Below are 118,766 nucleotides of genomic sequence, written 5' to 3' on the forward strand. Positions count from 1 at the left end.
GAGGCCCATTATCAGCAACCAACACTCCTGTGTTCCAATAGCACGTTTGTGTTAGCTAATCCTATCAGGTTTCAAGGTAAGATCCAGATGCAGACCGTGTCGAAGTAACAGTGTTTATTACAGCAACAGCGGCAAAGGTACAGGACGGCAGGCAGGCTCAGGGTCAGGTCAGGCAGAGGTCGGTAATCCAGAGGTGGGGCAAAGGTACAGGATGGCAGGCAGGCTCAGGATCAGGGGCAGGCAGAGTGGTCAGGCGGGTGGGTACAGGGTCAGGACAGGCAGAGGTCGGTAATCCAGAGGTGGGGAAAGGTATAGGACGGCAGGCAGGGTCAGGTCAGGCAGAGGTCGGTAATCCAGAGGTGGGGCAAAGGTACAGGATGGCAGGCAGGCCCAGGAGCAGGCAGAGTGGTCAGGCGGGTGGGTACAGGGTCAGGACAGGCAAGGGTCAAAAACCAGAAGGACGAGAAAAGAGAGACTGGGAAAAATCAGAAGCTGACACAAAAACGCTGATTGGCTTGACAAACGAGATGAGCTGGCAACAGACAGAACACAGGTATAAATACACAGGGGATAATGGGGAAGATGGGCGACACCTGGAGGGGGGTGGAGACAATCACAAAGACGGTGAAACAGATCAGGGTGTGACGTTATCTCCCCCCCCCCCAGGGGCACCACCTGGCGTCCTACCTGGGCGCATACCTGGTTGACCGGGGTGCCGGCGGTGGAAGTTGGCGATGAGGGCTAGGTCCAGGATGTCTCTATGCCAACCTCTTCCTGCTCAGGGAAGAGCGGGGGCTGAAAGCCCAGGGAACACTCAAAAGGAGATAGAGCAGGGAAGGGTGTTGCGGGCATATTCGACCCACACAAGCTGCTGGCTCCAGGTGGTGGGGTTGGCGGAGACCAGGCAGTGCAGGGTAGTTTTGAGGTCCTGGTTGGCTCGCTCCGACTGGCCGTTGGACTGGGGGTGGAACCTGGAGGACAGGCTGGCCGACGACCCAATGAGGGTGCAGAATGCCTTCCAGAACTGGGACGAGAACTGAGGACCCTGGTTGGAGACCATGTCCACGGGCAGTCCATGGATCCGGAAGACGTGTTGCACCATGAGCTGGGCCGTCTCTTTGGCAGAGGGTAGTTTGGGGAGAGGACAATGGGAGAAGGCGGCGCAGGGATGTAGCTTGAGGTCAAGGGCAGAACGCTGGGATAGGACAGCCTCCACTCCGACATCTGAAGAATCAGCCTCCACCACGAACTGATGAGATGGGTCAGGATGAACCAGAATGGGAGCTGTGGTGAAGCGATGTTTGAGGTCCCGGAACGCCTGGTCAGCAGCTGGAGACCACGTGAACGGAACCTTGGGCGAGGTGAGTGCTGACAGGGGGGAAGCCAGGGTGCTGTAACCACGGATAAAGTGGCGATAGAAGTTGGCAAACCCCAGGTAACTTTGCAGCTGCACCCTGGATGTAGGCTGAGGCCAATCCATCACTGCTCTCACCTTCCCAGGATCCATCTGGATACTCCCAGCAGAGATGATGTAACCCAGAAAAGGGATGGTGGAGTGATGGAACTCGCACTTCTCCGCCTTCACAAACAGCTGATTCTCCAGAAGGCATTGAAGGACCTGCCGGACGTGGCGCATGTGTTCTTAAGGGGAGCGGGAGAAGACGAGGATGTCATCAATGTAGATGAAGATGAACCGGTTCAACATGTCGCGGATGACATTCACCAGAGCCTGAAACACAGCAGAGCGTTGGTGAGGCCAAAGGGCATGACCAGATAATCGTAGAGGCCACTGGCTGTGTTGAAGGCGGTCTTCCACTCGTCCCCCTCTCGTATCCGCACCATGTGGTAGGCATTCCGTAAATCCAGCATGGAAAACACAGTGGCCTCCTGGAGCGGCTCGAAGGCAGGGAAGATGAGTGGGACCTCGGTAGTCAATGCACGAGCACAGGGTCTTGTCCTTTTTCTCCACGAAGAACCCTGCGCCGGCGGGAGAGGAAGAGGGACGGATAAATCCAGCAACTAGGGCGTCCCCAATGCAGGTATCCATAGCCTTGATCTCTGGTCCCGACAGAGATTACAGACATCCCCTGGACGGCGTGGTGCTAGGGAGAAGGTCAATTCCGCAGTCGTAGGGTCGGCAGAAGCAACGTGGTCTGCGGCCCGGGCCACACAGCGTTGTACGAGATCTTCAGTTTCTTGCCAATTTCTCGCATGGAATAGCCTTCATTTATCAGAACAAGAATAGACTGACGAGTTTTAGAAGAAATGTCTTTGTTGATGGCCATTTTGAGCCTGTAATCGAACCCACAAATGCTGATGCTCCAGATACTCAACTAGTCTAAAGAAGGCCATTTTTATTGCTTCTTTAATCAGTACAACAGTTTTCAGCTGTGCTAACATAATTGCAAAAGGTTTTTTTAATGATCAATTAGCCTTTTAAAATTATAAACTTGGATTAGCTAACACAACGTGCCATTGGAACACAGGAGTGATGGTTGCTGATTATGGGCCTCTGTACGCCTACGTAGATATTCCATTAAAAATCATCAGTTTCCAGCTACAATAGTCATTTACAACTTTAACAATGTCTACACTGTATTTCTGATCAATTTGATGTTATTTTAATGGTGTAACGATGTGCGCTGAGAGTTGGGAAGCAAGGGAGTGAGTGTTTTAATAAATAAACGCAACATAAAACAAAATAATAAACACAAACAACGCACAGACTTAACACTGGAAAAGAAACAATAACGCCTGGGGAAGGAACCAAAGAGAGTGACATATATAGGGATGGTAATCAGAGAGGTGATGGAGTCCAGGTGAGTCTGATGACGCGCAGGTGCGCGTAACGATGGTGACAGGTGTGAGCCATAACGAGCAGCCTGGTGACCTAGAGGCCGGAGAGAGAGCACACAAAAATTTCCTTTTCTTTCAAAAACAAGGACATTTCTAAGTGACCCCAAACTTTTGAGCGGTAGTGTATTTCCACCAAGCACAAGTTTGTCACAGCTTTTGAGAATATTTACTTCTTAAAAAAAAAAAGATACATTTTACTTTGTCTTCGTCGTTCTGTTATTTTTTCGAAATAAAGATCTAGTAAGCATACTTGAAGGAAAAGAGAGTTTTATTATTGTTATATTACAAATGGACAACAACGATAGTCCATATCTGGGGCGGCAGGTAGCCTAGTGGTTAGAGCGTTGGACTAGTAACTGCAAGGTTGCATGATTGAATCCCTGAGCTGACAAAGTAAAAATCTGTTGTTCTGCCCCTGAACAAGGCAGTTAACCCACTGTTCCTAGTCCATCATTGAATATAAGAATTTGTTCTTAACTGACTTTCCTATTTAAATAAATATTTGTGCATCATACAGTAGCCTTAATTTACCATGACAGTTCTATCTGCATTGCCCACTGACCTGTTTTCTATCGGACTAGAGCAATGCTTGTCAATTATTTTCTGTTACGCCCCCCCCAGGAAGAAGTAAACATTTCGCACCCCCAACTCTCCTCCGCGACTGTAAATAGTATCATTTGCCTATACAATTGTTATAAGTACACATTAGCATAACATTGTATCCTTATTAACATTAAAGAAAACAAAGAAAGAAATATAGATCAACTTACAACAAAGAATAACTTTATTAACATTGTTTTTTAGTCTGTAACAGAAAAGACTTAAAGTGCATCAATTTGCCTGAAATTAAAAAAATAATTCAACCCTTATTTAAACTGTAAACATTTCTTGACCATTTGATACTGAAAAATAAAAGAAAATATAATCAATAAATAATAATAAATTCAAATTGATCAGCAACATTAACTCAGGAGCACAATATATGAAACACTTTGACCTATAAAACAAAAATGAATAAAACAATTTGTGCAGATTTTTTTAAATCAAAATGAGAAGTCAGGATTAATGGATACAATGAGCACGTTTTGCAGAGCACAGCTTTTCGAAGCGGGGTTTGAAGCATGATACTGCAACTCTCAGCTCCTGCTCAATGTTTAGCTGGGACCTGTACTTGGTCTTCAGTGCAGCACAAAGATAAGATGTTGCAAAAGGAAGAAGAATGCCCATGGCCCTCTGCCCTAAGAGTGGATACTGCCTCTCTACACTCAGCCAGAATTCACTCAGTGTCTGTGATGTTAACCTCAGTCTCAATGTGGAGTCAGACGTCATATCAATGAACTGGTCCTCCTCTGCAGAGCTGAAACCAGTTGGAGCTGGTGCATTGAAAGGATCTCTCACCCAGTCATATTGGGAACTGTTTTCAGGGAAGTACTTTTTAAAGAATCCCATCAGTGATGAAATATGCTCCTTAATATATGGAATCACTGAGTTGGCATCATAGTCAGTAGTGTCAACAAATTTATGCAGGTTCTCGATATGAATCAGTATTTCCTTCATCAAGTCGCCTGCCCCACATTGCAAGCTTTCGAGTGAAAGAGCTGATCTTGTCTGTGACCTGAGGGAGGTGTTTATCTTTCCCTTGAAGCTGTAGATTTAGTTCATTTAGCTTTCCAAATATGTCACTCAGGTAGGCCAGTTTTGCCAGGAAGTTCTCATCACTAAATTTTTCTGCGAGGTCATACTTGTGCTCCTGCTCCGAAAACATTCTTATCTGCTCTCTGAGCTCAAAAACTCGGGACAAGACTTTTCCTCGTGACACAGTGTGTCCACTCAGCATTAGGTGAGGCCTTCTTGATGAGTGCCGAAGTCCTTTTCTCATCCCTGCCATGGTCTGTGCACCATCACTGCAAACACCAATGCAATTCTCCCACTTTAGCCCATTCTCAGTCAGGAAGCAGTCCAACATTTTGAATAGCTCTTCAGCTGTGGCTCTGTCTCTGACATATTTACAAAAAAGTAGATCCTCACACAGGGAGTTTGTCATGTCAAAACGTACATAAGCGATAAACAAACAGTCTTTGTTGCTGTCAGTTGCTTCATCAAACTGTAAGGCAAAACGTTTGTCTTTGAGTTTATCTACCAGCTGTTCTTTAAGATCGTTAGCAATGTCATTTATACATCTGGCGACAGTGTCATTGGACAGAGGGATAGTTTTTATTTTTCCAGCACTTGCGTCATCCAGCATGACAGAGACCATGTCTAATGCTGCAGGCAGTATCAGCTTCTCTGCTATGGAGTGGGGTTTTTTGCACTGAGCAATTTGGTCGTACGCCACCTTATATGATGCTAACAGTGCTCGCTGGTTTACTGAAGTAGCATTCACAAAGCGGGACGATTGTTGGCAATATTCGGCACGTTTTCGCTGAAAAAACTCAAGCGGCTTATCAGCGTGATTGGGGTGTAATGTCTTTAAGTGACGCCTTAATTTATTTGGCTTCATGCTGTCCGCTGCCAACATTTTTAGACACAGTAAACATACCGGTCTTTCCTCGTCTCCCACCGTAGTCACAGTGAAGCCAAGCGCTATATACGCTTCGTCATATTTCCTCGTCTTAGCTTTCGGGAGACTTACGTTTGTCTCATTATCTCCATCTTTCTCCGCCTTTCTTTTCATCCCTGTTAAATATTTTTCCATGGTGTCTCTTAAGGGTTTGTTTTCTGCACTTCATATCACCTGCTCTGTGCTGTGTGCTCTTGTTCGGTGCAAAAAAACCCTACTCCCTGCGGCAAAAAAAAGCATGTTCCCCGGGGTCACACGCATCGCTCGCCCCACTATTTGAGAAGGACTGGACTAGAGAAACACATACTTTTTGTCCCCATACCACATTATAGATATGACAAAGCTGTCATCAAGGCAAAGGGTGGCTACTTTGAAGAATCTCAATATAAATATATTTTGATTTGTTTAACACTTTTTTGGTTACTACATGATTCCATATGTGTTATTTCATAGTTTTGATGTCTTCATTATTATTCTACAATGTAGAAAATAGTACAAATAAAGAAAAACCCTTGAGTGAGTAGGTGTATCCAAACTTTTCAATGGTACCGTATATCTTTAAATCCCCAAAACATGTCACTACAACTATACACATCATTACTGGGACAGCCAATTTGTTTACCCCAAGTACTTTAAACAATGCATAAACAATACATTTTAGCATTGATAAACAGATACCTTAGAAAAAGTTAGGGGTGTTGATCAGAAAACCAGTTAGTATCTGGTGTGACCACCATTTGCCTCATGCAGCGCAACACATCTCATTCGCATAGAGTTGATCAGGCTGTTGATTGTGGCCTGTGGAATGTTGTCCCACTCCTCTTAAATGGCTGTGCAAAGTTGGTGGATATTGGTGGGAATTGCATCCCAAACATGCTCAATGGGTGACATCTGCTGAGTGTGCAGGCCATGGAAGAACTGGGACATTTTCAGATTACAGGAAATGTGTACAGATCCTTGCGACATGGGGCCGTGCATTATCATGATGAAACATGAGGTGATGTCGGCGGATGAATGGCAAGACGATGGTCCTCAGGATCTTGCCATTGATAAAATGCTAATGTGTTTGTTGTCCTTAGCTTATGCCTGACCATACCATAACCCTATTGCCACCATGGGGCACTCTGTTCACAACGTTTACATCAGCAAACTGCTCGCCAAACACAACGCCATACATGCTGCCTGCCATCTACCAGGTATAGTTGAAACCGTGATTCTTCCGTGAAGAGCACACTCCTCCAGCGTGCCAGTGGCCATCGAAGGTGAGCATTTGCCCACTGACGTCGGTTACGACGCCAAACTGCAGTCAGGTCAACACCCTGGTGAGGACGAGGAGCACACAGATGAGCTTCCCTGAGACGATTTCTGACAGTTTTTGTGCAAACCCACAGTTTCATCAGCTGCCCGGGTGGCTGGTCTCTGATGATCCCGCAGGTGAAGAACCCGGATGTGGAGGTCCTGGCCTGGCGTGGTTAAACATGATCTTCGGTTGTGAGTCCGGTTGGACGAACTGCCAAATTCTCTAAAATGACATTGGAGGCGGCTTATGGTAGAGACATTAACATTAAATTATCTGGCAACAGCTCTGGTGGACAGTCCTGCAGTCAGCATACCAATTGCACGCTCCTTCAAAACTTGTGACTTCTGTGGAATTGTGTTGTGTGATAAAACTACATCTGTAAGGTCCCTCAGTCAAGTATTGAATTTTAAGCAGAGATTCAACTACAAAGAATATGGAGCTTTTCGAAAGCCCCATAAAGAAGAGCAGTGATTGGTAGATGGGTAACAATAACAAATCAGATATTGAATATATACTGCTCAAAAAAGTAAAGGGAACACTTAAACAACACATCCTAGATCTGAATGAAAGAAATAATCTTATTAAATACTATTTTCTTTACATAGTTGAATGTGCTGACAACAAAATCACACAAAAATAATCAATGGAAATCCAATTTATCAACCCATGGAGGTCTGGATTTGGAGTCACACTCAAAATTAAAGTGGAAAACCACACTACAGGCTGATCCAACTTTGATGTAATGTCCTTAAAACAAGTCAAAATGAGGCTCAGTAGTGTGTGTGGCCTCCACGTGCCTGTATGACCTCCCTACAACGCCTGGGCATGCTCCTGATGAGGTGGCGGATGGTCTCCTGAGGGATCTCCTCCCAGACCTGGACTAAAGCATCCGCCAACTCCTGGACAGTCTGTGGTGCAACGTGACGTTGGTGGATGGAGCGAGACATGATGTCCCAGATGTGCTCAATTGGATTCAGGTCTGGGGAACGGGTGGGCCAGTCCATAGCATCAATGCCTTCCTCTTGCAGGAACTGCTGACACACTCCAGCCACATGAGGTCTAGCATTGTCTTGCATTACGAGGAACCCAGGGCCAACCACACCAGCATATGGTCTCACGAGGGGTCTAAGGATCTCATCTCGGTACCTAATGGCAGTCAGGCTACCTCTGGCGAGCACATGGAGGGCTGTGCGGCCCCCCAAAGAAATGCCACCCCACACCATGATTGACCCACCGCCAAACCGGTCATGCTGGAGGATATTGCAGGCAGCAGAACGTTCTCCACGGCGTCTCCAGACTCTGTCACGTCTGTCACGTGCTCAGTGTGAACCTGCTTTCATCTGTGAAGAGCACAGGGCGCCAGTGGCGAATTTGCCAATCTTGGTGTTCTCTGGCAAATGTCAAACGTCCTGCACGGTGTTGGGCTGTAAGCACAACCCCCACCTGTGCACGTCGGGCCCTCATACCACCCTCATGGAGTCTGTTTCTGACCGTTTGAGCAGACACATGCACATTTGTGGCCTGCTGGAGGTCATTTTGCAGGGCTTTGGCAGTGCTTCTCCTGCTCCTCCTTGCACAAAGGCGGAGGTAGCGGTCCTGCTGCTGGGTTGTTGCCCTCCTACGGCCTCCTCCACGTCTCCTGATGTACTGGCCTGTCTCCTGGTAGCGCCTCCATGCTCTGGACACTACGCTGACAGACACAGCAAACCTTCTTGCCACAGCTCGCATTGATGTGCCATCCTGGATGAGTTGCACTACCTGAGCCACTTGTGTGGGTTGTAGACTCCGTCTCATGCTACCACTAGAGTGAAAGCACCGCCAGCATTCAAAAGTGACCAAAACATCAGCCAGGAAGCATTGGAACTGAGAAGTGGTCTGTGGTCCCCAACTGCAGAACCACTCCTTTATTGGGGGTGTCTTGCTAATTGCCTATAATTTCCACCTGTTGTCTATTCCATTTGCACAACAGCATGTGAATGTATTGTCAATCAGTGTTGCTTCCTAAGTGGACAGTTTTATTTCACAGAAGTGTGATTGACTTGGAGTTACATTGTGTTGTTTAAGTGTTCCCTTTATTTTTTTGAGCAGTGTATATAAAAAGAAACGTCCCTTTTTCAGGATAATTCATACATTTTTTATTTAACCTTTATTTAACTAGGCAAGTCAGTTAAGAACACATTCTTATTTACAATGACGTTCCAGGAACAGTGGGTTAACTGCCTCGTTCAGGGGCAGAACGACATATTTTTACATTGTCAGCTCAGGAATTCGATCTAGCAACCTTTCGGTTACTGGTCCAATGCTCTAACCACTAGGCTACCTGCCGTAAAAATCCAAATAACTTCACAGATCTTCATTGTAAAGGGTTTAAAAAACACTGTTTCCCATGCTTGTTCAATGAACCATAAACAATTAATGAACATGCACCTGTGGAACAGTCGTTAAGACACTAACAGCTTACAGACGGTAGGCAATTAAGGTCACAATTATGAAAACTTAGGACACTAAAGAGGACTTTCTACTGACTCTGAAAAACACCAAAAGAAAGATGCCCAGGGTCCCTGCTCATCTCTGTGAACGTGCCTTAGGCATGCTGTAAGGAGGCATGAGGACTGCAGATGTGGCCAGGGCAATAAATTACAATGTCCGTACTGTGAGACGCATAAGACAGAGCTACAGGGGGACAGGACGGACAGCTGATCGTCCTCGCAGTGGCAGACCACGTGTAACAACACCTGCACAGGATCATTACATCCGAACATCGCACCTGCGGGACATGTACAGGATGGCAACAACAACTGCCAGAGTTACACCAGGAACGCACAATCCCTCCATCAGTGTTCAGACTGTCCGCAATAGGCTGAGAGCGGCTGGACTGAGGGCTTGTAGGCCTGTTGTAAGGCAGGTCCTCACCAGACATCACTGGCAACAATGTCGCCTATGGGCACAAACCCACCGTCGCTGGACCAGACAGGACTGGCAAAAAGTGCTCTTCACTGACGAGTCGCGATTTTGTCTCACCAGGTGTGATGGTCAGATTCACATTTATCATCGAAGGAATGAGCGTTACAATGAGGCCTGTACTCTGGAGCGGGATCGATTTGGAGGTGGAGGGTCCGTCATGGTCTGGGGCGGTGTGTCACAGCATCATCGGACTGAGCTTGTTGTCATTGCAGGCAATCTCAACGCTGTGCGTTACAGCTAAAACATCCTCCTCCCTCATAGAGTACCCTTCCTGCAGGCTCATCCTGACAAGACCCTTCAGCATGACAATGCCACCAGCCATACTACTTGTTCTGTGTGTGATTTCCTGCAAGACAGGAATGTCAGTGTTCTGCCATGGCCAGCGAAAAGCCCGGATCTCAATCCCATTGAGCACGTCTTGGGACCTGTTGGATCGGAGGGTGAGGGCTAGGGCCATTCGCCCCAGAAATGTCCAGGAACTTGCAGGTGCCTTGGTGGAAGAGTGGGGTAACATCTCACAGCAAGAACTAGCAAATCTTGTGCAGTCCATGAGGAGGAGATGCACTGCAGTACTTAATGCAGCTGGTGGCCACACCAGATACTGACTGCTACTTTTGATTTTGACCCCCCCTTTGTTCAGGGACACATTATTCAATTTCTGTTTGTCACATGTCTGTGGAACTTGTCTCAGTTGTTGAATCTTGTTATGTTCATACAAATATTCACACATGTTAAGTTTGCTGAAAATAAACGCAGTTGACAGTGAGAGGACGTTTCTTTTTTTAGCTGAATTTATATATACTTTTTTAAATAATGTTTAGTTCAATTAATATAATTTAAAATTATGCATGAAGGATTCTGTAATCAAATATACTTGTCAAAAACAAATGTAGACATGTCACGTGTGCTCCCTCTCCTCCTCGCCTCTAGGTCTCCAGACTGCTCGTTATGGCGCACACCTGTCACCATCGTTACGCGCACCTGCGCATCATCAGACTCACCTGGACTCCATCACCTCCCTGATTACCTTCCCTATACATGTCACTCCCTTTGATTCCTTCCCCAGGCGTTATTGTTTCTGTTCCTGTGTTATATCTGTGCGTTGTTCGTGTTTCTTATTTTGTATTATGTTGTGTTTATTTATTAAAACACTCACTCCCTTAACTTGCTTCCCGACTCTCAGCGCCCTCGTTACAAGACAATTAATGTATGTCTCATCAGTGTGAGTAGTTTGTTCACTTGAAAGGAGGCCTAAACTTCCCTATGCACATTGCAATAACACAAATCCAGTTGCTATGACAACTAACAAGTTTTCTATTTGACCAAATCATAATTTAGGCATTGCTAGCAACCTGTGAGAGGCAGCTATAACAGCTATAACCCCTGGCGAGGCAATCCAGTCCATCTTGGAGTCCTGGGACGTAACTTTCTCATTCAACTTCCGCATCCAGTTCAACATGCACTCAAGGGCTCCACCTGGCGAGGCTGTCCAGGTGCGCTATATGGTCCATCTTGCAGGGTCATGGCTAGAAGGGATGTAACCAGATTGGCACAGATTCCGTAGTGATTTGCATTGCCAAAATCCTGAAGTATCCCTTTAAATCGAACAAGCTGCAGTATGGCTGTGATGGTGACCCCTGTCGTGCATGTTCATCTGCCCCTTTTCAGGACTGCATGTGAAGGTTGCGCAGTTGCTATTGGACCTTAGTGGAGGACACTTAGAGCTGGCTGCCCTGCTGATCAAGAGGGGCGCCAAACTGGAGGAGGTCAACGATGAGGGATACATTCCACTCATAGAGGCTGCACGAGAGGGCCACGAGGAGATGGAGGCGCTGCTTTTGGCACAAGGTATGGGCTTCTCTCTCCCTCTCTTTCTATCTGGGAATTAAGCCAGTGCTTCTGTTTAGAGATTTTACCTACTGTACCATGTCCAAGCTCAGTGTTGAGGCAAAATACAAAACCCCTCATTCGGAAACAAAATTCTCCAGTGATATGGTTATAGTCAGATACAGTTTTAAGCTCATGATCTTATTGAGTTGATGCAAAAGAGACAAGCTGGCTTTTCCAAAACAAATTGAAATCATTTTTCTGGAGACAACAGTGGGAATAGATTAGTACTCCTTAAAAGTGTGTTCCCAGCAAAACAATCTTGAATCCTCCCTCTGTTGTCTCTGTTTTCTGCAGCTGCCAACATCAACTGCAGGGGCCGACTTCGAACTGGGCTGCTCAACGCCTTGAGCTGAATACCTGCTGGCTGGAGGTAAGCAGAACCTCTCCTAACTGGACTGCTTCTCTGTTCGGCTCTCTCAAACCAAACTACCAATCTCTATTTGAGATTCTCTCGTCACTAACTTTAAGCGTCAGCTGTCAGAGCAGCTTACAGATCACTGCAGCTGTACACAACCCATCTGTAAATAGCCCATCCAACCACCTACCTACCGCATCCATATATTTGTTTTTCTGCTCTTTTGCACACCAGTATTTCTACTTGCACATCCTCATCTGCACACATCACTCCAGTGTAAACTGCTAAATTGTAATTACTTCGCCACTATTGGCCTATTTATTGCCTTACCTCCTTACTTCATTTGCACACACTGTATACATATTTTCTATTGTGTTATTGACTGTATGTTTGTTTATTCCATGTTTTTGTCACACTGCTTTGCTTTATCTTGGCCAGGTCGCAGTTGTAAATGAGAACTTGTTCTCAACTGGCCTACCTGGTTAAATAAAGGTGATATATATATTTTAATCCTCAATTCAGCCATTATCGAAATTCACTTGGCTATCACCAAAACCAACATTTCCTCCAAAGTTTTGATTTGTTATCCTGATCACACACACAACCTTCTATGTGTAATTATAAACCTGTGCTCTTGTCCTCAAGAGCCAATGTCCATGCCACAACGGCGACAGGATATACGTCTCTGACATACGCCTGTGATAACAGATGTGACTGAGTTGCTGCTGCAGATGGGGGCTGACCTGGTGAGGCCTAGGAAACACAGTTCATGTCAATACAGTGTTCTTGCATGAGCTGTTCACACGTTTGCATAAGTGTGGGTGTGCTTCCCAAATGGCACCATATTCCCTTCATAGTGCACAAATTTTTACCAGGGCACTCAGGGCTCTGGTCAAAAGTAATGCACTTTATAGGGCACGTGTCAAACACAAGGCCTGCGGGCCAAATCCGCCTGTGACACATTTCTATCCGGCCCTTGCAATTATTTGGCTTGTCAATCCATTTTGGCCCTGTTCCATACCGCCCCGCGTTGCGCTGCACTACAAGTCTAAGCAAGCACTGCCAACGTGATGCACGCCAACAGCAGTGCATTGCCACACACCCCTCTTCCCAGACCCACACACACTAGAGCCAGCCAGTGCAGTGTATCACATAATCACTAATGGCACTGACCAAATCTTCTACCGGATCGAAAGTTTAAAGTGTTGAAGGCTTAATGTCCATGCCAGGTTTCGCTCTTAAAGGGTGATAAGAGAATTATCTAATAAAGGTAAATGAATCAATAAACCATGATGAATTATTAGTCATACAGCATGGTTAATGAATAATCAATGTAATGATCAATGTAGTGATCGATTGGTCTGATTAGTCCCAGAAAGTCCAGGAACCACTGGAGAGGGAAAGAAATATGTGAATGTAATTAGTGTAGAGAGCAGGGGACAGATGGTAAAGGGAGTAAAACTTCAAGGGGTTCCTAACCTTGAGGGAAAGGAACAGGCTGAGCTGGATAGTGATAAACAGTGTGGGAAGTCAAAGGGGAATGCAGATCACCAACAGTTTGTGTGTAAATGCATGTGCGTAAGTAAGCAAGAACTATATAATGACTGTTTTGTTATCCTGACCTCAGAACGTTCTCTGAATAAAGCTACAGAAACCTTTTGCAGAAAGCTGAGTCCTTGCCTAATTATTTAACCCATTGTCTTACAAACCTTGGGCATTAGTCAAGGCGTATTGAGTATTGATTATTGATTATTATCATCAAGATAAAAGATTCCTTTATCAAAGGGTCATTGCTGTAGCCTACAGAAAATGTAATCTTGCTCGTCAACAAATTATAAGATAAAGGATTCACACGGGTATAAATTACTACTAAAGGACAATAGGACACATAAGCGAGTATAAATGAGTCTACAGTTGAGTCATCTACTTTATTAAATTACAGCCTGATGCGCTTGCATCTGTGAATAAGTATTCCAGATTTCCATACAGAATAATATGAAATGCTCTGAGACCAGGTTGGTGATCCATCCATGCAATGCAAAAAAATAATAAACATGTTTAAATGTTTCAACAACCTAGCTACATTTTTGTTATTTGGAGTTTTGATTAGGGTCGGAGCATATTATGCACATCTAGCAGCAAAGGCTGGACACATTATTTATCTATTTTGTTTTAATATGTTAAATTACTATATTCAGCATCCTATGTACATAAGTAGACATTACAAAGGGCTAATGGCCAGTTTGGGTCGCATTTGTATGCATGTTGTTTTGTAAAAACAAACATAATAGGCTATGTCTAGCCCGCAAATTTGTTGTGCTTTTTCAATATGGCCCATGCGCTGATTGAGTTTGACACCCCTGTAATAGGGAATAGGGTGCCATTTAGGACGCAGGCTGGGTGTTGTTTAGATGCATGACTGCTTGAATACGCTCATGTGTTTCGATGTGTCCGTTTTTCTTTGTCTTGTCAGAAACATGAATCGGAGGATGACAGAACCCCTCGAATGAAAGTCGAGAAGGACCAAAGTTTAGTGAGGTCATTTGCAGAGTCCAAATTGTAAGCATTGTGCATCCTACTTTTGTGTCAAATAGTTATAAGGAAATTGTGGTCAGTTAACAAATATTATGTCTTGTTTGATTTTTGCCCTGTTCTAGCCAAGGCCAATGTAAATATGCATCTATTTTTGCTAATACAGTCTTGGTAACTGTTTTAGCTGAATGCACATGGATTTAGATGTTTATGTGTGTTGTTTTTTTCAGTCATACTAATGAAAGAAGGTCCATGAAGTTAACATGGACAGCATCGCTAAGCCTGAGTTCCTGTCGAGTAAAGCTAAGGAGGGCTCACCTATGGAGCTCTATACTCACAATTCCATTTAGTTCAGGGACTGAATGGCCATTCTTACGGAGAAATCAAATGTCTTATTCAACTGAATTGAGATTAAATTGATCTGTAACTCTTGACTTGCTCTGGCTACTCCCAGTGTTGAATGGGGAAGTGCCTTTCCTCAAAATCAAGGTGGTCCCTGACAGTTGGAAGACGGACATGAACGAGATCTTAGAATCGTCCAGCAGCGACAAGGAGGACACGGAAGGAGAGGAGGAGGTGGTAAAGGTGGTCACACCATTGTGGTGTCCTACCTCCTCAACTACCTCAACAACATCCTGTCGGTCCCTGCACAAGACCTATCTCAGCTCACACCCCTCTCCTATGACACCTCTCAAATAAAACTGTGAAGGACCTCGGTGTTACCCTGGACCCTGATCTCTCTTTTGACGAACATAAATGATGCAGAAAAATGTATCCATGCTTTTCGTGGGCTATACTCGGCCTTGTCTCAGGATAGTAAGTTGGTGGTTGACGATATCCCTGTAGTGGTGTGGGGGCTGTGCTTTGGCAAAGTGGGTGTGGTTATATCCTGCCTGTTTGGCCCTGTCCGGGGGTATCATCGGACGGGGCCACAGTGTCTCCCGACCCCTCCTGTCTCAGCCTGCAGTATTTATGCTGCAATAGTTTGTGTTGGGGGGCTAGGGTCAGTCTGTTATATCTGGAGTATTTCTCCTGTCTTATCTGGTGTCCTGTGTGAATTTAAGTATGCTCTCTCTAATTCTCTCTCTCTCGGAGGACCTGAGCCCCAGGACCATGCCTCAGGACTACCTGGCCTGATGACTCCTTGCTGTCCCCAGTCCACCTGGTCGTGCTGCTACTCCAGTTTCAACTGTTCTGCCTGCAGCTATGGAACCCTGGCCTGTTCACCAAAAGTGCTACCTTGTCCCAGAACTGCTGTTTTCAACTCTCTAAAGACAGCAGGAGCAGTAGAGATACTCTCAATGATCGGCTATGAAAAGCCAGCTGACATTTACTCCTGAGGTGCTGACCTGTTGCACCCTCTACAATCACTGTGATTATTATTATTTGACCCTGCTGGTCATCTATGAATGTTTGAACATCTTGGCCATGTTCTGTTATAGTCTCCAACCCGGCTCGGCCAGAAGAGGACTGGCCACCCCTCATAGCCTGGTTCCTCTCTAGGTTTCGTCCTAGGTTCCGGCCTTTCTAGGGAGTTTTTCCTAGCCACCGTGCTTCTACACCTGCATTGCTTGCTGTTTGGGGTTTTAGGCTGGGTTTCTGTACAGCACTTTGTGACATCATCTGATGTAAGAAGGGCTTTATAAATACATTTGCTTGATTGACCGCTTGTTTACTAACAGACAAACAACTACTGTACCTCTACAAACATGTCTGGATGGAGTTGTATTGACACCAAGTTGTTACCAAATATTGATACCAAATATACTTTTGTTATATCTCCTTACATCTTATGAGTTCCAAGCTCTGGCCATGGTGGAGCCAGACAGAGGTCCCTCCAACATTACAACACCTCCACCCGTCATCACAAAAGGTCAGTCCAACAGTAAATATAGGTCTAACATTAGTGGACCAAGAAGACAACTAGACACCAGTTGACGACACAAGGCATCAAAGCGTTATAATGATTACTGTAATATTGGTTGGTACAACCTTGTAACTAACTGGTTGTGTTGTCCTGTGTGGGTGTCTCAGGTGGCTCCAAGCAGAGGCTGTGCTCCCTACAGGATAACCCTGTCGTTGCAGACGGTTCAGACAGACATGCTGCCCCCCCTTCCACCCGTACAAGCCCTTGGAGTGCATTGTGAAAGAGACAGAGCTGATCTCAGCCATAGAGAAGACCCAGCTGCAGAATAAGAAGATGATCCTCAAGGAGCAGTAAACTAAAGAGTACATGAAGGCCGAAGGCCTGAAGGATGACCCGGGGCAGCCCCTACCCTGCAGACTATCTTCGCACCTTGGCCACCCAGCAGTTCAGACTTGAGCACGGCAGACTACCCCGACAGCTCCAGCCCTGACCTGCTGATGGTGAGCAAGCAGCAGATGTTGGGGCAGCAGTTGACACGCCTGGGACTGGACCTTCTCACCCAGGCCCCCGACAGACTCATAGTGGTCTTCCCTGTACAGATCGTCACAGATATGCTGGTTGACATCATGGCAGGTACAGTGCCTTCCGAAAGTATTCATACCCTTTGACTTTTTCCACATTTTGTTGTGTTACAAAGTAGGATTCAAATTAATTTAATTGTCATTTTTTTGTCAACGATCTACACAAAATACTGTAATGTCAAAGTGGATGAAAAATTCTAACATGAATAAAAAATGTAAAACTAAATAATACACTTGACTAGATAAGTATTCAACCCCCTGAGTTAATACATGTTAAAATCACCTTTGGCAGCATTTACAGCTGTGAGTCTTTCTGGGTAAGTCTCTAAGAGCTTTGGATTGTACAATATTTGCCCATTATTATTTTTTCAATTCTTGTTGGTTGTTGATCATTGCTAGATAGTCATTTTCAAGCCGATTTAAGTCAAAACTGTAGCTAGGCCACTCGGGAACATGCAATATCGTCTTGGTAAGTAACTCCAGTGTATATTTGGCCTTGTGTTTTAGGCAATTGTCCTGCTGAAAGCAACCTGAACCAAATTTTCCTCTAAGATTTTGCCTATGTTAAGCACTATTCTGTTTACTTTTATCTGATGACAAGCAAACCCATAACATGATGCAGCCACCACCATGCTTGAAAATATGAAGAGTGGTACTTAGTTATGTGTTGGATTTGCCCCAATCATTTTACCTTTATTTAACTAGGCAGGTCAGTTAAGAACAAATTCTTATTTTCAATGATGGCCTAGGAACAGTGGGTTAACTGCCTTGTTCAGGGGCAGAACATCATCCAAAGTGTAATTAATAACTGCACTATGCTCAAAGGGATATTCAATGTCTGCTTCTTTTTTTTACCCATCTACCAATAGGTGCCCTTCTTTGCGAACCTTTGGAAAACTTCCATGGTCTTTCTGGTTGAATCTGTGCTCAAAATTCCTTGCTCAACTGAGGGACTTTACAGATACAGTGGATTCCAAAGGTATTCAGACCCCTTGACTTTTTCCACATTTTGTTACTTTACAGCCTTATTCTAAAAATGATTAAATCATTGTTGTTCCCTTTATCAATCTACACACAATACCACATAATGACAAAGCAAAAACAGGTTTTTAGAAATTTTGCAAATGTATTGAAAGTAGAACAACTGAAATATCACATTTACATAAGTATTCAGACCCTTTACTCAGTACTTTGTTGAAGCACCTTTGGGTATGATGCTACAAGCTTGGCACACCTGTATTTGGGGAGTTTCTCCCATTCTTCTCTGCAGATCCTCTCAAACTCTGTCAGATTGGATGAGGAGTGTTTCTGCTCAGCTATTTTCAGGTCTCTCCAGAGTTGTTTGATCAGGTTCAAGTCCGAGCTCTGGCTGGGCTACTCAAGGGCATTCCGAGACTTGTCCCGAAGCCACTCCTACGTTGTCTTGGCTGTGTGCTTAGGGTCGTTGTCCTGTTTGAAGGTGAACCTTCGCTCCAGTCTGAGGTCCTGAGGGCTCTGCAGCAGGTTTTTGTCAAGAGTGTGCAAAGCTGTCAAAGGTAAAGGGTGGCTACAACATTTGACTGATACTGTATGTTTGTACAATTTCATGCTGGATGTAACTCTTAGCCGGATGCTGGATGTAACTCTCAGCTGGATGTAACTCGATGCTGGATGTAACTCGATGCTGGATGTAACTCGATGCTGGATGTAACTCTGAGCCTGATGCTGGACGTAACTCCGAGCCGAATGCTGGATGTAACTCTGAGCCGAATGCTGGATGTAACTCGAAGCCGGGATGCTGGACGTAACTCTGAGCCAAATGCTGGATGTCACTCTCAGCCAGATGTTGGATGTAACTCTGAGATGGATGTAACTCTGAGCTGGGATGCTGGATGTAACTCTGAGCCAGATGCTGGACGTAACTCTGAGCTGGATGCTGGATGCTGGATGTAACTTAGCCAGATGCTGGATGCTATACTGGATGCAAAATCCAGTATCCAGCTCAGTGTTACAGACCCTACTGCAACCTGTCTGACCTTGGGTCTGTTCAGTAGGGTGCATTGTTTCAGAACGTCAGCAGTTTAGATAGAAACGTATTGCGTGAACAGGTACACTATATATACAAAAGTATGTGGACACCCCTTCAAGTTAGTGGATTTGGCTATTTCAGCCACACCCGTTGCTGACAGGTGTAAAAAAGAAATGCACACAGCCACGCAATCTCCATAGACAAACACTGGCATTAGAATGGCCCGTACTGAAGAGCTCAGTGACTTTCAACGTGGCTCCATCATAGGATGCCACCTTTCCAACAAGTAAGTTCATAAAACGTTTGCCCTGCTAGAGCTGACCCGGTCAACTGTAAGTGCTGTTATTGTGAAGTGGAAACGTCTAGGAGCAACAACGGCTCAGCCGCGAAGTGGTTCCAAACTGCCTATGGAAGCAACGTCAGCACAAGAAGTTCATCGGGAGCTTCATGAAATGGGTTTTCATGGCCAAGCAATCGCACACAGCATACAATGACATTCTAGATGATTCTGTGCGTCCAACTTTGTGGCAACAGTTTGGGGAAGGCCCTTTCCTGTTTCAGCATGACTTGACTGGCCTGCACAGAGCCCTGACCTCAACCCCATCAAACACCTTTGGGATGAATTGAAACGCCAACTGCGAGCCAGGCCTAATCGCCCAACATCAGTTCCCGACCTCACTAATGCTCTTGTGGCTGAATGGAAGCAAGTCCCCGCAGCAATGTTCCAACATCTGGTGGAAAGCCTTCCCAGAAGAGTACAGGCTATTATATCAGCAAAGGGGGGACCAACTCCATATTAATGGCCATGATTTTGGAATGAGATATTCGACGAGCAGGTGTCCACATACTTTGGTCATGTAGTGTATGATTGTCTGTCAGGTAGAATAGGGTCGACAAAGTGTTTTTCTAAACTTGGTGCATGAGGTTGTAGATCGCACCACGTTCTTTAGGCAGCAAGTCTTATGGCAGAATGACAATGCACAAGTGGAGGCTGCTGAGGGGAGGGCAGCTCATAATGTCTGGAACCAAGCAAATGGAATGTCATTAAACACCTGGAAACCATGTGTTTGATCCCATTCCACTCCAGCCACTACCATGTCCTCCCCAATTAAGGTGCCACCAACCTCCTGGAATGCACATCTAGTTTGGAAGCAGTGCTGGAGAAAGTGTTTGCAAGTTGCTTCAAAATGCAGCATGTTGTATGTTTGTTACATGCAACGTTTTCATTGCATAAACCTGAACAAAAAGGAAACGTGGCTTGCCTTACAACTTCCCTGACTGTGGAAATCAGACTTATACCGCCACCTTGTGGCTACAGCAAAGCCTACAGTCTTTAACGAACATGTATTTGTTTGGTGAATCTCCAAGACAACTCGTATAAAGATATTTAAATGCATGTATTCCAAATGTATCTTATTCCCCATAATTGTCTACTTCATGTTGCATGGTTGTTTTCCTTTTAATTCACAGGGTGGGTCTTCAGGGTTAATTCGCTAGAGTCACAAATATGGAAGTAGAATCGAAATGCTGTATGTATTTTTATATTCAGTTCCAATATGAGTAAATAAAGTACTGCTGTGATTAAAAATGTCAGAGAATTTATCATCACATTTACAATGGGTGGTATTTGACTTCACATCCTACTTTCAGAACACAGGTAAAGTTGGTAGTTTATGGGCAAAAACTATTCAAACATCACGGGGAAAAAAATACGTTACGTGGTTTGCAATTTTAAAATCACTTTTATCCAAGACACATTTGGCTCCTTTCAATTACGAAACTATGTGGGTGCCTTTTCGTCCAATCACAACCAAGTTAAGGGCAAAGGTGATCTCTTATAGTTACAAGATAACCGAGTGGCTGCTCTAACAATGGAAATGCATGTCCTTAATGATTGAAGGCAGGCGAGATCCGGTGGGAGCATTCTAGCCAATGAGGGGGCAGATACGCGTGATAACAACATGCACAACTAGGTAGTTTTATATCAGTACATTTGTAACAGCCTAAACATGACGAAACTTCTATTTGATCAAATAACCCGCACGAAATTCGACACTCTGTCATAGACCTTTATACAAAAAAGGGCTGATCTCACACAAACATTGTTTGGGCGGAGTAAATGCTCTCGCTTCGCCCTCTTCCTCTCTGCCTAGGGTTCGGAGCTATGACTCACCAAATAAGGAGCGACAACACCATAAAAGGAAATGTATCTCTGTATATGGCGGAAAGTAGATCTCGAAAGAACGTTTCCCCGGATAGAATTCATGCGCGCTAAATTGGTTACTCTTGTACATCTAAAATGTATTTTCAAATGAATACATTTTCCAGATGTTAATAACATAAATTATCTATATTGGAAGAGAGACTGGGAATGGTCAAAGCGTTTTCGTGGTGAACTATATGGGATCGCGGAGTAATACCAATGGGTGTAAATCGAAATGTCCTTAAGTGGAGAAGAGTAGGGGGTTGGGCTTGATTGATTAGTTGTAGGAGGAAACATAACTTCTAACTACAACTTTACAGTTATCGTAAATTATATACCATGGACAATTTATTTCGTTTACACTAGTCTGTGGTTATTAATTTGATCGTGTTTTGCTAAAGCTCACAGATAACACGCAGCAGCACTATATATCTAGCTAGCTAGGCTTTACTTGTTGATAAAGTCGTTAGCTAAATGCCATTTAACTAGTTATCTCTCGATTAGCTGGATTCCAAGGCAATTTGCACCAACAAGCTGAGGAATAGACCGTTTTTTTATAATTTCGGTTCGATCACAACATCGCTCATTTACGCATAGACCCAGTGGGTCCATCGACCGCAACGGCGCGAGAGGTTTGAAGGCCTGGGGGACAGGTTCGGAATGTTGGGGGGAAACGGGGCAGGAATAGGTACAAGACCAGGGGGCGCACGACCTGGAAATGGGACTGGGTTGACCGCTCTGCAAGTCAATAACCCGGGAACGAACATGAGTGGTGCCGAAGGTGGAAGGTTTGACGACCGAATCAGACAATACTCAGCCGAGGTGGTGTACAGCGGCTCTGAACCAGAGTCCGACTCCGGGGATGATGATGAGACCATGGGCTCAGCCGGGGACAAAAGAGGGGTGAAACGGGAGAGAGCTGAGATGGAAGTCGCTGCATCGGCGACGTCTGTGGGGCTACCCCCGGGAGGTTATGGCGGTGTCACGGGAGGTACAACCGGGGCAAAGCCAGGCAAGAAAACCCGCGGACGAGTCAAGATCAAAATGGAATTTATAGACAACAAACTTCGGCGGTACACAACCTTTAGCAAGAGGAAGACTGGCATTATGAAGAAGGTTAGTTGTCAGTAGTCGGTCTCTTTGTTTTCATTTCAGACATGCTGCCAACCTGTGATCGTGCTCCCACACCTGCGCAGACGTTCCATTTCACAGGCACACGTGTTGGCGCTATGGTAAAAATGTGCTTTTTTTTTGTCTTAATTTAAGGTTAGGTATATGGTTAGCAGTGTGCTTAGGTTTACAATCAATTTTAAAATAGGCGGGGACTGTGGTAACTAGTGATGACCTGTTTCATGTGATGTAACTTATAGCTTAACTATTTGATTTAACCTTTACTTTATCAGAGAGTCATACTGAGACCAAGGTCTCATTACATAAATCACAGTAAAATACACATCAAAATATAAATGCAAACAGAAAGAAGGAAAAACACGGTCATTAAAAAAAACACATTCATCAGTAATAAGGTCCTTAATCAGCTTTCTGAATTGCCCTAGAAGCACCAAAACATCAAATTTAAGGACATTTCGAAGATTGTTAAATAAGGTACACGAAAGGTAAAATCAGCATTTAGTTAACTCGGAGACCAACGGAATTTCCAGAGTTAGCCATCCCTGAGACCAGTGTGGAAACTTGTATGTCTCAAGTTTAGTAATGATGTTAGGTATAGTGGGACTTTATGTGAAAGTCTTTTATAAATGAAAACATAGCAATGTGTCAACTTACATGACATCAGAGGGCCAACCAACTTTCTGGTAGAGAATGCAGTGATGAGTATTTAAATTGTCGCCCATAATAAAGTGCTGTGATAAACTGCATCTAACACGCTCTAGAAAACCACATACTTAGTTTTAGCTGCATTCGGTACTAATTTGAGGTCAAAGTCTTTCTGTAATACAATGAAGGCAGACTGTAGTTCAGATAGGGCCTGGTCAACCGTGGGGGCAATAGCATACATAACAGTGTCATTGGCATACAAGTGCAGGTTACAATGTTTTGCAGACAAGTCTATTGTTAATGTAAACATTAAAAAGTACAGGACCCAGAATCGACCCCTGCGGGACACCTTTCGTAATGTCCAGGAAACTTGATTTAACACGGCATTGAGACATTGAGTTCTATCTGTCAAGTATTTTTTTATGTGATAACTTACAGCTAACTAATTTGAGTTAAATGGTCAGAGGCCCTATTATAGATTTTATTCATAACACAATGTTTTCATGAATGCTTCTTGATTAGGCTGTCCAGGGTAGCTACTTTTCATGAGCTGCTATATAGTTGCAGGACTGATTTTTAGATTTGTATAGCAATTCAGCTTCTACAGAGGATCAAGAGACTGGTGTGAAGAACATTTTAATGCATTCCTGCAATCACCTCCCCAAGTTATAGCCCAGTAAAAACCTGAGCATGCAAATACTTGCTGCCAAAGCCACTTTCTTTTCAAGGCAGCTCAATATTGTTTGATCTGGCCTGTTTGGTTAGGTATGACACTATTTGCATTTAGGTTGGGTCATGTGTAGGTTGATAACCTCATCCTAGATAAGTCTGTCAAATGGGACGACAGCAGCAGCATGCATGTGTTCCACGGGCCTGTGGTCACGTGTCAAGTTTTAATGTCACATGCACAAGTACCCTGAAATGCTTTTCTTGCAAGCTCCACAAAATAACAAGGTAGAACAAAAACATGTGAAAGTAAGAAGCTATATACAGGGTTAGTTCCAATACCATATTTACAATGTGCAGGAATACTGGAGTGATAGAGGTAGGTATGTATAGGGGTAAGGTGACTAGGCATCAGGATATGATAAACAGAGTAGCAGCAGCGTAAGTTATGATTGTGTGTGTTTTTTCATTTTTTTTAATGTATTTTATTTCACCTTTATTTAACGAAGTAGGCCAGTTGAGAACAAGTTCTCATTTACAACTGCGACCTGGCCAAGATGAAGCAAAGTGCTACAGAGTTACACATGGAATAAACAAACACAGTCAATAACACAATAGACAAGTCTATATACAGTGTGTGCAAATGAAGTAAGATTAGGAACAATAAATAGCCCATAGTGGCAAAATAATTGCAATTAAACACTGGAGTGATAGATGTGCAGAAGATGAATGTGCAAGTAGAGATACTGGGGTGCAAAGGAGCAAAATAAATGCATACAGTATGGGGATGAGGTATTTGGATGGGCTATTTACAGATGGGCTATGTACAGGTGCAATGATCTGTAAGCTGCTCTGACAGTTGATGCTTAAAGTTAGTGAGGGAGATATGAGTCTCCAGCTTCAGTGATTTTTGCAATTCGTTCCAGTCATTGGCAGCAGAGAACTGGAAGGAAAGGCGGCCAAAGGAGGAGTTGGCTTTGAGGGTGACCAGTGAAATATACCTGCTGGAGCGCGTGCTACGGGTGGGTGCTGCTATGGTGACCAGTGAGCTGAGATAAGGCGGGGCTTTACCTAGCAAAGACTTATAGATAACCTGGAGCCAGTGGGTTTAACATGGTTGTGTTGGCATGTTAGTGTGCGTGAGTGTAGAGTCAGTGCAAAAATAAAATACAAGGGTCAACTCAGTCTGTGTAGCCATTCTGTCAGCTATTTAGCAGTCTTATGGTATGGGGATAAAAGCTGTTCAGGAGCCTGTTGGTGTCAGACTTGATGCAGAGACAAGTCTATGGCTTGGGTGGCTGGAGTCTTTGACGATTTTCCGGGCCTTCCTTTCACACCACCTGATATTATTGTGAATAGTCGGATTTAATATAATAGTTTGATTTAAACTTTTAGCCTACATGCTGTGCACAAATAATGATTTCCCTAATCTTGTTTACATGACACATCTGCATGAAATCAGGCCACCTGATGGTATTTTGATAAATGCACAACGGTCTAACACAGCGACCATGTTATTTTGATTGAGTTTGGACATATAAAGTTTGTATGTGAACTCTTTGTAAGATGCATACTTTCAGTTTTTTTTCCCTGAACTCACTTCACTCGTGCATAAGCATAGAGTGAGGCTTGTGCTGCTGCCACACGTGCAGATTTTAATTTGGTAACATCATACAGTTTAACATGATAATCTTAAAACTGATTCCGACGTACAGTCTGCAAAGGCCTTTGGGAGTTAAATAACCCTGCTCAGGGCAGGGTACTTTACAGATTTTTGTACCCAGGTGTGCTGTATGCAGCAGGGAGGGGGGGAAGAAAAAAAATATTTGGCAACCTCTGTTTATAAAATACAGGCAAGAAAAGGGGCTACATAGTCAGTTGCACAACTGAATGCATTCATCTGAAATGTGTCTTCCACGTTTAACCCAACCCCTCTGATTCAGAGAGGTGCGGGGAGCTGCCTTAATCAACATCCACAGTGCCCGGGGAGCAGGTGTTTTTGGGGGTTAACTGCCTTCCGGATTTTTCCCCCCATGCCGGGTCGGGGATTCAAACCAGCAACCTTTCGTTAACTGGCCCAATTCTCTTAACCACTAGACTACCTGCAGCCCCAGGAGGCTCTGGTTCGCTTGAAAAATCAGACTGCAATGTGGAAGGTAGAATAAAGAACTGCTTTGATGTTCCACAAAATCTGAGCTTTGAGCTATCACTGCTCCTCCATGGTGCACTGCCAACGCACACCCCCTCTTAGAGCGATACTGTGTGGGTGCCTAGGCAACCACAGGGTTCCTTCCACTCTGCAATGAGGCAATGCCACTTGTGCATATACAGTGTGGGAAATGGGATACTGAGTCAGTTGCGCAACTGAATGCATTCAACCAAAATGTGTCTTCCACATTTAACCCAACCCCTCTGAATCAGATCGGTGCAGGGAGCCACCTTAATCGACGTCATCGGCACCCAGGGAGTAGTTGTTGGGGTGTTGCTCAAGGGTCGAACGGCAGATCTTTCCACCAAGCTGGTTCGGGGATTCGAACCAGCGACCTTTCCGTTATTGGCCCAACGCTCTTAAAACCACTAGGTTACTTACCAGCCCAGGTTTGGTGTGTGGGTGGGTCCGCACAAATGACAACCTACAGAAAGTGTTGCTGCAAAGTGGAGGACACAGGATAGCTAGGCCTAACTCGCTCAATCTCTTCAACTCTATATTCTCCTTCCTATCGTTTGCCCCTTCCTGACTTTATAGCCTTGCTTTCTAATTAACACTGGTTGCTTTCTGATGTTGTCCCAGTTTATGAGCACCATAAAGTGCATCAATACATTGAATAGCATACGCAGCCAATGGCTGCTGAGAAAAAGATCCCATTTCCCTCCTACTACTACTATCCCATAGTGCCTGAGAGCCCTGGGCTTGTTAGAGCCACGCTCTCTGCTGCCTACACAGGCACAATGTTATGCTTGGCTGTGGGGATCCCCTTGGAAACAACAGCTTGTGCTCACCGAGATGCTGTTTAAAAGCTTTTAAGAAATGGCTATGCATGGTGGAAGGAAGCTTGGTCTAGGCTGCATTAAGTAGGGCACTGGGTTGAGGTACTATGAGCCTGTGTAGAACAAACATGACCTTCTGACATGCTGAGTAAGGAATCACGTTAGTTATATTCATGACATTTCTATTTGCAATGTTCCACAACGTTTGCCTTCTGAACGTAGCCTTGCACTGCTCTAAGCAACTAATGCGCTTGTTCAGAAATATTTACCTCTTACTCTCCCAATAACCTTTAGCCTAACCACTCTTGGCCTTTAGCCTGACCACTCCTCTCCACTCTTGGCCTTTGTAGGACTACAGCCCAGAGACCACATTGATTGTTCTCTCCAATATCTATAAATAAATAGTTGGAAGATGTGCTTGCTGCCTCACCACTGCATCAGTGCTAAGGACTTGTGTGTGTTTGCACGAAAACAGTGTTTGCAGAGCACATTTGTAGAAAGTTTTCATTGAATATCCATGTACTGTGTTAGGCAGTACATGGATTGTGTTATTGACTGTACGCTTGTTTGTGTAACTGTTTGTTTTGTCGCACTGCTTTGCTTTATCTTTGCTCATGAGTTTGTATGAATGGTTTTGCATTTAGATACAGTTGCAGTGAATGTTGTTGTATGACAAAATGGATGAATGACTACATTAATTTGCATTTAGGATATAGGCCTAGTGTAAAACTAACCTGTCTCACGACGGTCTAAACCCAGATCACGTTCCCTATTAGTGGGTGAACAATCCAACGCTTGGTGAATTCTGCTTCACAATGATAGGAAGAGTCGACATCGAAGGATCAAATGACTTGTGAAAAAAACACTAGGCCTATATCCTAAATGCAAATAAATGTAGTCATTCATCCATTTTGTCATACAACAATATTCACTGCAACTGTAGGCTATACTGAACCTATTACTGTATCACAAATGTAACAATGTATTTACATTTACATTACATTTAAGTCATTTAGCAGACGCTCTTATCCAGAGCGACTTACAAAATGGTGCATTCACCTTATGATATCCAGTGGAACAACCACTTTACAATAGTGCATCTAAATCTTTTAAGGGGGGGGTTAGAAGGATTACTTTATCCTATCCTAGGTATTCCTTAAAGAGGTGGGGTTTCAGGTGTCTCCGGAAGGTGGTGATTGACTCCGCTGTCCTGGCGTCGTGAGGGAATTTGTTCCACCATTGGGGTGCCAGAGCAGCGAACAGTTTTGACTGGGCTGAGCGGGAACTGTGCTTCCTCAGAGGTAGGGGGGCCAGCAGGCCAGTGGTGGATGAACGCAGTGCCCTTGTTTGGGTGTAGGGCCTGATCAGAGCCTGAAGGTATGGAGGTGCCGTTCCCTTCACAGCTCCGTAGGCAATCACCATGGTCTTGTAGCGGATGCGAGCTTCAACTGGAAGCCAGTGGAGAGAGCGGAGGAGCGGGGTGACGTGAGAGAACTTGGGAAGGTTGAACACCAGACGGGCTGCGGCGTTCTGGATGAGTTGTAGGGGTTTAATGGCACAGGCAGGGAGCCCAGCCAACAGCGAGTTGCAGTAATCCAGACGGGAGATGACAAGTGCCTGGATTAGGACTTGCGCCGCTTCCTGTGTGAGGCAGGGTCGTACTCTGCGAATGTTGTAGAGCATGAACCTACAGGATCGGGTCACCGCCTTGATGTTAGTGGAGAACGACAGGGTGTTGTCCAGGATCACGCCAAGGTTCTTAGCACTCTGGGAGGAGGACACAAGGGAGTTGTCAACCGTGATGGCGAGATCATGGAACGGGCAGTCCTTCCCCGGGAGGAAGAGCAGCTCCGTCTTGCCGAGGTTCAGCTTGAGCTGGTGATCCGTCATCCACACTGATATGTCTGACAGACATGCAGAGATGCGATTCGCCGCCTGGTTATCAGAAGGGGGGAAAGGAGAAGATTAATTGTGTGTCGTCTGCATAGCAATGATAGGAGAGACCATGTGAGGATATGACAGAGCCAAGTGACTTGGTGTATAGCGAGAATAGGAGAGGGCCTAGAACAGAGCCCTGGGGGACACCAGTGGTGAGAGCGCATGGTGCGGAGACAGATTCTCGCCACGCCACCTGGTAGGAGCGACCTGTCAGGTAGGACGCAATCCAAGCGTGGGCCGCGCCGGAGATGCCCAACTCGGAGAGGGTGGAGAGGAGGATTTGATGGTTCACAGTATCAAAGGCAGCAGATAGGTCTAGAAGGATGAGAGCAGAGGAGAGAGAGTTAGCTTTAGCAGTGCGGAGAGCCTCCGTGACACAGAGAAGAGCAGTCTCAGTTGAATGCCCAGTCTTGAAACCTGACTGATTAAGATCAAGAAGGTCATTCTGAGAGAGATAGCAGGAGAGCTGGCCAAGGACGGCACGTTCAAGAGTTTTGGAGAGAAAAGAAAGAAGGGATACTGGTCTGTAGTTGTTGACATCGGAGGGATCGAGTGTAGCTTTTTTCAGAAGGGGTGCAACTCTCGCTCTCTTGAAGACGGAAGGGACGTAGCCAGCGGTCAAGGATGAGTTGATGAGCGAGGTGAGGAAGGGGAGAAGGTCTCCGGAAATGGTCTGGAGAAGAGAGGAGGGGATAGGGTCAAGTGGGCAGGTTGTTGGGCGGCCGGCCGTCACAAGACGCGAGATTTCATCTGGAGAGAGAGAGAGGAGAAAGAGGTCAAAGCACAGGGTAGGGCAGTGTGAGCAGGACCAGCGGTGTCGTTTGACTTAGCAAACGAGGATCGGATATCGTCAACCTTCTTTTCAAAATGGTTGACGAAGTCATCCGCAGAGAGGGAGGAGGAGGGGGGGGGAGGAGGATTCAGGAGGGAGGAGAAGGTAGCAAAGAGCTTCCTAGGGTTAGAGGCAGATGCTTGGAATTTAGAGTGGTAGAAAGTGGCTTTAGCAGCAGAGACAGAAGAGGAGAATGTAGAGAGGAGTGAGTGAAAGGATGCCAGGTCCGCAGGGAGGCGAGTTTTCCTCCATTTCCGCTCGGCTGCCCGGAGCCCTGTTCTGTGAGCTCGTAGTGAGTCGTCGAGCCACGGAGCAGGAGGGGAGGACCGAGCCGGCCTGGAGGATAGGGGACAGAGAAAATCAAAGGATGCAGAAAGGGAGGAGATGAGGGTTGAGGAGGCAGAATCAGGAGATAGGTTGGAGAAGGTTTGAGCAGAGGGAAGAGATGATAGGATGGAAGAGGAGAGAGAGCGAAGGTTGGAACGGCGCAATACCATCCGAGTAGGGGCAGAGTGAGAAGTGTTGGATGAGAGCAAGAGGGAAAAGGATACAAGGTAGTGGTCGGAGATTTGGAGGGGAGTTGCAATGAGATTAGTGGAAGAACAGCATCTAGTAAAGATGAGGTCAAGCGTATTGCCTGCCTTGTGAGTAGGGGGGGAAGGTGAGAGGGTGAGGTCAAAAGAGGAGAGGAGTGGAAAGAAGGAGGCAGAGAGGAATGAGTCAAAGGTAGACGTGGGGAGGTTAAAGTCACCCAGAACTGAGAGGTGAGCCATCCTCAGGAAAGGAACTTATCAAGGCGTCAAGCTCATTGATGAACTCTCCAAGGGAACCTGGAGGGCGATAAATGATAAGGATGTTAAGCTTGAAAGGGCTGGTAACTGTGACAGCATGGAATTCAAATGAGGAGATAGACAGATGGGTCAGGGGAGAAAGAGAGAATGTCCACTTGGGAGAGATGAGGATTCCAGTGCCACCACCCCGCTGGCTCGATGCTCTAGGGGTATGCGAGAACACATGGGCAGACGAAGAGAGAGCAGTAGGAGTAGCAGTGTTATCTGTGGTAATCCATGTTTCCGTCAGCGCCAGGAAGTCTAGGGACTGGAGGGTAGCATAGGCTGAGATGAACTCAGCCTTGTTGGCTGCAGACCGGCAGTTCCAGAGGCTGCCGGAGACCTGGAACTCCACGTGGGTCGCGCGCTGGGACCACCAGGTTAGAGTGGCAGCGGCCACGCGGTGTGAAGCGTTTGTATGGCCTGTGCAGAGAGGAGAGAACAGGGATAGACAGACACATAGTTGACAAGCTACAGAAGTGTTGTTTCTTGTATTATTGTCTCCTGTGTCTTTAGAGAACTGTTTCACTTTGATATCCTTTTTCTTCTGTCCTGATTTTCTTTCTTTTCTTCTGTTAACTAGATATTCTTTGTTGTTCTTCGTTAGCTAGCTAGCTTCTTCCAAAAGAGTCCCTAGCAACTGCTTAGCAACTGGTAAACAATTCAGCTTGCTAAGATAACTACAATTTTATGAAAAATAGTTATTTTTCAAAAGCCTATCTTCTTTGTTTGTTGCTTGTTTTTTCTCCTATTCAGTCTTGCAGTTTTCTTTTGCTTTTTTCCGATGTACTTCACTCTAAAAACCATGTAAATTTCAATATTTGTAGGAGCTCATTTTTCAGCTGCTGCTGCTCAAATTGGAGTTCCGGAACATTATTATAACAGTATTGATAAAGATGCATGCAAGGGCCTATTTATCTATTGATGCTAGGGCTGGGCGATATGGCTAATAAATTATCACAAGATAATGAATGCCTGAACAAACCAAAGGCTTTAATGTTTCTTATTTGTCAGAAGTAGAACTCACAAATAACATTAACTCCACTTTTTTTAAAAGCTGTAAACCCTTAAGTCATGAGCAAGAAATACAATTTTTAAATAGTGCAAGTCAATATGCATTATAACTGTTAGGCTAAAAGCACATCACAGTTTATGTTGGGGTAGTTGTCTTAGAAGTTACAAGCAAGAAAGACAAGTCTGTCTACAGTTTCTGGCTTTAAAGCTGCCCTATGGAAGGTCACTATGTTGCCACCTGTGCTAAAAACACGCTCTGAGGGGGAGCTGGTCGCAGGAATGCACAGGTAGCGCTTTGCCAGGTGGCTGACTTTGGGGAAGTTTTTTTGGGGGGGTGGATCTTCCACCAGTCCAGTGGATTGGTCTCACTGTCAGAATCAGGAGACTGAAGGTAGCAGCTGAGTTCCTTTTGTACCAGCTGGATTTCAATAAAATCTGGTGGTGGAGAATGGCTTTTTGGAAAAACTGCCCAGTGACTTTCTCTTTTTAGCTGTCAGTTGTGGTGAAGCAGAAGCAGCAGCAACTTCTCCATGTGCTGGGCTTTTCATGTCCCTTATTTACCATCTCTGAGACAGCTCTTGCTTTTATGTGGCCCAACTTCTCCACTTTGATGTAATGTGTTTTAAACTGACGAGGCTATGCCCAGGAGGTCATCTGTGGCTAGGTCATCATATTTCTCATTCAGCTCGTCCATGACTATCGTTTTGATGGTTTGGGTGAGCACTGTTTCACCATCATCAGGTTTCATGACTTCTGTATTGAACAGGTGTAGTACTGGCTTCAGGTAAGACACACTGACATAAGACTCGCCAGACAGAGCATCGGTGAATTCTAGGAGTGGGGTCAATGCCTGGTTGATGGACTCAAGAACATCTATATCAGTACAGGTGGGAGCTAAGTCCTGGGTCTTGTCACTGGACAAGACCTGTGAAATGGCTTTCTCCTGCTCCAGTACTCTTTGCATCATCTTTTGACGTGATCACCACCTGGTCGGCGACTCGGTCACCAACTTGTGCTGGGGTAGGTTGTTCTTTTTGAACTGCCAGGTCTCTTCTTTTTCCACCAATAGGAAATGGCACCTACCACTTTCTTACACACTCCAATTGCTCGATCCACCCATTTTGTCTCTACCCACTCTCTCTAATAGAAATCAAGAGATTTTAATAAAATGTTAATCGCAATAATCCCTTTAGTTATGTACAAATGTAATATTTTTTCATCAATTGATGGAAGAAAAAAAAAGGACATTTTAGTTTCATCTAACCAATTACTTCAATATACACAATTGACATGGTTACTTACCAATGGTCAAGTGCAGACAATGTCCAAAACATTGCAGTCGGTTCCATTTGTTGATTTGAGCAGCCTTCTCCACGGTCGCACCACTATCCATTGTAATGCAGACCTGTCTGTCTTGACTGAGTCCCCAGGAGGTGAGAGCATCAATGAGCCCCTCTGCTATAGCTTGAACTGTGTGGTCGTCGGGAAAGTATGATGTTTGAAGGCATTTATTTAGAAGATTCCACTCTGAGGCTAATATAAGGCTCTGACGTGTGACTAGACCACCAATCAGTGGTAGTAGTAGCAAAATATGTAAAATCTGTCTTGAGCTGTTCCTCAACTTTTTCCCTACACTCGGCGTAGAGAGAAATGTTTGCGGCCAGGGAGCACGTACCTGGGGTCAATTAAATTGATAAGCCTCTTGAAACCTTCCTTTTCGACTGTGCTAACTGGTAGCATGTCCTTAGCAATGCATAAAAGCATTTGTGATGTCTTTGTCTTTTCGATGTTTAATCGTAGGGCATAAACGCTGTCAGTGTTGACTGCTTCGGGCGAACATCCCTAGATTGGCTGGTGCTTGAGGGGCGTTTATCAATACCGTGGCGCAAACTCAAACTTCCTGCATATACCAAAGAGTGATTTTGCTTCAAAAGGTGAAAAGGGTTTGTCGAATTACCAGACTTGGTAGCCACCTGTCTACGGCACAATTTTCACCGAACGTTGCTCTGCTCTTTGTCGAACTTCAAAAAGCCAAACCACTTCCAAATAACTGAAACAGTTGGACCCTTTTTATCAATAATTTCTTCGTTGGAAGCTGCTCCTTCTCCATGGCTATCACTGCAACTGTTTTCGTGGTTAATAGTGGCTACTCAAGGTGCTAAGTGGCTTTTAGTGGGCGTATACCTCTCCACCCTTATATTGTCACTTCTCTATATGTTCCTGCTGTGTCAGAGATGAAATGGACTGCTGTACCTAATGATTCTATCGACATTATCGAAAATGTACCTAAATGTTTTTAGAACGTTATTGAGGGAAGTAATTACCTCCTAATTATTGACTTATCGCCCAGCCCTAATTGACGCCCAACTGATGACATCCCTATATCCATAGAAACATCAGTGTGCAAGCACTGTTCGCCATTAATGAATTCTACTCAGACAAGCGTCTCTCCGATGGGATTTTTCTTGATTAAGCAGTTAAAATAAATATATATATATATATATATATATATATATATATATATATATATATATATATATATATTAGAATTTGCCTACTATTTCTAACATGTGTCTTAGCATTAAAATGGATGATTCATTTGTGCACTGACAATCACATTCTCTTTTTATTGCATTACTGTAAATGCACTTTAGCCCCTTACACTCCTGGAAATTGGCCTATATGGATAGGGCCACATTTTTAAATGTTTCTAACAGAAGAACTATAAAAAGCATATGCATGATGATGGTAGAAACAAAGAGAACACTGGAGATTATGGGGAAATAATCAGACCAAAGATGAGGACACAAGACTGAATCCAAACATTACACTGTTGGTTTTTTTGCATTTTACATTTACTGAACTTTTCACAGAATTTGTCAACAACAAAATCTAAAAATACTCTGGAACATTCAGTAACATAAGAATATTCACTGAAATGTTGGATTGGTGCAAGATAAGAAAAAATGATTACAAGGGTTTGAGTGAGAGGTCTAACTGTTGTCTAAGTGTCCACACCTCTCCAAACTGCACATTTCCTAAGTAATTTCAATGCACTTTTATGACTCAAGGAAAGAGCCTTGAACTATAAGGAGCTCTCCTAGCTTTGCCATTGAGGAACTGAGGCAAGCACACTTGTAGTTTTTTTGTTTTGAACAAAGCTCTGTCTCCCCACCATCATACAATTGCTGCTGTTCACATTTATATATCGCAATCTGGGTCAGGTGGGCGTAATCTGAAAGCTGATTCTATTGCCAACATGGCTAGCTACGTTATAAAATATGATCTTACAGTGTTAGGCTTTCAAAAGGCACTTCAGGGAAACCGATTTTGTAATTTTGGTGCGCATAGAATGGAGTCATGAGTGCGTTCAAGTGTGTGTTCCGTGTCTAATTTTCTTCACAATACAACAAACTCATTCTCTTCAGGGCGTAACGCATATCATCCTTGCAACTGTGAATCAAACATAGCAATCATAAACCTTGATAGTGTAAATTACATGTCTTCAAATATGGAAATGTGAAGTACATTTGGACTCACGGGTGTGTAGTTTGCTTGTATGATGAAGCGGTATTTATTATAACCCTCAACGTCTCATCTTTCAGAACACCGACTTGTCTCTATTTACAGCATTTCCTTCACTCAAACGACAAATGTGCAAAAGTAGCTCAATTAGCAGGAGGGTTGGGGGCATCTTGTTGTCGCGCACATGCTCAAGTTTATAACAGCTGTCAGTTAAAACCCATACAGAGCTGTGAAGCGGCGAACCTGAGCTCTGACGTCATGTATAGCATGTCACTCTACAGCCACTGCGTTCCAATTTAGGCACTTATCAATGACCCGTATACGGGATGACATGACTGAGGGTGGAAAGGGCTACATTAAGTTTGATTTGATGCCTGACGCTCTCTCATCCCTCTTCCCACTCCCCCAGGCCTACGAGCTCTCCACTCTAACGGGCACCCAGGTCCTCCTCCTGGTGGCCAGCGAGACAGGCCACGTCTACACGTTTGCCACACGCAAGCTCCAGCCCATGATTACCAGCGAGACGGGCAAGGCGCTCATCCAGACGTGCCTCAACTCGCCCGACTCGCCGCCCCGCAATGACCCGTCCACCGACCAGCGCATGAGCGCCACAGGCTTCGAGGAGACGGACCTCACCTACCAGGTGTCGGAGGGTGACGGCTGCACAGAGCACACCAAGGTGAGGTGGTTACAGTCTCCTGGGGTTAACGCAACCGATGGCTGCTTCAGAGCACCTGGGTTACCATGCATCGAGTTACCTAATGCTGTCTTATATGGTGATTTTAGCCTAGCAGTTGCATGGAGGTGTTTTTTCGAACGCATAGATCAACAAACATGTTGTCACACTTTTTTTGCATACTGTGCGTAATAATAATAACTACTACTACTACTACTACTACTACTACTACTACTACTACTACTACAGTATGTGGAAGAAGTATTGTTGCTCTGTTCATTCTTTATCCTGTTGGGAAATTGGCACAGGCTTCAGAACCAAAGAGGGTGGCTAGGTTACTATGCAGTGCCGGAAAGAGAACCAGTGTAGAATGTCTTAACTTGTAGTAGCATTCGGCATCCCTTGAAAAGCAAAGGTGTTAGCGGTCTTAGACTTAAAGGCACTAGCCAGTGGTAGTTTCACCTCCTTATTCTGGTAAAAAAGTGTGTGTGGGAGAACAAACTTTCCAGCCAGAGAAACCTTTTGTAGCCACCATAAAAATGTATTCACACAACAACAACAAAAAACTGGATCAAAGTCATAGTACAACATCACAGGACATCATTTTGCTTAAACGGTTGACATCACTACATGGGTCCTTTAACCAAAGCTGACCGATGGGTTAGCTGGTACGTCTCCTTAGACTTCACTGTTATTCATGAGCAAATGAAAAACAAATAAATGCTTCGCAGTAGATTGAGAAAAATAATATTTGGCCTCTTTGTCCATATATGGGATGGTTTCCTCTAGTTTCTCTCTTGGCAGAGGGCTGATTGCATTCCATATAAGCTGCAGCTGTTTTCAGCGTTGGTTGGAGACCGTGATTTTCAAGGAAACGTGGTGAGCTCTATGTTAGGAGGTTCAGCGATGTACGCCAACCTGAGGCTAAATCTTTTGCTTGAGTAAATAAAAAGGGCCTTTGTTGGGCTAGTCTTGCACTTTATTGTCAACCACTTGTTGTCAGTTTCATCTCTCACCTGGCTTAATACAGAGGGGAATAAATGGTAGCTTCCTCAAATGGTCATGTTGCTGGCTAATTCACCAGGCACAGGCCTACACTTTCGCTTTGGAAATACAGCGTGAGCTACAAAAGTTCACATCAATATTTTTATTAATGGATGGCCCATTGACCCCCTTTTTAAAGCAGAGAAGCTTATGATAAGTGACAACAAATCATGTCATGATGCGCAGTTAGTTTAATGAAATGGAAACAAATTCTGTAGTGTTAATTATGAGTGGTGATGGCAAAGATTCTGGATTTTTCAGCTCATTAAGCTTCTTTACTCAACCAAAAGCCAGACTTGCTTTTGTTGGTGATGAACCACGGTACTACTTTGGCTCACAGGTGACGTGGTGGGAGGAATCCTCACTGCTCACCCTGTGGAGAGGAAGTTTCTATTTAAAAGGGTGTCTGTCTGACAAGTCACCTCGGTTGTGGTGGTGTGCAAAGCACTGATAGAAAGACGGAGTGCAGATGAGGAGGTAGAGCCGCATGCTGGTGCTAGTAAGTTATCAGGAACGCTGAAATACAGATGGACGGGGATGCTGTTCGGGAGCAGAAGTGGGCTGGGCTGGGGTTCTGGACTCAATCAAATCAGACCACAGCCAGACAGACACCCACAGTCAGTGTCATAACAAGAAACAGGCCATCCACCGCAAACTTAGTAGGGCATTAAACTCATAATCTAGTTTTTCATTGTTTGCTTACTAGTTTTGTCCCCTCTCTTTTGGAAGAGAGTCGTTCAGCAAATGTTTATGGAGGAGGAAATGGACTTATGCTCAGAGGGATAACTTGTTCAAATTGGCTAATGTAGATGTCCTCTAGAAAGGAAACCAAGTGCCCTAGACTAGAATGCACGATAATGAATGCAAGACACTGAATGCGGTTGGTTTATTTTCGCTTTATTGGCCGAGTGTCTGAGAGTTTTCGCTCCACCTTGTACTTGATTGATGTATTAAGGTCACTAATTAGTAAAGAACTCCCCTCACCTGGTTGTCTAGGTCTTTATTGAAAGGAAAAAACAAAAACCTACAGACACTCTGGCCTCCGTGGAATTAGTTTGATACCCCTGAGGTAGTTCCTCCCTGTGGGCCCACAAAAAGGCTAGGGTTAAAATGTCCCATTGTTGACAGTTTGATACTGGTTCATTTTACATGCTGTACCTTCAATTCGATACCGGTTCCAAATATGTGCGTGTGTGTGTGTGAGAGAATCATTGATAATTTAATTAAGTTTCTGACTATATTCAATGGAAATAACTATCACCACTAACAAATGTGTTTTACATTTTATTTACATTTTTATAAGCGCTTCAAAGGTGCATTTTTAGCGCTGCTGGAACAAAGGTGCGGCTGAATGCAGCATTGCTGTCGGCACAGGACAGCATTGCTGTCCTGCAGTTGAGTAGTAGCCAGCCAGCCTACTACCCAAATGTTTCTGTTCAAGTTTTCCCTTTGCAGTTTGTTTATTGACAAGCTTTAAACTAAGCCAAACTGTTACATCTTAGTAGAACTGCGGCACACATCTGTGCATTTTCTCTCCGCTGCGCTATAAACAGGACACACGTAAACAATGCAGGTGACGGTGAATACACCCAATGCAAGCTCAGAAAGTACATGACAACTATTAAAGTGGCACTCCAGTCTCCTTTTCATCTCATTTAACCTGTTGGGGATAGGGGGCAGTATTTGCACGGCCGGATAAAAAACGTACCCGATTTAATCTGGTTACTACTCCTGCCCAGTAACTAGAATATGCATATAATTGTTTGATTTGGATAGAAAACACCCTAAAGTTTCTAAAACTGTTTGAATGGTGTCTGTGAGTATAACAGAACTCATATGGCAGGCCAAAATCTGAGAAGATTCCAAACAGGAAGTGCCCTCTCTGACCATTTCTTGGCCTTCTTTGTCATCTCTATCCAAAACAAAGGATCTCTGCTGTAACGTGACATTTTCTAAGGCTCTCAGAAGGCGCCAGAACGTTGAATCATGACTCTGCAGTTACTGGCTGAAAAACAGTAGCGCATTTGGTAAGTGGTCGATCTGAGAACAATGAGACGGGTGCGCGCGTGCACGTGAAGAGTCCATTTTCTTCTTTGAGTCTTTGAACGAGAACAACTTCTCCCGGTCGCATTAAAAATTGATTTTAAACAGCGTTTGACATGCTTCGAAGTACGGTAATGGAATATTTTGAATTTTTTTGTCACGATACGCGCCGGGCGCGTCACCCTTCGTTACCCTTCGGATAGTGTCTTGAACGCACGAACAAAACGCCGCTATTTGGATTATTTGGAACCAAACCAATATTTGTTATTGAAGTAGAAGTCCTGGGAGTGCATTCTGACGAAGAACAGCAAAGGTAATCCAATTTTTCTTATAGTAAATCTGAGTTTTGTGAGTACCAAACTTGGTGGGTGTCAAAATAGCTAGCCTGTGATAGCTCGCCATCTACTCAGAATATTGCAAGATGTGCTTTCACCGAAAAGCTATTTTAAAATCGGACACCGCGATTGCATAAAGGAGTTCTGTATCTATAATTCTTAAAATAATTTGTTTTTTGTGAATGTTTATCGTGAGTAATTTAGTAAATTCACCGGAAGTGTTTGGTGGGAATGCTAGTCACATGCTAATGTAAAAAGCTGTTTTTTGATATAAATATGAACTTGATTGAACAAAACATGCATGTATTGTATAACATAATGTCCTAGGAGTGTCATCTGATGAAGATCATCAAAGGTTAGTGCTGCATTTAGCTGTGGTTTTGGTTTTTGTGACATTATATGCTAGCTTGAAAAATGGGTGTCTGATTATTTCTGGCTGGGTACTCTGCTGACATAATCTAATGTTTTGCTTTCGTTGTAAAGCCTTTTTGAAATCGGACAGTGTAGTTAGATTAACGAGAGTCTTGTCTTTAAAATGGTGTAAAATAGTCATATGTTTGAGAAATTGAAGTAATAGCATTTCTAAGGTATTTGAAAATCGCGCCACGGGATTACACTGGCTGTTGCGTAGGTGGGACGATTTCGTCCCACCTAGCCCAGAGAGGCTAGTGAGGCTTGACCGGACCGGGATATGTGTTGTGAAGCTAGCCACAATAAGGATTAGCCACAATAGTGGAATTTGCGATTTGCCTTCAATATAAAGGTATGTAATTGACAGTGATGCAAATGTATACAAATAGAATGCCATACTTTTATTTTGAAGGCTAACCACAAAGTCCAATATGTGGCTAATCCTTATTAGCTTAGCTTCACATAGATGGGTTCGACTGTCCTATAAATTAGGGTTATTTTAGATGACACCTAGCTATATAGTTAGCTAGCTAACAGATTGTTGTTTTATGTTTTTGGGGAAGAACATGGGGACATATGTAAATGCAAACAAAATAACTTTTTGGTGTGTGTGTGTAACCTTTTATTTAACTAGGCAAGTCAGTTAAGAACAAATTCTTATTTACAATGACGGCCTACCCGGGCCAAACCTGGACGACGCTGGGCCAATTGTGCATCGCCCTATTGGACTCCCAATCGCGGCCTGATGTGATACAGCCTGGATTCGAACCAGTGACTGTAGTGATGCCTCTTGCACTGAGATGCAGTGCCTTAGACCGTTGCGTGTGTGTGTGTGTGTGTGTGTGTGTGTTTAACTATTTAACTGTACTAGAATGTTTTTTGGGGGGTGGGGGGCAAGGAAAATATTGGGTATTGGCCAAAAATGTAATATCGGTGCATCACTACTAATTAGTAAGGAACTCCCCACCTGGTGGTCTAGGGCTTAATTGAAAGGAAAAAAACAAAAACCTGCAGACACTAGGGCCTCCATGGAATGAGTTTGATGCCCCTGATCTACACTACTGAACAAAAATATAAACGCAACATGCAACAATTTCAAAGATTTTACTGAGTTAGTTTATAGAAGGAAGTCGGTCAATTTAAATAAATTCATTAAGCCCTAATCTATAGATTTTACATGACTGCGCATAGTCCCCCCATAAAATAGCTTTATTACACAGAAATACTTTGAGAAATGCTCACCAACAGGTATGTAAACAAACTTGTGCCCAACATTTGACATAGACACTTTTTGTGCGTATGGAACATTTCTGGGCTCTTGTATTTCAGCCTCAGAAATTGCAGCCCAAAAAAATGCTTCAGAGTTCAAGTAACAGACACATTTCAATATCAACTGTTCAGAGGAGACTGCGTGAATCAGGCCTTCATGGTCAACTTTCTTGGGCCAAAAAACATGAGCAATGGATATTAGACCAGTGGAAATCTGTTCTTTTTGGTCTGAGTCCAAATTAGCGATTTTTGGTTCTAACCGCTGTCTTTGTTAGACGCAGAGTAGGTGAACGGATGATCTCTGCATGTGTGGTTCCCACCGTGACGCATGGAGGACAGGTGTGTGTGCCTTTCCAAATCATGTCCAATCAGTTGAATTTACTACAGGTGGACTCCAATCAAGTTGTAGAAACCTCTCAAGGATGATCAATGGAAACAGGATGCACCTGAGCTCAATTTTGAGTCTCATAGCAAAGGGTCTGAATACTTATGTAAATAAGGTATTTCTGTTTAAAAATAAATTAACATTTCTAAACCTGTTTTTGCTTTGTCGTTATGGGGCATTGTGTGTAGATTGAGGAAAAAGTTGAATTTAATCCATTAGAATAAGGCTGTAACGGAATAAAATTGGAAAAAGGGAAGGGGTCTGAATACTTTTTGAATGCAAGGTATATTTAATATATTTTCCTTTTATTATTTACTAACCCTACCACCCCTCCCCTAATTGGAGTAAACTAATGGACAACAATACTTAGGCTTCTACGTTCAGTTTATACATGCTATATCAATTTTACGGACAGTATATATATTTTTTACTTGACAATTGCTACCAAAGCAAGCGGATTTGATCTTGGCGAGCTACATGAGCATATTTAACTATTTTCTTTGGTAGTTTGCCAATTGAAGCGATTTCCCAGCATTGTTTGTTTAAAATGGAAAATTGTCTCATCTCGTCATCGCTGTCTCTCCCCTCCCATCCCCAGACTCAAATCTGCTTTGCTTGATTTTCATAAAGCTAGTTAGCACACCAGCTTGCTCACAAACTACTCCAGGAGTTGAAGCTTAGCCCTTTGATGGAATCCTTGACATGTATCAGCAACTTGTCAAATCTAAAAACACTCAGTGTGCTGACTGATGGACAGAGTGCATTATTTACCTGCAATGTTTCTCGGCATGAGAGAACGCAAATACATTTGGTTGGTACATCCCCTTATCTGTACATATTTGGCTATCAAATTATCTACATACCATAAGCTACATAAAGTAAAGAGTCTCTCCAAATGCACTGATAACATATCATTATCGTAAATATCTCTCCTGCTTTCTCCATTTCTCAGGACATGATGAAGCCGACGTTCACCATGGCCAATCTGCCTGCCAGTGTCAACACCCAACCCACGTCGTCGTCGTCGTCCTCTTCCTCCACCACCTCCTCCGTGGCCATGCACTTGCAGAACAGCATCCCTGCCACCTGCTGGCAGGTCTCGGCGGGCATCAATACTCACAGTGCCACCAGCAGTGCCAACGGCACGGTGCTGAAGACCTCGGCCACGTCAACGAGCGTCATGCTACCTGGAGGGTTCACCCTCATGTCCGGTGAGTGGGGGGGGGGGTCCTGTTTTTTTAATTTCTCACTTTCTTTGCCTCATTTACCCCCTTTACCCACCTTATTGGCTTGATTTTCATCTGTGTTGCACCCAACTTCATTTACATCTATTCACCCCGCTGAATTGTTCCCTTGTTTCAGAATTGCCCTTTTTTTTTTTTTTAAGAATATTGCACCCCAATAAAAAACAATCCTCTGGGGCTTTTTGGCTGTGTGTTTGCATGTGGTTTGTCTGTGTGAGTGTGTTTTGTTTGAGTCTGTGTTGTCTGTGGCTGTACATTTTTCTGTGTAACTGTCTGTATTTTGTCTGAGGCTTTGTTCTGTCTGTGTTTGAGTATTTTTTGTCAGTGATGCTGTGTTTTTTGTGGCTGTTTGTGTGGCTATGTCCGTTTACCCTCCATCTTTTCTTTTGTCTTTCTCGCTGTGTTGTGTGTTTTCTTGGTCTATTCACCGGTACCACTGCGTGAGACCTGTGCACTGCTAATCTTCTCTGCGCGTCCTCTAGGCGCAACGCTTCCCCCTGGCACACACACCATTCCACTCAGTCAGCTGCAGGCCTTCCAGGGCCCCTTGGCCCAGACCAGCATCACCACCGCAGGGCACACCCAGCAGGGCCAGCACACCACCCTGCTCCGCCTACCTGCAACTGTCTCGCTCACAGGTCAGGGGCTTCTTCACCCCGCCACGTCATGTTTTGGTTCCTTGCCCAGATACTTCCTGAGCATCAACTCTCCCTGAATTGCAAATCAACCCCTAGCTCCTACACTTTTCGCAAGCAATATGGCAACAATTCTGACTTAATGAAAAACATTTTTTTATCTGCACAACAAATAATCTTCAATTTTTTTTTTTTGACGATTCTGCCTTACCTATCAGAGGGCATGATGGAGCTACCACTATTTTGTTACATGCATCCCATCTTCTCCGATCAACCAAGGGGTTGATTTGGGATATAGGGTCTGTCTCCTTCTGTCTGCATGCATTTCTCACTCTGTTGAAGTTTGTGTCGAGTGTCTCCAAATTGAGCCCAGTTTGTTTGCATCTAGGATCCCAGTCATTTCTCTGTAGCTATCTCCCAATATCTCTATGCCTGTCTGTTAGTGTCCTTTTCGAGGTTTGTCTTTACCTCACTGTCTCTCTATTAGAGGTCGACCGATTAATCGGAATGGCCGATTATTTAGGGCCAATTTCACGTTTTCATAACAATCGGCATTTTTGGACACCGACAATGGCCAATTACATTGCACTCCACGAGGAGACTGCGTTGCAGGTTGACTACCTGTTACGTGAGTGCAGCAAGGAGCCAAGGTAAGTTGCTAGCTAGCATTAAACGTATCTTATAAAAAAACAATCACTTCACATAATCACTAGTTAACTACACATGGTTGATGATATTACTAGTTTATCTAGCTTGTCCTGCGTTGCATATAATCGATTCGGTGCCTGTTAATTTATCATCGAATCACATCCTACTTTGCCAAACGGGTGATGATTAACAAGCGCATTCGTGAAAAAAGCACTGTCGTTGCACCAATGTGTACCTAACCTTAAACAGCAATGCCTTTCTTAAAATCAATACACAAGTACATATTTTTAAACCTGCATATTTAGTTAATATCGCTTGCTAACATGACTTTCTTTTAATTACGGAAATTGTGTCACTTCTCTTGCGTTCTGTGCAAGCAGAGTCAGGGTATATGCAGCCGTTTGGGCCGCCTGGCTCGTTGCAAACTGTGAAGACTATTTCTTCCTAACAAAGACCGTAATTAATTTGCCAGAATTGTACATAATTATGACATAACATTGAAGGTTGTGCAATGTAACAGCAATATTTAGACTTAGGGATGCCACCCATTAGATAAAATACGGAACGGTTCCGTATTTCACTGAAAGAAAAAACGTTTTGTTTTCGAAATGATAGTTTCCGGATTTGACCGTATTAATGACCTAAGTATTTCTGTGTTTTATTATATTATAATTAAGTCTATGATTTGATAGAGCAGTCTGACTGGGCGGTGGTAGGCAGCAGCAGGCTCGTAAGCATTCATTCAAACAGCACTTTCCTGCATTTGCCAGCAGCTCTTCGCTGTGCTTCAAGCATTGAGCTGTTTATGACGTCAAGCCTATCAACTCCCGAGATTAGGCTGGCAATACTATAATGCCTATAAGAACATCCAATAGTCAAAGGTATATGAAATACAAATGGTACACTGCTCAAAAAAATAAAGGGAACACTTAAACAACACAATGTAACTCCAAGTCAATCACACTTCTGTGAAATCAAACTGTCCACTTAGGAAGCAACACTGATCGACAATACATTTCACATGCTGTTGTGCAAATGGAATAGACAACAGGTGGAAATTATAGGCAATTAGCAAGACACCCCCAATAAAGGAGTGGTTCTGCAGGTGCTAACCACAGACCACTTCTCAGTTCCTATGCTTCCTGGCTGATGTTTTGGTCACTTTTGAATGCTGGCGGTGCTTTCACTCTAGTGGTAGCATGAGACGGAGTCCACAACCCACACAAGTGGCTCAGATAGTGCAGCTCATCCAGGATGGCACATCAATGCGAGCTGTGGCAAGAAGGTTTGCTGTGTCTGTCAGCGTAGTGTCCAGAGCATGGAGGCGCTACCAGGAGACAGGCCAGTACATCAGGAGACTTGTAGGAGGGCAACAACCCAGCAGCAGGACCGCTACCTCCGCCTTTGTGCAAGGAGGAGCAGGAGAAGCACTGCCAGAGCCCTGCAAAATGACCACCAGCAGGCCACAAATGTGCATGTGTCTGCTCAAACGGTCAGAAACAGACTCCATGAGGGTGGTATGAGGGCCCGACGTCCACAGGTGGGGGTTGTGCTTACAGCCCAACACCGTGCAGGACATTTGGCATTTGCCAGAGAACACCAAGATTGGCAAATTCACCACTGGCGCCCTGTGCTCTTCACAGATGAAAGCAGGTTCACACTGAGCGCGTGACAGACGTGACAGAGTCTGGAGACGCCGTGGAGAATGTTCTGCTGCCTGCAACATCCTCCAGCATGACCGGTTTGGCGGTGGGTCAGTCATGGTGTAGGGTGGCATTTCTTTGGGGGGCCGCACAGCCCTCCATGTACTCGCCAGAGGTAGCCTGACTGCCATTAGGTACCGAGATGAGATCCTCAGACCCCTTGTGAGACCATATGCTGGTGCGGTTGGCCCTGGGTTCCTCGTAATGCAAGACAATGCTAGACCTCATGTGGCTGGAGTGTGTCAGCAGTTCCTGCAAGAGGAAGGCATTGATGCTATGCACTGGCCCGCCCGTTCCCCAGACCTGAATCCAATTGAGCACATCTGGGACATCATGTCTCGCTCCATCCACCACAGACTGTCCAGGAGTTGGCGGATGCTTTAGTCCAGGTCTGGGAGGAGATCCCTCAGGAGACCATTCGCCACCTCATCAGGAGCATGCCCAGGCATTGTAGGGAGGTCATACAGGCACGTGGAGGCCACACACACTACTGAGCCTCATTTTGACTTGTTTTAAGGACATTACATCAAAGTTGGATCAGCCTGTAGTGTGGTTTTCCACTTTAATTTTGAGTGTGACTCCAAATCCAGACCTCAATGGGTTGATAAATTGGATTTCCATAGATTATTTTTGTGTGATTTTGTTGTCAGCACATTCAACTATGTAAAGAAAAAAGTATTTAATAAGATTATTTCTTTCATTTAGATCTAGGATGTGTTGTTTAAGTGTTCCCTTTATTTTTTTGAGCAGTATATTAAGAGAGAAATAGTCCTATAATTCCTATAATAACTACAACCTAAAACTTCTTACCTGGGAATATTGAAGACTCATGTTAAAAGGAACCACCAGCTTTCTCATGTTCTGAGCAAGGAACGTAAACGTTAGCTTTTTTACATGGCAAATATTGCACTTTTACTTTCTTCTCCAACACTTTGTTTTTACATTATTTAAACCAAATTGAACGTGTTTCATTATTTATTTGAGAGTAAATTGATTTTATTCATGTATTATATTAAGTTAAAATAAGTGTTCGTTCAGTATTGTTGTAATTGTCATTATTACAAATGTGTATATATAAAAATCGGCCGACTACTCGGTATCGGCTTTTTTTGGTCCTCCAATAAATCGCTGTTGAAAAATCATAATCGGTCGACCTCTACTCTCTATGCATCTCAGTCTCTCTCTTAATGTTTGTTTGAGCCTGGGCTTTAGTCTCTCTTTACATTGTGATAAAGGCAAAAATACTAACATTTACAATGCAGTGAGAAAGCATGTTTGAATTAACTCCTTATGAGGTTTAAATATGGTGCTCTGCTTGCAAGCAGTCACAGGAGAGGGCTCATTTGTTGACGGGACAAAGGGAGGCAATGAGGATTGATAATAAGGACTCATGGAAGGGTAAACAGGAGCTATATTTTAGGGACAAGGAGCGGGAGGAGTAGCTAAGTCAGTGTGTAGATAGGGACAGGAATATAGGAAAGAGGATATTTTAGTCTGTTCAAGTTATTTTGGAGCAGGGCTAGAAGTAAGCCCCAGAGTTTTATCAGTTGTCTTAGCGGACAGAAAAAAGCGTGAGTTGAAAGAAAGTTCCACACTTCTGTCCAATGTACCCTCATTTATTTTTTTCTGCACTTGAATGTAATGTTGTGAAAATTCTGTGCAACTTCCAGCACGTGTTTACTGTGAACACTGAGGCTGTAGTCACTTTAAGTTAGTTTTAACAGGGGCCAAGTAGGAGACTGGCTATTTGATCATAATGTAGGCCTACAAGTGTGGCCTACCATCAAAAACAATGGAGAAAATGCATCCATAAGAATAAACACAGAAATAGCTGTTCTATCATTCAGCCTACAGTAGCTGCCAATGTGTAATGTACAATGTAATTCTACATTCCTTGAGATTTTGGGAGGGAAAAACATGCAGTTTGACATTTAACCTGCTTATCCACTTGTCCTTCAGATAAGGTGACTGAAAATGTTGTGGTGTTTGATCCAATAAACCACTTTACAAAATAAAATGCATTATCAATCCCATACCATTTATTACAGAGAATCAGACAAATTACACACATGGCTACATGCAGCTCTCGCTTTGATCTCAAAACAAGCACATCTACTCACGCTGTAAACACAGTCCAATTCAAAGTAAACTGCACAGATCCATATACTGTAAGGCAATGGTCTATTTGCATCTAGGCCTACTGCAGCTCAGATTGGTTATGCCGCACCGGTCTGTGTGGAGTATGGGCTGAGTCATGTGTCAATAGAATAGAATCCTATGACGATGCGTTCTGCCTACAACAAAATCTCTTGCATAGTTTGTTTTGTTTCTGTATATTGCATGAAAAGCGGCTAATATTGCTTTGACTCAATCACAATCGCCACAGTAAAAGGAAACCATTGATAGTGTTAACTAACAGGGAAAACTCTAGAAAGTTGAGTGACGTTTAATCTGGTGCTTCTCTCAGTGGGCTGATATTTCTTCTGCGCGGCAGTCCCGGGGCTACTGCGCAGACACGCGCAGCTTAGAGGGAACATTGCTTGTGTCCGTTTTCTCACTTGGTCTTCATCTTCATGAACTGTCGTGAAAGTAGGCTAACAATGGGGAAATTCTTTAAAATTGTCAGTAGTAATAGCCCAAGTACTTAATTTGTAAAATCACAACTGCTGAAAAAGGAACACCTTTTGTGTTAAAATAGCATATCTGACAGCTGTATAGATGGGGATTCTGTGTTACTTTTCTGTAGGTCAGTTAACCCTTGCTCAGCCACTTAACTGGTACACACCACTTCACTAACCCATTCATATTTACCACCCAACTCTAGTTATGTACCTATCAGAGGTAACATGCAAACTTGGCCTCCAATGAGTGTGCAAAAATAGTTGAATGGAAAATTAATATTCTCACTCTAGGTGTGTGTGCGTCTTTCTTAGGTGGAGGGATGGGCCAGCAGCTGCAGGCCATTCAAGTTCACCCCAGCAGCCAGCAGAGCTCTGTGAGCCACAGTGACCTCTCCCACATCACAAGCAACTCCACAGGTAAACAACAACAACCATACACTCTCACAGCAGCCTGTCTGCTTATGAGCCCATTTGACTATAATGCCAATGTGATTTGAGGGTGGTAAACAGCAATGCGATAATATTATTAGTGTTATGAGGGGGGGGGTTAATGTTAAGTGTTAAATTGCTATATGATGACTAGTAGGCTTTTTACCCCACTCTCAAATGCGACAAGCAGCAGTCTGTTTACAAGTTGATCTAATAATGAAATGGGCTTCTTGATGGACCCAATCCCAAGGAGGAGGGTCTGGAATGACTGGTGTAGCAGAGCAGTAGCCCCATCTAGAGGGCAAATGGAGAGACTGACATGAGTGCTACTCCTCAGTGGCAAGTGACATGGACCTCTAGGCTCTAGCTCTTCCTCACTAGGCATTCCTATAGATCTGAAAGGACTGGACAGGTATTAACAATATGGCAATTGCTGCTCCTTGCCTTCTCATAGGCAGAGACACTGTATACACTCGCATTATCTGCTGACCAATAAAATTTGATTTGATTTGAGATGGTCTTGTCTCCGCCCTAACAATGGGAGTCGTCCCAATGGCGGGAAGGCAGGCGGTCTGCTTACAGTTTGATGGGAGTAAACCCTCTCGCTATTGGGCCCAGTTTTTCAAAACTTTTCTGATTTCGGCAATGGGATTGGATTAAATGTTCGATTTTGGTATTTCAAACCAGAAAAAGCCACAGGTGCCTACCGGTACATTGAAACAAATGAACTTTACACAGGCTTTAACGAAACACGGCTTGTAACAAAAAATAACTAAAGCTTCCTGCTAATTTTGTCTTTTTGCACTGAGTCAATTTCTCACGCTGCTGTTTCCAACGTCTTATCATCGACTCATTAAGACCAAGCTCCCGTGCAGCAGCTCTATTTCCTTTTCCAACAGCCAGATCAATCGCCTTCAACTTGAAAGCTGCATCGTATGCATTTCTCCGTGTCTTTGCCATGATGAGGGTGACAAAATGACTACTGTAATCAGAATGATGAAGTTTGAGAGCGCTCGATTTAATCTAAACAGTAAACAAAAGTTGTTTGACCTTAAACCGTTCGGCAATTTTATTGGTCTAATGAAAGCTTCATGCCGCCAAAAAACTGAGCACGTCACAGAATGTTTTTTTTTTTTAGAAAAAAACACATTTTAAGCGGGAAAAATCCATATATTAGCCGCGTCATTGTTTAAGCCGCGAGGTTCAAAGCGTGGGAAAAAAGTTGCGGCTTATAGTCCGGAATTTACGGTAGTTGCCTTTATTAACATCGGTTTCTGTTTCACTATGACTGTGTAGAAGTAGTAACATTTAATGTTGAAGTCACGATTCATATTCATAATATGAATGAACCATGCAGAATATTGATATGCATCCCTCATTGCCCTTGTTGTCCTGTCTCCCTAATTCAGTGAGCCTCCCCACCACCATTGTCACGTCCTCAGTGCCCTCATCAATGGGTGGTCACATGATGTACCCCGGCGCCCACACTGTCATGTACGCCACACCTACGACCTCGTTGGGTGACGGCAGTCTGACCGTGCTCAACACCTTCCCACAGACAGCCCATACACAGTCCCATGACCCCGGTGAGCCAATCAGAGTCCAGACACCACAACTGACCTAACAGGGTGCTGATATACAGTGAGCTCCAAAAGCATTGGTACAGTGACAACTTTTTGTTGTTGTTTTGGCTATGTACTCCAGCATTTTGGATTTGAAATGATACAATGACTGAGGTTAAAATGCAGACTGTCAATAATTTGAGAGTATTTTCATCCATATCGGTTAAACCGTTTAGAAATTACATCACAAAATGGGGACCAAAAGTATTTGGACAAATTCACTTATGTGTATTAAAGTAGTAGAAATGTAAGCATTTAGTCCCATATTCATAGCATGTAATTGTGGAGTCCACCTTGTAGAGTCCATGCCCCACGAATTGAGACTGTTCTGAGGGCAAACGGGGGGGCTGAAACTCGATATTAGGAAGGTGTTTCTAATGTTTTGTATACTGTCTGTCAGCTATAGAGGGACGAGAGGGCTGAGAAGTTTTGATCAGTCAGCTATTGGATAACAAATACCGGAGTTTAGGTGCAGGTAGAGTCAAATCTATACTGTTATCCCAAAAATATTGCAATTTTTTTTTCTCCCCATTTTAGTTTTTAGATTACTCAAAAACAACTAGCATGGCAGGAGAAATCAGCATGCATTAAACTGAAAGAGGTGTTAATAGGCCAAGTCCTATTCCTATCAAATGGAAAGAAAATATACAATTGGGCCATTAAAACAATAAGACACCAGAGTGTCCGATCCTATAGAAATAGACTTGGGATTTTGGTCCAGATCATCTGACATTAGAGAGAAAAAATACAAATAATTCTGACCGGACATTTTGTGCTGCTTCGGTGAAACTCTTAGCTGTGTCTACATTGTTCTCTTGCATTCTATAAATATAACATTTATTGAAATGGGCTATAACAAATAGGAATATAGGCAATTTTCTCAGAATGTCATCCCATGCACTACCCTGCCTGACTCCACTCTTTACTGCATGGCGGCATGCAGTGAAGTTGAAATAGCTTAGTCTGTCATATCATGATGTTGTCACTATTGACGATGGCTGTCAATCATCCTCAAAAGACGATACTATCGTAATATCGGCCAACCCTACTGGCTCGTTTATGTGTGCGACTAATTTATTGAATTTGTTTTTTCCCATCCCAACTAGGCGCTGTATCGCAGGTGTTCCTCACAGGACATCCTGGGACAGTTCAGATCCCTGTGTCAGCAGTACAGCTCCACCCGGTAATGACACCCATGTCCCTCTGTCACCACAACTCTTACTGTTACCTCAACACTACCCTCACTGCTCAACAATACTGTCACCTAATCCCCTTTCCTTTTGACCTGTAGATGGTGATTGGTCAGCAGTCAAGCAGCAGCAACCTCACAGAGCTTCAAGTGGTCAACCTGGACGCCCATCATCACTCAAAGGATGATTGACCCGCCTACATATCAATAGACTGCTCTACCCAGACACACATTTAAATGCACAAACACCAGGGGATCACTGACGCCTTGCCAACAGACTGCCACCCCCTATTTATTACTGCCTTTTCACAGCAATGATTTTCTTTTCTTTTTAATTTTAATAAACCTTGTAAGAATATGCACACACACTTACAAAGGGTTGAGGTGTGGTACTGCCATTTTAGTTGGTTTACATTTTTGTATATTTGTCTTATTTTCTTTCTCTGCAAGAGTTGCTTGGCTTGACATATCCACATGTTGCTGGGGCTACAGCTTCACATTTCAATCAGACACGTGTAGTGTGTGCACATACCAGTTATACGTATGTGAACTGAAGAGGTTTTGGTATTTTGTTTTTCTTACGAATGTATTCTCTTTTAAGCCCCCTGGGCATCCAAATGTTGATTACTTATATTTTTCTCATGTTGGCATATGAATGATAGCTCTACAATACCAGTTGCTGTCATTAGGGTAATCATGTTTTTATTTCATTTCTGGGGGGAAATGTGCCATTGATGCCAGTATCTATTTTCTGATAATGCTACAGTTAAATATATATGCATAGAAACAAAGCATTACCCTCAAAATCAAGTATATGTCAGATTCACATATTTGTACCTTATGACTCTGCCATGTAGCTTGACTGTGCTATGCTTCTATGCTGTGCTAGAGTGGGCTGATACACTGACTTGCCCTTGTACTCGGGCAGGGTACCACCACTGGTTTAGATAGTGCCCTATCATTCTGTAGGTTAAGGAATTACTTTAGAACATCACAAGGTTAATCTGGAAGACTGGCGCAGGCACTTTTTATCTTCTCTGTGTGAATCTACAGCACTTACTGTGTTGCTGCATAGATAGTACTGTATTTCCCATCAACTACTGAACTATTACCCCAATTGTAAAGGGGTGTTTTCAGGATGCTGGTTATGATTTCAATATTGAAGGACATTGTCTTAGTACATAATACCCAAGTTTTTATATTTTTTTACACATGCAAGTATGCCGGTCTAGTTTGTCATAGACCTATTACAGCATTTTGAAGATTTAACTATCTGGGTTGTGTTTATCTGGGCTCCCAAGTGGCGCAGCGGTCTAAGACACTGCATCTCAGTGGAAGAGGTGTCACTACAGTCCCTGGTTCGAATCCAGGCTGTATCACAACTGGCCGTGATGGGGAGTCCCATAGGGCGGTGCACAATTGGCGTCGTCGGGGTTTGGCCGGAGTAGGCCGCCATTGTAAATAACAATTTGTTCTTAACTGACTTGCCTAGTTAAATAAAGGTTAAATATAAAAAATTAATTGGGCACCAAACGGAAGAAAACTACCATATCAAAGCCTGTTTAGCCCATATTTTAGAAATCTGCTCTGCAATGTTGGGTGTTAGTATAACTGCACAAGTGTGGTTTTTAAAGAGGAAATCATTAAGCCAGTATTTATCGGTGTGGTTCTCTTGGGCTCAACCATTGCCATCATGATGGAAAAGCAACATCAAAATGTTTAATGAGTAGTAATGTTAATTTACTTTTGTGGGAATCCTTGAAGGGCAAGCACCACTTTCTATCACTTAACTTGCCTGAAAAAAGACACACAAACACACACACAGCTTCATGCACACATTCTCTACCACGTGAACATCTTCTGAGATGGTTTTTGACTGTTAACCATTGTCACCTATGTAAAATATATATTCTTCAATTTAAATGTATAAATAAAAATGTTTGTCGTTGGTCACCAATATTTCCCCACTTCCTGTATGAAACAAACTGAAAAAGAATGGCAGTAATATGGGCTCCCGAGTGGCACAGCGGTCTAAGGAACTGCATCTCAGTGCTAGAGTTGTGGAATCAAACCAGACCCTGGTTTGATTCCAGGCTGTATCACAACCGGCTGTGATTGGGAGTCCCATAGGGCAGTGCACAATTGGACTAGAGTCGTTAGGGTAGGCCGTCATTGTAAATAAGAATTTGTTCTTAACTGACTTGCCGAGTTAAATAAATAATGTTTGCCTTGCCGAGGTAGTTTCAGTGCTTTCTGTGTGGTGCATAGGGTTGAATTTATTAATCCAATGTATGCATCAAATTGTATGAGTAATGGTCGCAGAAGGTGAATGTTGAACTTTTGTTGCACACATATGCAGATGATGCTGCGTTCCATTTTGCTCAATAATACTGTTGGTGTGATTGTACTTCTGGCATACCAAAACGAAAAAACACTAGGTGTGATCGAGGCATAAAGCAGAAATGTGAAATCCTACAGCCTGTCTCCAAGCCACTAGACATGTTCCGGATCTGGTATAGGGTCAGAAGGTACAAAGTACGACTGAGTAAAATCCACGGACCTCCAGTACAAATCCAAAAGAAATGTCCTTTTGCAGGACCCTGTCGTTCAAAGATAATTTGTAAAAATCCAAATAACTTCACAGATCTTCATTGTAAAGGGTTTAAACACGGTTTCCCATGCTTGTTCAATGAACCATAAACAATTAATGAACATGCACCTGTGGAACGGTCGTTAAGACACTAACAGCTTACAGACAGTAGGCAATTAAGGTCACAGTAATGAAAACTTAGGACACTAAAGAGGCCTGACTCTGAAAAACACCAAAGGAAAGATGCCTAGGGTCCCTGCTCATCTGCGTGAACGTGCCTTAGGCATGCTGCAAGGAGGCATGAGGACTGCAGATGTGTCCAAGGCAATAAATTGCAATGTCTGTACTGTGAGACGCCTAAGACAGCGCTACAGGGAGACAGGACGGACAACTGATCGTCCTCGCAGTGGCAGACCACATGTAACAACACCTGCACAGGATTGGTACATCCGAACATCACACTTGCGGGACAGGTACAGGATGGCAACAACAACTGCCCGAGTTACACCAGGAACGCACAATTCCTCCATCAGTGCTCAGACTGTCCACAATAGGCTGAGAGCGGCTGGAATGAGGGCTTGTAGGCCTGTTGTAAGGAAGGTCCTCACCAGACATCACCGGCAACGACGTCGCCTATGGGCACAAACCCACCGTCGCTGGACCAGACAGGACTGGCAAAAAGTGCTCTTCACTGATGAGTTGCGGTTTTGTCTCGCCAGGGGTGATGGTCAGATTCGCGTTTATCGTCGAAGGAATGAGCGTTACAATGAGGCCTGTACTCTGGATCGATTTGGAGGTGGAGGGTCCGTCATGGTCTGGGGCGGTGTGTCACAGGATCATCGGACTAAGCTTGTTGTCATTGCAGGCAATCTCAACGCTGTGCGTTACAGGGAAGACATCCTCCTCCCTCATGTGGTACCCTTCCTGCAGGCTCATCCTGACATGACCCTCCTGCATGACAATGCCACCAGCCATACTGCTCATTCTGTGCTTGATTTCCTGCAAGACAGGAATGTCAGTGTTCTGCCATGGCCAGCGAAGTGCCCGGATCTCAATTCCATTGAGCACGTCTGGGACCTGTTGGATCGGAGGGTGAGGGCTAGGGCCATTCCCCCCAGAAATGTCCGGGAACTTGCAGGTGCCTTGGTGGAAGAGTGGGGTAACATCTCACAGCAAGAACTGGCAAATCTGGTGCAGTCCATGCTGAGAAGATGCACTGCAGTACTTAATGCAGCTGGTGGCCACACCAGATACTGACTGTTACTTTTTTTTTTTATTGTTGCGCTACTGGTGATGCCTGTTGATGTTAACATCATTCAGCTACTGTAGCTGCCCACCTAGCATCACCAGTAGCGCAACAATTAAAATTAGAAACCAAAAGCAAAGTTCCTGGCGATCATAGCGATCTGACTCCCCCCTTCTGTCTGAACTTGGAACATTCCTGTTCGCGGGCTTTGGCCACTGACCCTCAACCTGATTGTTCTGCTCTGCGTTGTGTACCATTCCAATAATCTGAAGTTTGCTGGAATAACCATTTTAACTCTACTACACTCACCCCTTCTTAATTTCAGCAAACTTTAAGACATAAGGTAAGAGTTCTTCCTCCACAGGGGTAACCTTGACCAAGAGTCGTTCCTGTCCTGTCTTTTCACAATACTATTGCAGATCAACATAAAAGCCTAAAAGACAGCCGTGGTGTCGCTCTTCATTTCTTGGTTCTCCTGTGGTGCATAGTAGACCCACTACACCAGGACCATTCACAGTTGAGCTCACTGTTTCGCTCAATGATGCTCGCTGGCTTCACTTGCATTCAATGCTATGGGCGGCAACAATGTCGTCCTCTTTTTGACCAGACAACATCAGATAGATGGGCTACACATACAGAAACAGAAGGGCACTGTTTTGCATGCTCTGATCCTTTCCCTGGTGAGATACATTCAGCCTCTTGCAAACTGAAGGAAAATTATGAAACACAGAGAGACAAAGGATACATTGATGTATTATTTTTGGCACATTTTTTTGGTGGAAGCCTGGATTCCCTTGGCATCCATGAATACACGTCATTGACTGTCATTAATAAAGTTAGACTATAAGATCTTAGCAGAAATAATCATGAACAGACTAAAGGGGGTTCTTGATACCATAAAAGAAAAAAAGAAAACATTTGCCATCAAAGGGCGTTTCATGTGGGACAACATCTGTATGCTGAAAGATATTACTACATCCACATCTGAAATTGATTTCTACATTTTGTGTTTTGTTTAGAAAAAGCTTTTAATTATGTTTTACGTGAATATTGATGGTGTGTAATGAATGTTATGGGTTCCCAAGTCCATTAATTGATATGATTAAGTTACTGTATGCCGATCTACTGTCCAAGTTAATGTAAATGGTTTCCTGACCGAAACCTTTTGAAATTGAAAGGGGGGTGAAGCAGGGTTACCCACTTAGCACAGCCTTGTATGTAATAGCTATTAGCCCTCTCCTAAAGCAAATGAAAGAAGATCCAAATATTCAAGGTACTATCACCAGCTCTAGACAGCCTGTTGTCGCACTTGCTTATGCCGATGATGTCATAATCAGAAATCAAGATGAGTTGAATAGATTAAACAATAATTTGTATTTATACAAAGAAGTCGCTCGAGCTAAATTGAGCCAAGATAAAATGGAGGGTGTTTGGATTGGAACTCCAATACGCATACAAGGGATGAAATTAGAATTTGGGGTGTATAAATATGTAACTACAGCGCATATCGGATGGTCTGCTCTGCCCATAAGTCATTCCAAGCATAGGGTTGCTATAAGATTGAAATTGGAAATATAACCGTGAAAAAACTATGAAATAGCTCCCCAGTACCATCTGATGTTTAATGTATTACATGCATGGTGATGACAGACCTTCCGAAAATTTTAACCATGTTTAATGCGATTTTTTCGAACCTGGTCCATGTATTCAATCTATTCCATTTCAAATGTGGCTCCCAGTGTGGCTTTACTTCCGGGCTATTATGATACATCTGACAGTTCCTTCTCTGTATTGCTACGTTCCTGTGCTTGTCAGAACTAGGAAACTCTGAATTTTCCGTTTTGCTAACTGGTAGTAGTTGTGCAGTGCTGTGTTGTGTGCTGTGTTCAACCAGTAAGCAAGTCAGAAATGTTCTGAGTTTTCTATTCCCTACTAGTACGTGAACGCGGCATATATTCCTATTTTTTTATATATATATATTTTTATATATATTCCTAGTTAGCAACCAGGAAATGGCGGAACGATTTCTGCATAGTGCACCCACAGATAGAACAATGAGACATATATTTCAATGAGACAGATATTTAATGGACGTTTAAATGTGAAGCATCCGGTTGACGTTTCCACTTACTACCAAATATGGTAGTGAGAGAACGCCCACTGGCGGGAAGTGGGAGATGTATTTTGGCCGACATTCTGCAAATTTTCTCATCGATGAAACATTTGATCTTAATACAGTTTTATGTTCGCAAAACTATAATATGTTATGAACAGAATGGACTAAGTAGACTTTATCCTAAATAATAAAGTTGCGCCGGTTGCGAATGACTGCAACGGCGAATTGAGTTATTGGGGCTCCCGAGTGGCACAGCGGTTTAAGGCACTGCATCTCGGCGCTGGAGGTGTCACTACAGACACCCTGAATCCAGGCTGTATCACAACAGGACGTGATTGGGAGTCCCATAGGGCGGCGCACAATTGGCCCGGTGTAGCCCGTCATTTTAAATAATTATTTGTTCTTAACTGACTTGCCTCGTCACAGAGTAGGCCTTCTGTAACGGAAATATGCAGATACATACTAGAACGCGCCAATAGGATATCACTAGCGCGTGCTTGGCTCTGCCCACCTCCCTGTTTGTTCTGCCCACCGAGTCATTGTTTCCATTGGAAACAACAAGCTGTGATCTATCTTGGTTTATCTTTGGTACACCTTTAATCGGATCTCTATGGTGACGACACAGCAAACGTCATGCAAATTCTCGTCTCTTGCTTTCGGCGTCACTAGAGCGACACATGCGGCGGTCTTTTTTCTACTTACCGCAGCAGAACTCGAGCTGGTGAAGTTGTCGATTTTATTCGTATTTTGTGAAAACGTTCACAAAAGCCATGGAAGTAGCCACCGTACCGCGCACGAGGCGTCTATTGAAGGAGGAAGACATGACCAAGATCGAGTTTGAGACCAGTGAGGAGGTCGATGTTACTCCTACCTTCGACACGATGGGCCTACGAGAGGATCTCCTCCGTGGGATATACGCATACGGTAGGGACGGGGTTTGTTTGGGACAGTGGGCCCATATAGGCAGCTAAGTAAGTTATTTGAACACAGTTTCTGTACTTCATGATTCAGTTGCACACTCAGAACCAACACACTGTGAGTGTTGGATGAAAAAAGCCAGAATGTTGTATTTGCTTTTCATTAGTTAGCGTTAGCCCAGTAACGTTACCTAGTTAATCATTCGTTTCATTGAACCTAACTAACTCGCCACCTAGCTAATGTTAGCTAACTAACATACCCCACCCCCTTTAGGATTTAGTACGTGTTGCATTTTCCTCACTTGTTGATTCATATTTGTGTGTGCGCATTTTGCTCTGCTTGTGCCGCCATCTCTTCTAGCCAGTGATCATAACATTTGGCACGAAGGCCTAGGAACAGTGGGTTTACTGCCTTGTTCAGGGGCAGAACGACAGATTTTTACCTTGTCAGTTCGGGGACCGTTCGGGTTACTAGTCCAACGCTCTAACCACTAGGCTACCTGCCACCCGTTATTCTCAGTACTACAAGGAAAAATATTCAGTACTACCAGCTATATTTTCCAGTTGTTCAAAGGATTACATGAACAGTATGTAATGTTCATTTAACTATTTCACTGGAAAGAGTATCATGGGCCTACATAATTAACCACCTTTTATTTCTTATTCTCAGGATTCGAGAAGCCTTCCGCAATCCAACAAAGAGCAATTAAACAGATCATCAAGGGTAGAGATGTCATTGCACAGTAAGTAATGACTGTTTACGCTGGAGAAACACAATGTGCAGAGCTACACAATATAGTTAAATGTTTGGAACTTTGGCTATTCACCAGGGGTGTATTCATTAGTCGGATTCTGTTTTAAAATGTTTTGTCTTTTGCAATGGAAACCGTTTTCTTTAGGAATCAAATGACTGTTGACTTGTCTCAGCAGTCAACAAGTCGAGCAGTCATTTGAAAAAGTATGAAAATTTCAGCGAGACGATTCAAAGGCGAAATCCATTAACTCCAAGATAATTTAATTCATTGCCCTTCACAATCAACCGTTCTCTTGTCGTGGATGATGTTGGCTTTCGCGACTGGTCGAGCACCGGTACACACTGTTACCAAGTGCGCTATTGTTCAGCTGTTGCCCTACTGGTGACGCCATTACACAGTAATGGCGTCACTGCTATTAGCTTCACGACATACTATGGATCGCTGTTTCGGTCTTTGAGTGTCAAATAACACTATTTGACAATCGCACTATTTAATACGTTATATAATCTTTTAATTTGACATGTCAAATAACAGTTCTATTATAGAATGTTGTGTGTTCTGAATTTGCATATGCAAGCTTCACACAGCTGTGAAGAGTTTACGCAAATATTAGCATTGTAGCTCTTATTGTGAGACTGTGACTGGGGAGGTGACTTCACAGTCAGCCTATTGTGTGTATTGACATTCATATTGCACTGTACAGCTTTACCTAAGGATTGGGGATCAATGAAATGGGCTAACGGTCTACTCAATACTTAAGATATTTTTCCCAACGTTCTCCTCAGAGTTATCAGACTCAAACATCCACGCAGTATTGTTTTTCCTCGGGAATAGTGCTCAATACACATAGGTAGACAATAATAAATGTGGCTCAATTCAGTTGTTTCAGAGTCCCGCAATAAGAGCTACAATGCTAATGTTCTCTGGGTGTCACTGAGTAGACTGATACCCCATGTCATTGATCCACAATCCATAGGTAAGGCTGTACAGTGAAATAAGTATGCTCCCAATGCAATTCTAAAGTATAACACATCCAGTGTGATTTCAACAGATTTTTGTCAAATTAACAAATTATTGTATTTTGTTTTTTATATAACATTCCAACCTCGTTCAGCATGATCTTTTCAATTATGGCATAATTCTACTATTTGTATGCATTTGCATCCCTGTCAATGACATACTTTTATTTTGAAGGCTAACTGCAAAGTCCACCATTGTGGCTAATCCTTATTGTGGCTAGCTTCACAAAGATGGGTCAGACCACCATTAATCAAATAAGACCTGTCTTATAAATCAGGGTTATTTTAGATGATGACACCTGGCTATATAGTTAGCTAGCTAAAAATGTCATGTTGGTGCGTCACTAATTTGGAGTAAACCGTTTCCAACCTAATAAACATAAATACTCCCCAAGGCCCTTGTTTGAAATGTTTGTTTATCGTGGCTGTTGAATACCATATCTCTCTGTTCTTCAACACCTTTCTTTAGGTCTCAGTCGGGAACAGGAAAGACTGCCACATTTTGCGTATCAGTGCTGCAGTGTCTTGACATTCAGGTATTTGCTAAATAAAATAAAAATTATAGAAGATATCCATTTGTTAAACTATCCTTTAGTGAAAGAATATCCACAAGTATTATGGCTGCTGTTCACAAGGTCTGCAAACCAAACCTGGTTATGTGTAGACTAGGGCCCGTATCCAGCTTCTCAGAGTAGGAGTGCTGATCTAGTATCAGTTTTTCCTTTTAGATCATAATGAATCATTTTATATGAACATGTAGGACGAGATCCTAGATCAGCACGCTTACTTTGAGAGGCTACATGAATACAAGCCCTGTTGTAGCTACCGTTATCATCACATAGCAGTTTGGGATCATCCAACATTTTGTGACATTTTCTCGCACTCTGAATATGTGGAGTTTGGACAGCGTGAGCAACGTGATTTTTGTTGTTGTTGGTTTTGTCACAGGTGCGTGAAACCCAAGCACTGATCCTGGCTCCCACCAGAGAGTTGGCTGGACAGATACAGAAGGTATGTAACTGAATATCAAGTGTCTTCTGATGGACTGGGGAAAAACTGCTTTGGGAGATAAGGGTTGTTCGTGTTCAGTAGGGCACACAGTAGCAAAATGTATTACAACAAAGTGTTTCTATTGGGCAGGTTCGGGGTCCTGTTCATTTGGAAACACTGTAGCAAATACATCAGAATGCTGTGCAACGGAAAATGGGAACAAGTGTTTATTTTGTACATTTTCTCCTGTTCTATGCCGACTGAACACGGCCCAGATCAGAACATTGGCAAGGTTTGAATTGGTGAAAGCCTTGGCTGGAGGGAGTTTCCACCATTGTTAAATCAGTGACGGGGAGTGTGCAAGCGCACACTCCAGTAGAAGTGTAGACAATTTGGATGCAACCATTGTCTCCTATTATTCAGATGTTAAAATCCCTTCACCCCCCTCTAGGTGCTCCTGGCCTTAGGTGACTACATGAACGTCCAGTGTCATTCCTGCATCGGAGGGACAAACGTGGGTGAGGACATTCGCAAACTGGACTATGGCCAGCACGTGGTAGCAGGGACCCCTGGGAGAGTGTTTGGTGAGTTCCCTAGACCCTAACCTTCTAGTATCCAGAGGTATGAACGACTGTCTGCCCAGCTAAGCAGACTAAATATTTATTATCTCTTAGATAAACTGAATTTCGCTGTTTCACTTCGTGGGTTCAGTCTGGATCTGCCTTCATTGAAACGGTTTGTACCTTTATGTGATGAGGCTACTCGGCATACATAGGACAACAGTAAAGTCAAGAAAATCATCATTTTTGCACTGTTCGTAACCTGGCTCGGTCCTCCAGTGTGAGCTTTGGGTTCCATTCCAGTGCCACAGTAAAGCCCAGAGATTGGCAGAGGTCAAGTACGTCTTGTACCGTTGCTCTGTTCACTCTCTGGGAACATCACCACGAGAGCCTCGACGGCTACGCCGCGACGAGTAGGAGGGCCACCGCGGTGAGCACGGAAGCCTAGGGCGCGGGCCTGGGTGGAGCCGCCGCGGGTGCAGATCTTGGTGGTAGTAGCAGACGGGAAAGAAGGATAGTAAATCAATGACTTATGGTCCCACTCCAGCCACCCAATCACATTTTTCACATGATTTACCTGAGACCAGAACATTTCAAAAGGAAGGTAACTAGAAAATATGCAAGAGTAGACAATCATGAATTGGACCCCCTGTAAGTCACCACAAGGGTTGTGTCTTCAAAGTCAGAGTATGAATTGAGAAGATTTCCCTCCATAATGCAGGCACTGCTCTCTCTGTTCCTTTAGATATGATCCGCAGGAGAAGTTTGAGGACGCGTGCCATCAAGATGCTGGTGCTGGACGAAGCAGACGAAATGCTCAACAAGGGTAAGCCAGACACGCTGTTGTACATTACAAAGATGAAACGAAAGACATCTTCCAGTTGTGTGTTTCTGGTCTCCTGTTGCCCAAAAAACAACAAGAACAAGAGGTCTCGTGGTAAAGCAGGATACGTTTCAGTGCTGCTTTGTCGTTCCCCCTGCACACATCAACTAGTTTCCTACTATCCCTGTCTGCAACCCACGGCAGGCACGGACGCTTGGTCTCAGACACTTTTGCACGGGAAAGTCGTTTTGACTGTCTGCGTGACTTTTCCTAGAAAGTGTAGTGTAATATGAAGGGGAAACTGAATATCTTTCCCTTACCCGTCCGGGCAGGTTTCAAAGAGCAGATCTACGACGTGTACCGGTACCTGCCCCCCGCCACCCAGGTCTGTCTGATCAGCGCCACGCTGCCCCACGAGATCCTGGAGATGACCAACAAGTTCATGACCGACCCCATCCGCATCCTGGTCAAACGGTGAGTCAAGCGTTACTCGGCTGAATATTAGGAAGTACCACCCTGGTTTCTAGCCTAGTGGAACCAACCTGATCGCTGTGTTGAGGCTCGTTCAAGTTGTGAACTCTAGGGGGCAGCATTGTGTAATGTATACAAGAAGGGGAGTAAATCAGCCGGTCCTAAATCGCTTGCTACCCCATGGCCCTAACCCTTTGTTTCTGCAGGTCTGTAAGGTGGAAGCAATATAGTGGATGCTCCACCACCGAACTGCTTATACGTATCCAGACCCTATACATCTGCAATCATCCAGGGGTTAGGGGCGAGGGGTTGGGAGTGATTTGGGACCGGTTTAGTCTGAATACATGTACTTAGTCTGAATACAAACCTCATATAGTCATCAGAGAATCAGCCATGCTTAAATCGAAAAGGCCCCCACCATTCCTGTGGGACCTTTCAGAAGAGAAAAGAGAAATGCTCCATCTTATCTATACCAGTATTTCTGACTACTATATAGGCGAGTCAAGGAAATCTTCCCTTTGGCACTGTTCGTAACCTGGCTCAGTCCTCAGTGTGAGCTGTGGGTTCCATTCCAGTGGCACAGTGAAGCCCAGAGAGTGGCAGGGATCCGGTACGTCTTGTACCGTTTCTCTGTTCGCACTCTGGGAACACGAAACAAAACCCCCTGTCATGGCAAACTACATGCGGCTCAACTTCAATTGCGATGTATTTTTGTTGAAGATATGGTCTTTTTGGGGCCTTTGCTCCCTGCCTAGAAAATATTATATGGGAAGAACGGAGTTAACTGGAATAGGAAGACCTGCACTCACAGGAAAAAGTATTAAGATGTGTTCATTTTCTTTAGCAGCAGAAGAGGTCCACTACTGAGTTAACACCTCTCTTCCTCTTCCCTATCCCAGTGATGAGTTGACTCTAGAGGGCATCAAGCAGTTCTTCGTGGCAGTAGAGAGGGAGGAGTGGAAGTTTGACACCCTGTGTGACCTGTATGACACCCTCACCATCACACAGGCTGTCATCTTCTGCAACACCAAGCGGAAGGTCTGTACACAACTAAAACAAAGTTACATTTATTGCGAGGTTGCCCCTAAACACTGATCTTCGGTCAGTTTTGCATTTTCCCCCAAAAAAGTTGGGATTAAGGGAGGGGAAGCTGATCCTAGATCTGTGCCTAGGAGAAACTTCACTGGAGCTACTTGAGTTGTTGGCAGCTGACAGTTATTGTATGTTTTTCCTCCTAGTAAGTACTGTCTCCCTTAGCCTATATGTACTGGTAAAAAATAGGGATGGGCAGGAGTACTCCATTGAAGGTTTGTATTCGATCGGTAATGTGTACTTGACATTTTTAAATGCAACTATTTAGCAGGTTAAATTTATAAGCACTGTCAAAATGTCCCGACACGAAGATGTTTGCTTGTGGAATATGTCAAGCGCTGTGAAGATATGTTGCGTATCGTTTTCAGTTTTGTATCAGAACAAAATACATTCTTTGAAATGCCCACCATTGTTAGAAAAAAAAATGAAGAGGTCCCAGCTATTTTTGTCGTGCTTCCGTCTCCCCAGGGCCAACGTGCTTTGACATTGTTAGTTTGACAAATGAATGCCAGTGTTTCCTCAACCTCTCATTGAACACATCGATGAATGTCAAGATAACCTTTGCTTGCACTGTTCGTAACCTGGCTCCGTCCTCAGTGAGAGCTGTGGGTTCCATTCCAGTGGCAGGGATCCAGTACGTCTTGTACTGTTTCTCTGTTCACTCTCTAGGAAGATAAACCCCCGTCGTAGGATGCGTCCTAAATGGCACCCTATATTCCCTACATTGTGTATTTCAGGGAGCATGTTTTGGCATGGTCCCTGAAATGCATTGCCATACGTTTGGCCTGAGCCTCTATCTGTCCTCGCTCTGCTTTCGATAGGTTGACTGGCTGACTGAGAAGATGAGGGAGGCCAACTTCACTGTTTCCTCCATGCACGGAGACATGCCCCAGAAGGAGAGAGAGTCCATCATGAAAGAGTTCCGGTCCGGTGCCAGGTAATGATGAAATAGTGTGTTTTAGCATCCCAATCAATCTTTGAAGGTTATTCAACAAGTTCTTTACATTTTGGGTGTGTGACCACTGTGTTAATATTTATCAATAGTGAATGTGCTCTCGTGTCAGTAGTTACTTTGTCATATGTCTATGAGAAAGTTGAAGCTGGTCTTACACTTCAATTTTTACATTTATTTTTTATTCTCAGTGTGCAGTCACCAATAATTTGCACATCTAGATGTATATCTGAGTCGTTTGATGGTCAGAGACGTTAGCTTAGCTTAGTTGGTCGAACAGTCTCTTAGCAGGAGGAACATTTAGATCCTAATATATGACAATGTACTGTATCATCTGGATTCTTTCTGGTCCACCTGATAGAGAATGTTGTCTTTCATATACAATACCGGACAGTTTCCCACACTAGATAAAGCTTACTAGTGGACTGAACACTTAAATGGACATTCTTCATTGCACTGTTCGTAACCTGGCTCAGTCCTCAGTGAGAGCTTTGTGTTCCATTCCTGTGCCACAGTAAAACCCAGAGAGTGGCAGTCGTCCAGTACGTCTTGTACTATTTCTCTGTTCACTCCCTGGAAACATGTCTACGCATTGTTCTTTTAAATCTCCCAGGGGTGGACTTGGGTCGTATTAATTGGTGCACAGCGGAGCAAAACATTTTGCAAAGTTCAGATAGCCCCTCCCTGTTTGAGCCCGTTTAGTTCCAAGTTAATACGACCTTGGTTTGGCCTAACGTGGATCTCTCCTCTCCCCCCCTCCCGTAGCCGAGTGCTTATCTCCACTGATGTGTGGGCCCGAGGTCTGGACGTGCCCCAGGTATCCCTCATCATCAACTACGACCTGCCCAACAACAGAGAGCTGTACATCCACAGGTACGTCTGGCTGCCCAGCTCAGAGAACTACTATACTAAGCGATTATTAAATATGCAATGTTGCTATTTGGACAACAGTGAAGTAGAGAAAATCACCTGCCTTGGTCCTCAGTTTGAACTGTGTGTTCCATTCCAGTGCCACAGTAAAGCCCAGAGAGTGGCAGAGGTCAAGTACGTCTTGAACTTTTTCTCTGTTCAGTCTCTCAGGACACTAAAAGCCTATTTTTATGGTCAATCCGACATCTGTAGTGGCCGTACAGTATTTACAGCGATGCGGACACCACAGAAGTCAGAGCATTCATACTTTCTCTTTGGCGAGCTGTCATACGCGTCCAATAAATTGGTCTGCACCGCACCACTTGTAGAGATTCAAAGCTAATCGCTATAGCCATCCAGCTAATTGTGAGCAACTGGCTAAACGAAAAGACAAGACCTTACCTCTTCAGATGTTGGCGTCCGTTTCCCGGTGATTGACATAGGAGCTCAGCCAAGATGGCATTAAAAAGGCTGCACCGTTTTCCCACCTGTATCTCCGTCCTGAATCTTCCCCCATTGCCCCCAGCAAAATGTGCCCACATTTAGGCTGTTAATGTGTATTTCATACTGTTACGGTAAAAATGAGTCTAATGCTTGTTTGAATGTCAACCCCAATACATGTTCGTGTCATCAATCAACTGCATTACAGTTAAAAATGACTGACTACCACCACCGATTTCTGTATGCTAGCTATGCTACCAGATTATACAAACAGGAGTTAGCATTTAGCAGTCACCTGTTTTAAACATGGGAAAATGTCTAAATGTTATGCAGTGAAAACAGCCAAATATATCCAAATTGGATTTTAGTAACCCCATTCTGGTCCTGTTACAGTACATCAATCATGACGGTTTTGACATATCCACTTAGATCAGATTTGTTGAATGTACGCCAATCCAGTGCCCTTCGCTCCCCCATGGTCTGCATTCCATTGATCTCTTTACCACATCTATCCTCATTACCTCCCTGATCTCTTTCCAGGAGCTTCTGGCCCGCATAGTCGGATTAAGAGAAAATTAGATCGTCAGGGCAAAGATTTACTGGTGTTTTTGTCCCTCAACCTCCTCTCTTCATAGGATTGGCCGATCGGGTCGTTACGGCCGCAAGGGTGTGGCCATTAACTTTGTGAAGAATGACGACATCCGTATTCTCCGTGACATTGAGCAGTACTACTCCACACAGATCGATGAAATGCCAATGAACGGTAAATTACCATTTGTAAATCTTCTGTCTGAGTATTTAATTGACAACGTTGATATGTTTAGTATTGCTGTTTTGGTTCAAGCAACTAAATGTAAGTGTTCAGTTTTGTTTCGACCACATACTGGGTTTACAGATTTAGGGCCATATAGACCTGGGGTTGTTTTACTAAATGGGCATTGACATTACATTTGTTCTCCTCAGTGGCTGACCTGATCTAAGGCACAGGTGACGGAAGTGGAGAGACCGCTTTGATTACACTTTGGACCCCTTTTTATTTACTGTAAGGATTCTTGTCTCATTTGTTTTGTTTTTAATAGTCGCTTTGGAACAGCCTTCGAATTTGTGAGGACTATTGTATTCTTAGGGAAATGCCTACTGCAACCATCAGTTGTTTTGTAAATAAAGAACATTTTGTTTCCCATGTGAATGCAGGTTAATTTCTTTTCCCTGTTTTTATAGGGGCAATCTGGGATTTTGAAAAACAAAATCGTTAGCTACAGCAGTCAAAGGGATTGGGCTGAAAAAATGTAACCACTCTCAAATTCATAGAAAGGGCTATGGTTGCAAGGACTGACCATCCATCCTTGAGATCAAAAGTGTAGTTGTAACCATGATATGAGGCGATAGTATTTGTTTACAATTACATTCTGTGTGATGTGGTAGATGGATGAACTAAGATCATGAGATATAAGTTAGTTCTATTACTTTACAATCACGTCTTCTGTTAGACTTCCATAGGCCTCCAGGTGCAGCTGTCAGTCTTATGCCAGGATTCAATCCGATGTGTGTTATAGTGCATTGGACAGCCAACCAAGGTGTCATTTAAATGCAATTTCCCAGGTGTTTGCAGTGATTCCATTCATGGTGCCCTGCTAATTTTGTCCCATGCGTTAATTACCTTTTAAAAGATGCTTTGTCTACTGCCTAGTGCGCTACTCTATAAAGTGCCTTGAATTGAAATACGGCCACGGTTTCATATTTTTTTATTTACCAGATCCGTTGTTTGATAATGGTGACATGGATGACCGTGATGATGAATGATGGTGTCTGTGACTGGGGTGATGGAGTTGGTAAAGCTGAGTCTACTGTTGTAGGTACTAGAAAATATGTATGACAAGTTGAGTAATCCATAGGGCAGTGGTTCTTAAGTGATTTTTGTCCCGGGACCCACATTTCAGTGTGTCACCTCAGTAGTGACCAAATACTTGCGCAGGTGGAAAATTCATCATAAGTTAGGATTTGTGCCAAAATGCAATGTGGCAAACTATAAGGCTCTATTGGCTTAATAAATGTAACAAGAAAACAAAATGCTTTGCCGAAGGGCACTACTACAGATTTTTTACCTTTGTCAGCTCTGGTATTCAAACCAGCAACTTTTTGGTTACTGGCCTAACACTAACCATGAGGTCACCTGACACCATATTAACTGGAAACATTTTTCCATTTCAATAATTCCATACTGCTCAACCTCCCACCACTCAATTTTGGTTGAGAATCGTTGCCTGCACTACAGACGGGGCTATATTGGTATAGGACTAGTAAAGGACTAGTAAAGGCCCAGTGCGCGACTTTTGTGAGAAAAAATTGCAGGGGGATTTCCTGCGGCTATGCTCGTGTCCCGGGGCCCCCATTTGATTCTGTTAGTCACTCTCCCTCTGATATATTAGTCAAGGCAAAATGTGTAGAATTGCAGGAAATTGGCTGCAAAAACTTTCTGCTATCAGATCCCTCTGTACGTATTATAGTTTTTCATTCCGGTGCTGAGTTCATGTGTAGTGGGTAATTGTATAGCTAATAGGCTATGTTTGTAGATCGACTGAGGTGGATAAAGCTACAGCAGTCAATGTGATAATGCTTTTTTTCAAATGGCATTTGAGTTTTTCAGTTGTATAAAAATGCAGTAAATGAGCTTCAGTTGGCAGGAGGATAGGCAGAGCTCACTCCTGCCTATGGATGTCACATTCGTTTTACTGCTAACATATTGTATCTGAAACCTCTTTCAAAGTTGGATTTCCTAGCGGTAAGGGATGGAAGACCAACACCTTGGTTTAGGCAGTGGTGGGAAAAGTATAACATTTTCGTACTTGAGTAAAAGTAAAGATACCTTAATAGAAAATGACTTAAAAGTCACCCAGTGAAATACTACTTGAGTAAAAGTCAAAGTATTTGGTTTTAAATATACTTAAGTATCAAAAGTAAATATAATTGCAAAAATATATGTAAGTATCAAAGGTACAAGCATGAGAAATCTTTGTCACACATCCAAAGACAGATCCCTTTTAAGAGACTTGCCAGTTTACGTATAGATTTTAGCGGCCGGGGACCCTATGTGATTGCATATGCCAGGAGCCGGCCGTGGTAAAAGAGAACCGTGAGATTTTAAAATATCTATGTAATTAAATACTACATGCTACCGTGGGTAGCCTACCTAAGTAAATGGGAGTTGGCATTTCGTGGCAATGATGAGAGTGCTAGCTCATCAAACAGGCCCAGGGGCAACTATGTGAAACTATTACATGCTTTTGCTGAAAAAAATGGAGAGTTAGCAACCCATTTAGAGGCCGCCACCATGTTTGATTTTTGCTCATGGCCTATGATTTGAATTTTCAATTAAACTGATGCGCTCTTCTGTCTTCTGCAGAACAATGAGATTAATATGGGTTTCTTCCGTATCAGCAACACAATGAAAGCATTGGAACAGCAGCGACTAGACTTTGATAGTTTCTATGAGCGATTTGAGAAGAAATGTAATGAACTGGGTCTGGCATGATGCTCCTATTCAGAGTATTATAACATACTGGACAATATCAATGTTCACAGTATAGCCAGATTTGACCACGTTGGTGAAGTTCAATGCCAAAAATGTCACAAAAGTTCGGCACCAGCAAACGTGCCTGTCAAAATATGCCAAGTATTTCTATTTCGTTAGATTTAAGGCTTATTTTGTCCCATTGTACAGTTCACAAATGGTACAAGACAAATCACCTGGACAGCTCCTCAGCTTTTTGTTCCAGGCAGGGCCATAACTACATATGAGGGGGGCCAGTACCCCTGTGGCAACAATTTTGGACCCCCTTGTGGCCCCCCTAAATGTGGAGTATGAAATAATTTTTACATAATTTTTGCTGTCATTCTTTTTTTACATCCGTTATTAGACAGTGACAAAGCGGAACACTAATGATTATGAACATGGTCTTTTGCCTGCTAATGCAGTGAAGAAAACGATATGACAACAATAACGTCTAATGTAACTGGCCCCTCTAACAGTACAACTGGCCCCAGCTTGGCCCCCCCCAGTTGAAATGGTCTAGAAACGCCACTGCATATGAGGACACCGAGGTCCGGGCCACAGCAATTTGTTTTAATAAAAAATGTAGGAGCTCATTTGGCGTCTCAACTTACTGTTGAGTTAGGAAAGTAGAAAACACAGGGTACAATTTTGAAACTTAATTGTGCATCAGCAGTTGTCCTATTGTTATATGCCACTCACTGACAGTCACTCAATTAGAGACAGATCGCAATTTACGGTTGTTAAACTTTTTATTTTTTGCTTTGGGGAGGATTGTGTTTTTTTATTGGGCACAGTGGAGGGTAATGCTTTTTCCCCCAGGTTTACATTTGCTCTTTTGCAGGTTGTACGCTCTAATTTCTTCCATCCTAGCCAAATTTCCTTGTCTGCTTGCATTTGACTCCCCAATATCAAGGTGTTTTAGTACTTCCCTTCTACCACAGGTCAGTATAGTCTACCAGTCTAATGGTCTATCCTAACCTCTATCCACCATTCATAGTGGGGCTTGGGGCTCCCAAGTGGCACAGCGGTCTAAAGCACTGTATCTCAGTGCAAGAGGTGTCACTACAGTCCCTGGTTCGATTCCAGGCGGTATCACATCTGGCTGTGATTGGGAGTCCAATAGGGCGGTGTACAATTGGTCCAGCGTCATCCGGGTTTGACCGTCATTGTAAATAAGAATTTGTTCTTAACTGACTTGCCTAGTTAAATAAAGGTTAAATAAAAAGAGTGAGTGCAGTGAAAATGTTATTTGAATAACGTTGCAAAGCCCTGTAATTTGAATGTTTCATTCCATTTGGATCAGTTGTAGGTCTACTCTTGACAGTTTAGAAGGTCTAGAAAGGCACAGTAGCAGGCCAGTCTGGCTGCATTTTTCCTTCTGTTACTGAATGTGATGTCTGTTACCAACATCTCACATTCAATTCGTGCATATATGTACATAATGCATTTCAGAAAATGTTGTGCGTTTTTGTGTGGCTTAATTTGTTCGAAAAGACCCATTTACCCAGTAGGCTGGTTACGCACAAGCCAACCATAGACGCGATAGCCTATATTTAATTTGTGTTCTCTCTTTTAGGTCTAATTCAACGTTATGAATATACAAACATTTTGTCTTTCTTTAACTGTGTTTTAAAATGTGTAGTTGTATGCCTATATGTAGTGTTTTAGACTTGCTGAACAGAATTTGTGAGAAAAGACACATTTATGTGCCACTTAATCCGTGGGAAAATTAGTTTTTATTAATGCCAATGCTGTTTTCTATGCTTGATTTCGCTTAATACTTTGGGATACTGGTGCACTTGTAATCAGAAAGGCCCTTGTTACAGATCATCATTCTCCCATGTTGTCCAAAATACAATGTGGCCACATACAGTTGAAGTCGGAAGTTCAATTCGTATTTGCTAGCATTGCCTTTAAATTGTTTAACTTGGGTCAAACGTTTCTGGTAGCCTTCCACAAGCTTCCCACAATGAATTTGGATGAATTTTGGCCCATTCCTCCTGACAGAGCTGGTGTAACTGAGTCAGATTTGTAGGCCTCCTTGCTCGCACACGCTTTCTCAGTTCTGCCAACACATTTTCCATGGGATTGAGGTCAGGGCTTTGTGATGGCCACTCCAATACCTTGACGTTGTTGTCCTTAAGCCATTTTGCCACAACTTTGGAAGTATGCTTGGGGTCATTGTCCATTTGGAAGACCCATTTGCGACCAAGCTTTAACTTCCTGACTGATGTCTTGAGATGTTCGCTTCAATATATCCACATCATTTTCCCTCCTCATGATGCCATCTATTTTGTGAAGTGCACAAGTCCCTCCTGCAGCAAAGCACCCCCACAACATGATGCTGCCACCCACGTGCTTCACGGTTGGGATGGTGTTCTTCGGCTTGCAAGCTTCCCCCTTTTTCCTCCAAACATAACGATGGTCATTATGGCCAAACAGTTCTATTTTTGTTTCATCAGACCAGAGGACATTTCTCCAAAAAGTACGATCTTTGTCCCCATGTGCAGTTGCAAACCGTAGTCTGGCTTTTTTTAATGGCAGTTTGGAGCAGTGGCTTCTTCCTTGCTGAGCGGCCTTTCAGGTTATGTCGATATAGGACTCATTTTACTGTGGATGTAGATACTTTTGTACCTGTTTCCTGCAGCATCTTCACAAGGTCCTTTGCTGCTGTTCTGGGATTGATTAGCATTTTTCGCACCAAAGTACATTCATCTCTAGGAGACAGAGCGCATCTCCATCCTGAGCGGTATGACGGCTGCGTGGTTCCATGGTGTTTATACTTGCGTACTATTGTTTGTACAGATGAACATGGTACCTTCAGGTGTTTGGAAATTGCTCCCAAGGATGAACCAGACTTGTGAAGGTCTACAATTTGTTTTCTGAGGTCTTGGCTGATTTCTTTTTGATTTTGATTTTCCCTTGATGTCAAGCAAAGAGGCACTGAGTTTGAGGGTAGGCCTTGAAATACATCCACAGGTACACCTGCAATTGACTCAAAAGATGTCAATTAGCCTATCAGAAGCTTCTATAGCCATGACATAATTTTCTGGAATTTTCCAAGCTGTTTAAAGGCACAGTCAACTTAGTGTATGTAAACTTCTGACCCATTGGAATTGTGATACAGTGAATTATAAGTGAAATTATCTCTCTGTAAACAATTGTTGGAATATTGTTGGAATTGAGTCATGCACAAAGTAGATGTCCTAACCTACTTGCCAAAACTTTAGTTTGTTAACAAGAATTTTATGGAGTGGTTGAACAACAAGTTTTAATGACTCCAACCTAAGTGTATGTGAACTTCAGACTTCAACTGTATGCTCCCGGCAGGCCCAGTTGTTCAAGAAAAGCTTAACACAGGTTTGCCTCCTCTCCAATCCGAGCGGCTATTCCTCGCGCATCTAGAACCTAACTCTTCAATATAGGCAAAATATGTATAATTTTACTTTTTCAATTCATTTATTACCTTTTGATATGTGGCATAAACACAACCAGTAACCATGTTTTTTTTTTTTTTTATCTGATTAGGCTACTTCAAAAGTAGGCAGGTGCATATTCATCCAAAATATAATTCCAGCATCTTCAAAATGGCTTAACATTAACCAGATTTAGCCATTCAACCTTTTTATGTAAGTAAAGTAGCCTATATGAATTTGATCTTTCGGGTAGGATTCATGAGTTTCATATGGAGAATAATTTTGGTGGGGTGAATAATTTGAATTCAACAATCCCTACATCAATTTATATTATGAGCAATTCAAGGGATGGGAATATTACATCTACATTTTGACAAAGTCCTCTTTCTTACTTGATAGCCTAGGCAGCCGGTAGAGGGCGCTAGATCTGCACTATCATCTAGGTTTGATGTGCCCAGCTGGTAATACACTCGTGTCCCCCATGGACTGGCTCGTACATAAAGCATCATCACTTTCAGGCTGCAAAGGCATCATTTCCTTCCTAAACTAAATTTAATGGCGGGCTGACCCCACCAAAAAACAGGAAAAATATTTGTGAGGTCTTAATAAAACAACATTTTCCACCAACATTTTGGGGATTTTCTGACAATTTAGGATCTTGCTTACTTGAGATGACTAATATTTGGGTTGTGACATCATTTCTAAAAACCAAATAATATCCTCAACTCTATAATGTCATTCCTTAGCATATTAATAATAGTCTAAATTAAGGCTTTCAGGATGTTGAAAAAATGTGTATTGCTATGGAGTTGTTTTAGATATTTTTTATTCTACACTGAACAAAAATATAAATGCAACATTCAACAATTTCAACGATTTTAAGGAAATCAGTCAATTGAGATGAATGCATTAGGACCTAATCTATGGATCTCACATGACTGGGAATACAGATATGCATCTGTTGGTCACAGACACCTTAAAATAAAAGGTAAGGGTGTGGATCAGAACACCAGTCAGTATGACAACCATTTGCCTCATGCAGCGCGATACATCTCCTTCGCATAGAGTTGATCCGGCTGATGATTGTGGCCTGTGAAATGTTGTCCTACTCTGTGCGAAGTTAGTGGATATTGGAGGGAACTGGAACACTCTGTAGTACACGCCGATCCAGAGCATCCCAAACATCCTCAACGAGTGACATGTCTGGTGAGTATGCAGGCCATGGAAGAACTGGGACCTTATTCAGTTTCCAGAAATTGTATACAGATCCTTGTGACATGGGGCTGTGCATTATCATGCTGTGACATGGGGCTGTGCATTATCATGCTGAAACATGAGGTGATAGTGGCGGATGAATGGCATGACAATGGGCCTCAGGATCTCGTCATGGTATCTCTGTGGATTCAAATTGCCATCAACAAAATGCAATTGTGTTCGCTGTCCGTAGCTTATGCCTGCCCATACCGTAACCCCACTGACAACATGGTGCACTGCGTTCACATTTTGACATCAGCAAACCGCTCACCCACACGATGTACAATTAAAACCGGGATTCATCAGTGAAGAGCATACTTCTCCAGCGTGCCATTGGCCATCGAAGGTGAGCATTTGGCCACTAAAGTCGGTCACGACGCCAAACTGTAGTCAGGTCAAGACCCTGGATCGCGCGCAGATGAGATTCTCTGAGACGGTTTCTGACAGTTTGTGCAGAAATTGTTTGGTTGTGCAAAACCAGTTTCATCAGCTATCCGGGTGGTTGGTCTCACACGACCCCGCAAGTGAAGAAGCCGGTGGAGGTCCTGGGCTGGCGTGGTTACACGTGGTCTGCGGTTGTGAGGCCGGTTGAATGTACTGCCAAATTCTCTAAAACGATGTGGAGGTGGCTTATGGTAGAGAAATTAACATTCAATTATCTGGCAACAGCTCTGGTGGACATTGTGTTGTGTGACAACCCCATTTTAGAGTTGCCTTTTATTATCCCCAGCACAAGGTGTACCTGTGTAATGATCATGTTGTTTAATCAGCTCCTTGATATGCCACACCTGTCAAGTGGGTGGATTATCTTGGCTAAGGAGAAATGCTCACTAACAGGAATGTGTAAAGAAATACACTTTTTGTGCGTATAGAACATTTCTGGGATCTTTTAATTCAGCTCATGAAACATGGGACCAATACTTCACATGTTGCAATTATATTTTGTATGTACAGTGCATTCTGAAAATATTCAGACCCCTTGACTTTTTCCACATTTTGATACATTACAGCCTTATTCTAAAATTTAGGAAATAGTTTTTTCCCCTCAACAATCTACACACAATACCCCATAATGACAAAGCAAAAACATTTTTTTTTAAATTGTTGCAAATGTATTAAAAATAAAAAAATGATGTCACATTTACATAAGTATTCAAACCCTTTACTTGTTGAAGCACCTTTGGCAGTGAGTTACTCAATTCCTGTGTTGAAGCACCTTTGGCAGCTGTCACCGCCATGCTTCACCATAAGGATGGTGCCAGGTTTCCTCCAGACATGACGCTTAGCATTGAGGCCAAAGAGTTCAATCTTGGTTTCATTAGACCAGAGAATCTTGCTTCTCATGGACTGAGTCCTTTAGGTGCCATTTGGCAAACTCCAAGCGGGCTGTCATGTGCCTTTTACTGAGGAGTGGCTTCCGTCTGACCACTACCATAAAGGTCTGATTGGTGAAGTGCTGCAGAGATGGTTGTCCTGGAAGGTTCTCCCATCTCCACTAAGGAACTCTGGAGCTCTGTCAGAATGAATATCGGGTTCTTAGTCACTTCCCTGACCAAGGCTCTTCTCCCCCGATTGCTCAGTTTGGCCGGGTGGCCAGCTCTACTAAGAGTCTTGGTGGTTCCAAACCTCTTCCATTTAAGAATGATGGAGGCCACTCTGTTCTTGGGGAACTTCAATGCTGCAGAAATGTTTTGGTACCCTTCCCCAGATCTATGCCTCGACACAATCCTGTCTCGGAGCTCTACGGACAAGTTCCTTTGACCTCATGGCTTAGTTTTTGTTCTGACATGCACTGTCAACTGTGGGACCTTATATAGACTGTTGTGTGCCTTTCCAAATTATGTCCAATCAATTGAATTTGCCACAGGTGGACTCCAATTAAGTTATAGAAATATCTCAAGGATGAACAATGGAAACAGGATGCACCTGAGATCAATTTAGAGTCTCATAGCAAAGGGTTTGAATACTTATGTAAATAAGGTATGTTTTTTTGTTTTGAATAAATTAACATTTTCTAAGAACCTGTTTTTGCTTTGTCATTATAGGGTATTGTGTGTAGATTGATGAGTATTTTTTAAATCCATTCTAGAATAAGCCTGTAACGTAACAACATGTGGAAAAAGGGAAGGGGTCTGAATACTTTCTGAATGCACTGTAGGTAGTCGATTGAAAGCCTACTATTCCTCGCCAGAAGAGGGTGTAATCCCTTTGTGGGATAAAAAGTACTTCACCTAGGCCAAGGAGGGTTGTGGAATCATTCATGTTCCAGACAGTCTTGAAGGTAGCTATTGAAGTGATATGTTTTTTAAGTTGAGCAGAGTTCAACTCCAATTCACCATTGACGTTAGAGGCGGCAGATAGCCTAGCTGTTAAGTGAGTTGGGCCAGTAACCAAAACGGTCTCTGTTGAAGGTTGTGGATCTTCCAGAAGGACAACAACCCCAAACAACCATCAAAAGCAACTTGGAATGGTTGAAGAAACATTGGACTGTTCTGGAGTGGCCACCAAAGAGTCCAGACCTGAATCACATCCATAATCTATGGTGAGAGCTGAAAACAGCAGTTGGTGGAGGGCACCCATCAAACATTGAAGAATTAGAGCAGTTTTCTGCTGAAGAGTGGGCCAAATTGGCAGTAGATAGGTGCAGCAAGGTCATTTATGACTACAATAAACATTTGTTGGCAGTTATCTTGGCCAAAGACTGTGCAACCAAGTACAAGTGCCAGGGTGACAATAATTTTGTCCATGCTATTTGTCTTTATTTTCTCAATTAAAATTCTAAACTTAAGTTTACAACAACAAAATAATTGTGCAGTGTTGAAAATCCAATAACAAGGTGTGGAGAAAAGTTTTCTTTTTCAATTCAAATGTATTTATAAAGCCCTTGTTACATGAACAGATGTCACAAAGTGCTTATACAGAAACCCAGCCTAAAACCCCAAACAGCAAGCAATACAGATGTAGAAGCACGGGGGCTAGGAAAAACTCCCTAGAAAGGCAGGAGCCTCGGAAGAAACCTAGAGAGGAACCAGGCTCTGAAGGGTGGCCAGTTCTCTTCTGGCTGTGACGGTTGGAGATAAGAGAACATGGCCATTAAGGCCAGACTGTTCTTCAAGATGTTCAAACGTTCATAGATGACCAGCAGGGTCAAGTAATAATCACAGTGGTTGTAGAGGGTGACAGGAGTAAATGTCAGTTGGCTTTTCATAGCTGATCATTCAGAGATTGTGAGGTCGAGAGAGAGAGACGAAACAGCAGGTCCGGGACATGGTAACACGCCCGGTGAACAGGCTAGGGTTCCATAGCCGCAGGCAGAACAGTTGAAACTGGAGCTGCAGCTCAAACAGGTGGACTGTGGGCAGCCAGGAGTTATCAGGTCAGGTAGTCCTGAGGCATGGTCCTAGGGCTCAGGTCCTCCAGGAGGAGAGGGAGAATTAGAGGGAGCATACTTAAATTCACACAGGACACCAGAAAACACAGGATAATTACACCAGATATAACACACTGACCCTAGCCCCCCGGAACATATATTGCAGCATAGATACTGGAGGCTGAGATGGGTGGGTCGGGGGGCACTGTGGCCCTGTCCGACAATACCCCCGGACAGGACCAACCAGGCAGGATATAACCCCACATACCTTTCTAAAGCGCAGCCCCTACACCACTAGAGGGATATCAACAGACCACCAACTTAGTCACCTCCCTGACTGTGGCCAATTCCTCTCCTTCCATCTTCTTCGCTTGCCCCTCAAACCATTGCAGCCTGGGCAACCCACAAAGATCTCCTCCACCACACAAGCCCAAGGGTGTACAAAACCGGACAGGAAGATTACGTCAGTGACTAAACCCCCTCAAGTGACGCACCGCTCCTAGGGATGGCATGGAAGAGCACTAGTAAGCCTGGGACTTAGACCCCGTAATAGAGGCAGAGAATCCCAGTGGAGAGAGGGGAGCCGGCCAAGCAGAGACAGCAAGGGGGGTTTGTCGCTCCAGTGCCTTGCCGTTCACCTTCGCACCCCTGGGCCAGACGACACTCAATCATAGGAACTACTACAGAGATGAGTGTTCAGTAAAGGCTTAAAGGTTGAGACCGAGTCTGCATCTCTCACATTAATCTCTCACATGAATAATGTTTACATATCTTGCATTAATCATCTCATATGTATATACTATATTCAATACTATTCTGCTGAATCTTAGTCTATTCCGCTCTGAAGTTGCTCGTCCGTATATTTATATACTGCTCAAAAAAATAAAGGGAACACTTAAACAACACATCCTAGATCTGAATGAAATAAATAATCTTATTAAATACTTTTTTCTTTACATAGTTGAATGTGCTGACAACAAAATCACACAAAAATAATCAATGGAAATCCAATTTATCAACCCATGGAGGTCTGGATTTGGAGTCACACTCAAAATTAAAGTGGAAAACCACGCTACAGGCTGATCCAACTTTAATGTAATGTCCTTAAAACAAGTCAAAATGAGGCTCAGCAGTGTGTGTGGCCTCCACGTGCCTGTACGACCTCCCTACAACGCCTGGGCATGCTCCTGATGAGGTGGCGGATGGTCTCCTGAGGGATCTCCTCCCAGACCTGGACTAATGCATCAGCCAACTCCTGGACAGTCTGTGGTGCAATGTGGTGTTGGTGGATGGAGCGAGACATGATGTCCCAGATGTGCTCAATTGGATTCAGGTCTGGGGAACGGGCGGGCCAGGCCATAGCATCAATGCCTTCCTCTTGCAGGAACTGCTGACACACTCCAGCCACATGAGGTCTAGCATTGTCTTGCATTAGGAGGAACCCAGGGCCAACCGCACCAGCATATGGTCTCACAAGGGGTCTGAGGATCTCATCTCGGTACCTAATGGCAGTCAGGCTACCTCTGGCGAGCACATGGAGGGCTGTGCGGACCCCCAAAGAAATGCCACCCCACACCATGACTGACCCACCGCCAAACCGGTCATGCTGGAGGATGTTGCAGGCAGCAGAACGTTCTCCACGGCATCTCCAGACTCTGTCACGTCTGTCACGTGCTCAGTGTGAACCTGCTTTCATCTGTGAAGAGCACAGGGTGCCAGTGGCAAATTTGCCAATCTTGGTGTTCTCTGGCAAATGCCAAATGTCCTGCACGGTGTTGGGCTGTAAGCACAACCCCCACCTGTGGACGTCGGGCCCTCATACCACCCTCATGGAGTCTGTTTCTGACCGTTTGAGCAGACACATGCACATTTGTGGCCTGCTGGAGGTCATTTTGCAGGGCTCTGGCAGTGCTTCTCCTGCTCCTCCTTGCACAAAGGCGGAGGTAGCGGTCCTGCTGCTGGGTTGTTGCACTCCTACGGCCTCCACGTCTCCTGATGTACTGGCCTGTCTCCTGGTAGCGCCTCCATGCTCTGGACACTACGCTGACAGACACAGCAAACCTTCTTGCCACAGCTCACATTGATGTGCCGTCCTGGATGAGCTGCACAACCTGAGCCACTTGTGTGGGTTGTAGACTCCGTCTCATGCTACCACTAGAGTGAAAGCACCGCCACCATTCAAAAGTGACCAAAACATCAGCCAGGAAGCATAGGAACTGAGAAGTGGTCTGTGGTCCCCACCTGCAGAACCACTCCTTTATTGGGGGTGTCTTGCTAATTGCCTATAATTTCCACCTGTTGTCTATTCCATTTGCACAACAGCATGTGAAATGTATTGTCAATCAGTGTTGCTTCCTAAGTGGACAGTTTGATTTCACAGAAGTGTGATTGACTTGGAGTTACATTGTGTTGTTTAAGTGTTCCCTTTATTTTTTTGAGCAGTGTATATTCTTAATCCCATTACTTTACTTAGATTTGTGAGTATTGGGTATATGTTATGAAATGGTTAGATATTACTTGTTAGATATTACTGCACTGTCGGAGCTAGAAACACAAGCATTTCGCTACACCTGCAATAACATCTGCTAAATATGTGTAAGTGACCAATAAAATTTGATTTGGATAAGGCAGACCATTCCTTAAAAATGGTGCTCTATAGGAGAAAGTCCTGCCTCTAGCTGTTTGCTTAGAAATTCTAGGGACAATAAGAAGGCTGCATCTTGTTACCGTAGCGTAAGTGTAGGTATGTATGGCAGGACCACATCGGTGAGATAGGAAGGAGCAAGTCCATGTAATGCTTTGTAGGTTAACAGTAAAACCTTGAAAACAGCCCTAGCCTTAACAGGAAGCCAGTATAGAGAGAGTAGCACTGGAGTAATCTGATCAAATGTTGGGGTTCTAGTCAAGATACTAGCAGCCATGTTTAGCACTAACTGAAGTTTATTTAGTGCTTTATCTGGGTAGCCGGAGAGTAGAGTATTGCAGTAGTCTAATCTAGAAGTGACAGAAGCATGGATTAGTTTTTCTGCATAATTTTTGGACAAAAAGTTTCTGATTTTACAAAGATATAAAAAAGCTGCCCTTGAAATATTCTTATTTTCAAAAGTGAGATCAGGGTCCATAGTAACGCCGAGGTCATTCAGTTTTATTTGAGACGACTGTACAACCATCAAGATTAATTGTCAGATCCAAAAGCAGATCTCTTTGTTTCTTGGGACCTAGAACTAGCATCTCTGTTTTGTCCGAGTTTAAAAGTAAAACAATTGCCACCATCCACTTCCTTATGTCCACTTCCAGGCTTACAGGGTAGGCAATTTTTGGGCTTCACCATGTTTCATCGAAATGCACAGCTGTGTATTGTCCGCCTAGCAGTGGAAGTTGACATTGTTTCCAAATTACATCACCTTGAGGGACACCGAAACTTACAATTGATTTGTCAGAGGACAAACCCTCCACAGAGACAAACTGATATCTTTCCGACAGATAAGATCTAAACCAGGCAAGAACTTGTCCGTGTAGACCAATTATGGTTTCCAATCTCCCCGAAATAATTTGGTGATCGATTATGTCAAAAGCGGCTAGGAGCATGAGGACAGATGCAGAGCCTTAGCCTGATGCCATTAAAAGGTAATTTACCACCTTCACGAGTGCACTCTCAGTACTATGATCCGGTCTAAAACCAGACTGAAGCATTTCTTATACATTATTTGTCTTCAGGAAGGCAGTAAGTTGTCGTGCAACAGCTTTTACATTTTTTTTTGTTAGGAATGGGAGATTCAATATAGGCCGATTAGTTTTTTACATTTTCCAGGTGAAGGTTTGGCTTTTTCAAAAGAGGCTTTATTACTGCCACTTTTAGTGAGTTTGGTACACATCTGGGGGATAGGGAGCCGTTTATTATGTTCAACATAGGAGGGCCAAGCACAGGAAGTAGCTTTTTCAATAGTTTAGTTGGAATAGGGTCCAGTACGCAGCTGGAAGGTTTAGAGGCCTTGTCTATTTTCGTGAATGTGTCAAGAGATGCAGCATTAAAAAAAACTTGAGTGCCTCCATTGATCTTAGGTCTTGGTAGTTCTGTGCAGACTCAGGACAACTGAGCTTTGGAGAAATACGCAGATTCAAATAGGAGTCCGTAATTCGCTTTCTAATGATCGGTACTGTCTTTCCAAGCTAGTCGGAAGACTTCCAGTTTGGTGGAGCGCCATTTCCATTCCAATTTTCTGGAAGCTTGGTTCAGGGCTCTGGTATTTTCTGTATACCAGGGAGCTAATTTCTTGTGACAAATGTTTTATTTTATTTATTATTTTACCCAATTTCGTGGTATCCAAGTGGTAGTTACAGTCCTGTTCCATCGCTGCAAATCCCGTACGGACTCGGGAGAGGCGAAGGTCAAGAGCCGTGCGTCCTCCGAAACACAACCCAGCCAAGCCGCACTGCTTCTTGACACAACACCCGCTTAACCCAGAAGCCAGCCGCACCAATGTGTCAGAGGAAGCACCGTACACCTGGCGACCGTGTCAGCGTGCATTGCACTCGGCCCGCCACAGGAGTCGCTAGTGTGCGATAGAACAGGAATATCCCTGCCGGCCAAACCCTCCCCTAACCTGGACGATGCTGGGCCAATTGTGTGCCGCCCCATGGGTCTACCGGTCGGCTGTGACAGAGCCTGGACTCGAACCAGGTTCTCTAGTGGCACAGCTAGAATTGCGCCACTCGGGAGACCATTTTTTGTTTTTAGATGGCGACTCGAAGGCCAGAGGGTATTACGCAAGGTTAAATTTAGATCCTCAGGTGGTTAACCGATTTCTGTAATCCGACATCCTTGGGTAGGTGGAGGGAGTCTGGAAGGACATCTATGAATCGTTGGGTTGTCCGAGAATGTATAGCACGGCTTTGGATAATCCTTGTTTGGGGTCTGAGCAGTTTATTTGTTGTGATTGCAAACATAATAAAATGGTGGTACGATAGTCCAGGATTATGAGGAAAAACATTTAGATCCACAGGACAAAACTAAATCCAGGGTATGACTGTGGCAATGCGTAGGTCCAGAGACATGTTGGACAAAACCCACTGAGTCGATGATGGCTCCGAAAGCCTTTGAGTGGGTCTGTAGACTTTTCCATGTGAATATTGAAGTCACCAAAAATGTGACTTGTCTGCCATGACTACAAGGTCTGATAGGAATTCAGGGAACTCCATGAGAAACACTGTATACAGCCCAGGAGGCCTGTAAACAGTAGCTATTATTTTCTGTCATAAATGTTAGCAACACCCCTGCCTTTGCGGGACATGGTCACTAGTGTAACCAGGAGGAGAGGCCTCATTTAACACAGTAAATTCATCAGGTTTAAGCACGTTTCAGTCAGGTCAATCACATCAAGGTCAGTGATCAATGAACTAGTCAGTGATTAGTTCATTGACTATGACTGCCTTGGAAGTGAGAGATCCATGTTTAGTTTTGCCCAACCTAGATCGAGGCACAGACACGGTCTCAATGGGGATAGCTGAGCTGACTACACAGACTGTGCAGACTCCACTAAGCTGGCAAACAGGCTGTCTGGCCTGCACCCTCTCATTGTGGAGCTAGAAAGTTGATAATACACAATTTCATTTCCCAAATTGTACCCATCCCTGGGTCAACATTCTTGCCCTGTACAGCAAAGTTGTACAAATGACATACAACCAAGAAAGGCTGGTAGGATGAGCACATTGATACTGTTCCATTCCATTCCAGCCATTACAAACATATGGAAACCACACTTGACACCATTCCAGCCCTTACAATGAGCCCATCCTTCTTTAGCTCTGCCCACCAGCCTCCTGTGCATACAACGGTTGTGATACAATGGAGTTTCTGCACAAAAATTACAGGTGTTGTGAAGACACCAATGGCTGTGTAAACATTGCATATCAGTTGTGTCACAACCATTGTCAAATGCATTGCTCAGTTGTACAGCCTGAACGTCAGTGTTGTGGAAGCTACTCTGAATATATACTTTACCAAGCTACCAATTACTTCACACTGGGAGAAGTTAAGCTACCATTAAGAAAAATCAAGTTCTTGAAAAAGTAGTTCACGACATCCAAACTACTGCTTGATAAATTCTTAATCTGAAATTTCTAGATTGCAAGAACGGGTCATTCTGGAATTTAGGCTATTAAAACGATTTCAAATTAGAATTCGGCAGGTCTGATGCCGAAAAAGGTAATCGCCTACTTCACCCATATTTTATTTCCTTTTTGCAAAAAAAAGTTGTGTACTTCCAGTAGTTAGCAAAAAAAAGTTCTGAAAACACTACAAAGATTTGAATTTAGTTCAGCTACCACCAAGCTACTGCAAAAGGTACTTAAATTACATGTAGTTCACTACCCCAACACTGCTGAATGTGTACGGGGGCCCTCGGTCTGTACAAACGGACCAAGCAAGCATTACTTCATATACTGTGGTATTGTTTTAATCTTGTATTGAAAAATAAATTAACCAAAATAACTTTGAACTGCAACGGAAGACAAATTAAGTTAACATTTGTCAGCAGGGGTGGAATTGCAGTGCTCAATGTAGATTACTTTACAAATGTATATAAAAAAGAATTTATTGGACATACACAAATCACAAAAGCATTCATTTAAATACAGTAAACTGCACAGTGGCCTACCACAAAACCATTGGTCTTCCAGCTACAAAAAAGGTATAGAAAATGTATTTATATATGTATATTTCGTACACATGCCCCATTTTGGATGAGTAAAAAAAAAAATAACTGTACAAAACAGCACATTGGTGGTAATGGTCTGGATGGAATAATTGCAACAGAATAACAATTCTAATACTATAATATAAATATACAAAATGATTCATCTTAAGAGCAACTGGTTGAGAGATGTAGTGGGAGGTGTGAGGGGAGGGTGATGCTGAACTGATAAGCAGGCTACAACTAGCTATACCTCGATCGGTGTGTAACTGTAGCGTCTCAAAACAGCAACGACAAGTTTTAGTGAAATAGAGCAGTAGTTCTTACATTGATTGATATCCATTCACTCAGACAAGTGGGAAGGAAAACGAGAAAGCTCTTAAAGAGAAGACGAGTGAATTGTGGTTTAAACGCTGCCTGTCCCAGACAACCACAAACTACTGAGCTGGAAAATGTCACGCTTAAATAAACTGCCACAAAATGTCCCGTCACCATATAACAATAATCAGTTTCCATGAGGGGGGGATGGATCTCACAAGACATCCAATCAGCAGTCTGATCAAGGAAAAAGAGGCAGGCTCATCCTTCCCCGCACTGCCAACCGCTCGTAATGCCGCCTTCTCATTGGGTGCCCGAGTTAAGTGATAGCGGCTATGACCAATTACAGAGGGTAAAGCTGTTTACTTTGGTTATACGGGCAGATTGGCAGTGTTAGTGTGGGGTGTTAGTGTGGGAAGCGGACCGTCGGTCACTCATTTACTCTAACTTGGCGTGTTGTGACACCTGCTCGCTCAGACAAACAGATACTGTTGACCACACTCAGCCTAATGTTATCCTCCATATAGTGATCGCCCAGAGGCTTCAACACCTGGGGAGAGAGACAAGAGTGGTGGGAAAGACAAAAGGAGGAGAGGGGGTGACGTCAGATGAAAGGAAGGGGAGGGAAAAAAAGAATAAAACCAACTGAAGGTGGAGAGAAAGTAGCAAGGAAAGGAAAGCAAGCTTAATTTGTTCGTTAGCACATTCATCCATATCAAAAATGGAAATCGTGGCAGCTAAATCATGCACACACGTGATAAAACTTAAGCACCCAATGTCACCCTACCACCCACCCTTAACCCCACAATCCCCTCAACATGTAATGAGAAAACAAATCAACCATGAAAGTGCCAACCTGTACTCTACATTTGTGGTGAGAACCAGGTATAAAATTCAGTTTTTAAATACTAATCCAGCATGGCATGGGGACCATGAGCTATCAAAAAAGAAAACATTTATATATAGTCCTAAAAATGGACACTGGAAACCAAGCGAAAGGGGGGAAAACTGGCAGGTGCTAGTTTTTCTTCTTGACATTGTTGTTGGAGGCCAGTCTCGTTCTCTGGGCCGTTATCAAGGAATCCAACGGGACCTGACTCCTCGCCACCTCAAAGAGTTTGGAAAATATCTGAAAACAAGGCAAGGGAAGTATTGTGGCCGTGTTAATGACATTAGTAGTGACGTATTTTTGCCTCAAATGACAAAAGATGGAGCCTTTTCTCCCTCCGTCCACCTCTCACCTTTCGTGGAGTCCTCTGTGGCAAGCACAAAGTAAAAAAATAAAGGAATACTAATTAGTGGGGATAGTAGTGAGGGAGGTGTCCCAATTCTCTACCCTTCTACCAAAGTGTGCACTTGCACCCTCCCTCAGATTTAAATTTGGTTTAAACTCCCTCCAGGCAACGCTTACACTAATACATTTATTTTAAGTGGTGGGTGCACACTTCTGGAGAAAGGGTAAAGAATCAGGGTTCAACCAGAGAGACAAAGGCAGATAAGGAACCACATTTTGGGCTGATAAGGAAATTCTGGTTTGAGAGAGCTAAAAGAGGTGTTTTGGTGAATCACATTCAGTGACATCCAGATAGATTAGAAAAAGAACAGGAGAAAGCGTTTGGGAGCAAACACTCTCTGAGAAAGAGTAAGCAGGAGGGGGACATGGGGTGAGACAGAAAGAAAAGGGAAGAGAGTGAGGGGGTAGAAAGGAAAAGAGCGAAAGGAAGCAGAAAAAAATGAGGTATACATTAAAAGGGAGATGAGAGGTGTAGAAAAAGGAGTGAGTGAAAGAGCCCAAGCAAAAGAGAAACAGAACATGCATAATAGTCTGATCAAGAGACGTGCCGCAGGCATTTCTTCCCCCCCAACCTCCACTCCCGGATCACCCACCTGCTCCCACAGGGTCTCGGCCACCTGGTCGATAAAGCTGCCCACCTCGCGGAACTCGCCAGAATACTTCACATAGGCCCATAGGCAGAGTGCAGCCAGTGCCACGCCCATAATGAGATTACACACCATGGCCACTGTGTTGATACCCAGAAAGCCCGTGACCAGTGACGCCACGTACATGGCGAACATGGCGGCGAAGAGCGTGGCTGGTGTGCGTGCCGCGTAGAAGATGTTCTTGCCATCGTTGTGCTTGATGAAGTTCGTGAAGGCCTCATCCAGCTCTGCTTCAAGCTGCTCCTGGTAGCACCGGCAAAAGTCCTCGCCGCCCATTTTCTTGACCGAGCGGAAGTGTTTGACCGCCACCTGCCGCAGGTTCGCGTGGCCGTGCTCCAGTTGATCGGGGGCCATGTAGGGCTTGTCGCCTCCGCACACCTGGGAGAAAGGGGAGTTCGCTATGAGGGACATACACATACTGCAACTCATTTACTTAAATATTCAGTGTCTTATAAGCCCATATTGTCTGGGCATCTGACAGATGCAAGAACATTTTATAGCAATCATAAAGACATTTCCGATCGCAAATCAACCCCTAGCCTCTAAATCTAGACATCTCTTTGCCCCTCAGATCTGGGAGACCTATACCGAACTAAACATAAAACACAACATGTAACGTGTTGGTTATATGAGCTGAAATAAAAGATCCAAGAAATGTTCCATACAAAGCTTATTTCACTCAATTTTGTTTACGTCCCTGTTAGTGAGCTTTTCTCCATTACCAAGATAATCCATCCACCTGATAAGTGTGGCATATCAAGAACCTGATTAAACAGCATGATCATTGTGCAGGGAACAATAACAGGCCACTAAACTGCAGTTTTGTCACAACAGTGCCACATATAAAAGTTTTAGGGAGCGTGCAATTGGCATGCTGACTGCAGGAATGTCCACCAGAGCTGTTAACAGAGAATGTCATGTTTATTTCTCTACCATAAGCAGCCTCCGTCGTTTTAGAGAATTTGACAGTACGATTAAGCCTCACAATCGCAGACGACGCGTAACCACGCCAGCCCAGGATCTCCACATCCGGCTCCTTCACCTGTGGGATCGTCTGAGACCAGCCACCTGAGGGCTTATGTCCTCCCAGGCCCACCCAAGTCTGCACCCCTTCCCAGTCATGTGAAATCCGCAGATTAGGGCCAAATTAATTAATTTAAATTAACCGATTACCTGTGACCCAGTAAAATCATTGAAAATGTTGCATGTTGTGTTTATATTTTTGTTCTGTGTACAGCAATACAGAAGAAACAATGTAAATGTGAACATCTAGCACACCAGACTACACAGGGGTGCTATACATGGGACTAAATCCTATCAGACCTACAAGGAGTTATCACATATCGATGTAGGCGCTAGGAGGGCCCAACTTTGTTGAGAGCAAAAACAGAGTTATTTGCAGTTTTAGAGCCTTCTAATTAAGATATTAGGTGGTTAAATGGACAACAAAAAAAGCGTTACAACTGAATCAATCTTTAGTATAATGTAGCTAGTAACACATGCCACCATTTCTCTGCACAGACGTAAACGCTTCGACTGCTTTTATTAGTCAGACGCTAAATTGGATGCTTAAAACTGGAAGTAATTGTTCAATTACCTGTTCCATGCCTTTGTTGTAAATGTCTTTTGCTCCTGCAACAGCAGCAAGGTTGTTTGCTTCAGCCGTTGCCTAGGTGACAGCGGAAGAAAGCGGAAGAAAGCAGAGGGGAAAACGCAGCCGTCCTGAGATTAGGTTCCTTTGGTACATCAACGTTCTACATACGCATGAAATTCTACTCAAGTTTTAAAGAGGCTATATGGAATACGTGTTGCCTCTGGGGGTGCTCGAGCCCAAAGGGCCCTCTAAATACACAAATATTGGTCAGCAAGGGGCACACCTCCCCACACCCATGAGTAAAAGTATATATTGTTTGCTAATCTCTCATTGACCAAGTAACAAACGGTATCGTAAGGTCTAAAAGGCTTTGGGACGCAACGAATGTTCATGCTACACAATACATTTGGTCAACGACAAGTGAAAACATGAGCATGCTTCAGGGTTGTATTTACAAGAACATTTTGCAACAGAAGACAAAACAAGCTTTTTAATTGGACAAATTCAGGTAGTACCTCCCAGTATCAAACTATTCTATACCATTTCGTAACTTCTAAACAAAATCCAGTTATTTGTTAGAGGAATGTATCATTGACTATCTGGAGAGTTAACTACCTGTAACATTGACTTGGGATGAGGCAGCTCCTCCCCTTGGTATATTTTCATGTATGCCTGTGCCAAAAAAAGAAAAACACAAGCAACATTTTTTCAGATGAAGAAAAGGTATTAAAGAGGAAAGGTATAGGAGGGAAAAAGGGTATATAAAAAGGAGAGATATAGCAAATCATATTTTATTGGTCACATATTTAGCAGATGTCATTGCGGGTGTAGCGAAACGCTTGTGTTCCTAGCTCCAACAGTGCAGTAATATCTAATAATACACACAAATCACAGTGACTAAGTTCAGGGCACTGGGTGGAAGGTGGCTAATGATGGCAAGGTATAAGCTCAGAAGGAATGTTAGAAATGATCGACATACTTTGAAATACTGTACAAGGTCTCGGCACGTCACTTTGGATCCTCCGATTTCTTTCTCCACCAAGTTCTTCGGGGACAACAAGATTGGCACTAAGTTGACTAGCTCAGTCTTGAAATCGTCATCAATATCTAGAGGGAGCGACAAGTGGGAAATGCATTTCTTTTTTAATAAAGGTCTGTTGACATTTCCCTTTTAAACCAGTGATTTTTCTTTTTACCAACCACCATTTGACCTTAAACGCAACTATAAAGGCAAAGACTTAATAACTGAAAGATTACCTTTGTATTGTAATAGATTGCATTTATGTAGCACTTTTCTTCTAAAATCCACGAATGCAAGTCTACAGTGAACCATGTTCCCTAGGCACACCTGGATATCTGAGATGATTGGATAGATATAGCATTATGGTAATTGCTTCACCTTACCTTCTGAATGCCTTGGTAGAAATCGGACCGTAGTGCTTAGACCTATCCAATCGCTTCAGATCTACAGGAGTGCCTTGGGGGTAGGGGCAGGTTTATTTGGAATTGACCGAGTTGGCTAAGGGGTACTTTGACTAAAGCCTGTTTTAGCATGGGCATCGCCATGAACTGTCAATACACTCTGAAGTAGAAGAGGAAATGGACTATTTTAAAATAGAGATACCCCTCAATGACACTGTTCATGCTCTCAGAGATAGGTGTGCAATCTTTCCACAAGGGTAATTGAGCAACCTTCTATAGCGTACCTGTGAGTCTGCCATCAAAGTTGGGGTTGGTGGCCACCTTGAGGCCTGGGTGGGGCAGGAGGAAGCAACCAATGTTAGAGAAGCAGGAGTGGATGTGCTTCCTGACATTCTGCAGCTCCTCATGCTGGTTCTGTTTCACCTGCACACAGTCGAGAGACCCTTGCTTATTCAAGTAAATGGTTGGACAAATATCAGATCGGTTTGTGCTAAAACCCTGATGAAGGCAGCATAGCTGTCAGAGTGTTGGCATCTATTACATTTATTCCTTCAGAACCCAAGTGTGCAGCTTTTCATTTCCACGTGCTGTATAGCCTACTACTGGCCGTTGTCATGCCAATATCCATAGGAGTTGGCAAGACTGCGCAAACATATGATACCAGGCTGCTTGAACAGTGGATGCATAATAAAACGTGTGTAAGTGCTTTAGTTCCTGAAATGTCAGAGAAGTTAAAGCTCGGATTTTCCTAAAACAAATAATGGAGCAAGTGAAAAAATGCGTACTTGTAATCTCTTCTCCAGGAAACTCTTCCCTCCGTCCAAGCCATAGGGATGCTCGTAAGGGTAGCTCCAGTCTCTTATAAGAAACATTAAAGTCTGTTGTGGAAGGCAATTAAGGAATACATATTAAACAAGACACTATGGGACTACAGACTTTTCAAAGTGTCAAGTAATGGCAGCCATATTGAAATAAGACTAGAGATGCCTATTAGCACCATCTCAATTACTTAAAAATCTCCTCTTCATTATTATCCAATGAGAAATGCATTGCAGGCCATTCATTCAGGAAAGGCAGCAGAAAAATGAAAATACCTGAAAGGGTTTCTCATAGATTTCTTCCAAGGCCAGCCTTCCATATTCGGTAAAGAGCTAGGTAGGGAAAAACAAAAGTCAGCCATAAATCAGAGTAATACTCCACGTCCTCGTCAAAAGGTCAAGTCAGTCAAACAATCTATTAATAACAACAAGAAGTCTTGCAGCTGACTTGCCGTGTAATAGGACAGTGATGTCAATAACACGCCTCATTTAAGAGTCTTCTGTTGAATAGGTTTTAGAGAGGATAAAATATATATTATACACGTATTCATGTATGTATATACACACGTAATATTTCGCTTCGAGGGGTGCTCGAGCCAGAAGGGGTCCCCTGTACAGTCACATTTCAATTTGAAGTTCATTTAGCAGTTAAAAACATCCATTGTGTATCTTTAACAAGGGAGGAAGCAGCTATACACTTCAATACGAGTGCTCTACTTATGACCCACTAAGTACAATAGTTCCAACTGCATGGTTGATAATCAAAGGAATATCATGTAGACATTTCCCCCTGGAGGGCTGTGATATAACATCAAAGTAAAGATCCTTTTCAAGTTACAGCATCTGTTCGTGGAGTTCAATGTCCAAAGCTCATGGCCAAAGCAGTGTTGAAGATTGTAAGTCCCCCACCCAAAACAATCCAAACGCGCGCACACACACCTGGAGATGTTGAAGGTCATCTTCTTGCACATTCTGAGACAAGTTGTAAACCTAACGGGTGACAAATCATCAAAACATCAATAACCTGTACTAAAGTCTACAGAGATCACACACATGTTTTGCATGAATTAAAGTTGGTATGGGGAGGAGGAAAGTCTGGTAGTCAGTCTAGAACTAGCACATGACACAACGTCATAAACTGTCTATTCAACATGCACGCAAGTCTCAGGAAAAGGTCTAATTTTTCAAATCCTCATTCCTGATAGTTACAGGTGAAAGGCCTATAGTCCAAACAGCCTATAGTCACCCAGTTCCCTACTATAATTTTTTACAATAATGGCAATTAACCATTCGCACACTGTAGTGAATACCTCAATAGAAAAAGTACACAATACTGTGAGGGGGAGCGTCATACCTGTACAGAGCTGGTCATGGTGCTCAACGCAAACAGCGTCGCACAATCTTTGATAGTTGATTGGCTGTCGAAAGCCCCCTGTGTGTCGATTAGAAGAACCGCAACCTTTCAGAGAAAGGATAAATTAATTACAAAGTCATATTCTTCACCAATCAAGGGGTATTAAATCAGTTGAAATAACCAATGGACAACTGGAAATTTGAAATTGTGTCTTTAAAAGGGACATTGCACTCCAAAATCAAAGTTAGTAAATCTGTTTTATAAATCAAACCCAAGTTTATTTGTCACGTGCGCCAAATACAACAGGTGTAGACCTTACTGAAATGCTTACTTACAGGCTCTAACCAATAGTGCGAAAAAAAGGTGTGTGTGTGTGTAGGTAAGTAAAGAAATAAAACAGTAAAAAGACATTTGAAAGGCTATATACAGACACTGGTTAGTCAGGCTTATTGAGGTAGTATGTACATGTATGGTTAAAGTGACTATGCATATATGATGAACAGACAGTAGCAGTAGCGCAAAAAGGGGGTTTGGCAGATTGTGGGACACAATGCAGAGAGCCCGGTTAGCCAATGTGCGGGAGCACTGGTTGGTCAGGCCAATTGAGGTAGTATGTACATGAATGTATAGTTAAAGTGACTATGCATATAAGATAAACAGAGAGTAGCAGCAGCGTAAAAGAGGGGTTGGGGGGGCACACAGTCCGGGTAACCCATTCAGGAGTCCTATGGCTTGGGGGGTAAAAACTGTTGAGAAGCCTTTTTGTCCTAGACTTGGCACTCTGGTACCGCTTGCCATGTGGTAGTAGAGAGAACAGTCTATGACTGGGGTGGCTGGGGTCTTTGACAATTTTTAGGGCCTTCCTCTGACACCGCCTGGTGTAGAAGTCCTGGATGGCAGGCAGCTTTGCCCCAGTGATGTACTGGGCCGTACGCACTACCCTCTGTAGTGCCTTGCGTTCGGAGGCCAAGCAATTGCCGTACCAAGCTGTGATGCAACCGGTCAGGATGCTCTCAATGTTGCCGCTATAGAACCTTTTGAGGATCTCAGGACCCATGCCAAATCTTTTTAGTTTCCTGAGGGGGAATAGGCTTTGTCGTGCCCTCTTCACGACTGTCTTGGAGTGTTTGGACCATTCTAGTTTGTTGATGTGGACACCAAAGAACTTGAAGCTCTCAACCTGCTCCACTACAGCCCCGTCGATGAGAATGGGGGCGTGCTCAGTGCTCCTTTTCCTGTAGTCCACAATCATCTCCTTAGTCTTGATTATGTTGAGGGATAGGTTGTTATTCTGGCACCACTCGGCCAGGTCTCTGACCTCCTCCCTATAGGCTGTCTCGTCGTTGTCGGTGATTAGGCCTGCCACTGTTGTCGTCTGCAAACTTAATGGTGTTGGAGTCGTGCCTGGCCATGCAGTCGTGGGCGAACAGGGAGTACAGGAGGGGACTGAGCACGCACCCCTGGGGCGCTCCAGTGTTGAGGATCAGCGTGTCAGATGTGTTGCTACCTACCCTCACCACCTGGGGGCGGCCCATCAGGAAGTCCAGGATCCAGTTGCAGAGGGAGGTGTTTAGTCCCAGGGTCCTTAGCTTAGTGATGAGCTTTGAGGGTACTATGGTGTTGAACGCTGAGCTGTAGTCAATGAATAGCATTCTCACATAGGTGTTCCTTTTGTCCAGGTGGGAAAGGGCAGTGTGGAGTGCAATAGAGATTGCATCATCTGTGGGTCTGTATGCAAATTGGAGTGGGTCTAGGGTTTCTGGGATAATGGTGTTGATGTGAGCCATTACCAGCCTTTCAAAGCACTTCATGGCTACGGACGTGAGTGCTACGGGTCTGTAGTCATTTCGGCAGGTTGCCTTAGTGTTCTTGGGCACAGGGATTATGGTGGTCTGCTTGAAACATGCTGGTTTTACAGACTCAACCAGGGACATGTTGATAATGTCAGTGAAGACACCTGCCAGTTGGTCAGCACTTGCCCGGAGCACAAGTCCTTGTGTATGTTGACCTGTTTAAAGGTCTTACTCACGTCGGCTACGGAGAGCGTGATCACACAGTCTTCCAGAACAGCTGATGCTCTCATGCATGCCTCAGTGTTGCTTGCCTCGAAGCGAGCATAGAAGTTATTTACCTCGTCTGGTAGGCTCGTGTCACTGGGCAGCTCGCGGCTGTGCTTCCCTTTGTAGTCTAATAGTTTACAAGCCCTGCCACATCCGACGAGCGTCAGAGCCGGTGTAGTACGATTCAATCTTAGCCCTGTATAGACGCTTTGCCTGTGATGGCTCGTCGCAGGGCATAGCGGGATTTCTTGTAAGCTTCCGGGTTAGAGTCCCGCACCTTGAAAGCGGCAGCTCTACCCTTTAGCTCAGTGCGAATGTTGCCTGTAATCCATGGCTTCTGGTTGGGGTATGTACATAGTCACTGTGGGGACAAGTCCTCAATGCACTTATTGATAAAGCCAGTGACTGATGTGGCGTATTCCTCAATGTCGTCGGAAGAATCCCGGAACATGTTCCAGTCTGATAGCAAAACAGTCCTGTAGTTTAGCATCTGCTTCATCTGACCACTTTTCTTATAGACCGAGTCACTGGTGCTTCCTGCTGAAATTTTTGCTTGTAAGCAGGAATCAGGAGGATCGAGTTGTGGTCGGATTTACCAAATGGAGGGCGAGGGAGCGCTTTGTACGCATCTCTGTGTGTGGAGTACAGGTGATCTAGAATGTTTTTCCCTCTGGTTGCACATTTAACATGTTGATAGAGATTTGGTAGAACTGATTTAAGTTTCCCAGCTATATGCCGCAATCCAAAATGAACGGAGACTATAAACGGCATATCATTTCCACATTTTGCTTCACGACTGATGGCGTTTGATATGGACTCATCTTGATTGTTTTAGTGGTCTGAAAATATCAGAAACTTTGCTTTTGGAGAGCAATGTCTTAAAAACAATTCAACATTAGTTGGGAGAAAATGTGTGCCCATCCAAGGGAAAAGTGACTTTGTACCTTGCTCCCGTCTGGCTTGTCCACCACAAACACGTCGCTCCAGGCCAGGATGCCCGTGGTCTCCCTCTCGCAGCCCCCCCGCCAGGTGAAGCCTGTCAGTGGCTCCTCGTGCCCACCCAGCCAGGAGCAGGATGTCTGAAAGGACGAAGAAGACAATGCAGGAGATTGAAGATCATATGAGCCATGTAGCTACAGTACCACAACTCTCGTTGGCTTAAGCAGTCCTCAGGCCTTGCCCAGAAACAACCTCTAGCCATTTCCCCTAGACAATTCATGTAAACCTGAAAGGTATAAGCGAGCAATATGGTTAAGGCCCTAACAAGCCTATAAGAGGGCAAGAAATACTACAGTACCTGCTTATACCCATCAGATGTATTCCAGATATGCATGAAGTGTCTAGGGGATAGGTATTTTTACTTATTGAACGCCCCTAACCCAGACCCTTCTGTTAGCATACTTGAGTTGCATATTGATGGCGATCCCCACTCAAACCTCGAGGGCCACACACAAAAGCTGCCTTTATGCCTGGAATAAAGGGCAGAGTTCTTGCAAAAGCAGGCCACAGTCCCAAGCATTGTGCTGCCCAGAAATCAGCTTTAAGCACAGCTCAAATGGATTATGGTCATCCCCCTAAACAAGTTAAGAACAGCGAAAGGTAATTAACTGACAAGGGTTTAGCAAGTTGTGGCAGAAATCCTGATAAGTTTACTCGCTAAGCGTCCGATGAATGGCGTGAATGAATTCCTCGCAGCTCTTAACAGTTTCACATTGAGTGAAAAGTATGAGGACAATGTTTTCCAACTCAAGATAAGTATCATCTGGTTATTTGTATGATTTCATTTAACAAGTTTGTTTGAAGTCCATCCTTGTAAAATATTCTAGCAGGGCCAATAGTGTCCTGAAAGTCCTACTTGTTCAAAGGACACTCATGTTAGCAGATGTCCCAAAGCACTGCCAAGTAGCCCAACACAGGGAATATTTTCAATAAGTGTTACTGGATAATTTCACAGCGGCGCTGCAGAAAATAGCTCTTCAATGCAGCGAAACCCCACGGGTCACAAAGCACTCAGACCCACAAAGTTCACCAGACATGTGACATGAGCCGTGCTACAGTTCTCAGGGGTTTGACATCAATTTCTCCGGTCGGGGCAAGTGACCAGAAGTCTACTGGTCGCCAAGTGAATTTCTACTTGGAAATCGACTGGCGTCTATCTACTTAGCCAAAAGCATGAGTTTCCTTTGTCTCAACAACCCCCCCCCGTAATGTTGAACCCTGCCTCATATTCTGGTATGTTCCATACTGGTGGGTTGAGAGCCAGTGTTTGCATTGGTTTCCTGTGTATTTCCATTCCTGGTGGGTCAGAGCGTGTGTGTTGTCAGTATAGGCTGCACACTAACACGCATGTGGCCACTTAAGTGTTTTTAAATTGTATATGCCTTAATGTAGCTGGACCCCAGGAAGTGTCCTAAATACAAAATACAACTAATTCTACATGTAATAATGTATGCCTATGTGGTCTCGCTTATGTAGTACATGTACAATGTACATACACAACATAAGCCTGTGTGTTCCCTCTCCTGGTTGTAAGTCACACGTATAAAAGCCCTGGTTATACATATCGGCCGGTGTGTAGCTTCACCTACCTTCACATGTATAGTATGACCAGCTTTCATCTAGCCTCACCTTGTTGAACACAGGGCCTGAAATTAACACTGGCCACCTGAAGGTAGATTGTGGTATTGGCGGGTGAGATATCAATTTCACCAGTCTCGTTGGCAGGTGGTCAGGGCTCCGGTACGAGCATTTCACTCATATGTGAATAAAATATTTCACATTTATAGCCAAATAAATGCTGCAGTAGCATATTTCAGTTTTCAAAACCATTTCATAGCTGGTAAATTAATTGCAAAAGTCAAAGAGCTACGAATCCTATAGCCTATCCCAACTAGTGCTGCAACACCGCCTGGCTGGGGGCTGTGCGCACGTGACGAGCTGAGTGAAAGATACATTTTTAGAAGCACTGGTACAGGCATAAAAGTAGGTCTAATTCACTTGGAATGAAAGTCTACCGAAGTGAGACTTTGTCCTTGTGTTTTTGGCTATTTACATTGTTTTGTTCACAACCTTTTCAATGTTTGTGTTTCAATTGCTAGGGAAGAGAAGCCAACACAGGTACTAGTCAGACTCAATCTCACAGGAAGAAACAGCTGCATTACCAAGATAACCTGTGAAAGACTCAGGGTCACAAACATTAAATAATGTACCACATTACTAGTAATACATTTGTTGTTTTAGAAACATTACAAAGCATGCACATCTATTTTACTGGGCTTTGTTGGTGTAATTTGAGTAAAAAAAATATATTTTGACAGTGGCTGGTAGACCAAGAAGTTCATTTTAGGCCCTGATTGTACATGTAGCCTGTACAAGGAACGCCTGTGTATAGCCTCACCTGGTTGTACATGAAGCGCAGCATGAAGTCCAGCAGGAAGGACTTGCCTTTACGGAAGGCACCGGCCACCGACACCACCACCACGTTGAGGTCGCGCACATGCTCCTGCAGCAGGATGCGCTCCAGCGCCGCCTCGTCGAGCTCAAAGGCGTGGTCGTCCTCGTGAGCCACAACGATCTGTACCGGCCTGGCCGACAACGCATCTTCCTCCGACAACAGGGCCTTCTCTTCCTCAGGGCTCATCTTATGAGGCACATCCTCCACCCCATGCTCACCTGGGAGAGATGCTTAGAATTATTAAAGGTACTCAATTTATAACATAAAGAGAAAGCCCACCCCCAAATCAGAGTTTGTTAACAATTTCAAACCTGAAAGTGGTTACTGGTTAGATATTAAGTGGATATTGCACACAGATACCTGCATATGCCTACTAGTTCACGCACAACATAAATTCAACTGTGTTACTTTAACTTAATTTTTGGGGCACATTAACCCATTACACCATCATTTTCCACTCAACGATGCGAAGACTAATATGTAGCCATGTTAAACCTACCTAGTCTAAACCTTGGGTTAATGGAGCAAGGCCAAATCTTGGAACTATAATATCCATTTAAAAACATCAAAAAGGTACTCTGCAGTGAACCCGATCAAGATGTGTTAACTAGCAGCAAGTTGGTGTGTCTGGTTGCCTTTCTTCCTGTTTTTCTACAGTGTGGTTTAGACCGGTAGTCTATGTCTGAGAGACGCCCGCTCTGATCACACCAGTAAGGTCCTTGAAAGAGATGAAAATAATTTAATTTGTGGGAACTGTCCCTTTAAACATCAAAAACAGCAGACTGCTGTAACAGGTCCCAGTCATAAGTCACATGCTTTGATGTCAACGGTTCTTGACTTCAGACATGTCAGTATGCCAAAGCAACAACATTCAAGTCAAACGATACGAGAGCAGTAACCATGAGTAAGCCTAAATGACTATCATTAACCTTTTATGGATGCAATTCAATGAAGTTGAACTACAATATATTCTGATGTTCTCTGAATAGTTGAGCTGCTCTTTGGGTGAAACAGCTGGAAGAATACTGTCTGTACCATACGCTCACTGAAATGCACAACAGGAAACTGGGCTGCCAAGTTTGCGAAGGGATAAGAAACAAACAGTGGTTAGAGCAGTTAGAACAAAAACGTGCGCACACACACACACTAGCAGGCAGACTGTGCAGCCCTGCCAGCGCTACATCAGTCGGCCTCCCCGGCCAAATTCTTTCATTAAAGTCCGAGGGCTCCTCTCAAGGACTGTCAGCCCATTGAGAGGGGGGTACCATAATGTGGGGCACACGCAGCCAACCTCATCACATTACAGTAGATGACACTGCAGTAGTCACCGGCCAGTCAGAACGCAAGACAAATAAAGGCCCGTCATTACAGACTAGATCAGCACAACATGAGCGCGACATTTAAGGGGTTTAAGGGCAAAGCAACCAGTCTTGTGCTAATTGCTATGCTAATTGAATAACTTGATAGACATCTACACAAGCAACTATTCATCATAGCCATGGCCTTGACTGACCATGACCAAACCCTTCGTATAAATAATCCTACCTTGTGCTGCAGTAACGAAACAGCCTTCTGTGTTATAGGACTTAATCTGGGCAATAAGGGTGCTTGACTGGGCACCTCAATGGGCATCTATTAAAGTGTTAAACTAAATACAAGTTTCAGACTAGGGCACAGCGGGTAAGATCCGGACAACTCCTAGACAAACCTAAACCTGTACTAAAAATAATGTATAATGGAGAATCCTGTGGCCGGAAAATGTCCGTAGAGGCATAGGCCTAAACCTAGCGCAGCACCGGATTGGGCATCCACGGCCTTGGAGGGTTCAAAGTGTGTGCAGGTCTTTGTTCGTGACCAGCACTAGCTAAACGCACCTGGAGTCGCACTGTTACAGCTGAAATGGAACAAAAGCCTACACGCACTGCAGCCCTCATGGAACCCTAATCTAGAGTAACAGCCAGAGGATGACCATTCACAATGTCTCCATTTGGCTAGGCTGCATTACAAACTTGAAAGCGTAATCACTAGCCTCCGTCCCGGTCTACTCCACCTTCAGAGTCCTGAAAGGACTGAATGGGTTTAGGCCTACACCATATCTGGCTGGTCAATATGGCTTTCAGATTACACGGGGAGTTGGACTGAAAGGGTTAGCAGAGGGAAGGAGATTTAAGATTGAGTCGACCCAGTTTTTCATAAAACCGACCCAGTTTGTCATAAAACCGACCCAGTTTGTCATAAAACTGGTGTACCCACTGGTTCCAACAGTAGAACAAACAGCCTATGAGGATAGAAGTGAAGAGGATAGAAGCTCCTTTGGCCAAATTAGCAGCTGGAAGCCAATGCTGCTGGGAGGAGCGAGTGATGAACGATCTGACAAGGTACGGGATGAGAGCGAGTTCATGGCTCAGGAAGACTTGCTGCATTATTTAGAGCGCTTTGCTCATATACCAACATGTTACCATGCCAAACGTCAGGGGACCAACCAAGAGGATGGGTGCGAGTGACTCAAATATCTCAAGAGTCTTCAACTATAAGATGTTTTTTGAGGTCTCCTAGCAGTGCCGTTGAGGAACTACAGCAAGCGCACTGGTTTCGTTTGGAACAACGCCAGCATCCCCACCATCACACAATTAGTTGTTTATGCAATCCAGAAACGGCTCATAATAAATCACAATTTGGTTCAGGTGAGCATAATTTGATAGCTTGTTCTATTGCCAAGTTACAAAATACGATCTTAGTGTTAGGCTTTCACAGGGCAATTCAGAGAAACCAATCGTAATTTCAATGTGCATAGAAAGGAGTCACGCGTGCATTAGGTAGTGACTAGGGCAAGAAAAAAAAATCTATAGTTATAGGGAGATTAATTTTGACAAACCATCATATTGCTTTGATAATTTTGCAGTATTATTTTTGTACTCTTTGGCTGTACTTGCACCAAAACTCCAGTATTCTTCCTTCATAGCTTGTTGTCTATCTTTCTAAATAGGGAACCAATATGTTTCCAACACTTATTTCCAAGACTGATTTTCTCATGGTTCTATGGTCCCTCTGCAGCAGACATATGGTGATCAATAGCCTGTTTGGAACATCCATTGCAATAAAATCGCAACACATACTGTATCGGCACCTGTGACACACCGCCCCAGACCATGACGGACCCTTCACGTCGATCCCACTCCAGAGTACAGGCCTCAGTGTAACTCTCATTGCTTCGATGAAAAACGCAAATCCGACCATCACCCCTGGTGAGACAAAACCGCGACTCGTCAGTGAAGAGCACTTTTTGCCAGTCCTGTCTGGTCCAGCGACGGTGGGTTTGTGCCCATAGGCGACGTTGTTGCCAGTGATGTCTGGTGAGGACCTGCCTTACAACAGGCCTACAAGCCCTCATTCCAGCCGCTCTCAGCCTACTGTGGACAGTCTGAGCACCGATGGAGGGATTGTGCGTTCCTGGTGCAACTCGGGCAGTTGTTGTTGCCATCCTGTACCTGTCCCGCAGGTGGGATGTTGAGATGTACCGATCCTGTGCAGGTGTTGTTACACGTGGTCTGCCACTGCGAGGATGATCAGTTGTTCGTCCTGTCTCCCTGTAGCGCCGTCTTAGGCGTCTCACAGTACGGACATTGCAATTTATTGCCCTGGACACATCTGCAGTCCTCATACCTACTTGCAGCATGCCTAATGCATCTTCACAGATGAGCAGGGACACTGGGCATCTTTCTTTTGACGTTTTTCAGTCAGTACAAAGGCCTCTTTCATGTCCTAAGTTCTCATAACTGACCTTAATTGCCTACTGTCTGTAAGCTGTTTGTGTCTTAACGTCCGTTCCACAGGTGCATGTTAATTAATTGTTTATGGTTCATTGAACATGCATGGGAAACGATGTTTACACCCTTTACAATGAAGATCTGTGAAGTTATTTGGATTTTTACGAATTATCTTTAAAAGACAGGGTCCTGAAAAAGGGACATTTATTTTTTTGCTGACTTTAGATACATAGGATCCGATATGATACAAGAACGAGACGTTTTAGTTTGAAATGATTCGGTGCGATTCGGTTTGACTAGAGAAAAAGAAAAGAGGTAATCGATGCACTAACATGTTGCATAAACAAATTTTCCATAAAAAAAAAGAAAATGTGTTGCTGATGGAGCTCATGAGCTGAATCTGTAAGCTGACGTGTGTATAAATGATGTAGGTCTATGGCGTGTGTGTCGTGAATTATGCATAATTATAAACTGGGTGATTTGAACCCTGAATTTTGTTTGGCTGAAAGCCATGGTATTTAAGACCGTATACCACGGGTATGACAAAACATTTTGTTTTAGTGATCTTATTAAGATGGTAACCAGTTCATAATAACAGTAAGGCACCTCAGGGGTTTGCAGTATATGGACAATATACCACAGCGGTGGTGTCCAGTCACTCTATTGCGTTGTGCATAATAACAGCCCTTCGCTGTGGTATATTGGCCATATACCACACCTCAGGCTTTATTGCTTAATTATGGAGTTAGAACCATGTAGGCACCTGATCTGAGCCATAAAGGAGATTAGGCATCTACCACCCCACTACCACTATCAGATTGGGGGGGGGGTAGACAGCTTTTTGTTGCTCCACTCTGAAATCACCCCCTACAAATTAGTCATTTTTGCAGATTAAGTGTTTGAGCTAGTAATGTATGAATATTTTACATTTACAAATTAGCTATGACATAGCCAATGAATATATAGCACAACTTTGGATTTCACCCCATCTCAAAATCAACTGGTTTTGACCGTTTGGAAGTTTAGTGAGCTTCTTTTCTCCTACTTTGGCCATGCAGTTTGCCTCGCAAAATGATTACCGTCTTAGTTATGAAATTGTGAACCTTACCCTGTATATCTAAAATGACCTTATACATTGATTGTCTAACGCAAAACTAACAACTACTGCTGATTGTGAACCAGAACAATCAAAAAATGAATTAAAATGTTAAGCCCCGTTCAACAGGTAGCCTATAGCAGATTAGAGTTGTCTACAGTAGCTTACTTTTATTCCGGTAAAAACCATTTTCAGCAGAGCATAGATAACAATAACCTAGCAACTTGCATAGGTTGTCACTCTAATAAAGCCTAATGTTGCACAAGCCATTCCAGCATTTGAAATCTGAAGACGTGCACGATCAGGAACAGGCCACCTACCGCATGTTGGTCAGTGCGCAGAACTGGGCACAGTTTGACTAGGCTACTGATATTCCCTGGGGTTGTTTGGCATGCAAAATTACTTTTAGATCAATGACTGTCACAGTTACATGCTTAGTTCGATATTGAAGGAGAGGACGCATCAGTTGTCACAAAACATGGTCTTTTCGGAAGGTATACAAGTATATGTGCAACAAAAAGCGAATTGGTCATTCATAACATTTCAAAACGATTTTCTGACCGATGCATGCTACATTTGTATCCGTTTGGGACCGATGCAGTCTTAGCTTAAACATTTGAATCGGGACCGATGCCCATCAGTAAATCATATCATCCCTAGTGTAGAGTGGGGACTTTTTTTGAGCCTCAGAAGCGTACCTCATCAAGCCCTTTATCCAAAGAGATTCAAACAAAAAGCATCAACACCAGAGAGAGTTGTCAAGGTGGGGAAAAATTACAGGAGGGTTACAGTGTTGGCAGTAAACTCTAGGCTGCTGCGTGAATAGTGAACAGCAGTCGTGACAAATCTGAGAAATCGATACTCAAATGCTATGAATATGAAGCAAGATATTGGGCAAGATGTGATCTATAACCTGCATAACATCAGAAATAAAAAAAATAATCGAGACTAGAGTTCAATGGCATTTCAGACTAGAGGTCGACCGATTAATCGGAATGGCCGATTTCAAGTTTTCATAACAATCGGAAATCGGTATTTTTGGACGCCGATGTATTATTATTTTTATTTTTTTAGACCTTTATTTAACTAGGCAAGTCAGTTAAGAACACATTCTTATTTTCAATGACGGCCTAGGAACGGTGGGTTAACTGCCTTTTTCAGGGGCAGAATGACAGATTTTTACCTTGTCAGCTCAGGGATTTAATCTTGCAACTTTACGATTAACTAGTCCAACGCTCTAACCACCTGCTTTACATTGCACTCCACGAGGTTACGCGAATGCAGTAAGAAGCCAAGGTAAGTTGCTAGCTAGCATTAAACTTATCTTATAAAAAACAATCATAATCAGTAGTTAACTACACATGGTTTATGATATTACTAGTTTATCTAGCCTGTCCTGCGTTGCATATAATCGCTTAGGTACACGTTGCTCCAACCATAAACATCAATGCCTTTCTTAAAATCAATACACAAGTATTGCATATTTAGCTAAAAGAAATCCAGGTTAGCAGGCAATATTAATCAGGTGAAATTGTGTCATTTTGCGTTCATTGCACGCAGTCAGGGTATATGCAACAGTTTGGGCCGCGTGGCTCGTTGCGAACTAATTTGCCAGAATTTTACGTAATTATGACATAACACTGAAGGTTGTGCAATGTAACAGGAATAACGTTTTGTTTTCGAGATGATAGTTTCCGGATTCGACCATATTAATGACCTAAGGCTCGTGTTTCTGTGTGTTATTATGTTATAATTAAGTCTATGATTTGGTAAGAGCAGTCTGACTGGGCAGTGGTAGGCAGCAGCAGGCTCGTAAGCATTCATTCAAAATAGCACTTTTGCTCTTCGCAATGCATTGCACCGTTTATGACTTCAAGCCTGTCAACTCCCAAGATTAGGCTGGTGTAACCGATGTGAAATGGCTAGCCAGTTAGCGGGTGCGCGCTAATAGCATTTCAAACGTCACTCGCTCCGAGACTTGGAGTAGTTGTTTCCCCTTGCTCTACATGGGTAACGCTGCTTCGAGGGTGGCTTTTGTCAATGTGTTCCTGGTTCAAGCCCAGGTAGGAGCGAGGAGAGGGACGGAAGCTATACTGTTACACTGGCAATACTAAAGTGCCTATAAGAACATCCAATAGTCAAAGGTATATTAAATATAAATCGTATAGAGAGAAATAGTCCTATAATAACTACAACCTAAAACATCTTACCTGGGAATATTGAAGACCCATGTTAAAAGGAACCACCAGCTTTCATATGTTCTCATGTTCTGAGCAAGGAACTTAAACGTTAGCTTTTTTACATGGCACATATTGCACTTTTACTTTCTTCTCCAACACTTTGTTTTTGCATTATTTAAACCAAATTGAACATGTTTCATGTATTTGAGGCTAAATTGATTTTCTTGATGTATTATATTAAGTTAAAATAAGTGTTCATTCAGTATTGTTGTAATTGTCATTATTACAAATAAAAAAAATATATATACCATTTTTTTGGTTGAAATCGTCCGATTAATCAGTAGCAGCTTTTTTGGCCCTCCAATAATCGGTATCGGCGTTCAAATCATAATCGGTCAACCTCTATTTCAGACGTGCTGGCATGCCTCCCTGCCGACAGTGCTATGCGGGATTCTTGGGACATCCCTACCCTAAACACTAACCTTACCCATTTTAAATGTAAACATCAATGGGGTAGGGACGTCAATCTGTTAAAATCATGCCATAGGTCAAATGGAGCTAAGCTAGGCTTTTTATAACCTAGGCCCTGCAATGTTTACTTAGGGCAATGTTCTCTTGCTCACTTATCAGCACTGTTCAGATGCATGCGCAGATATCAGTGTAGGCTGAAGTTGAACATAGACATTGCTCTCGGGTCAGTTTTGTATTTTTCCTACTAATCGTTAAGGTCAGGATTGTGAGAGGGGAAGCTGATCCTAGTCACCATCCTAGAGCCAGAGATCTCTTCCGTCAGCAGTTGTCCACTGAGACAGCTGTGTCACAGATAATGCCATGTTAGGATGATACCTGGACTCACTGGAACTCAATTTATCTGAACTCAAGTCAGTAGGCAGTCTAAGCACACATTAAAGCATATTCAGTTTGTCATTACTGCAGGGGAGGTATGTTGGTTGAGAGAGCAAGCTATGCTAAATGGCTGCTCCAACTAAGCTAGCTAAATGGCACATAAATTGTTAGCCAAGAGGTGCAAAAGCTTGGCCTAGGTCTTAAGGGTGGAAATGGGGAGAACATTGGATAGGAAAACATTTAATTGGATAGCCAGACAGTAGCCTCACACTTTAGAAACAGGAGATGGGCTCCTGCCCTATGTTCGATCCTGGCTCGAGCTCCGGACAAGGCTTAGCCTACTTCTTAGACGGAGGCAAAAGATCCCAATAATAGCTTTCCTTTCACAAATTTGCCATCCTCTTAATCTCCCATGCTTGGATGGATGGTCAGGCGCAGTTCTCTCCTTGTATGGGAACATTTTTATTCCTAACAATTCCAAGAAGTTTTAATTCCTACACCTCTGACCTTGCCTCATTTCAAGAAGTCCAAATGATGTCCAAATTAGCCGAACCAACTTAAAGGAATACTTCAGGATTTCAGCAATGAGGCCCTTTATCTACTTCCCCAGAGTCAGATGAACTTGTGGATACCATATATTTTAATGCAATTTATATATATATGCTAACTAACATTAGCGCATTGACTGGAAGTCTATGGGTATCTGTAGCCAACGCTGGTTAGCATTGGCTCACTAAACTACCTCTAACTTCGTACTGCACACATAAAAATGGTATCCACAAGTTCATCGGACTCTGCGGAAGTAGATAAGGGCCTCATTGCCAAAATTCCAAGCATCCATTTAAAATATGAGCTCAAGCTCACTCAACTCAAGCCATTCCTACAACCCACCATGCAATCCCGTGGTATAACTGGCTAGGTCAATGTTCAATAAAACACCATGTGAGATAACCCTAGACTTGTGCATCAATGCAGCAGGGCTAGGTAAGGTTACAGGAACAACTGCTGCAAGTAAACAAACGTGAACTCTAAGGCTTAGTGGAAACAGTTAAAGTGCAATGGCCTACTGCCATGCAGTCAGTATTGAAACAGTTAATGATATAGTAGTTGGCAAGCCAAGGTATCAAGTATGCACAGTATTCCAACATTGATGGTTTGCCTAGGAAAACTAGCTAGCGAACCTCTTGAGGTTGTGCAAGAGAGTAGATAAGACCAGCTACTACAGCAGCTAACTAACATCTAGCTGGCCAAATTAATTCCAAGTAGGCAAGGCTACTAACTAGTTAGCTATTCTGTTTGCATAGGTTCCTTGGCCGCGTTACCTTCTAACAAACCTCTAACTGGTTAGATTGCTAGCCAACTGAATTAGCTAGCTAGTTACACAAAACACTTATGTCATTCATGTCATCATGTACTTAATCAGATCATTCATTTAAAACTAGCCAATAATACTAACTAGTTAGCGGTCTAAAACGTTAACAAGCTCACGCTAGCTAGCTACCAATAGCTATCGAACAATGACATTGACACTTGAAGATTACTATTAGCTTTGACATAAGGTGGATCATGCCTTCACATACGGTACCAGTGTTGGCTAATGGGGCAAGACATACTGGAGTTCGCTAGATGGCAAAAAAAAACGAAGATTATCTGGATTTACTAAAACTAGCAAGTAAGACAAAAATGTCAGCCAGATAACACATTGGCTAGCTAGCGTTACAAAAAGGAACAGTCAGTTAATTGTGTAGTGTTAACTTATTATTCCCGGCTAGGTAGGCTTTGACTCTGTGGACTGAAACATTTGGGTAGTCATAATATTTAGTTTCAGTCAGACCCAATCAAGACGTTAATTTTAATTCAACATTTTCTTCCCAAAATTGAAAAGTGATGTTGAGTAGGAAACGAATAATGGGATGGATGCTCTGCACTGGAACTCGATAGACATTCCCTCGTCCGTGATAACATTAGCTCAGAATGAAACAGCGATAATATCGTCAATCCCACAAAACCTAATTATATTTATGTTTAGATATAATTTACAAACTAAGGATAAATAATACCTTCGTCGAAAGTGCTGTTTTCGCTATTTTGCTGAGAGTGATTCCGATGCTTCAACCCGCTCTTCTCCGCCATCTTGACCCGTTCAAAATAATCAAATTCAGCTGACGTAAAAAAAAAAACAACCTCCCCTGGTCTCTTTATCAAGTTCAGACGATGTAGATTTTCCGCAGGGTCCTAAATGTATTAATGGAAGATGTAGGAGCATTGTTTGTACTTTGATTGAAAGCCTCAACCTTCTGATTGATTTTTGTTTTGATAATTATGTTCTGATACTGGGCATTGTTCTTGCCATGCATACACACACACAAATGCCCAAATAACATTTTGCCTTTAAATATGTTGAATGTATTAAATATCTTTAATGAAAATCATTTTTTATGTTCTATTTGATATTTCGAGATCTAGGGTTGAGTTGTCCATGTGAAGTTTATGCATTTTTCAGTTGATGTTCCAGTTACTGAACCATGTAGATTGTATCATTTTTGTAAATGGTTAGAACAAAATGATGACAATTTCCCCCCCACAAAATATATAGACAGACTACGGAACGTAAAATAAAAATATACAGAAATATTTCAACTCCATGTCACTTATCACCAACTCCACAGTTGGACTGAAAGAGAAATAGGCCCAGCTCAGTATAATCCATTATTAGACATGGGCCGGTATTGTGAGGGCAGCGAGCCATCAAAACAAGTCGAAACAATTGTGAACCAATAGAACAACCTAAAGCATCATATTTGTATAACTAGGCTACATTCATCTTCATCCCCTTTAACTGTGGTACATCAAGAAAAGCAAGCAGGGGATTGTAATGTTATGTTTCACGCTTCATTGAGTGGACACGTTAAAACAGTCAATGAAGTAAAGATTGACTCAGTGGTCTTCCCATATTGATCGAACATGTTCTCTATCCTTTTTTGTCATATCTAAATGATTGATTAAATGATTAAACCCTACAAACATGTTTTCAGTCCCAAACAAAGTCAAACGTGCATCTTCGTGGACCCTTGTTAGTTTGTGGTACGAGCTGAATGGAGCATGCCATGTGATGCAAATAAGTGGCGTTAGGAAAAGTCCTTGCAAATGCACTGGCCATTTCACTATCAAAGCACTCAGACCTTTCATATAGAAGTCAATGAGTTTATTTACATGCACACTAATAATTGAAACACCTGGTTTTCTGGGAAATCTTTCGAATTGTTAGGGCATGAAAACAGTTTAATCGGGGTTCCAGCGGGGTATTTAATCTGCGCATGTGCCAACAGCGGGTAGCGCAAATTTCCCACTGTATCCGCAAGTGAAGTGAGTTAGGAAACACTGAAAGTATGCATCTTATAAACTTTATATGTACGAACTCAGAATCAAATGTTCTTCGTAAAAATATGGTCACTGTGGTAGATCGTTTATTTGGATTGGCGATTTTCTGCATTCATCAAAAGTCAGTAGCCTGATTTCAGATGTGTCCATGTAAACAGGATTATTAGGGAAGTGGTTCTTCTTGCAAAGCATGTAAACGTTGATACAAACTATTATAATAACCGGACGTTCCATCACAAAAATCGCATTGTGTGCTTGTAGCTGTGCAAGATGAGTCTGATCGCCTCTTAGGGGTCGGTCGAAATTTCCACAATTATTACCAGGAGGAAAATGGGGGAGGGTCGTGCTTTTTCAGTTTCACTCAGGGGAAGGATTTATTTTTTATTTTTTTCATCCATGTCGTCGTGCAATTTGTAATCAATTAAATGTTAGCATTTGTCAACATTTTGGAATTACTTATTATTATGTGTAACTTTGGTGTACAACCCTTCTCTCTCACTCATTCTTCTCTTTGATGAGCCTAGCTGGGTGGGCATTTCAATTGTGCCTTTCCATTGGCTGTTCGATCAGTCCCTCTTTGTACTTGGCCTATCCAGCACATGGGCATGTAGAGTATCTGGCGAATAAAATAGCGCTTGTAGTGATGATGTAGGGAGCTAGCGCACAACAGAAATGCTGCGTTCAAAAACAACTGGGAACTCTGAAATCTCTGACTTCCGACTTCAGTGCTTTCAAGACAACTAACAACTCGGGAAACATTAATCTTCACAGTAATTAAAGAGTTTCTTGCAGTCTCTGTACGCTGAAGAGAGTCTAGAAAAGTTCAATGGAATGTGGAGTGCGATAGTGTGATCAAAATACACCATAATGAGTAACTTGCTAATGTAACTTTCTGGACCTTATAAACAGTCGAGAATGGACCCATAACTTATCCAAATGTCTGGATAATCAGGTCTATGCTGTATGGTACTCCCTGTATATAGCTTCATTCTTGGGTATTTTTTAAAATTCATCTTATGTTACTATTTAATTTCAGGGTTGGGTAGGTTACTTTCTAAATGTAATCCGTTACAGTTACTGTTACTGTTATCCAAAATTGTAATCAGTAACGTAACTTTTGGATTACCCAAACTCAGTAACAATCTGATTACATTCTGTTACTTTTAGATTACTTTCCCCTTAAGATGCATTAGAAGAAGACAAAAATGTATGTTACCAATTGAACTATTGCAGGATAAATCATACATGGATGTAAAATTTTACTTTATGGGTTGGTTATGTAGGCTTCTTCTAACCCATCGCTTTCAAATAAATATTATAATACGATTAAATTATATCTCTACTTTAAAAACCAAGGTCTATCAGAATTTCAGTCATTCCAATAAATGTTATACCCCTTAATCTTCAAGAACAGGACTTGGAAATATGGAAGTATAGATTAGACAAATTGTTTTACCCGAGCATGACCCCAAAACTAAGGACTTATTAGCCAGCCCTACTCTGTTGTTTGTGATTTTGTTGTCATGGACGACTGATTGGGCTCATTGATTTGAGTTAAAAAACAAATGCTGCGCTCATGGAATGGCATGCTTTGAGCACTGCTGAAAAGTGCTATTTACATGTGAACAATTATTTCCATATGCTGCATTTGCTATAGGCCTATTGTTTACCTTTCTGTTGGTGAGACTTTGATATCTTGATAATATGCAGCTTTAAAGGGCAAATCCACAGATGAAACAATAACAAAATGGACGCCCCACCTCTGTTTTGGTAAAAAGCTGTGGGATGGGCCTGGAGAAATGTAACCAATCTCAGATTAGTAGAAATAGCTATGGATGCAACGACTGACCATCCATGATATAATTTTTTTTGTCTTAACCATGTTATGAGGCTATACAGTGTTTGTTTACATTTACAATGTTTACAAACATTGGAGAAAAATAAGCTTATATTTTGGGTCTCATGGAGTGTGACTGTTGAACTAAGCTCATGAGACATTTATAATTTATAAGTTATATTCTTAAATATCAATGGATATATATATATATATACACTACCGGTCAAAGGTTTTAGAACACAAGGGTTTTTCTTTATTTTTACTATTTTCTACATTGTAGAATAATAGTGAAGACATCAAAACTATGAAATAACACATATGGAACCATGTAGTAACCAAAATTGTTAAACGCATCAAAATATATTTTATCACCCTTTGCCATGATGACAGCTTTTCACACTCTTGGCATTCTCTCAACCAGCTTCATGAGGTAGTCACCTGGAATGCATCTCAATTAACAGGTGTGCCTTCTTAAAAGTGAATTTGTGGAATTTCTTTCCTTCTTAATGCGTTTGAGCCAATCAGTTGTGTTGTGGTATACAGAAGATAGCCCTATTTTGTAAAAGACCAAGTCCATATTATGGTAAGAACAGCTCAAATAAGAAAATAGAAATTAATCCTCCTGTGGTTGACGGTTGCAGTAAAAAAAAGTGAAATATATATATATTACATTTATAATGTATACATTTAGTGTATATTCTTTCACACTTTTCTTGCTGTCTCTTGGGCCCCCACGGGCCTGAGCCCAGGGGCTTCAGCCCCGGCAAGCCCCTACATTAAACCAGCCCTGCTCACTTGATAATAATAATACTCTCCTCATTGCACTGTGTTGTTGTAGCCTAGGTAAAAAATGTTACTGTCTGAAATCGTAGGCCAATCAATAGTAGAGCTTTGCGTGCCCGTCTGCTGCAGAGTGCAGCTTGGAGGAATGCTCAGATCCAACTTTTTTTCTTGCACTTTGACAGGTAAATATTTTTAGCCCGTAATATTTAGCTAATGAGTGGCCTAATATCTAGCAAAAAAACTCTAGCCTCTCTCTTCAAATCAAATCAAATTGTATTTGTCAAAAGCGTCGAATATAACAGGTGTTGACCTTACAGTGAAATGCTTACAAACAAGCCCTTAACCAACAATGCAGTTCTAAGAAAAATACCAACCAAAAAAGAAATAAAAATAACAAATAATTTTGTTAATGCAATCTGGGTAGCCATTTGATTAGTCTGGGTAGCCATTTCATTAGATGTTCAGGAGTCTTATGGCTTGGGGGTAGAAGCTGTTTAGAAGTCTTTTGGATCTAGACTTGGTGCTCCAGTACAGCTTGCCGTGCGGTAGCAGAGAGAACATTCTATGACAAGGGTGGCTGGAGTCTTTGACAATTTTTTGGGCCTTCATCTGACACTGCCTTGTATAGAGGTCCTGGATGGCAGAAAGCTTGGCCCTGGTGATGTACTGGGCTGTACGCCCAACACTCTGTAGTGCCTTGCGGTGGGAGGCTGAGCAGTTGCCATACCAGGGGGTGATGCAACCCGTCAGGATGCTCTCGATGGTGCAGCTGTAGAACCTTTTCAGGATCTGAGGACCCATGCCAAATCTTGTCAGTCTCCTGAGGGGGAATAGGTTTTGTTGTGCCCTCTTCATGACTGTATTGGTGTGCTTGGACCATGTTGGTTTGTTGGTGATGTGGACACCAAGGAACTTGAAGCTCTCAACCTGCTCCACTACAGCCCCATCGATGAGAATGGGAGCGTGCTCGATCCTCCTCTTCCTGTAGTCACAATCATCTCCTTTGTCTTGATCACGTTGAGGGAGAGATGGTTGTCCTGGCACCACACGACCAAGTCTCTGACCTCCTCCCTATAGGCTGTCTCGTCGTTGTCGGTGATCAGGCCGACCACTGTTGTGTCATCGGCAAACTTAATGATGGTGTTGGAGTCATGCCTGGCCGTGCAGTCATGAGTGAAAAGGGAGTACAGGAGGGGACTGAGCACGCACCCCTGAGGGGCCCCCGTGTTGAGGATCAGCGTGGCGGATGTGTTGTTACCTACCCTTACGACCTGGGGGCGGCACGTCAGGAAGTCCAGGATCCAGTTTCAGAGAGAGTGTAAGGATCTATGTGTAGCTGGTGCAGATGAGTCAGGCGCAGGACAGCAGAGATGAGTAAATAAAAGTAACTTTACTCAAAGTCATCAAAATACAAGAGGATTACCAAGCCCACAATACGGACCACAATACAACAAACAATCACTCACAACCAAACATGGGGAACAGAGGGTTAAATAATAAACAGGTAATTGGGTGAGTGAAACCAGGTGTGTAAGACTAAGGCAAAACGAATGGAAAATGAAAAGTGGATTGGCGGTAGCTAGATGGCCGGTGACGTCGACCGCCGAACTTCGCCTGAACAAGGAGAGGGACCGACTTCGGCGGAAGTCGTGACAGAGAGGTGTTTAGTCCCAGGGTCCTTAGCTTAGTGATGAGCTTTGAGGGAACTATGGTGTTGAATGCTGAACTGTAGTCAATGAATAGCATTCTCACATAGGTGTTCATTTTGTCCAGGTGTGAAAGGGCAGTGTGGAGTGCAACAGAGATTGCATCATCTGTGGATCTGTTGGGGCAGTATGCAAATTGGAGTGGGTCTAGGGTTTCTGGGATAATGGTGTTGATGTGAGCCATGACCAGCCTTTCAAAGCACTTCATGGCTACAGACGTAAGTGCTATGCGTCGGTAGTCATTTAGGCAGGTTACCTTAGTGTTCTTGGGCACAGGGACAATGGTGGTCTGCTTGAAACATGTTGGTATTACAGATCCAGGCAGGGAGAGGTTGAAACTGTCAGTGAAGACACTTGCCAGTTGGTCAGCACATGCTCGGAGTACACGTCCTGGTAATCTGTCTGGCCCTGCGGCCTTGTGAATGTTGACCTTTTTAAAGGTCTTACTCACATCGGCTGCGGAGAGCGTGATCACACAGTCGTCCGGAACAGCTGATGCTCTCATGCATGTTTCATTGTTACTTGCCTCAAAGCGAGCATGAAAGTAATTTAGCTCGTCTAGTAGGCTTGTGTCACTGGGCAGCTCTAGGCTGTGCTTCCCTTTGTAGTCTTTAATAGTTTGCAAGCCTTGCACACACCTGACGAGCATCGGCGCAGGTGTAGTACGATCCGATCTTATTCCTGTCTAGACAGTTTGCCTGTTTGATGGTTCGTTGGAGGGCATAGCGGGATTTCTTATAAGCTTCCGGGTTGGAGTCCCGCTCATTGAAAGCGGCAGCTCTTTACCTCAGTGCAGATGTTGCCTGTAATCTATTACTTCTGGTTGGGGTATGTACGTACAGTCACTGTGGGGACAACGTCATCGATGCACTTATTGATGAAGAAATCTTCCATCTATTCCCGTGCTGAGTGGTTAGTGCTTTTTGAGGTTGGTTCGGTTTCAATGCGAAAAAAATTTATCATGTTTTCATTTTTGGTTTCGGGTAATTTTTTAATATTAAATGAACTATGCATTATGTGGGTTGAATGCCATAACAACAAAGAATAAAACAATTAATAAGAGTTCCGTGATGGTATTGACTGCATATTACAGCTTATCACTTATTAACCATAATTTATTCATGTTACTTTAACTAAATATTTCAGTTGTGTATATTAGATTTGTTTATTTGATTACTTTATTATTTCATTCCATGTCATCATCTCATCTCTATAGAGCTGCTGCCTGTGTTGTCTGACAAAATCAGAATTTTCTGCAAATGTAAAAAAAACCCCCAGAAATACCATATTTACGTAAGTATTTAGACCCTTTGCTATGAGACTCTAAATTGAGCTCAGGTGCATCCTGTTTCAATTGATCATCCTTGAGATGTTTCGCCAACTTGATTGGAGTCCATCTGTGGTACATTCAATTGATTGGACATGATTTGGAAAGGCACACACCTGTCTAGATAAGGTCCCACAGTTGACAGTGCATGTCAGAGCAAAAACCAAGCCATGAGGTTGATGGAATTGTCCATAGAGCTGCTATTTATATCTTTATTTAACTAGACAAGTCAGTTAATTTAAAATAAATTCTTATTTCCAATGACAGCCAAGGTACAGTGTGTTAACTGCCTTGTTCAGAGGCAGAACGACAGATTTTCTTTACTTTGTCAGCTCGGGGATTCGATCTTGCAACCTTTCGGTTACTAGTCCAACGCTCTAACCACTAGGCTACCTAACGCCCCAATCTTTGGAAGGGTACCAGAAAATGCCTGCAGTGGCCTCCATCATTCTTAAACGGAAGAAGTTTGGATTTACCAATACTCTTCCTAGAGCTCGCCGCCCGGCCAAACTGAGCAATTGGGGGAGAAAGGCCTTGGTCAGGGAGGTGACCAAGAACTCGATGGTCAGTCTGACAGAGCTCCAGAGTTCCTCTGTGGAGATGGGAGAAGGCCAAGGGTCACGTCTGGAGGAAACTAGGCACTGCTCATCACCTGGCCAAAACCATCTCTACGGTGAAGCATGGTGGAGGCAGCATCATGCTGTGGGGATGTTTTTCAGAGGCAGGAACTGGGAGACTAGTCAGGGTCAAGGGAAAGATGAACGGAGCAAAGTACAGAGAGATCATTGATGAAAACCTGCTCCAGAGTGCTCAGGACCTCAGACTGCGTCGATGGTTCACCTTCCAATATGGCAACTACCCTAAGCACACAGCCAAGACAACGCAGGAGTTGCTTCGGGACAAGTCACAATGTCCTTGAGTGGACCAACCAGAGCCCGGACTTGAACCCGAGCAAGAGACCTGAAAATACCTGAGCAGCGACGCTCCCCATCCAACCTGACAGAGCTTGAGAGGATCTGCAGAGAAGAATGGGAGAAACTCCCCAAATACAGGTGTGCCAAGCTTGTAGCGTATACCCAAGAAGATTCGGGGCTGTAATCGCTTCCAAAGGTGCTTCAACAAAGTACTGAGTAAGGGTATGAATACTTACGTAAATGTGATATTTCAGGTTTTAATTTTTTACAAATGTGCATACATTATTGTGTCGATTGATGAGGACATTTTTTTTTCTTCATTCATTTAAAAATAAGGCTGTAACGTAACAAAATGCACTGTAAGCCCATATATGGTCATCAACAAGTTCAACATTGCCCCCAAAGATCACACGGCAACACAACTGTCAATAAACACCAATCAGTGGTCATATCAATAAACCCCATCATCCTACCCTTGGAGAACATTAGTAACATCACATTATGTGTCCAAAGCATAAATACTAGCATCAGTGCCCTCTGGTTGACCTTCGCCCATGTCAGTTTCCCCCTTGGACTAGGGAACATACCCAGGAACAGGGTGTTTTCACAGGCCTTTCTGTGGTGGAAAATAGAGATTTGAACCGTAATGAAAGCCATTTCACACAGTGCTGACCCGGTTCACGTGTTTTCCTGTCTCTGAGTGGCCTGGGGCACTAGGAAGCCCTGTGCCCATGTCATGTGATGGGGACCTGGGCAAGTGAGGGTGATTATATCATACCGAGATACTGAGAAATGTCAAGGCCCGGAGCTGTCCTGATACACACACACACACACACACACACACACACACACACACACACACACACACACACACACACACACACACACACACACACACACACACACACACACATTTACCAAAGCAAGCACACAAAGGCTCACTAACAGAGGCCTCAAATGCCATTGAGATAAAATGTATGGACAGGGAGATTCGATTAGACCTGGGGGAACCATTCTAATGGCCACCACTTTCATGTTACAACTATTACTAATAGTAACAGACATTTATCCTGCCCCCACCCCAATGAACATTTATCATTGTTATAGTTGTAAATATGTATTTAAAAATACAATTTATTAATTTATATATATTTTTTTATTGTTTCGTTCACATAGACCTCTGAGCTTAAGAATTTCCCTGTACCCTGCAACTAAATCTGCGACCCTATGCACGTGACTAATACAATCTAATATAATGAAATTACAGTTGATTTTCACATTCTGAGGCATTTAACTGCCCAGCTATATGAATCTTGGTAGATAACATTTATGTATAGCAGTATTATTCACTATACGTCTGTAGCTGTATATTTGAAACCATTCTTAGCGTTATTAGACAATCATTTAGAACAACATGTCTGTGATTACTGTAATTTGCTGTATATTATATTTGATTAGATTTATGAAAAGTTAGTTCATTTTGGTCAGTTTAATTTTGTTGTTATATAACATAATAAATATAATTTTTGTCATATGAATTGGATTAGGGTGTACACTGGTTCAGACATATTTTCAGAATGAATAGGGTTTCATCATAGTGTGATTATAGTGTTTTATAATGTACATATTATTCACAAATATGTACATATAGTGCACATATTGTAGTATACATAGTGTCATACTATGATTCTGACAAAACACAATATTATTATCAAATACCTAAGTAGGTGAAATACATATGTATCAGGGATAAGACTTCAAACAAGTGGAACACCCTTTAAAGTTTAAAACACTACAGCCAGCCAAACATACTTTTCCTGGACTCCCGTCTCTGAAGTCCAACACCATTTACAACAATAACAGAGACATCTTCCATTTTCCTCCGAGATGATTGGTCACATGGACTGGGGATGAAAAATGTAGTCCTCATAGCATAGTATTTATCTGTGACCTTAGGTGCATGGGTGAGTTCATTAGGAGAGTGATATACAGCAGACCGGAAAGAGATCAATACCAACATTGTGTCCCAAATGGCACCCTTTTCACTACTTTTGACCAGGGTTCATAGGTCTCTGGTCAAAAATAGTGCACTATGCAGGGAACAGGGTGACATTTGGAATGCACCCAGGTCTGCTGAAGTGATGAGGGCAACACGGAGTGGCACACGTTCCTTGCTGTTATATATATATATATATATATATATATATTTTTTTTCAGTAGCTCCCTATTGATCTAGCTTGGCTAATGACCTCAGGGCTGGCTGAGGCTCTGGTCTTAGCTCGTTAAGCAATACTGCAGAACTCTGCAGGGACCTGTGTAAAACTAAGACATGGTGTTAGGGTTCCAGGGACATGGTGTACATGTACAGCCTTCAAACCTTAGTCGTTAGTGCAAGTTTTTAAGCCACTTTTCTCAGCCTACTAGCCTGGGGTGGTATGAAACAAGCGTCTCAGATTAGGAGTGTTGATTTAGGATCAGTTTTGCATTTTAGATTATAAATAATAAGTCTACATGGACAAGGAAGAGCTGATCCGATATCAGCATAAGTTGCTGTTGTGCTGTAGAACCAACTCCTATGGTCATTAACATGTTGTGCACCAGCATCCCTTTTAAAAAAGGCAGCAGTCAAAACGTCAGGGTTGGATTAGATCATGAATTCAATCAAATGAAAATGCTCTTTTGTTTTCTTTAGTTTTTTACACGTGCACCCTGATTCTACTATTTGCATTATTAAGGAAGTTTGCTATACAGCACAAACAGATCTGGGACCAGGTTATTAGCCCAATGCTATGGCCAGCAGATATACCTTCCCTAAAGTGGCACTCCAGTCTCCTTTTCAACTAATTTAGCACCTCATTTACTTAACAAAAGGCACATCTCAATAGGTGGTCCAGGTAAGTCATGACATAGCACAAGTGGTGGTGGGCGGGGGGACTTTCCTCTTCTGTACTCCATTGCTCCTCTATTGTTCCTCAATAAAGGGAGGAGGCCGGCGACATCATGGACCATCTCTTTGAATGCCCTACTCCTTGATGTTTGCAGTTGTGTCTAAAAAACACAATTTTGCTCAAAACCTATTTTGTTGTCTTTTATACGGTATGTGTACTTTACTGTATTTATACTTGGGATATCGCTTTTCAACAGTAAAAGTAAAAAATTGTCTTTAAGGCTTTAAGGCTCTGTATCACAGGCTATTTATATGGTTGGTCACAGTCTTAAGGGGTTTGCAGAAGGCCACACTTGTCCCAAGACCAAGGACTTCAACTATGGTCAATGGGACCATGATCCTGTGTGGCTCAGTTGGTGGGCACATAGCACTATCGATGCCAGGTTAGTGGTTTCGATTCCCACTGAGGACACATACACTAAAAATGTATGCACTCACTGTACTGTACATTGAATTGGGTAAAGTGTGGCTATATGGCATATATTATACATTATGGGGCGGTTTCCCAGACACAGATTAAGCTTAGTCCTGGACTAAATAGCTATTTCAATGGAGATTCTCATTTGACAATGTCAGGTGTGTCGTAAAAGCTAGACCAAGGCGCAGCGGGTATCATGCTCATCTTCTTTATTTATATTATAAGAGAACACTTAAACAAAATATAAACGAACGCCAAACAACAGTTCCGTAAGGACACAAGCACTATACGAAAAACAACCACCCACAAAACCCAAAGGAAAACAGGCTGCCTAAGTATGGCTTCCAATCAGAGTCAACGAAAGACACCTGCCTCTGATTGAAAACCACACTTGGCCAAACCTGGAAAACGGAACATAGAAAATGAAAACTAGAACCAAAATCCCCTAGACAAAAAACCCCAAAACACAAACCAAACACCCCCTGCCACGCCCTGACC

The 118,766-nt window shown here is 43.3% G+C and overlaps 3 protein-coding genes, 1 long non-coding RNA gene and 1 other non-coding gene across 11 annotated transcripts; 4 read left to right on the forward strand and 1 right to left on the reverse strand.

The window, feature by feature from the left end:
• The first annotated feature begins 10,793 nt into the window (after positions 1–10,793).
• LOC106584744 (uncharacterized) lies at positions 10,794–15,265 on the forward strand. Of its 2 annotated transcripts, XR_006761316.1 has the most exons (8): positions 10,794–10,902; positions 11,019–11,173; positions 11,349–11,528; positions 11,865–11,940; positions 12,364–12,417; positions 12,571–12,671; positions 14,399–14,484; positions 14,688–15,263. It is a non-coding gene; the product is annotated as an uncharacterized lncRNA (long non-coding RNA). The 2 variants fall into 2 exon arrangements; XR_006761315.1 differs by having other exon boundaries at positions 14,399–15,265.
• A 6,077-nt stretch (positions 15,266–21,342) lies between these two features.
• On the forward strand, positions 21,343–52,892 carry LOC106584839 (serum response factor). 4 transcript variants are annotated; one of them, XM_014170443.2, is made up of 8 exons: positions 21,345–22,232; positions 35,095–35,364; positions 41,801–42,059; positions 42,575–42,730; positions 48,012–48,116; positions 49,538–49,714; positions 50,857–50,933; positions 51,042–52,892. In XM_014170443.2, the coding sequence occupies exons 1-8, from the start codon at positions 21,777–21,779 to the stop codon at positions 51,129–51,131; spliced, it is 1,590 nt and encodes a 529-aa protein (XP_014025918.1). In that variant the 5' UTR covers positions 21,345–21,776; the 3' UTR covers positions 51,132–52,892. The 4 variants fall into 4 exon arrangements, with proteins under 4 accessions (XP_014025932.1, XP_014025918.1, XP_014025924.1 ...); XM_014170471.2 differs by having other exon boundaries at positions 22,166–22,348; XM_014170457.2 differs by lacking the exon at positions 49,538–49,714 and having other exon boundaries at positions 21,343–22,232.
• A 4,663-nt stretch (positions 52,893–57,555) lies between these two features.
• On the forward strand, positions 57,556–67,001 carry if4a3 (Eukaryotic initiation factor 4A-III). Its single transcript, NM_001140958.1, is given in 12 exon segments — positions 57,556–57,815; positions 58,479–58,551; positions 60,052–60,118; positions 60,531–60,593; positions 61,024–61,156; positions 61,878–61,958; positions 62,288–62,429; positions 63,326–63,464; positions 64,340–64,455; positions 65,236–65,343; positions 66,456–66,583; positions 66,784–67,001. Coding segments are annotated over 12 exon segments (1,221 nt in total). The 5' UTR covers positions 57,556–57,661; the 3' UTR covers positions 66,801–67,001.
• LOC123739794 (small nucleolar RNA SNORA54) lies at positions 61,379–61,513 on the forward strand. The gene has a single exon (XR_006767929.1). It is a non-coding gene; the product is annotated as a small nucleolar RNA SNORA54 (small nucleolar RNA).
• A 10,243-nt stretch (positions 67,002–77,244) lies between the features above and the next one.
• On the reverse strand, positions 77,245–107,128 carry LOC106584819 (atlastin-2). Of its 3 annotated transcripts, XM_014170418.2 has the most exons (14): positions 107,016–107,128; positions 97,010–97,284; positions 94,557–94,691; positions 91,553–91,657; positions 91,138–91,188; positions 90,475–90,531; positions 90,166–90,258; positions 89,665–89,803; positions 88,938–89,065; positions 88,574–88,630; positions 87,962–88,033; positions 86,311–86,742; positions 85,665–85,679; positions 83,993–85,552 (listed from the first exon to the last, which is right to left on the reverse strand). In XM_014170418.2, exons 1-14 carry the CDS (start codon positions 107,086–107,088, stop codon positions 85,442–85,444), a joined length of 1,743 nt encoding a protein of 580 aa, XP_014025893.1. In that variant the 5' UTR covers positions 107,089–107,128; the 3' UTR covers positions 83,993–85,441. The 3 variants fall into 3 exon arrangements, with proteins under 3 accessions (XP_014025905.1, XP_014025893.1, XP_014025900.1); XM_014170430.2 differs by lacking the exons at positions 83,993–85,552; positions 85,665–85,679 and adding an exon at positions 77,245–77,457 and having other exon boundaries at positions 107,016–107,113; XM_014170425.2 differs by lacking the exon at positions 85,665–85,679 and having other exon boundaries at positions 107,016–107,113.
• Positions 107,129–118,766: the final 11,638 nt, after the last annotated feature.

Source organism: Salmo salar, chromosome ssa02 (genome assembly GCF_905237065.1).
Source record: "Salmo salar chromosome ssa02, Ssal_v3.1, whole genome shotgun sequence".
Classification (NCBI taxonomy): Eukaryota; Metazoa; Chordata; class Actinopteri; order Salmoniformes; family Salmonidae; genus Salmo; species Salmo salar.

Excerpts from the sequence above, each read along its gene's own strand:
- LOC106584839 (XM_014170443.2), top strand. The coding sequence starts at position 21,777 with ATGTTGGGGGGAAACGGGGCAGGAATAGGTACAAGACCAGGGGGCGCA. Across the intron at positions 22,233-35,094 it reads AGACTGGCATTATGAAGAAG|GCCTACGAGCTCTCCACTCT; the intron begins GTTAGTTGTCAG and ends CCACTCCCCCAG. Across the intron at positions 42,060-42,574 it reads AGGGTTCACCCTCATGTCCG|GCGCAACGCTTCCCCCTGGC; the intron begins GTGAGTGGGGGG and ends CGCGTCCTCTAG.
- LOC106584819 (XM_014170418.2), bottom strand. The coding sequence starts at position 107,088 with ATGGCGGAGAAGAGCGGGTTGAAGCATCGGAATCACTCTCAGCAAAAT. Across the intron at positions 91,189-91,552 it reads CCATGACCAGCTCTGTACAG|GTTTACAACTTGTCTCAGAA; the intron begins GTATGACGCTCC and ends GTCACCCGTTAG. Across the intron at positions 88,034-88,573 it reads ATCCCAAGTCAATGTTACAG|GCAACGGCTGAAGCAAACAA; the intron begins GTAGTTAACTCT and ends GCTGTCACCTAG.